Source organism: Gouania willdenowi, chromosome 17, assembly GCF_900634775.1.
Source record: "Gouania willdenowi chromosome 17, fGouWil2.1, whole genome shotgun sequence".
In the NCBI taxonomy this organism is placed as follows: Eukaryota; Metazoa; Chordata; class Actinopteri; order Blenniiformes; family Gobiesocidae; genus Gouania; species Gouania willdenowi.
Genome location: NC_041060.1, coordinates 12,251,330 through 12,395,508, shown reverse-complemented (window position 1 = coordinate 12,395,508; position 144,179 = coordinate 12,251,330). Strand labels below are relative to the sequence as shown.

Below are 144,179 nucleotides of genomic sequence, written 5' to 3'. Positions count from 1 at the left end.
ATTATCAGATTATAATTGACAAACAGAGCACTCGATTCAACATATTTAATTCAACTAGGAATGCTTTGTGTGGTTGTACATTTGTATGCCTACAATGTTCTGTAGGCCTCTATCTTGCATAAATGTAACAATTTCATAAAATCATACTTTTTCACAATTTTCGTAAATTTGTAGTTTTTTCAGACGTCACTAACCTTCACTGCCGTAGGATTATTACGTCACCTTGGGGAACTGCGGTCGGATTGTCAAAACAACTTTATGGCCTTTCCCTAATTTTTTTTACAAAGTCTCCTAACACCTTTCCTTAACCCTGTGACGTCATCCACGCTGTTAAGGAAAAGTGGATGGAAAAAAAGATGGGAGGAACTATTCAGACGCAGGCCTTATTTTAGTGGTTAGCCTTCAATTAAGAATAACATGCTTTGTATACTGTCTAATTGCATAGACCAAGTAACCATCACAAGACTCAGGCCGGGGCATTGTGGGCTAGCTGCTTTTCTAAAGGTTGTTAATAAACATCCAAGTGGGCTTAGTTGATGTGCACAGCCAGAAACAGTGAAACATGTGCTTTTATTCTACATAGAGTATGCTTCAGAATGAGAGGGCATGTTTAGAAAGCTCACAGTTTTGGGGTAAAAATAAATTCTCTGTTGCGTTTTTTTTCTCTGAATCTGGCAACCTGAGATCCATTGACAGAGCCGTAGTTAAGTTCCTACTCTACATTAGTCTTTGTGGGCTATATGCACGTATTTCCGGTTGAAAATAAGATTGATGAAGTATTTCCTGTTACTGCTTTTAGACAGTCAAAACAGTGGTGAAGTGAGCCGTCACACTTCTGAAACGTGTTTTTCACAGTTTCGTTTTTATTGTGCCTGTTTGTGTGGTTGGGTTTCTACACAATGACATCCAAAAGGAGGAAGTTTACCTTCCAAACAAGAGGAGATAGCACATCAAGATCCCACTGTTGCGTTCCTAGGTGTACAGCTTCAGCTAGATGTAATTCTGCCTTGAGTTTTTTTCCGTTCCCACAAGAGGATGAGCTGCAAAAAAAGTGGATCATCAATATCCGGAGAGATAAACCCAAACCTCTAACCTTGACTTGAAGGAGAGATCAAACGCACAAGGGTGTCGGCAGAGCTGTCCCCGTTCTTTTTGAATGGAATAATTACTCCCTTCCTGCCCCTCGTCCTGGTGTTTGGGAGCAAAGAAAGCGATCAAACTCTCCCTCTGAGGACCCCGAGGAGGAATTGGATGTATCATGTCCTGACCACCACTACTGCTCATCTGCCGCGCTGGGTGCATTGGACTTAGCCCTCAGTGTTATAGAGGAGGTCCGGGCGGAGAACGCTGGGCTGTGGAGACAGATGGGGGATGGCCATCAGCAACAAGTTTGGCTTGGAACGGTTGGCTGCTTCAGATGAGGACATAAGGTTTTATACAAGGTAATAAATGCTATTAAAACACATCTGTAGCTATTAAAGTAACATTAGCGCCTAGCTAAACATAAAGCAAGAGGAGCAACTCTGAATAAATGGGAAAAACTGTTCGTCAGTAGAAGGCCAGTAGCTTATGCAGATGTATAAGATGTCCGCTGCTATTTACTGCTGTTGTTGAGTTGCGTGAGATTAATATGAAAACTATAGTCGTTTGTCATAATACAGTAGGGTTAGGAGCCGGAAGTTCTTTCACGCTCTTCACTCAAACGTGGAAGTCAAGTGTGCATATAAACCATTCAAGAATTTAAATGTGCTAGCTAAGTAAACAACAGACTATGGGGGGCAGCAGTGTGCTTTCCTGCGTACAGCTTGCCGGAAACAATTAGAAAGAAGAAGAAGACCCCATCAATCAGCAGCCGACATGTGGGGAGAGGTCTTTCTTCTGCTCCCCACTTGACATTTTTGAGTTTGTTATTTTAGTTTGGGCTGAAGATTACGGTTTTTGTTATTTGTTGTAGATTTAGAGTTTTGTACATTGTAGTGGTAGTTTTGAGGGTGGATGCTGGGTGCAACGGCCCTGTTTAGGGTTGACCCAGTGTTCTCCTTACTTTTGTTCAGTTTGGCCAGGATCTACCTTTTGTTTCTTTGAGTTATTTTGATTCTGCTGCTACTTTTTGAACAACTTTTTAATAAATACTTTGAAGTCTTTATTTCTGTTTGGCGTCCTGTTTGTGTTGCGGCCCTTCAAGCCTTTGATAAAACATCCTAGAGGGGGTTGTAACAGTGGTCCAAAGAAAAACATGGGAAAAAAGAAGTGGAAGAAAAAGAAGACACTTCTCTAATGGTAATTGCAGCAGAGATTTCTAAGAAAAACTCCTGATTACAACATGAGAACAGGGTTTTGAAGTACTGTAAAACCCTCTGTTTCAGTTTCATTTACAGGTTTAGTCATTCAATGAAGGGCTGATGACTGCAATTGTTTCATGGTTAAGCAAGCCAGTCACACGATTACACGATCAATGACACGAGGGGTAATGTTGTTAGATGCTTTCATAGTGGTTGTAAAGACAAGCATTGAGTGGATTCAACACCTTCAAGAAAAACAGGAGTAGTGAGATTGGTCTTGGTGGTCCCAAGACCACAATTTGTAGGTCATGGTTTTTTCTATGATTCAGATGCAAAGGATGGATGGACTTTGGCTCTTTGTAGAGCCGTAGGAACCATGGTCAATGATAAAAGGTCCTGGGTTTGAATCTAAGACTGATTTTAGAAAAGTTTGCGCATGCTCTCCTTGACCGTGCACGTAGTGTCCACTTCTAGTGGTGATACACTTGGTCACATGTTTTCAATATCAAAAAAAGTAGTGAATGCTTGAGGATCAAATCTACCTTGTACCCTTGTACCTAGAAATAATCAGTGGATAAAAAAAACACAGAAATACTTGGCAGCATAACAATGTATTTCTAGCTCATATCAAAACGGCACTGTTTTTGTTCTGTGATGAATGTAGGGAACCTTTTGTGTTTGTGGTTTACATGTTCTTGCCAGCCATCTAAACACGCATGCAAAGCTTTTCTGGTGCTAGTATCAAATAATAAATAAAAACACCAAATGTATTTAAATTAAACATTGTTGGTGTAGTTTATGGTCATTGAAACAATGTTAAATTAACTGCTTTTGTTTCTTAACACTGACGCTATAGTAAATTAACAATGAATAGGGTAAATTGAGATTCATTCAAATTAAAATCTGTAAACAGTGCAATCAACGTTATTCAAGACCTACTGTGTTAAATTAACAATGAGTCGGTGTTAAATCTTCCACATGGTCACATTAACACAATTTTCAAGTGTTAAAATCAACCAGGAGCTCAGATTACAATGCCAATTTTGCCGTCCAGATAAGAAAATCAACCTTGAAGTGTTAACAGATGTTATCTTTCTAAAATTAGTTTGAACCAGAGTTCTGTACCCAGCTCTTTGATGAGTAATGATGTAACGATAAACTACAAAAACTGTCACTACTGCTGACACAGTATTGTTGTTTTGCACTGCTATGGACGATAGATGAACTTAGGTGAAGCTTTAAATGCCACAACAGAGAAGAAAAGTTTGTATTTTGAGGCTTAAATTGGGAACTTGGGGACATCATTAGATTATGTACATGTTCACATAATGATGATTAAAAATCCTTGAATACTTGAATCTTAAATTTGGTAATATGTTTTGAGTAAGCAACGAGGGCATTACATTTTTATAATGTGTTCTAAAATAAGATAATTACGTACAAATATGTACTTTTTGGAGGTTTTCTTGGTGGCAGAGACCCAACGTGTGTCTACATATAATCACATTTGCACGAGAACATGTATAATCTCAGTGAAAAGGGAAAACCAGTGTTGAGCATCGTGATGGAGATGAGGACACAACAAAGTAATTTTTCCTGCCTCCTTTTCCTGCAAATGGTTCAGTTTTATGATATGTTACAAAAGATTTATCAGATTTTTTTGATTAAACTAATTAAATGGGGGAACATTGCTTAATTATTGCTTAAGATATAGCAAAATTCCTCCACAAAGGGTATCACACACAGCCTTTGGATTTCAACAAAAGGCACTTAGGACAAGCAGAGGCAGAAAGACAGATTTAGAGCCCAATAATGTCCATTACAACAGCAGGATCTTTCAGATTACTTGAAGGAGAGAGGCTAATTACTTTGAATTAACCCACCACTTAGTTCACAAGGCAGGAGGGCAAAGTTCATTCTGCTTTCTCTAGGCCCCTGAGGACAAGATTTCGCTCTCCTTCTCTCTGTCTCACACACATACAAAGAAAAGCAGTGTGTACAGCCCGAGAGCAAGCGCACACACACACAGAGGCTGTGCTGTGCTGTGCGACATAGGTAAGATGCCCTCACGTTGACACTGATGGAAGTGAAACCTTGTTAAGAATAGCCCAACCCTTTGTCCTCACACAACCTAAAGACGGCTTCCTGCTTTAAAGTAACCAGCTTTAGGAGAGGCTCGTGAAGATGGGAGCAGGAGGGGTGGGGGGTGTCCCCTACACATTAACCAACACAGGCCGCGAGCTATGGCGAGGACAATAGGCAATGCTTGGAGATTAAAGTGGCAATCACTTTTTGGAACGCAAAAGCGGCAAAGATCAAAGACTGTAAGACAAGAAATGTTTGCAATAAAAGGCAAAACTGGTTAATTGGTTAACTCATTTGTTAGGCATGATTAAACACTAATCCTGCATTGACAGGAACTAAGGTTATTAGATGAGGACTAGTGACTAACAATGAATCCACTGACATTGGGGGACACACGTACAGAAACAGATGAGTGCATCGCATATACATGTATGTAGTGTTTGTTTGTTTGCAAGATTAAGGATAAAAAGTACTTGACAGATGTTGACAAAAAATTTTCTTTACCAAAAATAGACCTTACACCATGGAAGATTCCATACATTTCTGGAGGGGAACCAGATCAATATACAATTTCTGGATCAGTTTTGAAAAATCAAATATTCCCTATTTCTAAAAAAAAGGCCCATATTTCAAATCATCATACCTTAGTTGTTAATTGGCCGATCTTTATTCAGTCATGTCGAGTTGGTTCCTCAATTACCCCAACTGGGTTTCATTCAGATCAGATCTGGATTGTGTATTTCATTGCGAGTTTTTGAAAAAATTGGGATGCCCATATATTTTAAATTAAATTAATTAAAATTAAAATTAAAATTAAAATTAAAATTAAAATTAAAATTAAAATTAAAATGCGCAAAGTGAATGCGGAAACAAGGCCACGCGTCACAACAGCAAACAGGTAGATATGATTTTGGCTGTTACCTGACCCATAGACCTACTGTATATCAATGCGACACGATGAGGCCTTGTTATGTTTCGCGATACATGTGCAGAAAACTAGAGGCGTGGCTTCTAGGAGATTGCAGAGGCAGGGGGAGGAAGTGGAGCTGTTGAGGGCGGGACATCGAGACGTCCTCTCAGAAACTCCAGATATCAGCTTTAAGGAAAATGAAATGCTTGTGCTAGGGGAGTTTAAAGAAAAAAAAGATTTTCACAGATGCAAACATCTGCATGCAGCACACACCCAGTGGCAGTGCAGATAGTTTAGTGAGGAGACGCTCTCCAAACTCCACTGAGACAGTAATCTATCAACAGAAACACATCTGGATCTGCCTGCTATCTGGCTCATGGGCTTTCTCAGAAATCTGAAGCCTCACAGTGAGGACAGATGGGTGTGGTTCAGAAGGTAGATAGGAGACGCTGCTCAGGTCACCACTGCACAGCGATGTGAAAGTCTTAACCATCTACACGTCATAAAACAAACACCCAGTGATTGTTGGCTCCCACTGTTTGTGTGCACGTTAGCTCGCACACAACGTTTCATTGTGTGTGCAACTGGGATTGGTTTTCTCAACACAGGACGAGGAAAACAGGGAGAGAAAAGTCGCTTTCACAGGTGTTTGTCTTTGCCAATGAGGTCAAACAAAGAAAACAAACACAGACCACTGTGAGGAAGGGGACGGACAAGCGTAAAGCACACCTTTATGTTAGCAGCGGAAGGCTTTTTGCGAACTGTGTCCAATTTTGTGTAACTTTTAAAGCATATGGCAAATTTTAAATGATAATAATTAATAAAAACGAATTTGATTAACAGGAACCACATACTGCATGACAAATGTATACCAGTAAGGTTTAAAACTAGGAGGAAGATTTGTTTCTTTATTATTCAATTAAAACAAAAGTTGCTTCAATCAAAAAAAATCAAAAATTCAAACAATGTTTTTTTTAATTGAAGCAATTTTTTTCACTTTGATCGAATAATAAAGACAAATCTACCTCAACATAAAACTGAGGAGCACCAAAATCAGTTATCATAGCACTAAATCTATTATAATAAAGTTTTATGAAACATCATGAGGTAAAATCCTTACGCGCCATTAATCACAGTGTACTTCATAACGGAGCTACAACGGGTATAAATACAACATATTGCCATCGAGAATGAAAACTAAAGCCACAGAGATGTCCCTATAATCCTCAATCCTCATTTCAGATCTTAACTGTTCACTTGTTATGAAATGTAGAGAGCACGCGTAGGCATGAGATGTTATTTAGAGACCAGTTTTTACCCTTGTCCACCCGACCAAACTCCAGGATTCTCCACCGTTTTCTGCGATTTTTCTCGTTTCGAATTATAAAAAAAACTTTATATCAGAATTATTTTTGTCATAAGTTGAACAGCCAAACACACAGCAGCTTGTCGGCGGGGTGAAACCTCTTCTGTTACAATCGGAGTTAACACGATGTTTTTCCCCCAAAAAACAAATACGGCAACCGGCTTTGCTAGGCAGAAACATCACTACTTACTCTGTTGCCCAATATCCTGAATACTCTATCTCCTCGTGAGTCCAACAATGATCAGCAGTTATGGATGGATGGATGGATGGATGGATGGATGGATGGATGGATGGATGGATGGATGGATGGATGGATTGTCAACAGGCAGATGGAACACTTTAACATTATTTATGCAAATAATTTCATTATTGATGTCTTCTGTAAATAAAGACTGTGAGTAACAATGACCATACAGAGTTCTGATTTGTTTTCATGTCTTGCATTAATAAAGGCTTTGCTGAGGAACATTAAAGAACTTCTTCTGGTTGCCTCCGCCTCTAGACCGAAAGAGGAGGGCTTGGTTGGAGGGCAGGGATCAACTCTGCAGAGTCTTCAGAATGTGAACACAGAGACTCAAGAATCAGCAGCAGTAAACCATCTCAACAACTCAACTGGAGCTACTGGGTTCCACACCCGAAGCTTTTTCTTTTATGTCTATATTTATGTATATATATTCCCCTCAGGTGATATCTGTGAAAGAGAGGACGGCTGCTGGAAGAGATGACTAAATTGTCCCTGCTGGACCAAGATTGTGCCGCTTTGGGAATGTTTTACCGTCCTGAGAGCTTTAGAGTTACTGGGAAAATCTGACCTAATAGAAACAATAATTGCTAACTTCGGAGTGGGGTAAGTGGGAATTCTGCTGCTGTTTAATAGGAAAAACAACAAAATAAGGCACTATTATTTACAATTTTTAATTCACATCGCTTTCTTTGGCTGATTGATTTCTGGAAAATATATCAATTATTTTGTATTAACATTTAAAATATTTTTTTTTCATTTACTTTATAGATTTATTTCAACTTCATAGGTTTATTTTACCTTTTGAACGTAGGAAGTTTCATGCACTCCTTATTAGTTCCATCTTTACATTATTTGTGTAATTGCTGGAAAAGTTTCATCCGTCTGTCCAACCATTTGCATGTTCCCCATTAGCATGTGTAGGTTTTTACTGTGCTTTATTATAACTGCCAAACAAATGTATATTACGCATTGTAAAGTATCTTTTTTTATTACATCGTGGAAGTGAAGTTGTGAGTTACTGTTATTTCATTATAATGTGAGCTATGCATGTGATAGACTGGTGTCCTGCCAAGTGCGTACACAGCCTTGTGTACTGTCAGATGTGATGGGCTCCAGCCGACCCACATGACCTTGTACGGGATAATTCTGCTTTAGAACAAGGTTTATCCAACTTTTAAGTGCAAAGGTCTTTTTTTTACAAGGGAGGAAATATGCAGAAAACCCAATACAGTCAAAATGTTGCGGATTTCTCACTTAATAAGGTTTTTTATCAGGCACAAACTAATGTAAATGCAAGTTTGTGAGACAGAAGATAAGTTTAGTAAAGCAGTGGGTTGTAATTCTTTCAGGGACCAAACCTGGGGTTTATGGACCCCAAGAGGTACCCGATCCTCAGTTTGAATTTGATATAAAAGTGAAAAATGTTTGGATCAACAAGCAATCTTTTAATAAATAGTATATTTCTTTGGTTTCTGTTCCCACATTTGGATTTTTAATGTACGATCGATCTAAAGTTATTTTGAATCATGAGGTGCAACAAACCTACAAAAAATTGTGTTATTATGGTTCATGTAATCAGACAACCTGCTAACACACTTTCTTCTTTTTTCCTAGGCACTTACAAAAGTATCAGTTGCAGCCATTTTTTTCTTCTTTTTTGGATTGTGGCTATATTCAACACAAAAAGGCAGAATGAAGTTTTATCTTCTGTGCTTTGAGTTCTTACTCGTGGCAGCTGCTTACGCACTTGTGGTCAGCGGACAGATGGAGCCAAACAAACAAGTGTCCCAGGAGCTTCTGAGCATCACCCAGAGATCTGCTCTGGTAGAGAGAGACGTGCAGGGACCCGTGAGGCCCAACGTCACCATGCCCCGTCGACGTTTACCTCCCATGTGCACCGGACCCACAGAGATCCGAGACACGTTCAAGTATATCAACACGGTGGTTTCCTGCCTGGTGTTTGTTGTAGGCATCATTGGTAACGCCACTCTGCTTAGGATCATTTATAAGAATAAGTGCATGCGAAATGGGCCGAATATACTGATTGCCAGCCTGGCCCTTGGAGACCTGCTACATATCATCATCGCCATTCCAATCAATGTTTACAAGGTGAGACACGGTGCAGAATATGTAAGGGGCGCCGATTGTAAAGTTGCACATGCTAAAATAAACAGCCACATTTTTGTGGCATTTAACAACAAATTACATTTAAAAAGCATATATGAATTTTTTTATGTTACTTTTGAACAGATTTACAGCAATATTTGTAAAAATATACTGTCAATGTAAAATCTAAATGTTAAATATTATATTATTATATATATTATATATTTAACATTTACATTTATATTTAAATGTAACATTTAGATGTAGATTTAACATTTAGTATTTAGATTTAGTTTGAACATTTAGATTTAGAATTAATATTTTACATTTAGATTTAGATTGAACATTTAGATTTAGATTGAACATTTAGATTTAGATTGAACATTTAGATTTAGATGTTAAATATTAAATCTAAATCTAAATGTTCAAACTAAATCTGAATACTAAATGTTAAATCTACATCTAAATGTTACATTTACATGTCAATGTAAATGGTAAATATTAAATCTAAATATTAAATCAAAATCTAAACGTTGAATCTACTGTAAATCTAAATGTTACATTTAAATCTAAATGTAAAATCTAAATGCTAAATGTTAAATGTTAAATGTAAATGTTTTATGTTAAATCTAAATGGTATATCTAAATCTAAATGTTACATCTAAATGTCACGGGTGAAACTAAACATTTAGCTAATATGCTAATTCATCAGAGGTACCAAAATAAAAGCTCATTGCCATTTCGATTATATTTTTCAAGAAATTTCACAAATATTGCTGTAAATTGGGTCAAAGTAACATTAAAAAAAATTCACATTTTTTTTTTAAACGTGGTTTTGTTGCTAAATGTTGTGATTTTGCTGTTTACTTTAGCATGCGCTACTTACATAATGGCCCTGCATTTGGCTGATAATAATTCTTCACTTGAAGTTAAATGAAATTTTCTTTCAGCATCCTAAACTTCTCCTAACTTTGTGAACTAAGACTCCTGCTACTTTTTGTATTTTTTGTATCAAGTGCACTGGAAAGTCACACAGTAAGAGTGATGAAAAAAAAAAAAAAGAATGCTTCAAGCTATTTCTTCAACACTTTTAATTTAATGAATTCCTCGATTCCTCCCTCTGTCTCTGCTTGGCACGGATTCTTTTGTCCATTGTCTCATTGGGAATTAAAAGAGGGAAGAAAGTGAGTGAGCCAAAATCTCTTGTATATTTGGTTAAGGGAGCAAGAAAGCAAAAGACCAGTGTTTGCAGTTGCATACCAGAGAAAAGCCCAGCCAGACAGAGACAGGGTGGTAGGGTGATACACAGGGTCACATATGATTTTAATAGATTCCCACACTCACAATGCTGTTGATTTTTCAAAGGAAGGTATGAAAAGTGCCACAATGTTGGACAGGTTCTGCTTTAAACTCCCCTTCCGCTCCAGCAGCTTTAATATCACACTGGGTTAAAGTGTCAGGAGGTCATAAAAAGGCACAGAAAGCCTCAGTGTGTTTTTAGAGAAAAGCCCCTGAATGTTCAACCTGAAAAAGAAAAAAAAAAAAAAAACCACTCTGGATGTTAGCAGAAAGAAACTGATCAGTTCAGGTTCATGCGTATCTCATCTGCACTCCATGCCTGCGGCGTAACAAAAACATTGTGGAGCCAGACTATTTAGTTCACGTGCTTGACATGGTTTAACTCAGTCATCGACTCATTGTGCTGCTGTCTCTCTCTTCAGCTCCTGGCTGAGGATTGGCCGTTTGGAGTGACTTTGTGCAAGATGGTGCCATTTGTCCAGAAATCATCAGTGGGGATCACAGTGTTAAGTCTGTGTGCTTTAAGTATTGACAGGTAAACTGTCAGGACACACTTACACCTCCTTAACTCCTAGTATTCTTAGATATTTCATCCTGAAACAATGTACAGAGAAGAACATACAGTATTGCATTCATCTAAAAACACATATTAATTATTCATAAAATGGTGGGTTATCATTTTTATTTATTTATTTATTTTTTTAATTTGGGTCTTTAGTGCCAAGCATAAATGTTTGTAGGGTAAAGGTTTGGGTTAAGTGACTATTACCTTGTCAACTACAATTAATTATCTATTGATATTTTTAAATAGGGTAATATACAAATGATAAAATGTTTTATTATATGTTAAATTGAATTCATTAATATCTGTTAAGCTTTTATTAACCCCAACCACCTTCAAACCACAATCCAATAGAGATAGGCAGGCATAGTAAAAACTAAGTTTTCCCTTTTTTCGCCCAAATATTTTTCTCCCAATATCTTGATAAATCAGAGAAATAACCAACGTGGGTTCATTTTCAGATGCCTTATCACACCATGGTGTGCGTAGGTTGTCCGCATGTTTTAAATTTAGCAATACTCAGTTGCTTTCTTTGAACTATGGCGATATGACCACTGACTCATTGCCTCTGTTGACTATGTCAATGGTATATGGGATAAACAATAAAGTGCGTTCACTGTTCTATGATGATCATCTTTGCAGTTTAACTGAGATCTAATTAGTTATCAGTTAAGGGGTAAGATCAACAAATTCAACTTTACTAAGTGAGCCTTTGTCAGACAAAGAACTGCAACACAAAGTGCTTTAAAGCTGCTTTCCTCAATAACTTTGTTGTTAGATAAAATCATAGTGTAATGCCTCCAATAACCAACAACATTTACTCCAAAAATAAAGGAACAAGGTTGAAATCGTTGCATCGTAAACACTCAGTTTATTCACATTTTTCTGCATTGCATTGTGGGATGTGGAGTCCCGTAAACAGATGCATAAATTTTTCCATTTGTAATATTTTTGTAAATATCTATCATATTTGTGTATAATTGATATATTTGTATTATTAATATTATTAATCTTTATTTTTACTACTGTAATGTGTATGTATCTGATCCTTATATGAAATCAGTTTTTTTTTTGTTTTGTTTTTACTTCATTCCTGGTATTCCGCGTGATATCAGAATGAAGTAAAAACTATTCTATGAAGATAAAAACAAACTTTCAAGTGTCAACTTTTCTCTCTTCTTTTTGGAATGAACGATGTTTAATCCATTGATCTATGAAGCATACAGTACGCTATGATTTTATCAAATGAAAAAGTATAGGGGGTAGCAGCTGTAAATTGTATTGGTATGTTGGTTGGACACGAGACACCATATAAGGAAGAACTATCAATTACTTTACAAAGAACACCAGAGCCAAAAAACTGCAATATAGCATAATGTGAAAGAAAAATTCCTCTGAGAATATTATAGTATAGCATTATAGTGTTAGTACAGTAATTAAAAACCTAAAAAGGGATACAAAAAAAAAAAAAAACATAGCAAGGAACTACATAAATATGTTCACACCAGGGTTTAAAACTTTTCTTTTTTTAATCTGTATTTAGTTACTGTTGACCTGTGTATTGAATCTCTCAGGTATCGAGCCGTGGCTTCTTGGAGTCGCATCAAAGGCATCGGAGTCCCAAAATGGATGGCTATTGAAATCGCACTGATCTGGATTGTATCCATCGTCCTGGCAGTGCCAGAGGCTATAGCCTTTGACATGATCACCATGGACTACAAAGGCGAACACTTAAGGATCTGTTTGCTGCATCCAATGCAGAAAAGTGACTTCATGAGGGTAAGCTGCAACACTTCCATGTTCAGAACTCAGTGTCAGTTTAAGGAAAGACACTCAGAAGAAAGACGTGCAGCTTGAGGAAACAAAAAAAAAAAATGTATGCACGGTGGGTACACTAGTCATACTCAACCACCCCATGATGCATTGCAAGCAGAACCTAAAATCATCCTGGGAGCGGCTTCAAATAAGTTAAAAGTAAAAAAAAAAAAAAAAAAAGCATCTCTACCTTTCTTCCATTTGTTTTTAACTGTTTTGTAAATAGGGCTTTTGTTTTGAAGTAAACCGGAAGTTTTGTCGGTAGCACAATGGCGGGTCTCCAAAAATATCCTAAATGTCGGCTTGAAATGTGTTTCAGTGAGTTTTATGGATCAAATGACCACATGTTGATATTCTACTTGGTCACTTTCTCTCTGAAAATGTTTTCCGAACTTTCAAAGGTGACAATCAACGGAGATATTTAGCCTCAGTGTGCTTTCAGTTTCTGTCGTAGGTTTTAAATACATCTTGGGAAACTTGGAAGTACACTTCAGTGGAAATGGTCATCATCCTAACCATACTTATAGTATATAGTAGACAGGAAATACTCATTGAGTTTGTAGTACATACTGTAGTATGGAGTATGCCATTTCAAACACTGCTGCTCTCCATAAAAAAGTGGGAAATTAATGACAGATGACAGGCAGATGACACACTTTTGGAATGACGAGGAAACCAATTTTATGTTGTTACAGCTAAATAATCTGAACGTCTTAAAATACACAAACTGGATCTTTATCCATTGTTATAAATACTACTGTACGTCCATATACGCATTGTTTTGTAATGGATACAGCCAGTGTTGTGCTAGTTACTGAAAAAAAGTAACTCGTTACCGTTTCTAGTTACTTCATTAACAAAGTAACTCAGTGACTATTTTGATTACTTACACCAAAAAGTAATGCGTTACTGGAAAAAGTAGCTGTTGAGTTACTTATAATTAAAGAATGTATTATTTATTTTCTGTCATTTGTGTCCATACAGCTTCATATCAGTGCTGTAATAATATAATAATCCACTGTTGATCAACTGCTATAAAACAACCATAAATGATGTGCATATAAAGCACAAAACAGCTGCTCCAAAATTAAAACAGTAAATTTTCAGCCTTAGCACAGTAATGTAAAGTAAGCTGTGCATATTCCAGGTTCACATTCTGCTGTTGAAAATGCTTATAAAAATAAATGTGGAAAAACAAATTCACAGCATTTTTTCTACACAATGCTAAACATATCAGGCTAATGAGCTGCTGTTAGCAGTGACTCAGCAGTAGCGACAGGCTGCATATTTACAACAACATACCGTGCAATAGTTTGGCTGATCTGTCCCTGGATAACAGTCACAGTCCGTTAAAATCCAGTCGCAGCGTTAGCTTAGCTTCACTGATGCAACTTTTGGAGACAAAAATAATGCGCGTATATACACTCTGAGAAGCTCGTCCTGCTCTCGCATTGACTCGCCATGATTGGCGCACATGATGTAAATAGAAACATGCTGACAATGCTTCTTCTTCTTCTACTGTTTTACCGTGTTTGGCACGGCATCCCGCAAAAATATGTAGCGGCACTGTAAACAGGAAGTACACTGCAGCTAGCAAAGTAACAGACAAACGCACCATATTGTAATGGTAATGGCGTTATTTCTTTAGAAATATATTGCGTTACAGTACTAGTTACTGTCAAAAGTGACGTTGTTACAAGTAACGCGTTACCGCCCAACACAGCGCCACCTAGCAGCGTGGAGTCAGACAGATTTGGTCAGAAGTTGAGTTATTTTTCTCCTGCGTGGATAATCAGACCAGACGAAAGGTCTTTGATCCACTCGTGAGCAATAGCTCGTATCTGTGAGCTTGTAAACACACTCGCTGTGTTGACACAGCTGTGTATTGCCTAAATGAGCATTTACACACACAGAGGCGCAGATGAGATTGAGACTATATGGGAGCGCCAAAAGTATCATGTTATGCTGTGATAACTTCCTGATCAGTGCCAAGTGAGACCAACTTGACAGAAACTGGACATGTATTAGAAAGATGGCACGTGTTACACGTACACCAATCTAGATTTCTTCCCCCAAATCACAAGTATGAGCAATTAAACTTCACTGCAATGTTTTATAAACTGAATTTAAAAGTATGCAAACAATTTTAAGTGCACCCACAGGTCCTGATTTGCAATCCAAGTCTGGCATGCAGAACCTTTAGCGTTACCTCTGGAACACAGATGTTTGTGCATAATCCAATTTTTCTCTGTTTTTCTGAAATCTCTGTTTAGTTTTACAAATCGGCAAAAGACTGGTGGCTGTTCAGTGTATATTTCTGCCTGCCGCTTGCCGTCACTGCTGTTTTCTACACCCTGATGACCTGTGAGATGTTGAGGAAGAAGAATGGTGTTCGGATTGCTCTGAGTGACCATCTCAAACAGGTTAAAGAAGCAACTGATTTGGACTTAATTACATCCAGTTGGACATTTTAAAGCAAAATAACAAATGTCTGGTTAAAGCTTATGACCAATTCTTGACTTTTGTGATGATGTGTGTCCAGAGGAGGGAAGTGGCAAAGACGGTGTTTTGCTTAGTTCTGGTCTTCGCTTTGTGTTGGTTACCTCTTCACCTCAGTCGTATCCTGAAGCTCACAATCTACGATGAAAAAGATCCCAACCGCTGCGAGCTGCTGAGGTAAGAAGATATGTCTTGAAATAATATCCCCGAAGCTGATAGAGACGTTCCATTCTTGTGTCTGCATTAGTTTCTTTTTAGTGTTGGACTACATCGGCATCAACATGGCGTCCGTCAACTCCTGCATTAACCCAATCGCCCTCTATATGGTCAGCAAGCGCTTTAAGAACTGTTTCAGGGTAAGATTCAACTCTCTAAAAGTCTTTAAAAATAAGCTCAATAATATCAACATCTCATGTCAGAGGATGGAATGTAACCACCACCAAAAAAAAATAACTCTCTCCAAACAAGCTCTTCTCATACTGGGTTCATTTATACATAATGTATTTCTATTGATGCCCCAAATCTACAGTTAAATGGGGGATGGGCACCTAACCAAACACCCGCTCTGATACTAGAAGATTAATATGTTGCCTGCAGGTCACAGCTGCAAAATATTTACCCTTTTTTTTTTTTAAATACCCTTTTGAAAGCAGTGAAACTCTGTTGCAATAAAGTGTAAAAATCACAGAATGCTACTGTCTGTATGAGGGAAGGTATAGGGTTAAGATAGAGATGATGGATCTGACCAAGGCATAGAGACTTGTAGGCAGCATTGAGAATAAAACATACTGATTACTAAGAAAAATGACTGAATAAAAAAAACTCAACCAATTATCACCACAATTATCATTATTAATACTTTTTTTATCCATTACACTGCAGTTTTATGCTACAAATTATCTGTCATTAGCATGAATAAGGTGTCATGAAGGCCGTCATTAAGTGTTGTTTGATGACACTTTTGGAGCTATGTTGGTATTTATTGGGTAATGTGGAGGGATCTAGTGGGGTTAGGTAGGGATAGAAATCTTACGTGCACAGGGAGTCCTTCTTTCTCCCTATAAGAGTAAGTTAAAATTATTTTAAAAAATAATACAAGAAAAAAAAAAAAAAAAAAAAAACTCAATAAAACAGGTCCAGGACTCAATAAAAGAGGAAAAGGTCTGCAGCTACCTGTGAGATTGAAAACCAGATTATCGCCCCACCCAATTTACAAATTCAATTAAAAAAATGAATAGTTAAAGCTGCAGTATGTAGATTCCTCCCTTTGCTCAAAAACAAAAGAAAAAACAAAGCAGGATGTTATGACAAAACACATCCACTATTTGTCAAATTTGAACTTTTGTTTATTACAAAGTAACACAGATGGTGTTAAAAGCAAATATAAATGCTCTTTCAGAAGACGTTCAAAAATACTTAGCTTTTGGGCTGTATTTGGTCATCTGTAGTGATGTCTGTTATGGGGGTTAATTTGTGGAATAATGATGATAAAGAAATAAAAATGAGTGACTATTTAATTTCAAAAAGAAAATGTCACAATATATTTTAGAGTTATGTGAAACAGTAGAAATATGTTTGTGTTCTCTGTTAAATGTTGTATATCAAAGAAAGTACATTTGTATATATGTATTTGCATTATTTGAAAAAAGACAACTCAAATGTACTTGTTGAATGCTTGCCTTTCTTTTGTGTGAATTATTGAAAAAGGTTACTTGAATGTTATGATTTATGTTGGGCATATAAGCAATTTGCTTCTGCCTCTTTCAGTCTTGTTAGATATTTTTAAATTGGGATTTATGTTTGAATATGTTTCTGTTAGATTGAAACAAACAAATAAACTGAAAAACTGAACTGAGAGTTTTTTAATTTGTGGAATGAGAATGAAGCCGCTTAGGGTTGTGTCAAAGAAATGTATTAAACCGAATCAAAAATAATTAACGTATAATGAACAAAAGCGCTTCCTTTATATATTTTTGTTTAAGGCCCACTGTGTAACATTTGGCCACTAGGGGCGCTAGACCTGTAACTTTCACTTCAAGCGCCCCTAGAGGCCACAAGCGCTGCAGCACTGTCGCAAAAATCAACAAACAGTCAGTCGGGCCAGCCTCCCTTGTCTTTTGATTGTGTATGCAGACACTAGTTGACCTGTAACTTTACGGATCATGTTTAACTGAACTATCACGGCGAATAGTGCACCATTAACCCAACACGAAACTACCATATTGTGTTCTTTTGGCTGTAAGCTGAGGCTAATTTCAGCTGCCCACAGCAATGACGCCGGGTTGGGAAATGCCCGTATATTGTGACATCATGTGGGAACTATGTATATCCAAGCCTGTGGTCACGTGACCACAGTAAAGTGAAACGTTCTCCAGGCATTCTCCAGGTCACCTGACCTGGAGAATGACGGTCTGTCTCGTCCAAACTTACATAGTCGGTATTTCAAGAGGGAAGCCCCACTCGGAGCATTCATACTGTCAAGCGCTGTATATTGGCCTGAGTAATCATTTAAAATAACTCAATAACTGTTTAGGTCAAAAAGTCTACGGTGTGCATTTACGTACTGACATTAAATTTGAAAAAAAAAAAAAAACTGCCTGTTAATATGTTTGTTGTCTCAGGACTTTCCTCTGTTAGCTCAAACTAATCAACGACCTTCTTTTCCAGTCATGTCTGTGCTGCTGGTGCCTACCAGCAGAGATGCTAATGGTGAAAAGCAGTCCTGCATGAAGCTCAAAGTCACGGACCGAGCCTCCGATCAAAGCCAGTCCCGCCTCACCAACAAGTCGACGACAGCCTGTGGAGAGGCCTGAAAGTGAGCAGAGCGGAGATGATAGACTGAAACAGATAACGTTTGAAGGGAGGATGGGGATGAGTGTCTTGAGTGGGCTGAAGGTCTTGTTTCCTTGGACTCATGACGTGCTGTCTGAATTTAACCTTTATTTCTTTCAAAGGAGGAACAGCTTCTTAAAACATTTAGGATAAGACGTGTAAAGACCCACCAAGACCAACAAATCTGGAGCGTCAAACACGGTGAAGTAGTGCAGCATTGTGCAAATGATGGGCTCATTCCCTGGTTGTGGAGCATGCTTCCTCAATCGTGACTTTGACTTTGTCGCTGTGAATCCTAAAGTTCAGCATTTATTTACAGAGAGTCAAATATTAAGTGTTGTGTTTTGTAACCGCATGTTGTTAAGGAACTTTAATGCTTTTAGAAGTATGTTTTTGTGAGTATGTTTTGTGTGCATTTGAATGCATCTGCATACTCACACCTAAATACGTTCATTTGCCTTTGTTTCATTTATTGGTAATACTTAACTTGAAGTTTTATACATAAAGGCTGACATTACTCTGTCGTTATCTGTCATTAGCATGAATAAGGTGTCATTGAGGCTGTCATTAGGTGTCATTAGCTATATTGTAACACATTTGGAGCTATGTTGGCATTTTTTGGGTTAGATAGAGGTTAGGGTAACGAAGGGTTAGGGTTAGGGCAGACATAGACAACTGGGTGCCAGGGGGCCACATGCAGCCCTCATTGTAGTTTTGTGCGGCCCCCAAAACAAAATTGTAATTCATGAAGTTGGAAGTTATACAAAGTAAAACCTAATACACAAAACTCCAGGAACACAGAAAGCGACAACAAAATGTACAAAATGTTAAGAAGAGTACAAAAAGCAACAACAAAAACACATAAAGATGAAAAAACACACAAAATGACAACAAAGACACACTTAACAACCACTTAAACACACAACATGACAACAAAACAACAACATATACAAAACGACTTCAAAGACGCACCAAAAAGACAGCAACAATTTGCCATATTGTACAAAATGAACGTAAAAACATGCTAAATGTGTGTTTTCAAGCGTGTATTAATGCTCAGATTGGTCATTCTTAACGCTGATATGAATGTTGATAATGTGGCCCTTGGATCAGACAATCACATTTTCGTGGCCCCTGCTGTGATAAAAGTTGCCCATCTCTGGGTCCGGGTAGCAAACAACACTTAATGACAGCCTTCATGACACCTTGTTCATGCTAATGACAGATAATGACAACGTAATGTCAGCCTTTATGTATAAAACTTCAAGTAAAGTGTAAAACCTTTTCGCTATTGAACTACTGATGCTTTGTGATTTCAGCTGAATGGCTGTCAGCTGCTGTGTGAGAGCTGCCATTGTATTTTACTGTTTCAAAAAAAAAAAATGATGTATTTCATCTTTTGCATAAAATATATTGTTTATATACATTTTGTCATTAGTCAGCACTTTGTGACTCAAGCTAGTTGGGTCTGTGATCCAGTATGCAAACACAGTAAATCCAATAACCAGTTTAAATCTATTAAACATGGACAAAAGGCACATGAAATGAAAAACAAAGTGTTTACACATGATAGAATTATAGTGAATTAGAAAATGGTGAGAAAACATTAACTGAATCAGTAGAATTCAATTCAATTCAACTTTATTTATATAGCGCACATTACAACAAGCTTTTGTTTCTTACAGATTATACTGATTTATGGAGGGATTGTGTACAATGAGATTATAATAGATTTCAGTCAGTGGATCAGTCCCATAGTGAATAAATCACTTTTGCTTTGTTAATGCTATTTTCACTGCCGATTGTAGCAAATAAAGAGTGTTTTGCAACGTCATAGTGTAGTAATTTAGGCGACTTGGAATTTTAAAATTCTTATATTTCATTTTATTACTCATAAGGACATGTTTATTAAAAAAAAATGAAGATAATGTTAATCAACAACAATAAACATGTATTTTTCCGTTTCAATTTACTGATTCATTGGCATAGTTCATTTTTGATATTTAATTAGGATTTTCTGGCAATTTGAATATGATACAAATATTGAATGTTCTATGAAACGTTTTCCCATTTGTTAATCTGAGGTGTGACGAGAAGAAAGGATATTGTACAAGAAAAATAACAGAATGAAATAGTGACTCGAAAATGTAGTTTTTGTTTCATAAAATCAAGGATTTAAATTGTAAAATGCAAACCACTTTTGAGAGTATTTGTCAGTGTGTGCGCGGGTGTGTGTGGGTGTGTTTTGCTCGAGTGGGCTTGATTTAAGTGTGACAGCAGGCTGCATCATGTGATAGTCAACGGCGACATAGAAGATCACTGTAAGCCTTGTGTTTCTCTCTCCAATCCAAACACTCGCACTAACTCAACCTGGGAACTCTGCTTCTGGCTAAACCAGTGTCACGCATGTCGCATTAACTGTCAAAGGAGCCTCTCTGTCCTGTGATCTTTCAACAGGCCTCATTTCATCTCTTATGTTCTTCCATCACATTGCTTTTATTTTTCTGTATATATTTTTGACCGCATTTTTTACATCTTTCTCTACGTTCCTGCCAAAGTCCTTCTAACCTCTAACAATTATAACTGTGTGTGGTTAAAATACACTTGTGCTTTAACCTTTTTGTTAAATGTTTTGTACAAAACAATCTTTTCGTGGCCATTAGTGCTGTGCCACCAAGTAGTCTCCATTTACATTTTTGGAACAAAAATAATTAGTAACAAGTATAACGCACCACTACAAACCTTTAAAACAATAGTTGAGCTGTTTATTCACCTGTGCATGAATCATTGATGTAATTTAGCGCAGGAGGCTGTAGATTGTAGCGATTCAGGTAGCAGGCTACCAAGCTAATGCTAACATTTACAGTATTAACCAGGGGATTATGACTTTTTTGATGATTATATTTCTTCTTCTTCTTCCTGTTGTTGTTAATGGAGGAAAGTTGTGTTTGTATTGAACTTGGGAGTCTTTGTACAGTTTTTTTCTCATGTGTTTTTATTTACTACGTATTTCCCTATATCAGGTTATTTACACTCCTGTCAGTATTTCCTTTATATTTCATTTGGATGTTTATTTCCATCTCCTTGATGTCCTTCCTTCCACTACTTAAAGCTGATATCCAGAGTTTCTGAGAAATCTATGTTTATGTATGATTCTTTTGAAATGCGAAAAAAAACAAAAACCTAACTAGTCTTTTACTATGGTCTACTGCCAGTGGTTATTCATATACATTAATGTATATCTATAGACACCTATACAAATAGAAACAATCGCCGAGTGAACCCATCCAATAGGCTTTAACTTCCTGTTTTTGAGTCTGTCAGTCAAAGTGAATGCTGCACTGTGCACGGAAACAAGGCCGCGGATCTTAACAGCAAACAGGTAAATATGATTTTGGCTCTTACCTGACCCAGAGACCCATATCAATGCGACCCCATGAGACCTTGTTATGTTCCGCAATGCGCGTGCAGAGAAGTAGAGGCGTGGCTTCTGGTAGAATGGCAGAGGCAGTGGGAGGAAGTGAGGCTATTAAGCGCAGGACATTGAGACGTCCTCTTAGAAACTCCGAATATCAGCTTTAAGGAGGTGTGATTGGCCAATATGCATTTCTTAGGACTCAATGGTTCCCAAACTGGGGGGGTGACGTTGAGTGTGAAAAATGTTTTATTACCAGATTTTTTTTAACTTTATTTTCATGAGTCTCAAAGAAGAATAGTCACATATTTTACCTTACATTTTTTCCACCCATTTTTTTTTAAATTTCGTAGCAATGGGGAAAACTTGGAGAGCCATTGTTTTAGGTCACAAGTGAAACTATTCCATCCCTGGCTTCAGTTCTGCTTGCTTTTCATTTGGTCTGTTGTTAGGATCATATACAGCACTGTTTCCCAACCTTTTCTGTCATGTGTAATTCTCAAGACTCTCTTCAAATAAAAAGTACCAGCTACTTGTTTTATTTACAAGTTGGTTACATGTTTACCTCTGAAGTCTATTCTGCAGCTAGAGCCACAGTAGCTTACACATCAACTATACAGTTTATTCTCATTTAGAGCATTTAGAGTTGAGGCCTGCTTTCCTCTCTGACACTCTACGACTAAATATCTAGTAAAACAAAGTGCTTAACTTTTTCCTCGTGTGAATTCATACATATTTTATATGTGGGAATATATTCACTTAAATAGTTGATAACCTTCAATATATTACAAAGCATTTTGTAGAAAAATGAAGCGATGTTGATGCCGTTTTAAAGTCAGATGGAAAAACTGTCTTGTGGACACGTCTGAAATAGGATATGAAATTACTCATATTTAAAAATAAATGTGTCAATGTTTCCGAGCACCCCTTGCAACCTGATGAAGTACCCTTTGAGGTACATGTACCCCTAGTTTGGAACTACTCAACTACAGCACAGCATTTTGTTTTTGGGTTGTTTTTTTGCACCTTGATGTTAGTGTTAGTTTTTTTTGTTTGTTTTTGTGAGTATTTAGTCAATCATTAGGTTTACTTTCATGCTAATGAACTATTTGGTGTTGATCTGATTGTGGGCAGGTGGCACTTTACATATACCCAACCCAGTTTAACTAAGATTCAAAAGGTCAAAGATGTGAGCCAAGGAAACATGTTGACTGTTCTACCAGATGCCAGATGCTGTTTTGATTAAAATCACCAACTAAACACAAAACAGCAGAACAAAAACACAGTATGGACACATTGATTAACTTGTTCTTTAAGGTTGCCAATAAGTTCATTTTTATGTTGTCCACTGATGATAAGTTTCTGGACTGAAGCAGAAATATTCTTCTCAGGGCACAAAAAAAAACACACATGCACATGGTTTCACATACACAAGCAGCGGTACGTTGCCAAGAATGTTCAAAAGAGAATGTGCACAAACACATCTGCACATACCAGCACAAACAATTTCTCTTTTCCACACAAATTGCGCATGTAATGATCATTTTAAACTTGTATAACAAAGGTTTAAAAATGAGCTGGATGCACGGAACAGCAGTGCATACTTTTCAGCCACTCAAATATAGTTTTGCATCTTTTATCTGCTTCCTGCTACTCTGACTGCTGTCTCTGACAGTGCTTCAAGTGTCAGAAAAACAGTTTTTTGCACATTACTTGCTGGTTTTTTTTTTTGTTTTGATTGAAAGTATTTTTCGAAGATAAATGGCACAAAAAACTGATTTCAGTCTGCCCTAACTCCTGCTAACATTCAGGAAGAACAAAGAAAATGTGCTTTTATTATAAATGCAGCACAGTAAGTGTGTGTGCGTGCATGCATGCATGTGAGTGTGTGTGTGTGTGTGTGTGTATAAAGCCATGGAAAGCACATCAAGGGAAAAATGTTGAACAAAGCACCAACTAAAAGGCTCTTCTGCTGCATACCAATGAAAACACAAAAAAAAAAAAAACAACCACGCACACAAAAGAAGGACGTGTTAACTGAGTGAGCAGTGGTGTGTATGTGACTTACACCTCATTCCTACATCCAACTATTAGCCACCATCCATAACTCCTTGCAACAATTCAATTAACTTTGTATCTTAAAACAACTTTTATTGCACCTATTTGTCTTGTTTAGGAGTGAGTTTGGACCCACACGGTTAGAGCTTTAGAGGCAGAGGTGTTATCCTCTGCATCCTTTTTTTCTCTCCATCTAAATTAACCCTCCTGTCAATTTGACCCCATTCAATGTTTATCATTCAAAACAAATGGTTGACTTTTTTTTTTGTTGCTTAATATTTCATGACTTTTTCCTAATTTGATGGCTACAATTGATTAAGCATTAAAAAAAAATTAAATGAGCTGAACACATTGCACACATTGGTGTTCCTCTGTGGGTCTGTTTTAGCTGTTTAAAACAGCTCTTTGTCTAAATAATTCCTCATTGTGCTCTGTGTGTAATGCAAACCCCCCCTCTCTCTCTCTCTCTCTCTCTCTCTCTCTCTCTCTCTCTAATATTGTCTAGGAAAAGGTTGGCTGCCAATGAGTTTTTGGAACAGCTCTTTCACAGTAAAGGTCACATAGAGGAGAATTTATGACTGGATTTTATAGTGAATAACCCCAAATATGTAACAAAAAAAGAGATAAAAATAAGTAAATACATATGTTTAAAAGAGGAAAGGGGGTCACAACATCAATCAAAATGGTTAATTCTCTGAGAGTCGTGAATGTGCACCCAAAATTAGAAAAGATTTGGATGAAAAATTTTCAAGATACACTAACTCAAAGCTGAAAGTTTGACGTGTTGGTGGCACTGCAGGAAAGGTAATTTCATCACCACAACCAATTATTGTCATCATTAATGCTGTCAGTAAATTTTAGAAGATTTGGATGAAAACTATTCAAAATAGATTAATTCTAATTTAAAGGTTTGGCCTGATGGTGGCACTAGAGAACAGGTCAAGGTTTGATTATCAAGGGGTCATTTTTATATTCAACAAATAATAATAAAGTGTCTGACACAAAAACAATTTTCTGGAGGCAAATATATCTGGGCTCAAACTGACCCCCAAGGGTAAAATGTGTTAGTAATATTTGAAGATAATAGGAAGGTTAATGTGCTGCTTTTTGTCACACATGGACCCCTCATGAAGAGGATAAATGAATGAAAAAGCTAAAGTCATCACTCACTTAGATGTTTAAGTCACGAACTAGAGAACATTCACAAACAGGCACAGGCTCGAGCACACATACGGACAAAAAGAAGCAATTCAGCAGCAGAAGGTGAGCAGACGAGGCCAGCGAAAGGAATTAATCAGACTGACACTTCACAGATTCCTTTTTTTTTTTTTTTACATCCTCTATTCAACCTCGTGTGACTTTCAAAATCTTTTTTCCACAGCCCCTCATTGTTAATCACTACTTCTAAAACAGGATGATAAAAAAAAAGATTTAAAACAACATCTTTAGACTAATGTATGTGCCACAGATGCACATGTGTTGTGCAGACTAGACAGAACTGAGGTCATTTCCAAACTGAAGTAAGACATGCCAATGAACAGAAAGTAACACAAGATGTGATACAGACACTTAAAAAAGAGGACCGATTTTAATCAACTTATTTTACTTGACTATTAGTCCTAATCCAAATGTGAACCAATCACCACCACAGTGTACACTGAAAATGGTGAGCCGACAAAACAAATCACAAGGTTCAAATTCCAAAGCTTTTGCTTTCAAAGATCAAAAGTCAGCTACTTATCATCTACGCCCTAGGTTCCCAAAGTGGGATACGCAAATTATCATAGGAAGTATGTGAATACAAATCAAAAACAGCGTGACAACACTGGAAATGTGGAAACTAGAATATAAATCTACCAGCGGTACACTTGTGAATAGCCGACCTTCTTAAAGTTGTAGCGAGTTGTATTTCACAGTTTCAGGGTGATGAATATGTTGTATTACTGGTATCAACAATTGTTTGGTAGATTCATTTTTGAAAAAAAAAGAGATTGGTTTCTCACTAAAAAAGCAAACAAGTGATTATTCGGAATAAGATGTTTTCTTGTGTGCTCACATGATTTTTTTTATTATATGTTATTTTTCAACAGAATAGGTAAAAAATCAGGGACAACTTTCAGTTCAGTGTGAAAGAATACATTTAAAAAGTAAAGCCTTTATGACCAATCAAATGTCGAAATACAACTGCTTGGTTAAGCTTATTGCATTTTTTTTCATTTTTTAAATGGGGAGACATTTTATCTACCACAGTTATGTAGGGACAAAGCATTACAGTTACTATTTAACCCAAGATAACACTAATGCAAACAAAGCATTTTTTTTTTTTTGTACTGTGGAATTTTACCAGAAAAAGCTCTGGGAGACCCCAATAGTGAAAAGGATACATTGTTTTTGTCTACAAATGTAATATAATTCAGTCTTTAATCCTCCTTTATCCTCAAATATTGCTAACCCGCCCCTTGTCCTAAGTTACAATTATTAGCTCCTCCCCTTTTGTTACGGTACAGTTATGAGCTCCTCCCCTTTAGTTACATTACAATTATTAGCTCTGCCCTGTTTGTTAGATTACAATTGTTAGCTCCTCCTATTTTGTTAGGTTGCAGTTATTAGCTCCTCTTATTTTGTTACATTACAGTTCTTAGCTCCGCCCCTTTTGTTAGATTACATTAATTAGCTCCCCCCCTTTTGTTACTTTACACCTGTTGTCACGTTACAATTAATAGCTCCGCCCCTTTTGTCACGTTACAATCATTATCTCGTCCCCTTTTGTTACGTTACAGTTTTTTAGCTCCGCCTTTTGTGTTACGTTACAATTAATAGTTCCTCACTTTTTGTTACATTACAATTACTAGCTCCTGCCTTTTGTTAATTTACAGTTATTAGCTCCTCCCCTTTTGTTACGTTACAATTAATAGCCCCGCCCCCTTGTCATGTTACAGTTATTAGCTCCGCCCCTTTTGTTACATTTCAATTGTTAGCTCCGCCCTATGTGTTAAGCTACAGTTATTAGCGCCGCCCCTTTCATTGTATTACAGTAAATAGCTGCTCCCCTTTTGTTATGTTACAATTAATAGCTCAACCTCTTTTGTTACGGTACAATTGTCAGCTCCTCCCCTTTTGTCAAATTACATTTAATAGCACCACCCCCATCTGGTACGTTACAGTGGCCCACTAGCCCACCACAGCCGATTGTGTTACAGTAGCTGGTGGCTCAGACGTGTAAAGTCTATTATTCTATTATTAAAGGGATATTCAACCCAAATGACAAAGTCAGCTCAACAAAGGACTATTGTATGTAAACTTTACGAGTAGGAATTAGAGATGATTTAGAATCTGAGTATGCAATAAATGGTCTTTTAAAAGCACGTTTGACAAACTACAGTGTAGTGATGACACAAGGAAGTGTGTGATTCATGTATCTTCAACTGATTTTATGAGGTTAGTCCAAGAAACTGGATGACATGCAGCTATGCCCACATATAAAGGGATATTAACGTGTACTTAGGTTGATTTAAACATGTCTGACAAAAATCAGTAAACGTTTTATTCTTCACTTTTAGAGCTATCGTTTAAAGTTCATTCATGTGATGTGTTCATTGCTTTAAGGCTGTGCCTCAAGCCCTGTGTTTGGCAGCTCTGGACTTTCTCTTGTTTCTTAGCTGGAGGCCAGGGGTGTCAAACTCATTTTGGTTCAGAGGCCAAATGTCGTTTGATCTTTAGTAGGCCATAGATTTGAGAAAATAAGCAATTTCAACAATAAGTTAAAAATTAGCACTTTGCAATATAAATGATACATAAAGTATGATTTTCTCTTTTCTTTAATTGATTTTGTGACAAATTTTTATTTAATTTTGGGAAATGATGAGAAATAATTTCAGGAAAATTGAGTTCTTTGAACAATTTGAGATTCAGAATGACTGCAGTCATGTAATAAAAGCGTGGGAAAATTGTGATCCTTCAACTATTGTGGATTTTCATTAAATTAGTGTATCTAGAACGGCTGAGATATCTACAACTAAATTATTTGGTAATTTAAGAATTTATATTTTTTCTATCTTTTTTACTTTCTCCTGAGGGCCAAATTGGATCTTGTAAAGGGCCAGATTTGGCCCCTGGGCCTTGTGTTTGATACGTGTTGTAGGCCATTGGTAACAGCTTGACCAGTAATTTATCAGTGATTGTTGTGATCTTATTCAGGACGTAGGAATGCAGTCACCGTAAAGTGGGGGCTCATTGCATTGCCTCTTTGTAACTACACCCCCTCCACTCTGTCGTTCACACTGAACCATATTGCAGGGTTCAAATCCATCAGTCTTGGACTTAATAAAAACATTATGGGAGTAAACCTTATTTTAAAGCCAAACTAGCACATTCTTGAAGCTGCCGTTGTTGCAAAGTGGAGAAAAATGACTAAAACCCCCCAAAAGAATGAAGAGAAATTTGATTTAATGTCCCTAATCAGTTAAACTCCACCCATTTTAATATCCTCTCTTAGCATGGGACATATATCAGAATCCCATTCATGGATAGGCAAATTACATAATAAAAATGAAACACAAATTTTGAACGATTATCAAAGGTAGGATGCAGGTATGTATTTATATAGTGGGAGCTTAAGTAAAGTTATCAATTATGGCCAAATGAGTTTGTGTTTGAAGGTTGGATGTACAAAGAGGTGTACAAACTCTGTACTCTGTAGTGTTATAAAGGGCTATATTTGCGGGTGCAAAGTAAAATAGCGTGTGCTATTTCCCTGGTTTAATTCTCTGGGACATACGCATGATAAATGTGGTTTTTTTTTTTTGGTGCATTTTTCTGTAATGTATGTTTTTTGAAGGCATGTGTATTTTTGTATCTTTCTGTTTTGTTTTTGTGCATTTTTTGTATTTTTTTTTTTTTTTTTTTGCCATTGTAGTGTGATTCTGGAGTCATTTTGTGTATTTTTTGCATAAATATTTAGTTTTGTGTATTTTGAATCATTTTCAAATATTTTTTTTTTTTTAGTGTATTCATCTGTAATGTATTTTTGGAGTCATTTTGTGTGTTTTTGGAAACTTTTTGTATATTTTTGTGCATTTTTGTTGTCGTTTTGTGTACTTTTTTTTATTAGCTGTTTATTTTTTGTTTTACTTTACTCATTTCATATATTTTTATTATAAATACCTTATGTGTGGTGAGGGCGTGTGTGTGTGTGTGCGCGTGGGTCCATGCGTGCGTGTGAGACTCGCTACCTGTCGCTACCTCCATCTCCTCTGTGGGTTCTCTCACACACACACACACACACACGCAAGTGCATCAGCCGCGGGAGCAGCCGCACACATGCACATAATCCGTCACAGGTTGTTAATCATTGTTGAGACGTGTTGTGGACCCATCCGCTCACAAAAAAGGATATATTCCTCTAAATCATTGTTTACCTTCGAACCGAGTGGTCAAAGCATAGCTTCTATGCGTGGCAACACAGTTTTCCAGATGGAGTATTGAACAGGTTGAGTTCAATACCGACTCGAGTGAAACAGCGCGTTAGTGAGCATTTACACGGATAGTTATATGGTTTAAACAATAGGAACCTTGTTGGCAAAAGACTCACCAGTGGCTGACGGTTTCAAATGATCTATTCAGAGAGCTCCCGTTTTTGAGACGCTGACGATAGCATGGCACAGTGATGGAGATGGAGGAGGAAGTGGACCCGCGATTTAAAAGAAGTTTGGGATAATGGGAATAATTTTAAGTAACTATGAAATATTAACTTAAATAACTTTTAGCAGTACAAAAACGTTTTTAATCTTGACCTTCCTTTTAAACCCAAACAAACTGCAACACAGTGACATCATGAACCGGGGACCCGGAATAGGAAGTAGCGCACTCAATACCACACTTGCGGTATTTGGAAGTCATTGACAAAGTTTCAGGTCGAAAGACACTGCGCTGGGGAGATATTCGCTCCACAAACACACACACACACACACGTATGCAGACCTTTCTTGCATTATAGTATAGATATGAGACTGTCACTGTCATTGTCATTGTTACTTGGAAATAGTAATTCATTAATGATTAGTGATTACTCCTTTAGGGAATAATCCTGTTACCTTAATTTCTTATTTTCAAGGGTTAACTAGCTACTTTAATTACTTTACTTTATATAATTAAGTTCCTTTTAAAAAAATGTGATGCACAAAATATTCAACAGTAGACCTTTCAGCCTAATTCTATTGTTTTGGCATGTTCTACATTAAAAATGTAATTGAATGAATGCTTTATCAATTTTTTCTAACACTATGCACATTGCATCAAGTAAAAGTGAAATTAAATGCAACAGTGTCTGACTTGCAGAAAATTGTTGAACATTTTAACTTATTTCCTGCACATTCCACCAAATTTCAATTAAAAAAAACAACTCTTCCTTCATATTTCTGAATATCTCTGTGGTAACTTGACGCCGTTTTTTGGCCGGTATTTTTTGCGTTGGAATGAATCGGAGTCTACGATTGGCAACACGTTTTAGGTGGAATTCTTCGAAGTAGATACAAGTTTTCTTCCCACGCAGTGTGCACAGCAGACGCTAATGTTTTTGTCGCCTTTTACGGAGTCAAACTTTAAGTAATATCAGTACTTCCAAGAATTAAAAGCTGCTTGGACATTCTGTCTCTCGTGTTCCATTTTCGTGTGTGTTGTTTACCAATGATGTCGCGCCACTAACGTCTTTGGCCTGTGGCTACGGAGGCTGACTGGGTTATATATAACTGTAATCTAATTATTGTTTCTTCAATTATAATCCCTTACTTTACTCATTAATTGTGAAAAGCAATCACGTTACTGGCCATCACTGCTAGTAGGTAGTCTAAAAATGATGTTTCTTTCACAGTTTAGCAGTGGGCCATGTTCTCATTAAAAAGCTGTTATTTTTCTTGAGCTTGGCACAGGATGAATCTCTATACTACACTGGACTGTCAACATGTCTTTTCTCTTAAGATGAAAGAAATGAAATGGGGACAATCTGACTTGCATGTAGAACGTTGATGCAGGCTTTTACCACTAGGTAGCATCAGGACCTGAGACACGTGGTCACCTTTGACTGCCTCAGTCCATACTTTTCTATTGTACGATTTATTGTCATATCTCCATAGCATTGAGTGTCCACAGACACTCCACACACTGCACCTCTTGACAGACCGGCTGCTTGTCTGTCTGCTGTTTTACATTGCAAATACACCCGTGTTTACATTTGTGCCACACTGACAATGGTCACTATGGGTTACCTTGACTCACAACACAGGTAACCAATCAGGACACATGTAGAGTTGAAGGGAGGGAGCTTATACTGCTCTTAAAAAACAAGAAGTAAGAGCTAGGGACTTAAGAGAAGTTGGGGGGGGAAATGAACCCTATATCTACACTCATCATCACAGATTGTACTGCTACGGTTTATTAAGTGAGGAGGATTCTATCAACAACTCTTGCAGGTTCTGCTTTGGCCAAAAGGTGCTGAGAATATTCCTATTCTGGATCCTCTGAGCAGCTGTCACATCCGGTCACAACCTCTGAACCCAAGGTAAGTAAATTATCATTACTTACACCAAACCTGTTATAATACTTTGCATCGAAAGGCCTTTGGGTGACTGATGTGTCATTTATTAAAGTAAAGAGAAAGTGAAAGTAAAACGCATTCAAAAGAAAGGCTGTTTAACTCCGTCTGTGCAAAAATTGGTTTATTCAAAGAAACATGAAAATTCACTGAAAAGGCGACAAAGATAAAACTTACACACACACACACACACACACACACACACACACACACACACACACACACACACACACACAGGCGCCATATTTCTCAATGTTCATAGAACAAGGCCCCGTTACCCTGAGCAACAAGGGTCTTATCAGCAGCTCCTCTCATGCCATACTGTTATCAGCTTGGCCTGGTTTGCACACACACTCATACAAACACACACACACACACACACACACACAGAGTCAAACGGGGGAATGAATTTTATGGTGGGTTTATCAGCGTCCTCAGGGGCCTTGGCTGCCACTTCACAGACACAGATCCCAGTGCTGAGGCCACAGATACAAATAAATGTGATTCGTGTGCTTATGAACAAAAAGCTTTTGCTCTGGAGTCCTGTGCATAGGTAGTGTAGTGTGCCTTCATTAGGCTCATCTAGCTTTGCAGATTTAATGTAAAAGCCAGGGATGCTTTAAATTAGACTTGTGCCCCGGGGCCACATGCAGCCATTGGTCTAATTATGTGTGGCCCCTAAAACAAATACACAAAATGACAACAAAAAACACAAAAGGACTGAAAAAAATACTAATGAACAGATAAATAGCCAAATTGTCTCCAAAATTACCTAGAAAATGGCTACAAAAATACAGAGAATGGTTCTATAAATGCACAAAGTGACTACAAAAACCAAGAAGTAAAAACAAACAAATGACTCCAATGACCCAAAGTGACATACGACATACAAAATACTCAAAAAACATGCTAAAACACAAAAACGTACAAAAAACACACAAAACGAGACCAAAAACATGTAAAAAAAATTTAAATAAAAACGATGCAGAATCACACAAAAAACTCCAAAAACATTTAAAAGAAGACAACCTAAAGACCCAAAACCATTTGTTCTTTCCTGTGTTAATGATCAGATTTGCCATTATTCTAAATGCTGTACAGAAATGAAATGTCTAATTTAAAACATGCAAAGAAACTTTGACATTATTTCACGTATTAATAGATGTGTAGAAGCTAATTGCAGTACAAGCTGTATACTAGACAGAAGGAGAAGTGTGACAGTTTTCAACTGAAAGTAAACACAGCAGCAGAGTTTTGAGTTTAGTTTGATTTAAACAGCTACAAACATTCTAAAATAAATTACCCAACCTGAGAAATAAATTGTGTTACCATAAATGTAAGCAATTGTTAGCAGTGGTTTGGTGCAGTAACTAAGGAAGTGGTGCCACAAAGCTAAGCTGTGCTTCCTGTTTAATAAGTGACCAAAACGTAATGGGAACATCTCTCTGACATGAACAACGGCGATTCCTCAGATTCCTCACTATTTATTCTTTCTAAAAAGTAGTTCATTTGTATGGAAGCCCATTCCTGCCAGTGAAAAAACAACCTAAAAACTAAAATAATGATAATTGTGTTCTTTTTGCAATAGTATTACATTATTTTAAAAATATATATTGTGTTTTATTGCAATTTTTTGCAAAATGATGCAATAATGAATTTCCTTGTCATGTCCCCTGGCGGGCTCCGTAAAGTGAAACAAATCTAAGTCATAATTATGACTCAGAATCTCATTATTATGACTTAGCATCTCATAATTATGACTCAGAAGCTCATTATTATGACTTAGCATCTCATAATTATGACTGAGCATCTCATAATTATGACTTAGCATCTCATAATTCTGACTTAGGATCTCATAATTATGACTCAGAATCTCATTATTATGACTTAGCATCTCATAATTTTGACTTAGCATCTCATAATTATGACTTAGCATCTCATAATTCTGACGTAGGATCTCATAATTATGACTTAGCAACTTATAATTATGACTTAGGATCTCATAATTACGACTTAGCATCTTATAATTATGACTTAAGAGATGTATTGTTATTATTGTACTTTTTTTACATTTTTACTGGATGGATTAGGCTTATATATATATATATATATATATATATATATATATATATATATATATATATATATATTCCCTTTTTTAATAAACTTTAAAGTGTGTGGAAAGAAGAGTCGAGATGTTGAGGGAAAATAGGAAAGACAATTTTTAGTATTCTGAATGAGTGAATGAAGGGGAAATAAAAGTGGGAGTTTTGGGGGGAGGAAATGGAAAGATTTGTTCTGAATGTTCTGCATCATAGACATGTTGTGAAGAATGTTCAAACAGCTCTGCAACTGTGGACTCAGCGTACAAGACATAATGTTTCCAAGTTCAACGTCAGCAGTGTTGCGCCCCCCCCCCCCTTATACCATACAGCTCCATATCACACACACAGACCATGCACACACACACACATAGTGGTGCAGCAGCTTCCTTCCTGTTAGCCCACTTTAGCTTTAAGATAAGAGAGAGAGTGAGATATGAGCAAAAAAAAGTGAGACAGAAGGGGTTTATTATGTCTATACCTTTTGCTTCACATTTCTCATGGTTATAGTCTTTGTGTTGTTGAACACTGCGGTTAATCACAACCTCATTGGTTTTTTTCTGCATGTGTGGTATAACTGTTTGCTTTTTGTCTAACAACCCTCCAACGCCTGATCTTGTGCAAATTGTCTGTGTTTTCTGTTTCAGTGTTTCAGTAAAAACCACAGGGCAGTGCAGCAGCCCTCACTTCCTCAACGAGAAGAGCACGAGTTTCCTGCAGCTACTCTGGTCAATGCGCTCACATCACTTCTCTGGTATTTAGAGCTGGACTTCAACACCATCATAGCTGAGGTGAAACTCAAACGTCCACTGCTGCCTTGCCTCTGACTCGCCTGGAACACTTCAAACCCGTGATGCTGCGTTCACTCTGATAGACTTGATTGTATTTTTTTGGAACATTCAGTCATGCTGCAACAGCCAGAGCTCATCTTTGACTTTGCTAGTGATCATTTTAACACATCTCAGGTGAGTCGAGCAGACACAAACCTTTAGTGCAAATGTGTCTAACTCAAGGCCAAGGGGGCCAAATCCGGCCCTTTGGAGCATTCAATTCGACCAGTAGGAGAAAGCAAAAATGAAAGAGAAAAACATGAATCATTGAGTTCAACTCATTTTAGTTCAGGCGCCAAATACAGAGCAGTTTGAGCTTAAGTGGGCTGCAGATTTTAGGTGGAAAAAAAGCAAATTCAACATTATTGTGCCCTGGTTTGCACTTCCACGCATACATTTCCTTGATTTTTGGACCAATTTGTATTTCATTTTGTGGAATAATCTGAGGTAAATTGCAGGATTATTCTTTCAACAGTTTGAAATGATTACCCTGGTTTGCACTTCCATGTATATTTGTTAAAGTATATCAGTCCCTGCAGGATCGTCACTTCAGTTTTTTGATTTTGAGAATTTTAGGAAATTTTATCGAATAATTTGAGGAAAATTTGCCAAATTTTGAAAAAATTTAGAGTTCTTTCAACAATATAAGACTAAATATGGCCGCATATATTGAGGTTTTAATTATTTTTTGTATTTGGAGGGGTGAGATATCTACAACTGAATGAAAAAAAAGTTTCATGTTTTTTCTATTGTTTTTACTTTCTCCAGCGTGCTGTATTTGGCCCCTGGGCCTTGAGTTGGACACGTGGTGTAAATGAAACTCAACAATGTTTGCAAAACCTCACAGTTCTCCAAGTGCTTACATCGCACATTTGCTGTCATTTTTAATGTTAAACTGTTGAAAAAAATTCTAAATTCCTCGAAGATTCTTAAATTTTTCTCAAATTATCAGACAATATTTCCTTAATTAAATAGAAATTGGTCAACAAAATCTAGGAAATGTCAAATGAAGATCACTTGTTGCTTGGATATTGTCGGTTTCTTACATATTTTGTATTTAATGTATACGTAGACGTGTAAACTAGGGCACAATAATTCTTTTTTTACCCGCTTAAAAACGGTGGCCCACTTGAGATCAAACTGCTCCTTATTTGGCCCCTGAACTAAAATGAGTTTGACATCACTGGAGCTGTGAGTGCATGGGACTAACTGTAACCTGATCTGTTTTTGGTTGTCTTTTTTTGCAGCATTTGGTGGGTCACTCAAATTACCCAGCAGTGATTGTGGAGCAGGTTCCTCATCCCCACCTGCTCTCATACACAGGTCTAGCCTGTGATCCGGCGTACACTGCAAATGACCACCTGCAGCTGCTAAAAGGTCAACACACACTCCCACAGATAACATGCATTCAAGCTTTTCTGAAGCAAATCCTGCTATTTTTCTCACATGTGCACAGTCATTACAATTGTAAACTTCTGGATTTGGATTTATTCATTTATCTCAAGATTTAAAAAAAAAAAAAAACAATATAAAAAAATTGTTGCTCACTTAAAAAAGCCCCATTAATGTTTTACAGTATGGCTATAAAATTAAATATACACTTTCATTTAACTTTTAATGTATTTTGGAGGTGTAAGAGAGCATTCTGGACAACTTTAAAAAGCATGTGCATCTCAGTTTGTGTAGTATCCCTTTGGATCAGTCTTAATATTAAACTTAAAAGTTGTAAGAACATGAAGAAATTATTTTTTTTTCATAAACAAATCTTATTAGATCAGTACAAAGACTAGAATATTATGGGTAGGTGGACATGTGGGTGTTATGTAAGTTTTTGTTTAATTTTGTGTGTATTTATATATATTTACAATATACATGCAATTTCCCCTTCTCAAACATTGCTGGTGCTCTTTTTTTCTTTCTTTCTTTTTTAAGTGAGCAACAATTGCTTCATTATTATTATTTTTTTTTTAATGTTTGAGATAAATAAATGAATAAATCCAAATTAAATATAAAATCCCCTTTCAGTGTTCCTGCTTCCTATAAAATGTTGTTCCTGCAAACAAAAGCACTTAAAAAAGGATTAAGAGTTTAATGATATATTTATATATTTAAATATTGATAAAATCACCTGAAAATAGCTTCTCATTGTTTTTGCAACATTTACTGTCAACAAGGCTGTTTGGTGTCACAACTACATGTTTGCCCTCGTTCCTCACAGCAAGTCGACTGTGGATTCTACCGTTCTTTCTGGAAGGAATTTGCATGTTGCATCTCAGATTTCCTCCCACGTTAAAAGTAGCTAATCCTACGTATTGCAATTATTCACTGGAATCCCTGAATCTAATAACATGCATGTTGTTTGTGGGGGAGAAAAGATAAACCTGCACTTGTCTGGTAACTAGTCCCAAAATGAAGTTTGCGTTCTGCCTCAGGTAATGTTTATTGAGTTGAATTATATTGTAGTCATAAATATTTCAACAGGATGTTGGAGGGCGGGGTTGCATGGTTATATACTGTAGTACAGGGATGAGCAACTTTTATCACAGTGGTGGCCACAGTAATTGGGATCGTGTGTTCTAAGGGTCACATGGTCAACATTCATTGAATTTTCATCAATCTGAGCATTACTACAGGAAACAACAAAGGGTTTTGTTGTTGTTTTATGTATTGTAGTACATTATTATTTATACGTTATTTCCCATTTTGTGTGTGTTTTTTTCAAGTTCTTTTGTGTCTTTCTGTCCTCAGTTTGTGTATTTTCTTGTTGTTTTTGTGTACTTTTGTAGCCGTCTTGAGTGTTTTTGGTTATTTTAGTTGTATTTTGTGTATTTTTGGAGTCAAATTGTAAGTTTACGTTAGAGATCACACAAAATCAGTCCGAGGGCCGCATATGGCCCCCTGGGCCGCCACTTGCCCATGTCTGCTGTAGTACCTACATTTGAATAAACATGCATGCATATTAACTGTTGCTATCTTGAATGGCACACAAAGGATTGTGGGTTGATGACGCTCTTCGGTAACTCTGCCTTTAAAGGTGCAGTCTGCAACTGTTATAAAAGTTACTTTTTGTCATATTTGCTAAAGCTAACACTATGTAAGGACAGCTTTAGTAGTTTGTGTGACAAAAAAACAGACTCATTGAGCCCCCCTGCTTCTGGCAGATTGCCAGAATGCACCACCACCGAGCAAAAAGAACCAATTAGAGGCTGTAGCGCCGTCTTTTTTACAGTGTATAGTCTGGAGGGGCAGAAGATGCGGAATTAGTGACTTTTCTGCTTAAAAGGTAATTACTGCTGCTTGATTTACATTATGTTTGATTTGTAATTGTTACACTAGAACTCTGTCGTGCATGTGTTGTTCATGTGCGCGCAGCAGCCTCTGTGTGGCTGCTGTAAGTGACACTGTGTTGCTGCTGCTGCTGCTGAGGTGTGTGCACATTGAAAGAGAGAAGTGCTTCAGTAATATGCTTTTAACGGAGCATGTTATATGTTGCTGTCTGGCTAACGTTAGCTTGTTAGCTCCTCTGAGGGAGGGACTTTGGAAAGTTTGGAGGCAGGGCAAGAGAGCAGCAGGGAGAGAGGGAGGGGGAGAGAGGGATCTGAGAGTCGCGGACTGCACCTTTAACTTTTACTGCACAACCTTTGTGACTCAAAAGTTAACAAGAGTTGTCTGATAAAAATGAAACACAGTCGTACCTGTTTGACTCATACTGCCTGTTAGGAAGACCAGCGCTACCAGTGCTGTCCTAAAATCCCAGTTGAGACCCACAGCCTGAAAGCTCTTATAATGCTCAGTAATGCAAAATACATAAAAATTTGCCAAAGTCAAAAGCGACGCTTGCGTGAGTCTCTCTTATGACTCATGCAAAGTAAGTCTGTATCCAAAACATTATGAGTAAAACATTAAGACCACTTTGCAATGGAAATTATTCAAATGAAACCTAAGAGTCATAACTGAGCAAAAACAATCGACCTTGTCATCCATCACCACCATCGCTAACAACCACAACAGAGAACAACCTGATGTAACTACAATGCTTTGTGCACCATTCAAGATGGTCGCTCGTTGAAAAACAAAATATCTATAGCCTATAAGAGGCAGTGTTTTTAAACCTTGGGGTCGAATTGAATTGAAATGGGGTCACCTAAAATGTCTTTTAATTGATTAAAAAAAAAAAAAATACTGTTTTTAATCATTATTATTTTTTCAAACAACTGTATTCTACACTTTCACTTTCTCAAATTTAAATCTAGTTCAAATAAAATGTAAATAAATATATAGAAAAAAATTAAAATTATTGAAAATTATTTAAAAATATATATATCTGAGATGGTGCATCTTGTCACTTGAAAGTTGGCCCTTAAATAGAGTTGATTCCTAACCCTAGGGCAGATAGTTATATTTTACTCAACAAATATGTTTTTGTTGCGAAAGAATAGATTGTAAAATCAGATCATTTAAGAATAATTTAATTCAATAACTTAAAACAAACAGTGCACTGTTTTTTGTTACTGGTATCGTCGGTAAGTCGTTTTTGCTGCTGAATTTTTCAGTTAGAAAGGTATTGAGTTGAAATCAAATGTTCTATTCTTAATATTGTATAACTTTCGACAAGTCCTAAAAAAACAAAATGCTCACAAAAATTTGAACGATTGTAAAGTTTTACTCACAAATTAATTAGTTGAAATATTGTGGTTTTTGCTTGTATTATTTTGCATTGGATGTTAATATGTATGCTTTGATACGATACAGTTATTTCAAATTATCCTGATTATCGGTTGATTCCCATGGAAAAATGTTTGAATATTACCAAATTTCCTGTGGCTTATGGTCCCTTGGAATAATCACAAAATCAGGTTTTTATGCTTTTTCATTGTATAGGTCGTATAGTTCATGAATTTTATTTTATTTTATTTTTTTTTTTTTTACATATTTGAATTAATGTTGTCAGAAAAAAAAAATATGAATATTGGTTGAGGTCGAGGTGACATCATTCAAAGATATGACAGAAAACATTCATTCACATTTGTACATTATTTGTTTATCTGAATTGGATCTGATGGCCACTGTGGCACTGCCTCGTGCTACTGACACACCTGATGTAAACAATCCTTGATCTCAGGTGTCGGGGAGAGGCCCTCTGCCGCGCATGCGCACATTAGACCCCTTTGTAAAAGTTCAGGAAGTGCAACAAAACATTCCCACTACTGGTTCGGCTCGAGGAGAAGGACCGCTAGTTATCACATTTAGGATGTAGACGAGGTCTCAGCGGACTCCAGCACACATGCTATGGATGTTTCCTCACCACTGCTGGGAGTTAATAACAGTAAGTCGGTGAGAATGGCGAGGCTCGGGAACCGTAGCTATCCGCTGACACTGACAGCAGCACCGACACCGTTACGGACATTAGACTCAGCATTTTCTCAGTTGTTTGTGTCTGTAGCTTCACCGTCGGGCTGTGTGTAGCCGTCTGTTGTACACCATGTCTGCTGTGTTCTACAAACAGCTGTTAGTTGGTCTGCAGATGTTTGTGTGCGTGACTCCCAGCATCATCTCTAATGTGTGGCCTTCGTAATGATGAGCTTGTGCTATGATAATGCGTGCGTCACTAGATAAATAAAAGTAGTAAATAAAAAGATAAATACATCTTTTGATCTTATAAAACGTGTCTGCAGAAAGTTTTTGTTTTCTACAGACAGCACATGAATATTTAGGTCATTTATTATTTATTTATTTATTTTATTTTTTTTTAAGAATTCAATCAACCAATGTATTTTTCAAAAATAGCTGTTTAAAAACACATGTATCTTTTTTTTACGTAAATTTATATATTTTTATGTGCAACATGCATTTCTATGCATGCCTGTCAAAAGGTTTCTTTCAAAATAAAAGACTAGTCCAACATGAGACATCAGGTATTTATTTTTATTTTTATTTATTTTTTTTTTTACTAGCTGTCGACAACCCATTTTGAGTCCCGACCCACCAGTTGAGAATCGCTGATCAAGAACACTGGTCAAACTCAAGGCCCGCGGACCAAATCCGGCCCTTTAGAGCATCACATTCAGCCTGCTTGAGAAAGTAAAAATTATTAAAAAAAAAAAAAAAAAAAAAACGTAACATTTTGTAAATTATAAACTCAGTTGTAGATTTCAGCCCCTCCAAATACAAAAATGTAATAAAAATCAACAATATTTACAGAGCGCAGCTTTCCTGTTCTTATATCACACATGACACTACAATCATTTTTAACGCTACATTTTTCCAAAATCTTGCTTTTTTCCTCAAATTAACTTCAAGATGAATTTGCTATTTTTCCACCTATAATCTGTGGCCCACTTAATATCAAACTGGTCTGTGTTTGGCCCCTGAGCTAAAATGAGTTTGACACGCCTGGTCTAGAAGTAGCATAAAGTAGACACTGAAGATAAGACAAGCTTACACATTCAGCGTTAAAACAACAACTTTTTAGCGATATTAAGTGATAGTGTTCACAACATTTATAGCACATGTTAAATATATTATGCACCTATCAACTAATGTGCTTTGTCAAACAAAAACCGGTAGATGTGATGCTGCTTTACATTTTTTTTTTTTTTTTATGTTTTGCTGGTTGAGTCATCATCTATATCTATATCTCTATCTATTTTAATGTTCAACCATGCACAAGTCCTGATCAGGGTTACTAGACACTATTAAAGAAAATAGCTGACAGACACATTTTATTTTTTTTTCTCAGACAAAAAAATGTTTTTACCAAATTACCTTACATGCTTTTTTTTATTTATTATTATTATTATTATTATACAAATACAAACAAAAAGTCACCTTTCACATTTCTACAGATTATAGACAAAGGTGAAAGACAAAACAAAACATAACATGTATAAGAACCAAGTGGCAAAACAATGTACTTACAGTCAAACAGCAGATTGGGCTATTGAAAAATATCAAGATGTTTTTTTTTATATAAATGAAACAGGTTTAAAGGCATTTAGAGATAGAAGAGATAAAAAATACATGTTTTTTTAGTATCAAGTAATCCACTCAAAGTTATTTCATAATTTAGTTATTAATAATTTAATTATTTCAATAGTTGAATATATAATCGGGTACTAAATGGTGTGTTTGAACAGATTGTATTCATTTAGGCCAGGGATGTCTTATTTTAAACTTATTTTAGTTCAGGTGTCAAATACTTACCAGTTTGATCTCAAGTGGGCCACAGATTATAGGTGGGGAAAAACCAATTCTTATTTAATTGGGAGAAATTTTGTGGAATAAATTAAGGAAAATGGCAGGATTTTAGAAACATTTAGTTATTTCAACAATTTGAGATGAAAAATGGCTGCCACCATGTGATATATAAACATAGAAATACTGTGAGCCCTGCAAATATTGTGATTTTTTTATTTTTTATTGAAGTTGTGTTTGGAGGCGCTGAGAGTTCAACAAGTGAATTAATTGATAATCTACCCAATGATCTGTTATTTTACTTTCTCTTGTGGGCCGGATTAGATGCTCTAAAGGGCCAGATTTGGCCCCCTGGCCTTGAGTTTGACACATGTGATTTAGGCTATCATACGCTGACCTCCATGTTCGTTGCTCTAGTCTGACAGTATTTTTCCACCTGGTTTCCTCACGTCTGGTATTATAATGGCATGAAAAGAATGTAAAAACATTTGAGTGGATGAAACAAACAATTACTGCTACTTCAATGAGGTGTTACAGTAATGCAGAGTTCTAAAACTAAGTGGCCAAATTAACAGTAAGCCTCAATGCGGTGATTTACCCAGTTCCTGTGTTTTTTATGGCTTTTATCTTTACAATGGATCGCTGTTTAACGACATTGGGAAAGAACATTTGACTTCTTTTAAGAGGAGCTCTGTCCAGTTAGTGTGGTTTTTAAAGCAAGCTGTGCATTGTGGTTTTTGTGTTTTTGAAGGAGAAAATGTAAAAAAAAAAAAAAAAAACAGTAGTTGAACACAACAAATTGAATTCCTGCTGCCTCGTATCAAATACAGCTGAAATCCCACTGGAGCCAGAGGTATTATTTAGCTGAACTGACCCATAGTTGAGCTCTACTGGTTTTATTGACATGGTTTTTTTTCTCCCCTCCTCCCTAACACAAACAACCTCCCCTGGCCCCTGACTGTTTGTGTGCGCGTCACTCCCCTCTGTGTTCTGCAGTGGAGCCATGTGAAAATGGAGAGGAGGAGACCATGGAGACACTTGTTGCTGCTCACTCAATTCTCAACATGGACTGTGCCGACGCCCTTTCCCTGGAACAACCTTACAGTAAGCCCCCGACATCCGACTTGCATTTAAAACAACCAACATCAAAGTCAAAGTTTGCCTTTCCAGAATCCAGGCCCTTGTTCTTGTGTTGAAGTCCACGTTTGACAGGAAGCTTTTTATTTTCAGACGCTGCTGTTCACTTTCATTAAATCAGTTTATGCTCCGCCTTCTTTATCCTGCAGCCCAGACCTTCTTTCCCTCACTGGATGATGTCATCACCACTACTCCTGTTACCCAGGTGACTCTGTCAGCAGAGGGGGTTTCAGGAGATAATGACCAGGCACAATGGCACTCCATGCACGCAGATGAGACTGTGACACAGCTGCAGTCTCGGAAGAGAAGTCAGTTATGGTCTGCTTGATGTGAAACAGACACTGAAACAAAGCAGTGGCTGGTGGATGGGGTCATAAATGTTTTAAATTCTGTGCTTTTATTTTGTAGGTAGAAAACCTCGGCATAGAAGGTCTGACTCTCCCACACCAGATCTTACATTAAAGAAGGACAAGTACAACAAAGGTTAGGTTGAATATCTCTTTATGATTGGCTGCTAGTAGGCCTGAGCAATATATCAAGATTCAAGATATATTAGGTTTTCTATTTTGGTGATAGAGAAAATTACAATATCGCCTATATCGAAATTATTTGGATTTGATTTATTTATTTATCTCAAACATTAAACAATTGCTCACTTAAAAAAAAAAGTTTAAGGCTTATCTAGTCTCGTCCCTACTTCAAGCTATTTCACAAAGAACAAGATAAATAACATATGACATTTGAGCAAATGCATGTACAGTATATACTAAGGCTGTTCAATTAATCGAAATTTGATTATGATTTTGATTACAAAAACGAGAAAAAATGATTATTGAAAAAATATATATATATTTTTTTTTTTTACATGTTTTATTTGCTAAATAAAAACAAACTATTTCAGACATTTACAAATAATAAAGCTTGGCTCACACATGTTTTTAATACTAACTTTGAGTTGTTTACTCCAGGCACATGCAAGCTCCTCCCATCTGCCCCGCCCCTCTCAAAGCCAAAGCTGTGCAAAAGTGAACATACTTGATTTTAGTGTTTGAAGGATTTTATTTATGTTTGTACAAAAAAGAAATAACTTTTTGGTTGACAAATAATCTTTTGAATAATCGTGATTATTATTTTTTTCTATAATCGAGCAACAAAATTCTAGGGCTGTAGTCAACCAAGGAAATGGTTGGTCGACCAAGACTATGGCACACGTAGCGATTAGTCAAACAAAAAAGGCGCTTTGAGGTGCCGATTTGGTTTTAAACACGGACCATTTCTGATATGAACCTTATTCAAGCTTTGACCAGAACCCGACAAAACAATATGAAACCTACAGGTCTGACAGACATTAGGTATTTATATCCATGTCTGACCTGAAACCGACAATTAAAACCTATTTTTCTTTCATACAATTGACATATTTACGTTAGTATTAGTGGTAAGCCTGCTTTTATTAATAAACAAATGTCAACATCAGATCAGCGCACGGGGAAACAAACACACGTCAAACACAGGTGCGCAGTGTGCCCCGCGGCACCAGAGACAGCAGTGAATCTATTTACATAATCCACATATCAAATATAAGGATAATCCATGTTCTTGTGCAGAAAAAGGATTGATTTAACAATGGATGCTTGTGTTTCAAGCCTGTCTTAATTAGTTCCCTCTCTGTTCTGATGACAGCGCACTGACAGTTGAAGCGCAACACTTTTTTATTTTGCAGCGCAGCACACATTTACACAGAGCTGTTGCTTGACATAGAATCATGTTTAGGCATTAAATACATTAGATTGATATTTAATCTTTATCACCTATATACAGTCAGTGCATTGCATTTTTTTTAAACGATATTGAAACTGATACCATTGCTGGTCGACCAATGAAAATCGTTATCGTATATCGTAATTTTGATCCATATCTTCCAGCCCTAGCTGCCGGTCAGTTGCTCAAATGAGGGTATTTTATAGTCCTAAAGAGACAAAAAAAAACAACAATAATGGTAAATTTGATCACATAAGATATCTGATTATAGCTCTGTCACAAAGAAAATAAATAACAGTAGAAGGAATTTTATGTCATACATTTATAAATGTGTAATGTAAAATATTATCTTTTGATAACGTAACATTTTGAAAGTTGTTAAATGAATGTATCCTTCCTGTGTTTCTGCCTCAGGAGGAAACACTCTGTACCTGTGGCAGTTCCTGATGGAGTTGCTCCAGGACAGAAAGGTCTGTCCCCGCTACATTAAATGGACCAACCCAGACACTGGGATCTTCAAACTGGTTAACTCCAAAGCTGTGGCCCGGCTCTGGGGCAAGCACAAAAACAAACCAGATATGAATTATGAGACGATGGGCAGAGCACTCAGGTAGAACTTCTTTCCTCTAGCATAAACAGATTATATTTGTGTGCTACTTGATAACGATCAACCCTAAAGCATTTTGTTCATCTATAAAAACTGAAAGAGCTACCAAGATATACCTCAAGCATAATAGATAAATGGATGGATGGTTAAAGGAAATATATTACTTTAGTTATTCTGGTGTCATTTTTTGTCTTATTTGGTTAATTTTTAATACCTGAGAACTGGCTGTGACAGTTCTATTGTTTTGAAGCCCTGTACATGCTGTTTTTTTTTGCCCATTTAATATTTTTAAATTTAGGCTACAAGTATCATCATGAAACTTGTGATTTACACCTCTACTGAGGACATCAGACAACAGTACAATATTTGCAAATACAGCAAAGTCTGCCACAATTTGATTTGATTTGACACAAGGGCCTTCAAGCTATGTAATTTAATTTTCATTTATTGGTTGATTTAACAGCATTAAAATTAAAATGAATACTGAAAACATACCAGAATTAGCCAAAAAGGCTATTTTTCATCTGCAGTCCCTGGACAAAATGTTCAATTGTCACCCTAATAGAATACCATTTACACAAATTTACTCCATTAAAGGTTGAGTGTAGAAATGTAACAAATCACTTCTTTTAAAACTAGCAAAATTACTGATTTAGAAATATAGTACCCATAAAAGCAACTCAATTACAGTAACGTGAGTATTAGTAATCCATTACTTTCACCTCTGCATATAAGGGTCAATTCAGTTCGAAGAAAGAGTATTTAAATGCATAAATATTAATTTATATTATATTAAATGCATAAATATATATGTACTCGCTTTGACTTTTCAAAAAACACTACTCTTTAATTTATTATGTTATTTAAAGCAGTGTTTCTCAAAGTTAAATTCTTTAAAATGTGGGTTTTCACTCATTCATTCCATCATTATGCTTTTTTTTCATCAAATTCTGAGCAAAATTATGTGGTTGGACAAAGGGGTTACTTGGATTCAGAAATCAAAGAAAGGGGGTACTTGAGCCAAAACAGTTTGAGAACCCATGATTTCAAGTGTTAAATTATATCCAAATTACATATCTCTTATTATAGTGTCTCACCATTTAAGAAACGTCTCTGTCTAATATGTACCTGCAGGTACTACTACCAGAGAGGGATTCTAAACAAGGTTGAAGGCCAACGCCTCGTCTACCAGTTCACCTCTCTGCCCAAAGACATGGTCTACATCACTGATGGAGACGGCACACAAGAAGAAGAAGATGATGACCATGAAGATGGTAGCAGTAGTAATGATGAAGGTGTAAGTGGTGACTCTGACAGTACGGTATCATCAAGCAGCCACTCAGTGGATGAGGAAGAGTCGTACCCGCCACAAAAGAAAAGCTCCCTATTCTCTCTCCATCCACTGAACGCACCACGGACCAGGCCTCCCTCCAGGCCTTCAGTTCAGCGCCACCCCATCCTGCGACAGTCCAATAGCAGTTTGATCCAGGAGCAGCACCTGCCCATCGTGTCTGCAGAGATGCTGCGGACGCTGCAGAACCTGCAGAAGGTCCAGTCTTTACAACCGGGGGGTTGTGCCTCCGTCTTTAAGACAGCTCAGCTTTTGGGGAGTCTGTATGAGCAACAGGCTGCTGCTGAGGTCCCAAAGGAGACGCCTGGGCAGGAAAAACCACATCCAGGTTCTAAACCACCACAGCTGGTGCCTTTAACAAGCTCAGACCAATAGAGTAAAAAACACCAGTGCCTAAGTAAATCCACACACGCCCCAAACACTCCACAGTCTCAGGATCACTGACAGGGAAACTCTTCTTTGACCAAATATCTGAACACAAGTGCTGATCTTCAAGTCATAAAAGTTGGAGTTTTGAACTTCAACTGATGTGAAACAAAGTTGATATTGTGTCAGTGCTACGGTGTACATTTTAGGACATCCTCTGGTTTCAGAGTAAGGTGTCAGGTATCAAGAAAAACTGAGTCATTTATCAGACCAAACGGACTCATGACTCAGCAAAACTTTCGTCAGATGAAACGGCCTCAGGCTTAAAAATAAAAGTCATCAAACTCAACGGCCTCTCTCCGTAAAGCACAACGGTGGCATGGCGTTTTATTTTGAAAGAACCGGAAGTACACATGAAGTAAGTTGAAAAGCCATTCTTTCCTTTTATCTATTTTTTTAATTAAGATATGTCAACATATTGTTTGATTGACAAATACATAGTTAAATGAAACGTTGATAAACCTTAACCTTTAGAAATAAATATAAAATAACAGCTTTCAACGAAGCAGCACATATTGATGACGTCATGTGTATTTCCGGTTTCTTTAAAATAACGTTGTGTTTTACGGACCGAGGCTGCTGAGTCTGATGACTTTTATTTTGAACCCCGAGGCCGTGTCATTTGACGGAGGTTTTGCTGAGACATGATGCCTCATTCTGAGACCTGAGGATGTCCTAAAATGAACACTGTACACTGCAGATAATTGTCAAAAATCCAAAGTTTTTTTTTGCCATTTATCTGCTACGTGTTGCTCTGCAAAGCCTTTCACTGAACACCAAAGACAGATACGTGCACTGGAATCTTCCGCCTCCCTCCCTGCATCTTCTGCAGGAACATCCTCCGCTTGCACTTCAGCCCTAGTGATATGGAGGCTGTTCTCTGTTTAGCACATTGTGTCCTCCTACTGTCAAATTTTTTTTTTTTTTTTTTTACACTTCTGTATCTTACCTCATCACGATGAGTCATTCTTTGGCCTTAAAAATTGCTTGCACTAATGTTCACGTTGACCTTATTTTTTTTCCTAAAGTGCCTTTTTCCTTATTGTTTTCCTTCTTGTTTAGTTTCTCTGAAATTATTCAGACAAAAAATTGAAAATTCTATGTTGACCGATTTTTTTTTTTTTGTATTTGCTTACAAGGGATCACTGTCATTTCTAGAATACTGCTGTTTATACTCTATATGTTTCTACTCAGTGGGTCTTTTTTCATGACAATCGCCAATGAAAATTGTCTTAAGGCCACTTTTTCTGCTGCTTGGCCTTCTGTAAATGCACGCTTTCTGTTAGTTATTGCACTTATCATTTACAGTAACCTGTGTGATTTTGTAGTCGTGATATTTATGTTTCTGTGCGTCGATACTCTGTCAAGTGCTTATCTCGTGCTCTGTTGCCATTCTTTTGCTCTCAGGTTTATAAACTTTGCTGCACAGATTATATATGCAAGAAGTAATCGAGCTGTCCTTTAATAATGAAGATTTTCCTGAGTGTGTCTTACTGTAGCCTGATTAAGTAAACCTAGTTCCAAATGACAATATAATGTTGGTGGTTTCTGTCGGGCAAAATGTGCTTGTAGTGAATGTGCCTTCACTCCCTTATAACCCCTACATGTGAATCTGTTTTCACTTTATTTAATCAATTATGTCTTTCCTCCATGCTTCTGGTCTGTTGCTTGTTGTATTGGATGTGATCACATTAATTATGTCTGGAGGTTGTTATTTAAAATAAAAATATTTGTTAAACTAAATTGATACTTCCACTTCCAAATAAATGTGGAGGTCAAGTCTTCATACCTTCATAATTAATTTAATGATAGAACATAAAATAAACCTTATTTCCACTGGGGTTTAGATGGTAGAGCAGGTTGCAATTTTAATAAATTGATCTCACGTGGGTGAATCTCAACATTAATATTGCATGAGTTTAACACGCCTGGATTTGATGCATTTCTATATTTATTTTGAATCTGTATAGTTGCCATTTTAGTTTTTGACTTAAAGAAGTTTAGATATATAAACAAAATATAATAAAAGAGGCTAAATTCAGACACTTTTTTCAGATATAGTTTCATGATTAATGAAAAGGCAGCTATTTAAAAATAAAATATAAATATTTCCTCTCCATTAGCATTGGCTCTTGCCATAGTTGATCACTAAACTTTTTCCCCCATTACTGGGACTACTTATAAAGGGTACATTCCTCTCGATCTATAAAAATAGAATAAAATGGTAAAATCAAGGAACATTTTTCTCACTTTGGGTTGTGGGTGGTCTTCCAGCTGATTTGTGTCTTTATTATTCAATAAAAAAAAACATTTTCAGTCAAAAAAAAAGTTTACTTCAATCAAAAATAAAACTTTTCAATCAAAATAAAATGCAATTTTTTGGGGGCTCATTTTTTGTATGTTCAAACACTTTTTCCTTTAATTGAAAGTAATTTTTGATTGAAAATTTTTTTTTTGATTGGATAACAAAGACACAAATGCACTACCCATAATATAGCCCAAATATGTATATACTGTATAAAAAAAAGTTTACTTCAAAAAAAAAAAAAGAAAACACTTACTTTGATCAAAAATAAATATTTTCATTCAAAGCAAAAAAGTGTTTAAGCGCAATTTTTTATGACTATTTTTGCGCAAACACTTTTTTTGATTTGATTAAAATTATTTAAATGTTTTTCTTTGACTGAATAATAAAGACACAAATGTACAACCATAAATGGGCCCGAATATTAAAAAAAAAATTACTTCAATTATATAAAAAAACAACTTTTCAATAAAGAAAAGTTTACTTCGATCAAAAATAAACATTTGCAATCAAAGAAAAAAGTTTTAAAATGCAATTTTTTTGCATTGGAGAACTTTTTTTTTTATTGAAAATTTTTTTTTTTTTTTTTACTTCAATTACTTTGGTCTCAAATATTTTTTATTGCATTTTGAACACTTTTTTTCCTCCAAATACTTTTGACTGAAAAGTTTTATTTTATTTTCATTTTTTTATTTAACCCTGTAAAACCAAAAAATAGCCACAAAAAAAAAAAAAAAATCACCTCTCTTATGTTGTTAATGGAGGCCTCTGATGCAGAAATTGATGGGTTACTGAATTTTTTTACGTTTTAGTAAGTTTTTACAAAAATGTTGCAATATTGGGCCTGGGTGAGAGCAGAATTTGTGTATTTGCAAACAAACATGCTGAAGAACTGAGGGTTCATTTGCACTGTGGATTGCTCACAAAGATCTATGACAGTAAATATCATGATTAATAATTACACAGCAGTCATATTTTTATGAATCACAATTTATTAGGCAAAAAAAAAAAATACAGAATGAAAACTTCGGGGCAGACCCAGGACATTAGTATCAGCTGGGCAATCAATGGGTGTCTGATTCTGTTTGTCCACCTACTCGTCACTTTATTCACTGGAGTCTGATTCCATTTCAAAGTCACTCTCTCCGTTTTGGATCATTTCAATCTTTCACAGAGTAAAAATGTTTCCTCGTGGCAGCATTCTGAAATGGAAACAATAGTGGTATGACTTAGAGAATGCTAAAGTCTAAATCATTTCAATGCAAATGAACTATGTGATACATTCCACTATAGTCACACAATACTGTCTGGATGAGCATGATGTGCTCTCTAGTTAACATACTAAAAGGAACCTCTAGAACAGACATGGACAATTTCCAAAATCAGTATTTCAAGAAGTCGAAAGGAATATAAAATAATGCACAAAATAATTCCAAAAACACACAAATCGACAGCAAAATGCACAAAGTACACAACAATTTAAAAAATACACAAAATGACTATAAAAAACAAAAAGCAACAACAAGTTACAGAATAGCTCAGAAGATACAAACTGTTCACAAAATTACACAAAAAAAAAAACAGAATGTGACCCCAAAAACGCACAAATCAACAACAGAAATGCAGGAAATGACAGAAAAATAAACAAAATTACACCTAAAAAAAAAAATAAAAAACCGAAACACATTACAGAATAGCTCCAAACTGTCAACAAAATTACACAAAAGACAGGAAAATACAAAAAACAACAACAAAAATGCAGACAGTGACCCCAAAAACACACAAATCGACAACAAAAATGCAGAAAAATAACAGAAAAATATAAAATTACAACAAGAATACAAAAAAATAAACAAAACACACATGGCTACAAAAAAACAAAATGACTTAAAACTGACAAAACCACACACACACAAAAAAAGACAAAACCAATTTCCCCACCTGTATTAATACTCAGATAGGTCATTATTCTAAATGCTGACATAAATGTTGATAATGTGGCCCTCAGATCAGATACAATCACATTTTGTGGCCCCCACTGTGATAGAGTTGCACATCCCTGCTCTAGAACAATGCACCATACTTATAACACCCCAGACCACATCCCCACAGTTAAGAACATTCACACCTATTCCCACACCCACACAGTAACCGTCCTTCACAAACAGCATCTGGCTTTCGATTTTTGAGCAAACAGACAAAGCCCCAAAAAAACAGCTGTATATGTATTTTACAGATAAAATACAGCCACAGTTTCAAATACTGCTACTGGAAGGGCTGGAAATACCACAAGAAATGAAGTTTCCATTCAGAATGACTAAAATCTGGTCTAAACAGATTAAAAAACATTTAGAACTTGCAAACACTCAAATACATTATATTTCTAGTAGTAATAAGTACGTATTTTTCACAATATGTTAACTTTTGAGATGGGCTATGTCCCCATGTATTGTGCAAGGTGCATATGCCCTTTTGACTATACCACCCTCAACCAACGTTGTCAAACTACAACAAAGACATAACAAGCTGAAAATCTAAATTGATGCATGCATTCAACATTCATTTAGTAATTACATGTTCTAGACATTCTAATAATCACAAAAAAAAAAAAAAAAATCTTAGATTTTACTTACTTTAGTGTTGAGATATCCACTTCAGTAAAAGAGGGAGATGTGCATCCAGGAAAGTTTGCAAGTTGTATGAGTTCATGGCCTGATGGTCAGACCTATTTGCACATTTACTATCCAATCACATTGCAAGGCTAAACAATAAGACCTAATGACTGGTATTGGTATCACAAAAAAAACAACAACAACAAAAAAAAAACATTTGCAAGTTTGTTTTTGGGACACCTAAAAGGGATGTTGTAATTTTTCAGTAGTGGGCTTTACAGGGTTAAGTGATTATTTTTTTGGAAAATTGAATATTAAAGACACAAATCTAGCTTCATATTAGGGGTGGGAACCTCTGGGTACCTCACGATATGATACGCGATACAAAGCTCACGATAGCGATTATCTTACGATATGACGATACTGCAATTATTGATATATTGGTCAGAAATCAATCTACGACAATCTATGACATAACAAGAAAAAAAAAATTAAGTGAAAAAATACAATTTTTATTTATTTTTTTTTTATCTCTGAAAGACAATAACTTGAAAAAATGTCCTATGAACAGTGACACTATTTTAGTGCAACATTTCTGTAAATAAGTGTCAACATACCAATGTAAACGAATAAGTATCTCCAATAGTGCTTTCTTACCAGTGACACCAGTAATATTCCAGTAAACAATATATTGGTTCCTTCAACAAACAGTGACAACATTTCTGTGAAGACGTACCTGCACATTTTAAAAAGCAGAAAAGATTTTGAAAAGAAAAAAAGTTAAAAAAAATTAAAAAAAATTAAAAAAATCGATACTTAGCTGGAGCAAATCGAAAATCGACCGTGCGGAAAAATATCGCCGTATCGAGATATCGTCACACTCCTACTCCATATACCAGTCTTCCAGCTGAGATCTCCTTCACAACACATTGTGTTGCTTCCTCCAGGTCGACAGATGGCGCTGCTGCGGCCTCACACTGCTATCACATTTCCAGCATTCTGCTCTGCATATCTAGAACTTTCCCTTCTTAGTTACTCCTGACAGCTTCTTTCCCACCTGCAGCACACATATGGCAACCCAATGGCAAGTCAAATCAAACACACCATTGACTTTTCTTAAAAACATCGCGGTTTTACTCATTTTGTTTCCATTCAATGAATTAACAGCCTCTCTTTCCTCTCGGTTTAGCAGCTTCCCTGACAGCTTCGTTGACGAGGATCCACAGAAAGCTTTAGAGGTAAACAAACGTTCACCAGACGTCTGTATTTATCTTTTTCAGCCTCCGTTAGGTCATTAGATACACGTTTATTGTGTTGAACTGGTTACTTTCACATAAACCACCGAGTCGCCCTCATGTTTGTGATGCTAGCTCAGCGTTAGCAGCCCAGTTTACGTTTACTGTTGTTGCTAACACAACACTGTCCCAAGCATAGTGTGTACTGTAACCAGAAATTAGCATCTTTAATCACAGCGGGAGCCACAAAAATGTGATTTTTCTGATTCGAGGGCCAAATCATCAACATTCATGTCATGGTTTAGGGTCTCCAACCTTTCTTACTTCATAGGTACTGCATAGTCCTAATAAAGCACTTCTTAAATACTAAATGTTGACGGTTTCACTTTAATTAGAGGGCAAGATAATAAGGAAAACTAGCACTGACTTAAATGTTTAAGTTTCAACATGCAACACTTTATTTCTGCTAATTTATGCAGTGGCTTAATTTTCATTATATTTCACAGAAAATTATCACCTTCCTATTTTACGAGATACTAACAAAAACGTATAACTAATCGTATATAATATAACAATTATGTCTTTTATGAAAATCAACCTTGCGTGTTTTAGAAAAATCTTACATATATATATATATATATATATATATATATATATATATATATATATATATATATATATATATATATATATATATAGAGAGAGAGAGAGAGACATACCCATACACCCAATCTGCAACACTTAAAAAAAACATTTAGTAATGGTTAATTTAGCAGCATTTAACCCTATTAAGCATGAACTACATTTGTCATATGTATTTATTTTTGTAAAAAGTAAATCAGTTTTTAAATGAATTTTATTGGTGACTAAAGCCCCTGAGGGCACCTCACATGGTCCATGCGGGCTACCTGGTGCCCGCGGGCACTGTGTTGCTGACCCCTGGTTAATACAGAACTAGTACAGTGCCCATTGGAAGTATATATTCATATAGTGGCAGCTTAAGTAGAGTTGTCAATTATGGTCAAATGAGTATGTGTTTGAAGGTTGGATGTGCAAAGAGGTGTACATTCTCTGTACTCTGTAGTGTTATAAAGGGGTATATTTGTGGGTGCAAAGTAAAATAGCGTGTGTGATTTCCCTGGTTTAATTCTATGGGACATGCGCATGATAAATGTTTTTTTTCTTTTTTCTTCTTCTTTTTAACTCATTTTTATATTGTTTTTGTTTGGTGTATTTTTCTGTAATGTATGTTTTTTGCAGTCATGTGTATTTTTGTATCTTTTTGTTGTCTTTTTGTGAATTGTTGTCTTTTTGTTGCCATTGTAGTGTGATTCTAGGGTCATTTTGTGTATTTTTAAACTTTTTTTTAGTGTAATTATCAGGGATGCGCCGAATATTCGGTGGCCGAATATATTCGGCTGAATATTGCAAAAAAAAGCCACATTCGGCCTTCGGTTTTGTGAGTTAAAAGCAAGGCTGAATAGTAGCGTACGACACAATCAAACCAACGTGCAGTGATTTAGAGTTGAAGAAGTGTGTGCGCGTTGCTGCAGCAGCAGCTCCTCCTTTCCTTACACAAACACAGCCAGACTTTCTCCTTTCAGCTTACTGTTCTCCGTTGTCCGTCACCGCGTAAAAAAAGTTGGAAGCCGTTCAATTCCTCAACTGAGTTTGTATATGGCAATAAAGTATAATATATATTCTATATTAAACCGCAGTGTTGTTTTATCTGTTAGCTAGTTGGAGAGGAGGGGCTCACATTCTTGGAGGCGTGTTAGGTGACGTCACCTAGCAATGTCGGCAAAATCCAACTCGCCCGTTTAAAGCTGACTTTTTACAAAATGTGGAATAACAAGGGAGCCTCTGAATGAGGGACATATATCACTGTAGGGAAACCATTAAAAAGTGATTTATTTCATCATACCTCCCCTTTAATGCACTTTAGGTTCTTTTGGAATGCATGTTTGTTTTATTTGACGGGTTAATATAAATGAAGAACTTTGGTGTGCTTTTTTTGAAAAGCAAAGCCGACTGGAATATTTAAAAAATGTCAGAATATTCAATCAACATTTACTTAAAAAAATATGTTTAAAAATGTATTTTAGGCTCTTTATGCACTATTAAAAAAATTAGTGAAAAAGTTAACAACCGTATTGGTCAAGCGTTAATATTTTCTTCGGCTTCGGCCACAAAGATTCATTTCGGTGCATCCCTAGTAGTTACATGTTGCAGCTTTAAGAGCGATTAACCTTCAATCCCAAACAGTCTGTAATCATTGTTCTCTTCTTTTCTTTCTGTGGTCTACAAAACCTAATCCCTGATGGCCACAAATCTTTTGCGTTATTCAATTAATAAAAAAAAGCATTAGATGAATCTGCACAGCTTTTTATTCTAAAGGCACCTTTCCCCTTTCAGGCAATCACCGAGGCTTTACAAGAAGACTCTGACAACGCAGAGTGGTATTGTCAGCGTGCCTATGCCCACATACTGCTCAAAAACTACAGTTGTAAGTCTAAAAAACAACAGCAGTAATACAGCCTAGGTGTGTGTTCTGTGACTGTGTGGCTGACGTCATGTTGTTTAATTTCCACAGGTGCTGCCGATGATGCCAAAAAAGCCCAACAGTTGAAGCCCAGCCTTCCCTCAGCTTTCATGCGCACAGGGTGTGTTTTAGCAAATGTTTAGAAATATGAAGCCTCTGTGAATTATTATTTTTTTCTTTTTTACTGCTGCTTTTTCTAAATGGTAAAGGTAAATGGTAGCTCATGGTAAAGGTATGGAAGAAAAACATGAAAAAAAACACTGGTTAGTGATAAGGGTGTAAGAAAAAATTGATTTGGCGATATATCGCAATGTTTTGCAGCGTGATTATCCTATCGATTTAAAAAAAAAAAAAGTGTCCATGTCGATATTTTTCATCATGTTTTTTTAGTGAAAAACATTTAATTGCGTTTAAGCTGGGGTACTCGATTTATTTTCTTTAATTAAAAAAAAATCAATTCTTATTACCGTCATATAGTAAAAGTAATCATTTCTAAAAAAAAAAAAAGAAATGGTACGTCTGCGTGCTGTCTGTGCCTTATATTTAATTATTTTAGTTAATAAAACCCTGGAAGACAAAATCTTGGCGGTCACCCCTACAGCTCCAATCACAGGATTTAGAGAAAGGAGGGGTGAGCAGAGCCCACAAAGGAGCCTCCTCATTGGCTGCAGCGATTTATAGTGAAGCGCGAGCACAGTGCTAACTTGTTTTCAGTCTTGGACTAACTTTGGACGTGCAAGTGGCTGTTTCCCTTCTAGACAGGTCATCTAATGTTCAATTTTCTTATATTTTGTGTGCATCTTTTTGTGACCCGTCTGTCATGGTTCAAGAATCGGGTACGTAGTGCAGCTTTAAGATCTGTATAGCAAGTAAATGCCCAGTCACTGGGTGTCAGTGAACCACATCAGACGTTGTTAAACTACCTCAGTCCTTAATGCATTTTGGCTCGTTTTATTTTCATAAAACATACTCGGCACTTTTATAGATGTATGTGGTTACTTTTTGAAAAAAACAGAATTTAAGAACTTATCAGAATCTGTTGTAGAAGCAAAAGTTCAACTTTTGTTAAAAATGTAGTTTGACAGTTCGATAAACATACCACTTGTTTTTGATACTGGTACTTGAAATTTAGTTAGTTACTATTTACTTGTTCACACAAGTTTTAAGAAATGAAATAAATGGTTTATCATATCATTTTGTACTTGTAAAGGTGAAATATGTAGATCTTTATACGTCATATAAAAATTGTGGAAAAAGTAAACTGTTAGCATACATCTTATCTCTATTGTTTCTAGGTTTTTCATTTCTCTAGATCAAAATGTTTAACAACTGAGAATAAAACAAAGCAAAGTTTTCCAAACATTTAAATGGGCCTTTAAATATTTGAACTGTGAACCAGACGATAATTCTTAAAGAAACGGCTGGAGGTGATGATTTGTTGTTGTTTTGATTTTGTTTGGGTTTTCTTTAAATCAATTGTGTTTAGCTTTATACATTTATAGTATTAAGGCAGGAAACTGGCATCAACAGTTATCTTCTTTTTTTTTAAATTTCAAAATAATAAAAATTTAAAAAAAGTTCAATAAATATGATAAACCTAAAAACAATAAATTAATTTGCTCTTGCGCTAACTAAATTCCACTGCACAACTGCCTTTGGACACTTTGTATTTAAGTGTAAAAATGTTGCTCACTTCAGAGCGGTTTTTGGCTAGAATTTAACAATTTGAACAGTTTGCATATTTTCCCTAATAACACGGTTTCATAGGTCCTGCTGTTTCAATTAGTTTTTTCCAGACAGCAGATAGATTAAAAAATATTACAGTAATGACTCTTCAAAACAGGCATCTCAGTTCAACTACACAAATGACGTAAATCAGGGATGAGCAACTCCATCGCAGCGGGGGCCATAAAAATGAGCTTGTATCTTATCTGAGGGCCGTATTATCAACATTCATGTCAGCGTTTAAAAACATGACGAATCTGAGCATAACGGGGTAAAGGTTTTTTTTTTTTTTTTGTCTTTGTGGTTTTACTGTTTTTAGTTAGTAATTTTGTGTGTTTTTGGAGTCATTATGTGTATTTTTGTTATTTTTTGTGTTCTTGTTGTAAATTTTGTGTCATTTTCTGCATTTTTGTTGACGATTTGTGCGTTTTTGGGGTTACTTTCTGTATTTTTGTTGTTGTTTTTTGTATTTTCCTGTCATTTTGTGTAATTTTGTTGACAGTTTGCATCTTTGAAGCTATTCTGTAATGTGTTTTAGTAGTCATTTTGTTTGTTTGTGGTTGTTGTGTCTGTCTTTGTTGTCTTTTTTTGTTTTATGAGACAATTTGTGTATTTTAATTTTTTCCCAAATTGTGTGTCGCATACTTTATGCATTTTGCTGTCGATTTGTGTGTTTTGGGAGTGATATTGTGTATTATGTCTTAATATTTTCTTTATATTCCTTCCAACTTCTTGAAATACAATTTTTGGGGATTTGTTTTGGGGGGCCGCACAAAATTAGACCGAGGGCCACATGTGGCCACCGGGCCGCCAGTTGCCCATGTTTGACGTAAATCGTTTTTCTTACAAATGGAAGCCTTTATTACTATAAGACTATCTGATGGCAGCATGTGCAACCTGTTTTTTTTTTTTATCTCACTGCAGAATAGCTGAATACCACCTGAACAACTACAGGTCAGCACAGACAGCCTTCACTCAGGGACACCAACTGGACGGTGAGTACAGCCTCTTCTGGCCTCGCACACATCCTCCACAATCCGTTGAAGTGAGCTGTTGACAGAGCCATCCAGTCTGCCGCTTTCTGTGCTCTTAACACTGCGCGTCTGTAAGAACATAATGGACATTATATTGCTCACAGCTCGGCCTTGGAAATGTACTTTGTCGATGATGTAGCGATCTTAGAAAAGTATGTGTTTTCAAAAGTTTGCTCACCTTAAGAAATGCTCGCTCTAGTGTGCGTCATACAATAAATCTCACGTAACCGAGAAATGGATTTTTGAACCTGGTACACCTGTCTGAATGTCAACCTAATCACGACCAGGCAAACTTTTAGCATTATCTTTTAAACCCACAATCTCACATAGCTCGTATTTGTTGGCTACTATGTGTATTATTTAAATTTCCATCTCTATGTATTGGCATGCATAGTGTGTTAAACCTGTGAGATCTCAGATTATTTAATTATTGGACAGGATTTGGACATTTTTCACTCATGTTTGCCTCTGTATATACAGAGTAACTTCCTCTTGCTGAAATGCAGCTGCACAGTGAGTTTGGTAAACCCACTGCTGCCAATGTGATGATTCAGCATCATTAGATTACAGCAGTTCGTCACTTGGTTTTGAATCAGTATGCACATTTTTAAATGGCTTTTGAAAAAAGAACAATCCTAAAATTTGAGATTGTTGTGACTTTTTTAGCTAATTGATTTTTAACAGAGATTTGATCCTCTGAAGCCCAAAAAAACGATATTTGAGTATGAAGTTGTTGTGGTTGTTGTTTTGTTTACAGTTTAAGTTCATGTGTTTCATTAGTTTCACATTTTATTCACTTTTCACTGAGAAGTACAATATCAGGTTTTAGCTTCCAATTGATTTTATTTGCTTCCATAATCAGTATTGAGGTCTGCTCTTACCAAAATGTTTTCATAGTGTCTTTAAAGTTGTGGAATGACATGGTTGCACTTAACCCAGATTTCTAAGGAAATCAAGAAATTTAAAAAAAAATTGTCTTATCAAGACAAGAAGCTCTGGATTGCTTTGATACAAAGTGCCTGATTTGCATGAGCCAGCTCAGATATTTAATAATGTTTTTATTCTAACTAGATTTAGTTAGTGAAAGTGAAAGTTTAGAATATTTTTGTTTGAGATTGTGAGTGGTAAAGAATAACAATCAAATAATGCTATAACAGAACAAAAAAAACATTTTTAATCTGTAATTTTGTATCAATTCCTACGCAAAGTTGAAAAGCACTGCTCTAAGAACTCCACTCTTAACAACTCGCATATATGTTTTAATTAATGTGTAATTATCTTTTCTAAATAATGTAAAAAAAAAAAAAAAATCAAGCTAATGTTTGCTGAATATTTTAGTCGAAGTTGGTTTGTGACCATATTTATTTATTTTTTGTAGTTTCTGACAAATCCTTTGAGATCTGGCTCAAGAAGTGTGAGGAGATGATGGAAGGTGAGTAGCTCACCCACATGATTGTTTGAATTTAAAAAAGGAATACAGTTGGATTGAGTTGTCAATGTTGGGTGCAAATGACTTTTCATGCAATTTAGTTTTTGATTTAGTTCTATTACAAATGCAGTTTTTATTTTTGTCCATCAAATGCTAACAAAAAGAAGCTAATTCACAGCCACGTACTCTACAGCTGTGGTTCTCAAACTTTTCAGTTCGTGACCCTCGAAATAAGGGTGCCAGAGACTGGGGACCCCCACTGTATCTGAAGGTGGTTAAACACAGACATAAACATTTAAGAACAGTCGTATTTTATTATTTATTTGAATAATATCCACTGTTATCCGGGAAGTTTTTTATTTTCACCATAGTACATAGTCATCTTTAAGATGTAAATCCTTGTTTGAACCAGAAATAAAATGGGTTAAAAGTGACCAAAAATGGTGGAAAAGGCAGTGAAATGGGATTTTAAAAACAGAAATTGGTTAAAAGTTGCAAATTAGAGTGGGTAAAAACAGACAGAAAAAGTGGTGAAAAAAAGAGTTCAAAGTGTCAGTATTGGCTTTAAAGTGGCAGAAATGGGGGGTTCAGGTATTGTAATTTAAAAAGTAAGAACAATTACTTTAAACTGGCAAATGATGGGCATGACAAATCATGAATGTGGTTAAATTGGCAACAATAAGCATAAAATATCGTGAAAAGAGACAATAATGGGTTTATAAGTGCTGAAAAAGTATTGAAAGTGGAAAATAATTTGCAGAAAAGGCATTGAAATTTGACGAAGTGGCAGAAATTAGAGTAATGTAGTAAAAATGCATTAAATGGAGCAAAAAATAGTAAGAAAAGGTGAGGAAAATAGGTTAAAACATGGCAAGTTTGCCATATTTGCTGAAAAAGGGTCAAAACAAGCAAATAGCTCAAATTGTTATTATAAAAAGAAAAACTTCTAATTCCTTTAAGGCATCTGGCGACCCCCTCCCAGTGTCTCGTGACCCCAAACGGGGTTGAGAACCCCTTCTCTACAGTATCAGCGATGGCTGTCATAGAAACAGAACTACGTAGCCCTATAAAGATGCAAATCTGGCTTCTGTTTTTGTGTTGCTGCCGATGTCTCGGCCTCCTGGATCATCCCAAGTAAACAGAAGCACGAGTTGTGACAAACACGCTTCAAACCCACATGTACACATACTTCCCAGGAGAAGCATGACTCATCAGAGGTAACATTTACTGATGTTTGGAAGCCCCCGATGAGACCCGTCCTCTACAGAACACTGCTCGCAGACACACGCAGTCAAATCCATAATTACAGCCATCATTTCGTCTGGTGACAGCTAGTTTGCCACCAACCAACACACTCGGGCTTCTAGTTATTCCATCACATGTGGCTCCCAGTGTAGTTAGTATCACACAAACACAGACGTTGTACGCTAGCTATTCCTCCCTCCCTCTCTCCCACCCCCTGCCATTTCAAACATGACCTCATTAAGACAACATTAACGCGCCTCCTGTCATCTTTCTTCTTCTCTCTGTGCTCTCACTTTACTTTGCAGTGAAATCATTAAATAATGGATGAAAGTACACAGATAAATGCTGTTCATTCTTGATGTTGCTCACAAGGTTTTCTAATTGGTGTGAATGGAACAGTTAACAAGCTGGCACGAAGCTCTTAGTTTGCCTGCGAGAAGGAATTTATAGAAAAAGATGCTTATAGTTAAATTGCAAAGTTTAGCCAAATATTTGAATTCTGATGCATGTTATTTTTAAAGAGCTATGTTAAATATCTTCACATATTAGAGTATTTGAGCCAAAATAGAAAGAAAGCTAAAAGAAATTGGGCTGGGCAATATGGCCTTTTTTTTTTTAAATATCACAATATACAATATATATATCTCGATAAATTTCCCTTGCCTTGAGATGATGCTTTGATGCATACAATCGAACCAGAATGGCAAAAATTCAACATATATATTATGTATTCTCTGTGATGTAATTGGGGTTTCCCCTTAACTATTATAGTATAGCGTACCTGTTATTTTAAGGCAAACCCTTAAAATAAGGTAAGTCGGTTAAAACCAAATGTCACCCTTTATTAGCAGCAGATTAGTAAAGAAATAATTCACTTTGGTATAAAAGCAGGACATTTGGCACAGATCCTCTCTAAGAACCATTTTTTTGAAAAAAGGCGTTGGCCACTCAAAAATTCAATATGGCAGCAATTTTTCCAAGATGGCAGCCATTGCTTTTCAATGGTTATGTAACCAAAAAATGTTCGGATCGAGCAAAACGAGGTGTCATTTGGACTTGGGCGGACCAGACCTTTCCGTTATGTGCATCCTCCCTGGGTAGAGTCAGGACTGCGCCCGGTAGAGGCAAAACATTCAATCGCCTCAAAAAACTTGGGAAAAATCTAGAAATGCTCAGATCTGGTCAAACTAGACGTCAGCGGAATGCCTGGTCATTAACATCAGTATTCATATATTTTATATCTTTATATACATATATATAGATATAATATTGCTGTCCTAGGTACAATTGTTGCCCTTTCTTATACTTAATGATATAAAAAGTTTTTTAACCTGGTTTCTGTTAGCGCTTTGTTTTATTTCATCCTTTTGGTTGCTTCATTTAATTAAAAATATATTTTTTTAAAATGCAGTGTACTTTTGATGACAATTGTCTGTTGCAATGAATTTTATTTCTTAACCTGCAATAAGTATTCAAATATATATTTATATATATTCACTAAAACTTCTTTTGTCACTTTTTTTTTTTTTTTTTTTAGATCAGACTCACTCCTGCAGCACGGTGAGTTTCTACATAGGGCCACCAGGGGGCATTGTTGCTCTCAGCTCAACACACTGAGCTTAGTTTGTTGTTGTTTTCCCCTAATTTGTGTTTCTTGTTTTGTCTTCCACAATGGTGCCTCAATGATCCTACAGACACAAGCGGCTCCTACCCTGAAGTAAGTGTTAAAAACATAACGCACCTAATCAAAAAAAATCCTGCTTTCAGAGTTGATTTAATGTATTTTAGTGACTTTTTAGTTACATCAAAGCATTGTGTGAGAGATGTAAATCAGATGTAAGCAGTTGATGTAATTTTTTTGGGATGAATTAAATATGAAGGTGCCGTTCGTCCAACTATTGCTTTTAAAAAATAATCGACTCTTTGGTTGTTGTAGGTACGACTGGTACCAAACAGAATCCCAAGTCGCGGTGACGGTCATGGCGAAGAACGTGCCCAAGGAGGGTGTGTGTGTCGACTTCAGGGAGAAAGAGGTATAAACAACAATCAAAGTCAATGTGGGGGTGTACAGCGTCTCTGTTTGTCAGTATGTGCTCTCAGAGATGGCTTAGCTCTCGGCTTTTCCTCAGGGGGGCCCATTAGATGACTTTCTCTATTTCTCACACACACACACACACACAAACAAACACACACACTCCCCATGGGAACTATGCCTCTAGTGGTGCCTTGTTAACATTGCCCCCAAAGTACAGATCTAAGAACAATTTACCCTCCCCAGCTTCTCCACCCTCCTAATTGGCTTTAGATGGAAGGCATAACTGTTCTCAGATCAGCTCCACATCCCTCCAGGGACAAACTCTTCTTCCTTACCTTTTCTTCTTCTTTTCGTTGCCATCTTCCCACTTTTTCTTCCCCCTTTCTCTCAGAGGGATAACTGCAGGGCACCCCAGGGAACAGTTTTGTCTTTTCTAATAGAGTAACAAACCAAGTTTACTCCCATTTCAAAAGAAATAGTTCTCTCATTTTAATCGCATTGTAAGTTTTTAATCTCTCCGTCTCTGCTGCACAGTACAGATGGGTTCATGTATTTTTCACTAGGTTAGTATATAGACAAAAGAAATTAAAGATGAAAGGAAGCAGCTCCAGTTATTTTCCCTTGTGACGGCGCGCACGGCAGCTTTAAAACCTACACATATCCCACCTATTTGATTTGATATGACTATTAAGGCTTTGATTCTTCTGTAGAATATCCTAAACTAACCTTTGAGGCTTATAAAATGGGTGACAAACTGACGAATATGTCCAATTCCGGCAGAATTGGAATTTCTTACCATGTGTAACTAGGGATGTTAGGGATCGTTTCAAAATGCATCCGCATCGATTTTTTGTTATTCTTCTTTTTTTTTTAACCTTTATTTAAACAGGAAAATCTTTTCCACTGCAGGAGACATTGTAACTGCACAATGAAGTGTGCTGAAACCTTTGCATGTTGACCAGCTTGTGTTTTTTCAATACAATCTAAAAAGAAAGTACTAACTTTCTGCATTTATTTGTTTTTCTAGGCATATACCTCAGTTAAGTTGCACTAAAGTCAAAGCTGGTTTAAAAGCTGCAGGCAGATTGTATGTTATTTTATATTTTTAATGGTTGTTGGCATATGGCATGTTAAAGCCAATGTTTTGAGTGTAAAATATGCCAATAAAATATATTTCATACATAATGTTCTCATGAAGGTGTACCCATTTACAGATTAGTTGTTTCTTAAGTCATATATTAATTTAAAAAATTGCAATAATCAGCTTATACTTTATTATCAGGATATATTGCATTGTATCGTATTGTGACCTATGTATTGGGATACGAATCGTATCTCCAGATGCCAGGCAATGCACAGCCCTATGTGTAACGTTTTGTCTAGTAATCATATTATCCTTTGATTGAAAATGAACGCAGAGCTTCCTCTGAATTCAGTTTTTTTTAATATGTTATGATAAATTTGTATGATTGGTATGAATGCATTCAAATCTGAAAAGGCACTGGCGCAGTAGTGGTGTAGTAGTTCAACTGGTCATGAGTTAACCTGGTGACACGTCACAACAAAGGCATTACACTTCTAATCACTCAGCTGTGCAGGGTTAGGTGCAAAATATGAGGATGGTTTGCTGGTTAGCTGTAATTAAATGTTTCACAAATAATGTGTTGGGACCACATGATGCATTTCCATGGTATTTTTAGCTTTAAACGGGTGGCTAATTAAGTAATCATGTGGCTCTAGCGATGTAGTCTTGCGTGAGTTCAGCGTAACATCTCGTTTTTGTGAATAATCTGAAACATAAAAAATATAAAATTAATAACAGTAGTTAATACCATTAATCCTATTTATCATGTTTGACATGATTTCAGGAAGTTGAAAGTCATCTAAATAAGGAAAGATGGTGAAACAGCAAAATTTAACATGACACAGAAATGTGCAAACTCTGAAACGCAACTCAGGAAATTTTGAAACAGAAAATCGAAGGGCCGACTAAAGTATTTTGTATTACCGCAGCACTGCACACATGACCTTACAATGCACTGATAAAGTCATCAATGCTAAGAGAGACTAAGGACCAAAGAAACAAGTGTAGTGGTGGAAAAACACCTTCACTAAAGTTGATTAGAGCAAGAAAACTCTCCAGTCAGAGGAAGCAGTCATATACAGTATGTGCACCTGCAATTGCTAATGTGTGTATATTAAGAAAATGTCAATATGTTTGTACTTTTTGTATTTATTTATTTTTGTCAGAAATGGTTATTGTAACGTAAGGACTAATTCCTAGTAATAATTTATCACAAAAAGTGTGAAAAGATTTATTTTGCATTCAGGCTATTTATGAGAAATGTGGACAGGTGTGACAAAAAGTGGCTGTTATTACAAAATATGTACGCATTTATTACATTTTGGCACATCGTTAATGTACTTCATAATGTGGTGTTGGATAGTTACCAGTGTGACTGACATATGAGACCATGATCAATGTCTACCAAAGTGAAGAGAAGAGGAAAGTATGTAGATTAGAATGGGGGAAGCTACCATGCTACTCTCCATGCAAGGATGATTGTATAGTGGGCGTGTATGGCTGTCAATAGAACCGTTTCTCAAATATATAATAGGATCTAAGTTTAAAAAAAAATTCAGCAGGATGATTCCTAAAGCCTTTTTGCAATATATTCAGCTCATAGTCGTCCAAATGCTTCAGAATTCATTGAACGGTGCATTACAAGCCAAATATGCGTCTAACTGAAGCATACCAAGTCAGTCAAAGAGGGGATGTTCAGCAACGGACGACTAAATCACCTGAACAGAATCTAATAAATTGTGCATTTGACATTTTGATAACAAAAATGAAGGTAAATGCTCCAATAATAAGCAATAAACAGGAAGTGGAGAGTGCTGCAGTAGAGGCTTATAGTAAAGCATCACCAAGGAACAAAGCACGATCTGTTTGATAGGAGAACGAGACTTTGAGTCTGTGATTGACAGCAAAGATTTGCAACCAAATTTTGAACGATAGGAGTGTCCCAGTAACACTTTCTCTCTTTCAATATTGCTGCCTTATGTATTTGCCGATACGATATCAGCACAAATTATACATACTTTAATTACTACTTTTATTCGCTGGACATTTACAATGAAACGTGTTGGCTGATATAATGTGTCTTTTGTCTGTGGTGTTTTCAGATGTTTGCCACAATACAGATGGCATCAGGAGAACCCTGCAACCTCCACCTCCACTTACTGCACCCTATTATCCCTCAACAGAGCAGCTTCAAAGTCCTCACCACCAAGGTACCAATAGAAATCCGTTTATATTTCACAGAAATGTAAGATATTAACAAAGTAGGTGGCGGTGTAACGAACCATCTCTCATGGAGCACATTGAGTTTTAATTGTAACAGTGTTGTCTTCTGTTCATGCTTTTGTCCCTTTTTGGGTGACACAGACCACAGCTTGACTACCACAGGCAAAGATTAGATTATTAAAAAAAACACAGGCAGAACACATTTGAATATAAATAATTAAAATGTAGCTGACTCTTTATAAAATTGAATTATTGCAGTTAGTAAAAGTCTGTTTTACCCAGTGGTTACATCATGGTGTGTCTTTTTCTACACAGAGCCCAGCTAAGGCACAAAAATAAATCTGTTTAATGTGTTACTGATTTACAGAGAGCGAAAACCTAACCGGGGGAAGAAAAAAAACTCCTTTATTAGGTCATGGCTGTGTTCCAGCAAAGTTTTTGAAAGTCATTGAATTTTACTCCGGAGCATCTGGAGCTGTGCACGTATCCTCGCTCTATCAGTAGTTACTTTCTCAAGAGAGCGTTTAACATGTCGGGAGGTGTATTTATGTGGCTGTAAAGAAAACGTGACTTGTTAATGTTTTGCGCAAAAGAAATGTGGACGCTTAGCTGCTGCTGAGCGTCAGACAGTGTGATGGGGTTAGTGTATAACAGCGTTTATTAGTTTTTGTCAACTAAATAAAGAATCAATCCAGATTGCAATGAGATGGGAGGAAAAGGGAAGTTCAAGCACTTTACCAAAATAGCCTGATCATTACCCGAGTTACCACTCTGAGATCAGCATCTTTATCTCCTCGATACTTTCCAGCATCATGGAGCAGGCTGTCACCCTCTATAATTCCTTAATGCTGGTAAATCTTACCGAAGCGGGGAGTAGAAATAGAAAAATCCACTCGGGCTGTATCCAGCACAGTTCATCTGAGCAGCTAGTGGGCAATTTGCACATATGCACAAATCCTCCTCACTACGACACCCACGTACATTGAAACACAGACACACACATACACACACACACAACGAGAAGGGCTGTTCTCACAGAATGTTCCTAAGCATCAGTAAAGGTGATTATGGCCCTAATGAGAAGGCAGGGCCGTTTTACTACCACCTAATTAGTGTGTGTTACAGTGGAAGCGGGTTAATGAGTGTGTGTGCTGATTCTGAGTTTAGACCACTTTCAGGCTTTAGGGGGTTGCAGCAAAGTTAGATTTTTATTTGGTTAGTTTTCTCTAATTACAGAGAAGGATTAGGATTAATCTCCTTCAGCTTTGATCACCTTGGTCCACAATCCACATCTATAACAATCATGTGCAGTCTGATTATTTATGGCAGTGGATCTGACATTGAGTCCCACCTTCACCCCTTAACTAACCGTGACCCAGATTAAATGTTTTCTACTTATTAATTTCAGGTAATGAAATGATTGGTCGGTTTGAACTTTAGATCATACAAAACGTCAACATGAGAGCACCTTTTAAGAAACATTTGTGATGACGAGTCATCATGCTACGGATGGGCATTGATTTTTCGAAGCTGTTTTATTATATTTTTTTAAACCTAGATGTGTGAATTCATTAGAAAGTAATCAGACTAAAACTAAACTCATTTCAAATCTGACCGTAGTTATTCACGATGAATCACATCTTTATATATTTGTAAACACACTGAATCACTGAAAGTTATTGCGCAGAAATTGTGTTTATTCTGAAAGGGTTACTATTATTCAGGTGAAACATGAATTGCATTGCTTTTTCCAATAATCCTTTACTGTAAATGTAGAATGTCGGGGGATCATTCTGATCTGATTTGAATTGTACATACCAGTACTTTTATTGCTTATCTTGTTGTATGGAATGTTTGATCAAGTAATATTTCTCAGAGAATAACAGTTAGCAAGAGAAAAAACTGACCCATTTATTATTACCAGTTGGTTACTGAAATTGTAATGTTTAACGCAAGAATATTATACAATTAAATAAAATGTAAAAAATAATAATTAGAAGAGCCTGAAAAATAATATGAATAAATGTAATTATAAATTTCTAATTTAATATAAATACAAAGTGCAAGATAACACTAGTTTAACTTAAACATTGGAATATTTTACGCTTAAATACAATACATACAAATTAATTTTGAAGGCCAGGGAAAATAGGCTCTAAACCAATAAAAACGAATTAAACTTTTAAAGTGCAAAATGATTTGACATATTTAGGTCTGTCAGCTGCTGGTCAACATGCCCAGGTTTCAATGAACTTCTTTGTGCAGTTACAATGTCTCATGCAGTGGAAAAGACTTTCCTGGTTAAATAAAGGTTAAAAAAAAAAAAAATAGAAATGTAAATAATAAAAAAAATAAATACAAAATCGATATGGATGCATTTTGAATCAATCCAAGAATCGCGCGACGTAATATGATATATCGCCTATTCGATTTTTATATCAACACAACTTGCTATTACTAAAAGTATTACATGAGAATAGTACCATAACCCACAAACCTGCACTGTGCACAGTTGAAGAAATGGGCCACTCCAAGGATGATATGATGCTAAACTCCCTCCCTACGAGCAACCTTTAAATCTCAATTGAGATGTAAATATCATATACAGTGGGTACGGAAAGTATTCAAACCCATTTAAATTTGTCACTCTTTGTTTCATTGCAGCCATTTGCTAAAATCAAAAAAGTTCATTTTATTTCTCATTAATGTACACTCAGCACCCCATCTTGACAGGAAAAAACAGAAATGTAGAAATTTTTGCAAATTTATTAAAAAAGGAAACTGAAATATCACATGGTCATATGTTTTCAGACTCTTTGCTGTGACACTCATATTTAACTCACATGCTGTCCATTTCTTCTGATCCTCCTTGAGATGGTTCTGCTCCTTCATTGGAGTCCAGCTGTGTTTAATTAAACTGATTGGACTTGATTAGGAAAGACACACACCTGTCTATATAAGACCTTACAGCTCACAGTGCATGTCAGAGCAAATGAGAATCATGAGGTTGAAGGAACTGCCCAAGGAGCTCAGAGACAGAATTGTGGCAAAGCACAGATCTGACCAAGGTTACAAAATAATTTCTGCAGCACTCAAGGTTCCTAAGAGCACAGTGGCCTCCATAATTCTTAAAGAAGAAGAAGTTTAGGACGACCAGAACTCTTCACTCTCTTTATGGCAGAGTGGCCCGACGGACGCCTCTCCACAGTGAAAGACATATGAAAGCCCGCATAGAGATTCTCTGGTCTGATGAGACCAAGATTGAACTTTTTGGCGTTAATTCTAAGCGGTATGTGTGAAGGTATATGTTTTTCTTTTTTTTTAAATTTGCTAAAATTCTACATTTGTTTTTTTGTCAAGATAGGGTACTCAGTGTACATTAAAGAGAAATAAAATGGCTGCAATGAAACAGAGTGAAAAATTTAAAGGGGTCTGAATACTTTCCGTACCCATTGTATACTGTATTAATTGATGTAGTGATGTGACTTTATGAGCTCAGCCTAACGGGGGTGAAACTTTTATTGCTCATAGAAATATGACAATACAATCTTTAGAGTCTAAATTTACTGCAGCAGCAGACAGATGACCTTTACTACACATTAGAAATTGTGCATAATCTATATTAGCTTCCTACACAAGAATAGCGTGAGATGATTATTTTAGGCATCGTGTGAATCGTTTGTTATACTGAGTCAAAGCATGAAGACGTAGGTTTAATTCTGCCTTGGTGCTGGTCTTAGTGTGTTGTTTGTTTTTATGCCTCAGTTTGTCCTGCAGTTGAATTGTTGTCTGAGGTGCCTCCCAATGCAATGCTGATAAATGGCTTTTACATTTTTGATGTTATTGATTAAAATATTAAGTTGAGTTTTCAGTCCCGTGTAAATCTCCCACAAATTAGCAGAAATGTACTGATTGATTATGCTGTGAATTGAATATGTTTGTCAACCCAGCCGAAATGATAAAGTTAGTGCCGCTCATTGTCCTGCATGGTTTGTGTTAACGTGCTAAGCGTTTGTGCAATTGTGCTTGAAATGTGCATAGATTGTAAAGATGAGTTTACATTTACTAAGATGAAGGGAATGGGATATATGGTCACATTGAAATTTGTCTGTAAGTTGTGTTGATTCTCTTCTGCTCTGCAAAGTTTTGTACTTTAATATAGGTTTCTCTCTTTTATGTGTCTTTAAAACACCTCGGCTGCGTGGTCCTGTTGGCACAGTGGATGAACTACTTTTTTGCTGGTATATTTATCATAACTTCATGCAAAGAGGGCTTAAAATAACAATACCATTTCACATTTACTCCCCCATGATGGATTTAAAAACAAGATATTGCGTTTAACACGTTACGAATTCCACAGTGATTAGAGAGATTCAATGCATATCGGAAAATGTAACAATTTTTGTAGATTTTGTAAATAAACGTGTATGACAAAAGGATTGTGTATGTAAAAGTGGCTTAAGTGTGGCAGTGTGCCAAAGAAAATAATTTGTTCCTCTGGAGCATCATGTATTTGGGATCTTAGTGGCCATGGTCAGCTTCTAGACCAGCAGGGTTGGCATTGTTGCTTACGTAGCAAGTATGTGTTTGCAGGGGAAAAAACTTCCAATTTCATGAAGCAACTGTTCCACTTTTCTGTAGTAATATGACCTGCTATAAAGTATATCTTTTTATTGGCCAGAGAGCAGTTAAAGTGTGCCCTAAAGCCTAATTTTCTCAAATCTTCTTCTAAATGACTAAAAAAAATCAATGTCATACTTTTGGTTCGGACAAATAATCAGAATCAGAATCAGAATCAGAATCAGAAATGTTTTATTTGCCATGTACAGTTTTGAGGACAGTACAAGGAATTTGACTTGGTGGTTGGTGCACAAAACAAGCAACAAAAAGAAATAAAAGAAATAAAAACAGAACAACAAAGCACAACCCAGCAACAATAATAATAATAATAATGATAAATATAAAGGATGAGGGATAAATAAAGGATAGATAGAGAATAAAGGATAAATAGGATAAATATAAATATAAATATATATATATACAGTGCAGCAGGTATCAAGCTGGTGGAGGTGGTGATCGGGTGGGGGGGGGGGGGGGGGGGGGGTTCAGTGGGTGACTTGGGGTGTGTTCATGTGGATGGTGGCAGAGGGAAAGAAGCTGTTTTTGTGTCTGGAGGTTCTGGTCCTGATGGACCGAAACCTCCTACCAGAAGGGAGAGATTGAAACAGTTTATGACCGGGGTGGGAGGGGTCGGCCACAATCTTTCCTGCACGCCTCAAAATCCTGGAGGCGTACAGGTCCTGGAGGGAGGGCAGATTGCAGCCGATGACCTTCTCTGCAGAGTGGATGATACGCTGCAGTCTGGCCTTGTCCTTGGCCGTAGCTGCAGCGTACCAGATGGTGATGGAGGAGCAGAGGATGGACTGGATGATGGAGCTGTAGAAGTTCACCATCATCTTTGTTGGCAGACTGAACTTCTTCAGCTGCCGCAAAAAGTACATCCTCTGCTGAGCTTTTTTGATAAGGGAGCTGATGTTCAGCTCCCACTTGAGGTCCTAAGTGATGATGGTCCCCAGGAAGCAGAAGTACTCTACAGAGCTCACTGTAGAGTTTCCCAGGGTGAGGGGGGTGAGGGGGGCTGGGTTCTTCCTGAAGTCTGCTATCATCTCCACTGTCTTTAAAGCATTGAGCTCCAGGTTGTTCTGGCTGCACCAGGACACCAGCCGGTCTGTCTCCCACCTGTAGTCGGACTAAAAGTGCTGTCAAGGCTAAAATCAACCAAAGAATATATTTTTTCAGTGTTCAAAAGCTCTGTGATATCTTTTGAGAAAAATGCATTATCAACTTTTTCTGTTATGATTACTGTCCTGTTTTTTTATGTTGTTTTGGGCAATAATTCCAATTCCTTTAAGGGCAGAGTAGAGACATCATACTCTGTTGTAGTCTTTGAGCATTATCCATTTTTTATATAATGGGTGTTATCATTTACTATATATGTATTCTATTCATTTAAATATTCATTTAATTTGCTCCCTGGTTCATGAGCAGGAAATGCAAAAAATTAGTGTAATGAGAAAAACAAGCAAGTGATTTGTTTAAAATTATAAAGTTACACGTTTTTTATAGGACTACCTAATGTTTAAATGTTCAGACCTGTTCTGAAATCCTGTAAGAAGTGAAATCATATCCAAAGTATCTGACATTTATTGTGTCCATATTTCCTATCATTGTATTACTTGATTGACTATTGAATGTTAACCTGTGTTTTACAAGGTTCTTTATTATAGTTACCTTGGCCAAGGAAGTGATATTTTCACCGGCATTTGTTTATTTTTGTCTGTTTGCTGGATTACATCAAAGTACCTAATAGATTTGGACAAAATTTTAACCAAAGATTGACCTTATGCCATGGAACACTCCATAAAATTTTAGAGGAGATCTGTATTAAGTATTGATTTTGGATTAGTTTAAAAAAAATGGAAAAATCCCTATCCCTCGTCGTTGGTGGAGTTTCAAAAATTAATATCTCTGTTCGTAATTGACCGATCTTTATGGACTTTGACTCAGTTATGTAGGGTTGGCTCCTCAATTTCCCCACCAAGTTTAATCTAGATTGTACCAGTTTCATTATGTTTTTTTTTTTGTTTTTTTTAATGGAGTTGCCTGCATAAATTTGGACCTATCGTTTTCAGACTTTTGATGCTTCGCAAAGTTTTGCGTGCTCTTTTTTTAATTTTTCATTTCATTTCAAAATACGGTTTTGTTTTGAAACACATTACTAAAGTTGAGCCACACAGTCGTTCAAAGATGTAAACCTGGGTGTGTTTTAACATTGCAGAAATATCAGACTACATCTTTGTCCTGTGCTTTTTGTGTTCCCTGTAATACTCCAACACCTATATTTTGTGCGTTAAATCCTCTGTATCTCTACAGTGTGCTGAGTAGCAGCTGACCTGCACAGAAACTGCCCCCTATTAAAAAAAAAAGACACACACACATCCTCTCTTTCACTTTCTCACTTTTCCATGGCAACAGCAGCCACTGCATACCAGAGGTTCACGTGGGCTGTAGCTCAAATAAGGACTCAAGTCTTTGAGAGACCGCAGCTTGGTCTAAGACTCCCTCACAGGACTTTGCCGCGATGCTTCTTTTTCTTCTTCCTTTACCTTGTTTTGCTTTTGATTTGTCAATCCCTTCGTACTCCTCCACACACCTCGCTCTCATCTTCTTTCTGTCTGTGTCGTGCTGATACAAACACAAACAGCCTCTTCTAGGATAACAAGTCGGCGTTCAAGCCCTCCTCTCTGTCCACAAAGCCCTAAGTGTTTTCTGGTCCAGAGGGTTCCTTGGGTACCCATGGCCCTACACACACATACACCTATACACACACACTCTCTCCCTTTGCTTGTAGCTGCATTTTATGGCTTAAAGTGCTCAAAAAAATATTAAAATATAAAAGAAAAAAGACACAAACAAACAAACTCTTAAATCATAGTCAAGCAACTCATTTTTTAAGTAGTTTGTTGTTTAAAGAAGAGGACACTAATGCTTTGATCAAATGGCAGTTTCCCAGATTTTTATTGGGCTTTAATGAGTGATTAAAAGATTTTTTGTAGTAATTCAATGCGTGAGTTAATGTGTAAGGGGTTGCCCTGCACTCTTTGCTCGACACTGTTTATGCTTTATTTCCTTGCTGTCTTTAAAGACAACTTAGCGGGGGGAAGTTAAGCTGGGTGATGAGCGCGTGCGCACACACACGCAGAAGCTGAACAGTAATCTTTCAACACACTTGTGCCATTTAAAAGAAGAGCCGACTGAGTGAGTGTGCGCGTCCCTCGGCACATTATTGTCAGTGCGACCTCCTCCTGTCCTCCATCACGACAAACATTCCAACCACAGGGGTCACTGTGACAACGGGGAGCCAATTACACACCAGTGTATTTGATCAGAACAGACGGCTGACACACACCAACACACACACAGACACACACGCACGCGCAACTTCAATTTTGAATCCCTGCTTGCTTATTTATTCAGCTCTAAACTCATCTCTAAAGCCGCGTCTCCCCTCTTTAATTTGCATGCCTGTCAACGTCTAAGAATGTTTGTATGTTTTCAATTTACGTGTCTTTTCATACCGAGTTTGTTTTGAAATCAGCCAGCATTTGGGAAATGAGGGAAAAGATGCTGGTTGAAGAGCCATGGCAGGGCATTGGGGGTGTGAGAGTGTGGGGATGTGGGGAAGAGGAAGTTACAAACACATCTGACAAGAGACATGGGACCTCAGTGCCCCTCAGTTAATAGTTTGTGTGCGTGTGTTCAGGGCAGTGTTGTAAAGTCCAGCCCACTCCCTTGGGGTCCCGTGCATGGTGGCCTCTGATTGTAGCCCTGCTGTCGCATCCTTTTCCGAAGCATCGCTTTGCCTGTCATCCACACAGAAACGCTCTGAGAAACGCATACACGGCGCCTGGCCTGCCATGTCGCTTAAGAGCCAGGAAACGCAGATGTGGCAGCAGATTAATGTTGTATGGCCCAGGAGCATGCATGAACACACACACACACACACACACTCCCACACAGATCGCCTCAGCATGAGTCGTCACAGCGCTGTACAAATGTTGGAAATGGCACAGAGTGGCACCACTCATAATTTAATCGTGATGAGATGTTATTTGTTTGCTCTCCTTCTATGGTGATGAATAAATGTCACTTATTTTATATTCTACAAGACAGTATTCTGATTAGCTCAGTCAGAACAAACACTGCAGTTTGAATCTTACTGTCATTTTCAAAGTACAACGAGAAGGCTAGCGGTGCTCATATCTCCCCTTCTGCTACATCAGTCAGAATAACTAATACCAATACACCTGGTGGAGCTGTCTTTATGATTGGTTTGTCATGCACCAACTGCTTTGATGAACGCAAGCAACAGCTGCCTGATCAGCAAGGTCCAATCAATCAGCATAGAAATACTAAGATGTCCTGGATCAGTTAGAGAAATCTACAGATGTATGCTAAAGCCATCTGTCCGTGTTGTTTTATCATTATGAGGAAAACTTTCTGTTTAGCATCTTTTAAAATGCTGTGTGTTGTTTGAACAACATATTATGTCTGTACTCAGCTTTTCAGTGGCACACATCAAACATGTAGTAGATATGAATGTTTAAAAGCAACACTTACAGCTGCTAATGCTACACAGGATATTTTATTTATTAGGTAAAATCATAGTGTATACCTCATAGATCAATGAATCGAACATCATTCAAAAAGAAAGGAAAAAGTTGGAAATTGCCCCTCAAAGGTTTTTCATATTCACTGTAAACAATGGCATACTAATATGCTACTCATACTAAGTCTAACGTCAAAATTAGTTTGTAGTGCGTTCACATTAGATAGTTTAGAAAGATTGAGTACACGAGAAACACTCGACTGTATACTGTATCAGGACATTTTTTAACACTACTCATACTCAACCGCCCCATGATGCATTGTGAGCGGAATGTAAAATCGTCCTGGGACAGGCTTCAAGCTAAAAGTCAACAAACTAAAGCATCTCTTTTTTTCTTCCATTAGTTTTTAATGCTTTACTAAATAGGGCTCTGTCTTTTTTAAGTTAACTGGTAACTTAGTCAGTAGCACAATGGCGGCTCTCCGAAATATTGGCATGAAATGTGTTTTCCTCGAGTCAGTTTTGCTTCGGCGCTTCTGCCTTCGTCACACCCAGATATCCCACCCTAAACCACAACACTACCTCATGATTGGTTCGAATCGGTTCGGTTCGTTTTCGAAAGGCAAAGGCGGGAACAGTACAAGATGGATTTTGTTGTTTGTGAACACGAGGAGAATCCATCTTGCAGGCAAGTTTAAGTTCGAAATGCATCTTGGGAAACTTGGAAGCATACTTCAGTGGGAAAGGCCACCATCCTAATCATACTTATAGTTTATAGTCAGTATATATTCATTGAGTTTGTAGCGCATAGTACGAAGTATGCCATTTCGAACAGCCTCTGTTCACATTTTCGCGCTTCGCGGGATGTGGAGTTGATATCATGGTGAATACCGGTAACAAATTAGAACAGAAATGGTGTCCTTGCCTGGTGAAGGAACACAAGAAATCCTGGTAAGATTGGGATCATTAATAATCGAACATCGTAATCGAATCGGGAAATTTGGCTCATTTATCCCTTGTGTGCATGTGTGTGTTTGGTATTATTTAAATCTGTTCATATGTATTTACATCAGCAGTATAAAACTAACCTTGTGTTTTTAAACGGATGCTAAATTAAATACCACACTATTGTTTGCGCTATGAATCTAATGCATCCTAAAACTCTAAAAGTGATCAGTATGTGGTGAAGCCTTAGGTGTACAAAGACATATTTACAGTAGTTACAGTAGTCATTGGCTTTCAGTGTTTAGTCGTTAGTGTGATTTTCCTGTAAAACACATACTTCTTTGTCCTAAAGCTTTGCCTAATGCTTCCTATTCTCATCTGCTGCCAAATAGTTTTACAGCTTCTTAGAGTGGCCACATAGAAATTGTGTCATCATCATAACACAATGCTTGTTGTGACTACTCAATTTTGGATGATTTGTTATTGGCCACATACTCATTAGTACAATTTGAGACGAGAACAGCAAACCAAAAATTAGAAAGGAAAGAGGGAAACACAGTGCCAAGGGATTTTTAAAGGTGAAATGGTTTGTTTCCAAAGGGAACAGGAGGAGCAGGCTGTCTGATAGACGTCCTGATGAGCACCTTTTATGAACGCTTCTGTCAATCCTTCAAACTAGCTTTTACGATTCATGGCATGAGGCAAGATAGGCTGTCAATCTATCACATAAAAACAGACGATCTGCAGCATGTGTGGCTTCAAACAGCTCAGAGAAACCAACTAACAGTGTTTCCTACAAAGCTTTTGTATTTTAGCGGTTGATTATATCGGCGGAATGGCCGAAGTCCAATACTTAATTTTAAAGCCAGTAGCAGCCAATTGCAATAATGTCCCCATAATATTGTGCATTACTAGACAGTGAAAGTAGTTTACGGGGGGAACATCTAATAGGGCCCTGCCATTTCCACGTTTACGGAATTGACCAATGAAAATGGAATCCACTGTTAAATGCGGAAATGATAACTTGATTGCTTCTAATACTGTTTAATATTCTGACCACTAGTGGTGAAATAACTGATTCATCCTTGCATCCATTTATTTTTGCATAATAATTATGGTCTGCAATAATGTCATCAGGATAATTTAAATACAGGTATTTTAAATTAACTTTGGCTGTTTGTATGAATAAATAAAATAAAACTTAATCAATAAACCTGCTCAGATTCAGTAAACCGTTCATCCCCGTGGGGAAATTGGTTGAAATGAATGCTGCTGTCATACAGCGTCATATAACGTATGATTATGAATAATTAAAAAGGAGCAGTCAGAATAATCCATGTCTGTTCAACACGTGTTTTTAAATTACATTTTTGTTTTTGACATACATTTTTGTTTAATTATAGTTTCCTTTTTTATAATTTTAGAGTTAAAAACTATTTTCTGAAAAAATTGATGAATATTTCTAAAAAATAAAGTGGAAAACACAGAATTTTGAAAAAAATTAGGGCCCACACAAAGAACACAACAGTGAATTAGAAACTCCTTTGACTGTATATGACACTATTTAGATTTTCAATTGGTAATATTCAATCAAAATGTTGACTCGTATGGTTTCCTTCAACAAAGTAGGTTTGTTTATTTATTTTATACGCGGTTCCCTGGCCCCGCGGTGCTAGGAACCCTATTGTAATCGTAAGGATTATTTATTATTATTAGGGGGCCAAGCCCACGGGGCCAGGGAACCGCGTATGCTTACATATGCGGTTCCTAGGACCAGTGGTGCTAGGAACCCTATTTTAATCGTAAGGATTATTTTTATTATGTTTTCCCCGGTAAAAGTGGTGCTGCAGGCTAAACCGTGCAAGGTTGGGCGATGTGCTTTGGGGGTTGGGTCCAGACCCCCCCCCCTCGCATACCTTGGACGCAAAAACTCACATATGTCCGCCAACAGGTGGAGCTATAACCAAGGTCAACTCATTTTGGCCTATAACTCCCACACCGTTTGTTGCACATTCAAAAACTTCATATCCACAGATTCCTTGAATAGCACTAAATCAGCTGGGCTAGGCCACGCTCATTTCCGCCTGAAAGTAAAATCTGGAAAACTGGAAAACCTACTTTTTCTAACTACTCTTTGGGATTTTGTCCAATCAGCGTGAAACTTGGCATGTAGAGTCTTCAGTTGGACCTGATCTAAAGTTCTGCGAATAATTTTGTTCAGGCAAAATATGCACAAATTATTAACGAGTAAAATTTTCTCACGAGCTATGAAAACGCAAACTGGTACATATCTCGGTCAAAATAAATGCTAACAACACCAAATCTGAGGTCCTTGGTTGGCATGTGACTGTGGGGGTACGCAACATATTTAAATAATGTAGGTCACGAGGGGTTGCTGCAAATATGGAATATTTATATCTATACTATAATTCAAGGGAGGTCTGTGTGGATGTGTGAGAGTGTGTGTGTGTGGAGCAAATATCTCCCCGACGCGGTGCCAGTTCGACCTGAAACTCGCTCGACGAGTTCAAAATACCCCGAGTGTGTGTATCTGTTATTTTGGAGTAATTTGGTCATTTCAAAATGTTCATTTTAATATTATTTCACTTCTGGACGACCCCGAAATGAAACCTATTCAACTTTTGACCTCAGGGTGTGAGGAGGCGCTAGCACACCATCTATATCTATTTCACAGCACAGCTCACTTCCGGTGCGTGCATGAGCTCCCGTGGACTTCTCTTTTCTCTTTTGAGGAAAAATACTTTTTTTTTACTGTTCTTCATTTGGTGATGACATTTCAAAACGTTTATTTTCATGTTAGTTTGACCTAACGCTATTTAGACCTGACGGACCTCACCCGGAAGTTGTATAACGGACCACCATTTAGTCCGGTTACAGTCTGTGTCACGACACACGTCCGTAGCGTGGTAGTGAGCTCCCGTGGACTTCTCTTTTGATGAAACATACTTTTTACTGTTCCTTATTTGGTGATAATGTTTCAAAAGGTTTATTTTCACATTAGTTTGACTGTTCGCTATTTAGACTGGACAGAGCTCACCCGGAAGTTATTGACGGCAATGGCTGCTGTGTTGAAAGCTGCACATTTTTTCGCGGTGGGTGTGTGTGAGAACCAACGGAGGAGATGAGAGTCCCAGGTAGAGAGTCTGTCTCTCTCTCACACACACACACACACACACACACACACACACACACACACACACACACACACACACACACACACACACACACACACACACACGCACACACATCAATCAGGTGACACACCTGCCACTACACCTAACTATTGACAATAGAGAAATTTAGTGAAAGTTAGGCAGGTACACGTGGATGGACTGGTGTCCATGAATTTAGAATGGACCACACTACAAATGCAACAAAAAACAATAATTATACAAAAAAAAGCACAAATGACCTAAAACATTATACAGGAAGTACACAAAACGACAACAGAAATGCAAAAAAATATACAAAAGGCTCCAAAAACACACGAAATGACTCCAAAAACATATATTACAGAAAAATACACCAAACAACAAAAATATGAAAATGACTCAATATACACAAAACTAAATATTTATACAAAAAATACACTAAAATGACAACAGAAATGCACAAAAACTACATCAGGAAAAAAAAATACACAAAATGACTGCAGAATAACACTGCAATGGCAAAAACAAACAATAATTAAAACAAAAAATATAAAAATGAGTAAAAAACCCCAACACATTCATCATGTGCATGTCTCATAGAATTAAACCAGGGAAATTGCACACATTTTACTTTGCACCTGCAAATATACCCCTTAATAATGCTACAGAGTATGTTATTATTATGCCCGTAATTGACAACTCTCCTTAAGCGCCCACTATATGAATGCATACTTCCGACCGGCACTGTACCAGTCTCTTAAATGACAAGACCAATTTTAACCAGATTTAGTGGGTATGATCTTGGGTCCCTCCTGAGGCCATATCTCAAAATTATTTGCGATTGGTCTAAGTGGGCGTGGCTTATTACATCATAACATATAAATGAACATTTATTTCAGCTAAATTATTATGTTGAGGGCTGTAAAATTTACAGGGTAGATATAGAAGACCACACAGACCACCCATACCAAAAATTGCGCCACTAGGTGGCGCTATAGTTGCAAACACATTTTGGCCTTACTTTCACATTTTAATTCACATCTTAAAAAACTTCATATCCACGTGTTCCCTATATAGAGTCGCATCTTCTGACATAGGCCACGCCCACTCCCACAGCATAATGCTCTTTGTAAGTCACTACATATAAAAAACCTACTTTTTCGAATTACTCCTTTGGGTTTTGTCTAATCAGCATGAAACTTGGCACGTAGTGTGTTCAGTTGGACCTGATCTAAAGTTGATAAAAGACTTTTGTTGGCTCAAAATATGCGTGAATAAATTACTGAGTAAATTTTTCTAGCTAGCTATAAAAATGTCTAACTCTTGCATATCTCGGTCAAAATAAATGTTAACACCAAATCTGAGATCCTTAGTTGCCATGTGACTGTAAGGGTATGAGCAAAATTGTAATAATTTACGCCACTAGGGGGAAATTTATATCTCTTAAATGGCAAGACCAAATTTGGTGCATGATCTTGGTTCCCTCCTGAAGCCATATCTCAAATTTATTTGCCATTTGGTCAAAGTGGGCGTGGCTTATTACACCATAACATAAATAAACAAACCTTTATTTCAGATGAAGTATTATGTTGAGGGCTGTGAAATTTACAGGGTACATATATAAAAGCACACAGATCACCCATACCAAAAAGTGGCTGTAATGGGTGCAAACGCATTTTGGCCTCTAACTTTCACACGAAACCTGGGGGCCGAGTTGTGCTGGAAGGCTTGCCCCCCTTTCATAACTGCTTCCAGTTCTAGTTATTATTTGTATTCTGACAAGTTTTGTTTGTTATTCAGAAATAATGTTCTTATAAAGGCCTATGCACATGTATTTTGTTTATTTACGTTATGTTTACGCATCCTGTGTACTTTTTGCTCTTGAAAAATGTTTAAAGCTAATGAACAAAATATTTTTTCAGAACTGAGATGAGAACCAGTGTAACTCAATAATGTAGATGTATGACACGCACTGTGAAGGGATGAATATGAATTATTTGAGCAGTGACCTGTACTCTCTGCAGAGATGTTCTGTTTTTAGCTCCTCAGCCTTCCGTAAGGTATGCCAGAAGTTAATATCAGACCCTGCGTTGGCCTCGCCGTGCACAATGCCCTCTGAGGGCCAGAAAGCGCTGACACTAACCAAAGTGTTCTATCAGCGCGCCTCGTCTCGCGCTAGCTCATCACCTCGGCACAACGATCATTCTGTCTTATTTTCTTCAATCTGTTCCCCCACTCACTTGGTGTCTCTTCTCCCCGTCCACCTCTCAGGTCCCCCTACTTCTGGCACCCTCATAAATGAATCATCAAATCGCTCAGCAGAGCAGAAATGTTCCTTAATTGCACCAACATCACCGGTTCTGTCATATTCACATGCACAAATATCAAAGACGTGCACCGTTAATGGGCGGTGGGGGTGGATGTTTGGGGGAGTTGTGGAGGGCGCTGCTGCTCACGTGTCTCGCCGCTGTGTGTCCTGTCAGTGCTGCTCAGCATTAAGAGAATGTGTCCATATCCTCTCCCCTCATTGTTTCCTCTTTTCTACCATGTTCTCCCAGAGTAATGATTGGGATCAGATGCTGCTGTGTGGAATTAAGATCTTCCTCCCCCCTTCCCCCCCACCACCACCCACCCCTCCCTCACCACCACTGGCCCCTCTGCCTGACAGGCATCTCGTTAGTGCAGTATGGCTGTCAGTGAGGGTTGAGATTGAGCTGTGCCCCCGCGTATCCCTCATGTCTCTCACTCCCCCACCCTCCCCCACTCTCTCTCTCTCTCCATCACACCGACACACATTTCTAGACCAATCCAACGACAACTCTGATCAGCACTCTTCCTCTCTCGCCTCAATAATGATCTGATGTCCTGTACTTTTAACACGCCACTCTAATGGGAAAGTTATTTTTGTCCCGCATACTAACCAAAAACAACCTGTTTTTGTTAAATCTCTCTCCCTCTGTCTCTCACCCCCTCCCCCCCTCTCTTCTGTCAGGTGGAGATCAAGATGAAGAAGATGGACGGCATCAGATGGGAGAAGCTGGAGGGCGAAGGACAGGAGTCCATCGTCAAACACTTCAATCCCCGTCAGTCTCACAGTTTTGCCATTTACGCTCACCCTTCCTCTTACTCCTCCTCCTCTGTTTCCTCTGCTCTTCTCCCTGAAACTTCTCTTATTGCTCCTTCTAAACCAAAAGATCAATATAACCTGCTCTGTTTGTCTGTTCTGCCCTGAAATGAGAGTGGGCAGTCGAGCCCTACTAGAGTCTTTCATTAGTCTGACAGAAAGTAGGAGAGGGAAAGGTATGACAGCAAAATATGACTCAGTTTTTCAGCCCACACATGCACCCCCATTACTGACAGTATTAATTGCTTTTGGACATCTGTCAGAGTGTGTAAGTAAAAACGACTTTTTTTTTCTCTTTTTTTTGTCTCGCTCCACTCAGGCAAAAGCAAACATTTGGCTATTAAAGGCTACTTACATTTCAGCATAATATGTTACATCTGATTTGGTGGGATCACGTTGCTGCGTGTCCGCACTTGGCCTGAATCTTTCTGCTTCTGGGTTTGCTGCTGGATTTATGGAATTCTGCAACTGATTAAATTGGGGCCCTAAGCAAGTTTGGATCCCAGGGCCCCCAACTCACCCCATCCCTGATGTATCATTGGTACAAAATGATCATATAACAACATGCATATAACTTGGCAACCCTTCATAGTATTAAATAATATACTTTCTGTAAGTATAGATGCAGTAATTTGGCTCAATGAAAAAAAATTATAGATAGATATTAAATAGAAATAACTTTAAACTGAAATAACAAAAACAAATCTGAGTCAAAAGGATAACTAAATATGCAAGTGTGCCTTTTACAGCAAACTATAGAGCAAATAAAGCAGGGATGGTTAGAACAAAATCCTGCATTCTATTTCATAATATTTTGTGAGATGTCTCACTATGGGTTACACACTCTCTGTAGCCCTCAGAAGCACTTTTCTCAATTTGCCAAGCCCTGATTGGCTAGAAAGAACTTTCCATCCGCTGGGGACACTGCCACTCTCTATAAGAGGGAGGGCGGATGTACAGTTCCTCATTCAAACACCTCTTCTCTCTCTCATGTACATCTCACGTTCTTATCGGCTAAACTGTCCACAGGCTGATTCCTTCGGGTTTTCCTGTCACCGGGCGCTGGTATCTGTAAAAGGCATTGCGTGGACCACAACAGGTCGAGAAGCAACCAGCACTTACCTTGCTCTGCTCGGTAAGTGCTGCTCCTTCACAGGTAAGTGAAATTCAGAGCCCCAGCTCCGGCTGTCGGCTCTCCTCCAGCGTTGTCGCTTCGGCGCACATTGGTCCTCGAGTGGCTCTCTCACTCATGGTGTCTGTTAGCCGCTCCGAGTTCTGCACCGACGAGTCCAGAGCTTCTGGACATCACTACTTGACGCCTCCGGGCTCGTTGGTGCTGTCCTTAACTGCTGCAAAGCGTGAAAACCCAGAGCTGACTGCTCCTTCCAACGTTGTCGCTCCGGCGTGCACGTTAGCCTCCAGCGGCCTCTCACTCCGGTACGACCCCGGTGACAGTCCCGCTGCTAGCTCTGTGCCGTACAACCAGAGTGCACGGAAGCCAGCACATCTGCTGCTGTCCCAGATCACGGCTGTCGACCCCCCCGCAGGTCCGGCGAGCGTGGTTCTCTCTCCTGAGCCTTCACCACCATGTAAGGCCCGGTTCCAACTCCATACCACGGTACCTGAGCCCCCAAAATCCAGCTACCCAGCTGCCGTTCAAAAAAAAAGTCAACGCTGTCCCCGACGCCTCGGACGTCCGGTGCATGTGGTAGCATAAAAGCTAATCCACCTGCTCTTTTTGCTTGCCTCAAGCGGCGATGGGAACCGAGGCTCCTCTCACGGAGGGGACGGGATGCACTGGGCCGACGTGTCTGATATCCGCCTGGGCCCCCCTTCTTCCTCTTCACGGCGCTTCTGCCTCAGCGAGCAAAGAGGACACGGCCCTTTTATGGACTCTGCATCTGCCCGTGGCCTCAGCTGGGGCTCCCAGTGGCCTGCTGCCTTTGGGACGGGCCGTCTTCAGTCAAACCTATTGGGCAGGGCGTGCGCTGCAGCGGCGCTCTTAGTGAGAGCTCGAAATGTCTTCTCCTTCCTCATGGCATACCAAGCTGAACTGTGTGAGGATTTTGCTCGGTCTCAGGACCCAGCGACAGTGGAGGAAATTTCATCCGTAGTAAGTGTGTGTCTCCGCACCCAGCGCCGCTCCGTGCGGGTCTTGGTTAGCGTGATGAGCAACATGGTGCTTCAAGAACGAGCGTGTTGGCTCAATCTCACTAGATTTTCTGACACAGAAAAAAGCCAAATCCTCGACGCGCAGTTGGTCCCGGACGGGATGTTCGGCCCGTCGCTGGCTTTTGTGCAGAGACGAAAAGAGGGATGATGAAGCTCTCTGTCTGTGTCTTCCACGGAAGCCCCACCATCGAGGCACGGTCCTCGGACGGTCGGGAGAGGACATGTTTCACGGGAAGTTCGGCTCACGCCCCCCTCCATGTCCACAAGCACGCATGTTCAAATAAAGATGTGTACATTGCTTAAGCACCCCAGCCAAAGGCCAGGGGCGCAGCATGTGACAGAAGAATCCTCTACTATAAGCAGCGTGGTAACGGTACCTGCTGTCTCCACTCGGCGGGAGGCCTCGGCCTTCTCCGGGTTGGAGGCTGCGGAGTTCCCGTTACCACACTGTCCCCGTGAACGAGCAGTACTGCACGCTCATTTCTGGGGGTATGGCTCTGCTCCAATGACAGGGGGCGCCGCTTTGACAGGGTCGTCTCCTCTACTGTTGGGCAGGCTGCCGCCAATAGAGAGCTCTACCTCCCTCCGGGCCCTTTAGTAGTGTGCAGTTTGTCACCTCAAGACTGAGCCATTACGCCACAAATGGTTTCTTGGGCCACTGGCAGCCTGCCTCCGGGAGAGGGTGCCACTGTACCACGGTCGGAACGCTTATCCACCCTCTCCTATAGAGGGAGAAATGGGTAGCAATCGCAGCTCTGACTTGGGTCCTGCGGACGATATCGGAGAGGTTACAGTTTGCGGCTGTCCCTCCCCATTTTGCCAGCGTAATACACACTCAAGCACAGGGGGACCCGGCCCGTGTATTGCAAGAGATCGGCTCCCTGCTGAGCAGAGAATGTACCTGAGATTTGCTTTCCGGGGGATTTGTTATGAATCCCGTTTGCTCCCCTTCGGCCTCTCACTGAGTCCGAGGGTGTTCGTGCATTGCATGGAGGCTGCGATAGTCCAGCACACGCGCATTCTGTTACGCTACTTATCTGTCCTAGGGTTCATGATAAACGAGGAAAAGCGCATGTTGTCCCCTACACAGGAAACTGTCTTCCTGGGACTGTCTCTGCGCTCGGTGCCTCTCACCGCGCACCTGTCGGCGCAGCGGGTGGAGACGTTCAGGGCATGCCTCGCACTGTTTCGACCGGGCAAATCTGTTCAGTTCAGATTATGACTCCGGTTACTCTGATTGATGGCTTCGGCCTTCCACGTCATCCGCCTCGGCCGCCTCCACATGAGGGAATTCCAGCTGTGGGTAACCTCTCATGGGCTCAGGCCCTGTGCGTCATGGCGCATGGAGGGTTCAGATTGCCTGACGCGCTGTGTCTCCATGGGGACTGTTACGTCCAGGAAGGTGATCTCCACGGACGTCAGCCTGACGGGCTGAGGTGGGGTGTTCGAGGGCAGGTCGGTGAGAGGCTGCTGGGAAGCAGACCTGCGATGCTGTCACATAAATTATTTGGAGTTGTCAGCGGTGTTCCTCTCGCTGATCCACTTCCTCCTGTTTCTCAGGGGACATCATGTCCTGGTGAGGACTGACAGTACCACGGTGGTGGCGTATATCAACTGCCAAGGTGGTTTATGCTCCCGTCGGCTGCTGCTGCTGGCACGCAGGCTGATCCTGTGGGGTTGTGACCATCTCCTCTTTGTGAGAGCGATGCACATTCCCGGGGTCCTTAACGAAGGCGCGGTCCTGCTGTCTAGGGGCGCGCCGGTGTACGGGGAATGGAGGTTACACCCACTGGTGGTGCAACAGTTGTGGGCCCTCTATGGACGGGCCGAGGTGGATCTGTTCGCCATGGAGAAAAACACGCAGTCCGCGTTGTTTTTCTGCCTGCACGGCACGAATGCTCCCCTTGGCGTAGACGCACTGGCACACGTCTGGCCATGCACACTGCTTTGCGCATTTCCTCCGTTGGTTCTTATACCCCCCACTCTGTCCAGGATGAGGGAGCAAGGTCATGCACTGATCCTGGTGGCGCCTCACTGGCCAGCCATGCACTGGCTGGCAGAGATTTACCAGCTGCTTTGCGCTCCTCCTTGGCAGCTCCCGCTGCGCAGAGATCTGCTGTCACAGGCGGGAGGAATGATATTCTACCCACACTCAGAGCGGCTGGGTCTGTGGGCTTGGCCCCTGAATGGCTCTCTGTCAGCGATGGGACCCTCACAGTGTGTGATCTTCAGCTTACAGGGTACCCGGGCCTCTTCCACTAGCTCTCTGTATGATTGCAAGTGGGGGGTTCTTTGTCATGTGAGATTTGTCTCTCATATTACTCATGAAACCGGGGTTATGTAAATAACCTACAGTGTTTCGAGGGTTTATTCCTCCAGGGGTGTCACATCCCTTTTTCAGGGCCCGGGGGGAGTGATCTTATCATCCCTGCAGAGCCTGATTGACAAGTGCGTGGCCTGTTTTCACTGTGATAGTGTATTTGGCAGCGATCGCAGCCTGTCATGTGGGTTTTGAGGATAAAACGGTGAGTCAGCTCCCACTGATCGGCTGTTTTTTTATGAATTGAGCACACGCCCTCCTCCTTCCCCCCCATGGCCAGACCAACAGATCTGGCGGTGGTTCTCATTACAACTTAATAATCATTAATTATTTCAATTAATGATTATTATTGGTTGGGGGTACCATTTCATCATATGAGTGAGACATCTCACTCATATTACTCATGGAACCGGGGGTTACTGTATATACATAACCTACAGATCTCTGGGGGTTATATACATAACCTAGAGATCTTAAGCATCCTCCCCTTAAGCCACTGGGGTAAGCTAGCCTTTGGGTTGCTTTTCTGTGAGCTGTGTTGTTACTAGCACTAGCTTCAGCTAAGTGGGTTCGTGACATCCGTGCGCTCTCGGTTCACCCGTCATGCGCTCAGCTCTTTCCGGGCGATGTGGGGATTATTTTGGAGCCCAACTCGGTGCCGACAGTGGTGGACTCTTCATCTCGGGAGCTGCCATATCCCATAATGAGACATCTCACGAAATATTATAAAATGGAACTTTAGGTTATGTATATAACCCCGGTTTTATGTGTAATATGAGTGAGATGTCTCACCAGACAACCCTTTTTGCCCGAACGAGTGTTCCCGGTGGATGGAAAGTTCTTTCCAGCCAATCAGGGCTTGGCGGATTGAGAAAAGTGTTTCTGAGGGCTACAGGGAGTGTGTATCCCATAGTGAGACATCTCACTCATATTACTCATAGAACCGGGGTTATAAACATAACCTAAAGTTTTCATTGGTTGTCATGTTTCATTTTGGACTGAGCAGCCAATAGGAAGCCTCAGTCCGTGCACACTTTTCCCAACTTATCATGATTTTTTTGTTTCTGTAATTAGTTAAGTAGTGCTTATTTTCCCTACACTAGTTAGTTAGTACACACTTACCATCACTAGTTCATTAGTGCTGCTGCAAATGGCTTTACGAGTAGATATCTTACTTCTACTAATTCATTAGTAAACATGTTGGGTCCATCTAGTTTAACACTAGGGGAAAAAAAGACTTAAAATAGTGATCATGCTTACTAGTTCACTAGTTTAAGCCTTTATTGCTAGTGAGCTTTTCAATCTTCAAGTAACATAAAATTGCATCAGCAGTTGTCAATGATTGACTAGTTATCACGTCGGAGTCTTTGCAGCTTGCTAGGGAACTAGTGTGTGTTTTGGCGGCCCTGGTGATACCATATTCAGACCCATATTGTGTCATATTGTGTGTTTAAAGCTATTGAGGATATTGAATTAGATTTAAATTGAAGCTTTGAGTGGCTTTACACGATTTACAAGATGTATCCCCCCTGAAGATATAGTAAATAAATTACGTTTTTTGCCTCTTAGCAGGGTTTAAGTCTTTATATCTTCCTGATTCAAACACTAGTTCATTTCCCTCATCAGATCCAAACCCATCTGTATCTCAGACTACGGGCAAATGGGACAAGATGGTGGTGGAACTTAAAGAGGAGGAGAAAAATGAGAACCTGGAGGGCGACGCCGCACTCAACAAACTCTTTCAGCAAATCTACTCTGACGGCTCGGACGAGGTCCGACGAGCCATGAACAAATCTTTTGTGAGTACAAAGGTTCACTGACGTTAAACTTATTTAACACTACACATCTCTAATGTGAGTTTCCTCAGAACTGGTGTAACTTCTCTCAGTTTGCAGGAGAGATTTAAGCCTTTTTTGTATTGTTACCAAACTGCATTAGAAAGCTTCACTCGGAACCAGAACAGCTTTTGTTAGACATCTTGTTTCCTTAAAGAGTAGCTGTAGTGAAAATGTAGATACCAAAAAAAAGTGTTTAAAAGGACTTTTTAGAACGATTTTATATTTTGGGGTAGGACTGGGCGATATGGCCTTTTTAAAAATATCCCAATATTTTCAAGCTATTTACAATATATATCTCGATACATATCCCTTGCTTTGAGATGATGTTTTGATGCATACAACCGAACCAGAATCGCAATGTTCAAGATATATTGATGTTTTCTCTGTGATGTAATTGGGGTGTCCCTTAATAGCGTACCTGTCAGTTTCTTTTTTTCAGAGGGAAACTCTTAAAATAAGGTAAATCAGTTAAAGCCACATGCCAAATGTCACTCAGGGACCTTTATATTAACAGAGGTGTAAAAAACAATATCAAAATTTAGAAAACAAATTATGCGTATTTTAAAAACAACTTCAGCTGACTAAAGTGCTGTACAGTTGTATTATTATTATTATTATTATTATTATTACCTGTCGAGGATTTATTTATTATTACTGACAATTGTTCATTCATCAGATACTATTATCCAAAGTGGCATACAGAATATATAAACAGTTGCCACTACTAACACGCACACAGACACACGCACGCTGTAATGATGGCCTTCTGAGGACTGTCCCTTTAAGGGCCATAGGAACGTATGGTCAGAGTTGAGACTTGCCATCTTCCTGATATGTACTGAGCACATGGACGGAACTTTATGTTACTTTTCTGTTTCCGTCCCGACAAATAAGCAGCGTTTGAGCTTCCCCTGCTTACAATGAACATGCAGTGTGACTGTAACGAGTTGTTTTGAGTCCCGTTTGTAACTTGTGAGACATTGACATGGGAGAGGGAGAGGAGAAATAGGTGCGGACTTGCGGCCAATGGAAATAATTGTTATGCTATTTTAACACTAAATGATATCGATATAAATGATATTGTTCCATGTGAAAATGTGCTAGCAATCTATCGATATAAATTAAAATATCGATATATCACCCAGCCTTACCTTGGGGGCATATACTATGGAGAGTCGTCATTTTGGTTTTACAAAGGTATAAAGTCATTCCAAAAAGTCATTTTAATGTTTTTGTTTGTTTGTTTGTTTGTTTGTTTGTTTATTGGAAATACATAAACACATTTTTTATGATATACATTTTCACTACAAGTACCCTTTAATCGTGATGACAAAATTTAAACTTTTTTTTTTTAAATCACTCGCCCAGTTTATTTAAATTTCAAACAAAACATTTTGGTTGAATATTGAATATTTGTTGCTTTTCCATGACATTTACTGTATACAGCTCTATTTTTTTTACCTTTTTTTTACCTATTTGCCTCCACCTTTGCTATTATGTGCTCCTAAAAAAATGTGCTACCTACTGCTATATTAGAGAATCATTACTGCGTTTTTATAATGTTTACACAAGAACAGTGCAAAATGTATTAATTACTGTAAGAGTAGGAGTTATTTGTTCATCTAGTGGGCAAAAAGAAAAGGACTCTGGTCATTTGAGGAGGTGCACACATTCCTCACCTTAGTGGCTGACGGCTGTGTCGAGCTCCACACAAAGAGGGGGTTTGTGTCAGGCTGAGAGAACATGTAGCTTTAAGCTTAGCATCATTGATGTCATGATCTCATGCTGCGGGGAGACAGTCCTCTAGAAAAGAAAAAAATGTCCTCCTCCATGTCCTCTTATAATAGTATGGTTTATTTTACCTCTATATACAGTGGGTACGGAAAGTATTCAAACCCATTTAAATTTGTCACTCTTTGTTTCATTTCAGCCATTTGCTAAAATCAAAAAAGTTCATTTTATTTCTCATTAATGTACACTCAGCACCCCATCTTGACAGGAAAAAACAGAAATGTAGAAATTTTTGCAAATTTATTAAAAAAGGAAACTGAAATATCACATGGTCATATGTTTTCAGACTCTTTGCTGTGACACTCATATTTAACTCACATGCTGTCCATTTTTTCTGATCCTCCTTGAGATGGTTCTGCTCCTTCATTGGAGTCCAGCTGTGTTTAATTAAACTGATTGGACTTGATTAGGAAAGACACACACCTGTCTATATAAGACCTTACAGCTCACAGTGCATGTCAGAGCAAATGAGAATCATGAGGCTGAAGGAACTGCCCAAGGAGCTCAGAGACAGAATTGTGGCAAGGCACAGATCTGACCAAGGTTACAAAATGATTTCTGCAGCACTCAAGGTTCCTAAGAGCACAGTGGCCTCCATAATTCTTAAAGAAGAAGAAGTTTGGGACAACCAGAACTCTTCCTAGACCTGGCCGTTCTGCCAAACTGAGCAATCGTGAGGGAAGAGCCTTGATGAGAGAGGTAAAGAAGAACCCAAAGATCAGTGTGGCTGAGCTTCAGAGATGTAGTAGGGCGATGAGAGAAAGTTCCACAAAGTCAACTATAACTGCAGCCCTCCACTAGTCGGGGCTTTATGGCAGAGTGGCTGGTTAGAAGCCTGTCCTCAGTAAAAGACATATGAAAGCCTGCATAGAGTTTGCTAAAAAACACATGAAGGACTCCCAGACTATGAGAAATAAGATTCTCTGGTCTGATGAGACCAAGATTGAACTTTTTGACGTTAATTCTAAGTGGTATGTGTGAAGAAAACCAGGCACTGCTCATCACCTGCCCAATACAATCCCAACAGTGAAACATGGTGGTGGCAGCATCATGCTATGGGGGTGTTATTCAGCTGCACGGACAGGACGACTGGTTGCAATTGAAGGAAAGGTGAATGCAGTACAAGTACAGATATATCCTGGAAAAAAACCTCTTCCAGAGTGCTCAGGACCTCAGACTGGGTTGATTGTTCACCTTCCAACAAACAATGACCCTAAGCACACAGCTAAGATAACAAATGAGTGGCTTCGGAACAACTCCGTGACCATTCTTGACTGGCCCAGCCAGAGCCCTGACCTAAACCCAATTGAGCCTCTCTGGAGAGATCTGAAAATGGCTGTCCACCAACATTCACCATCCAACCTGACAGAACTGGAGAGGATTTGCAAGGAAGAATGGCAGATGATCCCCAAATCCAGGTGTGAAAAACCTGTTGCATCATTCCCAAGAAGAATCATTGCTGTACTAGCTCAAAATGGTGCTTCTACTCAGTACTGAGCAAAGGGTCTGAATACTTATGACCATGTGATATTTCAGTTTTTCTTTTTTAATAAATTTGCAAAAAATTCTACATTTGTTTTTTTTCTGTCAAGATGGGGTGCTCAGTGTACATTAATGAGAAATAAAATGAACTTTTTTATTTTAGCAAATGGCTGCAATGAAACAGAGTGAAACATTTAAAGGGGTCTGAATACTTTCCGTACCCACTGTATTTGGTTGGTATTGATGCAAGGTCATTATAAACAGTCGTGCCCTTGGACTTCTCTGTCAGCAGAAAAAGCAAAAAGTGGGTTATCAGCTGTTTTTATTCTCTTCAAAGCGTGGACTCTTCAAGCAGCAGTTTGGTGACCTCAGTTTTTTCTGAGCTGTCCTCACACTCTTATGTTTTAAACAAGAACACAAACCTCAAACAAGCTCCAAATCTCCTCTTTTCCAGATATTGTCAGTTATCTGGATCATTGATCCTGATCATGGTATCATGATTTTTCACACTTTAAAGACTTGGAAGAAATTTCAGTCCCCATTTATAACGATACAGTAGGACCAAATGTATGGGCACCCCCATTTATTTTTTTGTTTTTTGAAAAATCGTGATGAAATGCGCAATCTGGATCGGATCTGATCAAATTTGGCATAACTGAGTCAAACATCATAAAGATCGGTCATTACAATTTTTTTCTACTGATCCAGAATCAGTATATTGATGCAGATTCCTTCCACATTTTAATGAAATTGGCCAAAGGCAGTGGTTTCCACCCTCTTTTTGGATCGTGACCCCATTTTGATATCATACATTTCTGGCGACCTCAAAGACATTTGTTTTTCTAGAACTAGTTTTTGATCATGTTTGTTATTCTTTTTGACAAATACAGATTAACCAGGATTAGTGACAAATTGCGCCAGCTCAGATATTTTTATACTGCCTATACTTTATTTGAACTATATTTATATTTGAGAAAGTGAAAGTATAGAATACAGTTGTTTAAAATTGTGTGTTGTGTTTAATTATGAAAATAGATATTTAATTCATTTCATCTTGCTTTACAGATATATAGCGCTAAATACAACAAAGATAGACCTTCAATGTTCTTCAACCTTGTGGTCATGGGGTCATGACCACAAGGTTGAAGAGCATTGAAGGTAACACACATGTAACAATGACGGTGGATAAACGTCATGTGTTGTGTAATGATTGTGACTGCTTTAGAAGCTGGTGGTTCTGAAAATGATTTAACTTGGAGAGGCTAAAGCCCTGCATGGGCCGTGACTGGACACAAACTACTACAAGGATTCCTCACTATAGGAAGAGGGAGCCAGAAATAAACAGGCTACTGTGTGAATAGCAACAAAGGCCAAAAGCAAAAGTTCTCTGTTTAATTATTTTTTTAAAGTATTCCTCTCTTTGGCATTTCTCAGAATCTACACCACAGCATTCGATCAATCACTCCTTCCATGATGCATGAAATCCTCTGTTGTCCAACGTGCCCTAAAATGTGGAAGCTGCTGCAGATATTAGATCAGTTGCTTTCATGAGATTTCCAAAACGTTGGCGTACACCTCGCTGAGTAAGGCTTCAAGGAGAGTTCACCAAACTCTGAATGTTGCCTCTTGCTTTTTCTATTCCTTCTCACCACAAAGAAAGTTGGTAGGAAACAACTTAATGTGTGTGTTTATACAGCAATAAAAACATTGAAGATTGAGGCAGACAGAGACACGAGTTCAGACGAGTACAGGAAATATTATGGAGATAAAATCACAAATATCTAGTGACACCGAGGCTTTTTTTTTTCTGGAATTAGATTTTAATCATGTTTGTTATACTGAATTACAAATACAGAGTAATTGCTCTGCACACATTAACAATATGTGCCAGCTGCCAGATATTTTCATACTGTATTTAATTAAAAAAAAATTATCTTCTTTTCTTTGTATTGCATTATATTTAGAATAGATTTAGTGTTACTTATATTTTTAATCAGTAATTAATTGTATCAATTTCTAGATATTTCAGGCAACCCCGAGGTTGAAATACAGCGGGTTATACTGAGCTACAACTCTTTCTCATCTTAAGAGAGTGTGCGTGCATGTGTGTGTGTGTGTGTGTGTTCCCTATGGGAACTCATCCATAGAGAAAAGCACCTTTCAATACTACTTTTAACGTTTGAAAGTGGTGGAATATTTTCCTTTTTCTGCAGAGTTCCATCATCTGTTTGTCAAATGATCCATGATCTGTGGAAAAGGAACAATGTCAGTGCAGTGAGTGACTGCTGTGAAATATATCTGAGGAAAAACAGCAAACAATACATCTGTTCAAAGGGCGTGGTGAAACTCGACTGCAAAATTAAAGTCAACTTCATGAGGTCTCAGATTTCTGCTATATCAGTCACTTTGACACGAGTCGTATAAAGCACAAGGTAACCAAAGCGTTCTTTAAATCATTCATCTGGGGGTTTGAAACATCCCAGGTCTCCCAGAGCAGAGTCGGCACATTCTTCACAAAAATGCTTCGTCACTCGTTCTCTGAGGAGTTAACTTTACTTTATGATTAACTTACATGTTCGAATGCAACAGCAAACATATTAATTCCCTTTTGTAAAGCAGGTAAAGCAAAAACACCTAATGCAGCAGCTTTAAAGTGGCCTCGCAGCTGCTGAGCTTTTCGTACTTCCTTCCTGATTGATTTTTTTTGTAGGTGGAGCTTGGAGCACCAAGTGTTATTTTTCACCGTGTTATAATTCAGGTGAGACGTTCATAGTGTCAAACAGTGAAAAAGAGTTGCCCTTCCAGGTCTTGCAATGACAGGATGTTTTGAATCGATTTTGTGTGCGGTCACTGAGTCGATGCAGAATCAGCCGCAGCCGCTTCTCCTTGTATTGATTAACCCCTTACTCAAACTAAAAGCATCCGGCTGAGATCTTTGTTTGTTTACCTTGTTGGAAAGTGTATGCAGAACAGAATAAGCAACATTTGTTGTGAGTTGTTGAGCCACACTTCTGTTTTTTTTTCTTTGTACGTTTAATATCCACCATTTGTCCAGGGTTGGGGTCGATTATAATTAAAATTGACATAATTGTAATTTTATTTGAAAAGATCTGCTGCTGTTGTAATTGTAATGGAATTCAGATAATTTACTTTGTAATTGGTATGAAAATTCTATAAAAACTTATTCTACCTTTAGTAGGAGAGCACAGATAATGAGCACCAGTGCAATACTTGTGCCAGATTTAGCCATGAGCTGCTTTCCATACGTTGTCCTCATACATTTAAGAAGATGTAATAAAATATACAGACATGGACATAATATACACACAAGGACATGGATATAATATATACATTTACAACCAACCGAAGTAATTCCTTATTGGGAAAAAAAATGATCACATGATCACAAGACTGACTCTTAACCATTTTTCAGCTCTTTTTTAAAAAGCTGTAAAGCTTTAATTTACAGCTTAATAAAAGTAAATCTAGGGAACCGTGTTACAGTTCTAAGGCTTACAAATACATATTTAATAATTATTAAAATATGTTTCACATCAACTTTTCCCACTACCTGTCTGTTCTCTTGAGGATCATTCCACAGACAAAAAAAGCCTCTAATGCTCACACCGAAAATATTAGAACCAATATTTTCATTGATTAGGAAGCCTATCAAGGTAACTAAAAGATGAAAAACAAATTGGATGATAGGTTGTAGGTTATTTTACAGTAGGGCTGGGCAAAAAATTGATTTAATCGATTTATGGAATTTGTAGATAAAAACAATTTTTATTTTGCAAATTCAAGTTTTTAAAAAATAATTTTTTTTTAATTTTATTTTATTTTTTAAATTTTTTATTTTTTTCCCACTACAGTTTTTTTGGACTTTTTCGCGTTCCATCCTTTTGGGTTACCATAACGCAATGTGAGCCAGCCCCCTCTTTGTTTACCCTTTGAGTAGGCTATGTGTGTGCCACAGGCATGTTTCATTTTTTATCCACACTATGCTGAGATGCTAAGGGAAGAGTTTATTATTATTGTGATGTTATATGTTGTAAAATATGTAGTTTTCTGTTTTCTTTATCAGACATTGAAGCTACTGTGAATTTGCTGCTGCACCTTTGCTTAAACCTGGGTTAAAGCTTGAAATAGTTGAATGACAGAGCCTCATTTACTTTTTATTTTGGGATTGTTCTATATATTTTAACTCTTGAGGACAATCACAGCAAAAAAGTTGCACTTTTGACAATATATCTAATGTCTGCAGTCATTTTTAAGTGCATTGAAAAAAAAATTGAATCAAAACTCAAATTTTTCTTTAAAAAATCTGAGATTTTTTTTTAGGCAAAATCGCCCAGCACTATTTTAGAACTAATTTAAGCGGGCAAAATCCGACCCATTATCATAAGATATGCTAACAGAAATGCTAACATAAGAGGAAGGTTAAGTTTTATGGGCTTATTTATTAAAGGCTCAGTAATTGTGATAATTGTGCTTGTACTTTAGTAATTAAGAACTTAACTGTAATTGGCTTTCAGGGGAAAAATAATACTTGTCATTTTAATTGCATCTAGAAAAAAGTGCTGTTCATTGTAATTGAAACATGTAACTGACCCCAACCCTGTTCCATTGATTTATTTATTTATTTTAAACTACTGGTTTTTACTTTGTGTAAAGAGCCTTTTTCACTTCTATCCTCAACCTTGGTTAGGCAGATATTAAATGTGTCCCACACAGAATAAAATCCATGTTTCCAGAATGTTCACATCCATGTGTTGAGTTCCAAGGTAGTGTGACTCTCAGTCAAACGAGAGTGAAAGCACGCGCTGTGGTTTTAATTTTCCTTTCCTTGACTCGAAGCATGAACAAAGAACAACACTAAGTTAAACGTAAAAGCGCCACATTTAGCAGCGCCTGATGCAGCAGGAACAGCTTGTCTGACTAATGAGCTTCCACGTGTGGATTTATGTGTAAGGAAGGAAGTAACGTATCATTTTGCAATTAAATGTTGATTGATGATTGGAGCGTGTCAGCAAAGCCCGTGTTTGTAGCGATATGATTTCCCCAAAGCAGGAAACTGGCTGGGATAAAAGGAGCCGCTGTGATTTCCAGAGAGAAAACCAATGCTGGTGATGATCAGAAAGCATGTGACCTTTTAGAAGAAGGAGGGGTTGAATTCTTCACTCACCTAACTTCATGAAACGCACACATCCAGAACTACTGGGATATCCTAGCAGGGTTGGTGTGGTGTCAATTATAATTGTAATTGCGTAATTCATCATTAATTAGTGAAGGTACAGGAGGCATCCTCATTATTGTTATCCATATATTTTATTATAGTTATTAAACTTTTCCCATCCACCACCTACTACTCCCACATGTTTTTGAATGATTTCAACAAGTTTGGTGTCAAAATGTGCAGATAATTTCTGTCTATTATGCTATGTATTTGCTTTTTTTTTTTTTTATAACTTTTCAACTGTTTAATTTTTCATTTTCCCCTCCACATCAGACATTTTCAACATCGCTTACTTTGAAATTTGAACTTCAGCTGTTCAGCCATTCTTGAACTGATTTCAACTATTCTACTTCAACATGTTTAGCTGTGTGTTCACTTTCAGCTCAGACCTTCAACCCATTTCAACCTTTTCCACTTTCTTCAGCTTTTTAAAAACTTTATTTAGATGGTTTTAGATCCTACAACCTATTTCACCAATTTTCATCATATCTTCTGCGTTTTTTCACGTAGAGTTCATTGACTAGGCTAATACTAGGCTAGTGCTAACGCTAAGAAAATGCTAATCTGGTGCTAGGATAATGTTTAGCTAATGCTAGGCTAATGTTAATGCTAGGTAATGTTAATGCTAGGTAATGTTAATGTTAAGCTAATGCTATATTAATGCTAATGCTATGCTAATGTTTATGCTAGGCTAATGTTATTGCTTGCTAATACTTATTCTAACTAATGCTAATGATAATGCTAGGCTAATATGAATTTTGGGCTAATGCTAATGCAGTGTTGGATGACGTAGGCCAGCACCTGCATCCTCACAATATTTCAGTTACAATTATGACATATTATAATGTAATTTTAATACTAAGTTGCAGTTGTAATGATACTTGAATTGTAATTGTTCAGATAATTGACTTAGTAATTGTAATTGGCATGGAAATTCTATAAAAACTGATTATAATTTAATTAAAAGCAAAACTGGGGAACAGTGTTACAGTTCTATGGCTTAAACATACATAGTTAACAATCAGTAAGATATGTTTCATATTAAAGTTTTCCCACTACACGCCGGTTCTCTTTAGGATCATTTTACCATTTAAAAAATAAATAAATAAATTGATGTAGGGGTATACTGAAAAAAGAATGCTCAAACACCCACACCAAAAACATTAATACCAATATTGTTTATGGATAAGGAAGCCTAACAAGAAAACCAAGAGATGAAAAAAAAATAATGGTTGATAATATTTTTTAGTGTTTTTTACAGCTGATTAAAAACATGGGTCAAAACTGACTTATTACCATAAGAGATGCTAACTGAAAGCTAACACCAGAGGAAGCTTTTTTTTTGTGTGCTTATTTATTAAAGGTCTCAGTAATTGTGCTTAATTGAAGTTGAACTTTAGTAATTGAGAAAGTAATTCACTTTCTGGAGGGAAAAAATATTTGAAATGTAATTGGGAATAAAATGCCGGTCATCGTAATCATAATTGAGTTGATACTCATATTTGAACATGGATAATTGAGGATGTAATTGTAAAATATAATTGACCCCAGCCCTGTGTTCTAGACTAGAAGATGTTTAATAACTGCTAATGAATTGTTGTCTCTCCCCCCTCCACAGATGGAGTCAGGTGGTACAGTCCTGAGCACCAACTGGAAAGACGTCGGCAAAAGAAAAGTGAAAATGAGCCCTCCAGATGATGTCGAGTTCAAGAAGTACTGAACACCTTCTATCCCCCATTTCCTCCCTCCGTATTCTCACCTCTCTCTCGCATCTGCTCACGTTTGGGAGTCGTTACTATCCGCCGTCTCCTTCTACAGCCCCTCTTTGTCGTTGAGCTGGTGTCTTCTATCAGTACAAAAACCATCACTTCAACCTCTAATTTCAGCAATAACTTCTAAACAAATACAGTCAAGTTAATTCAATAATCAGTTCTAGTGATTCTCAGGATTCATCCCATCTAATTATCTTGGTAAAAGCCAGTCATCATTAAATGAAACTATATTAAAATGTCAAGAAAAGCACCAAACCTTCTGTCAGACCTGCTTTCTCAACCCCAATCATGTTATTTTTCCTCCTGAAAATTTAAATTAAATGTAAGCAAATTAAGTCATTTGAAGACTCTCAATGTTTTTATTTGCTATTTGATAAAAACTTGACAGCAACACTGTCTCATCTGGATATTTTCACCCGTAGCTTCACTCCAGTCGTTCTCCCAGTGTGACTCAAGCTTCAAATGTGCTTCAATAAAAGATTTGATGTTTGGCTCACAAATTTTCTGTGTGTTTCTTTTTCAGGGACGTCTCCGACAAGACGACTCCAACCCAAGTATAGTGAAGTGTTGTGTGTTGGCCGTTACTAGTTTGACTACATTTCTCTATTGTCGTTTTCAACATCAAACAGATTTTCAGTGGTTAAGCTGCTTTCAGAGCAAAATAGCGCCGTAGCTTCCACTAAAGCTACATTTTCCGCGGCATTTTCTAAACCTTAAAGGCATTTCTCCCATGTGACGTCACGCACCTATCGCAGAGACGTGTTTATCTTGTAGAACTCCATGACGAGTTCACAGAACGGACACACGTTCCGATGTTGACTGTGCAACCCCAAAGGGAAGCTTCTGTCAATGTCGAACACAAATTGGCATCACATTTTTAAATTTTCTCTACACAAACATAAAACAATGTCACTTTGAATAAATGGATAATTTGATATTTGTGTAGATAACAATAGTATAGATTGGTGCTAATAAATATAGCACTACACACAGACAGACAGTACTTTAACTACTTGACAGTAATACAATGATCAAATTACAAAACAATGAGGTGGATAAAAGAAACAATTAAAACCACAAAACTGAATTATGAGGTTTTCCATTTAAATGTTTAGAAACTTCAAATAAAAACGGACTCATACGCACAAAACTGTTTGTTTTTCGTTGACTTTGTTGGGGAAGAAAGAGTTTAATAAACAATTGAACTGATTTCACTTATTTGTTTCACAGTTTCATTGATCACTAGATAACAATGACTTGTAATGAAGTTTGATGAATGTTAAAGAAATAGCTTTGATGTAGTTGAGCTATAGCAGATCATCCAATCATTTTTGGGTCGTGACCCCATTTTTATATCACAAATTTCTGGCGATCACAGAAACATATTTCTCTAGAATTAGTGTTTGTTATACTGTGTTACAAATACAGATTAGACAGGATTAGTGCACACAGTAATGAGATGTGCCCAGTCAGATAATATTATACTGCATTTTATTTGAGAAAGTATAGAATACTAGCTTGAGATTGTGTGTGTGGTGAAGCTCAAGTACCCCCTTTTTCTTATTTCTGGATCCAGGTACCCCCTTTGTCCGAGTGCAACATTTTGCTTATAGAAAACGACGGTATTATTAAACAACTATAGAGCATAATGACTAAACAAGTAATAACACACATTTGAAAGAATCTCATTGTGTAAATAAGTGGGAAAAAAAATACTATTTAATACAGTGGTTCCCAATTTTTTTTGGACCGTGACCCCATTTTGATATCAAGAATTTCTGGTGACCCCAAAGACATTTTTTTTCCAGAATTAGTTTTTGAGTTCAGATAATTTTTTTTAACTGCATTTTAATTGAACTAGATTTATATTTCACAAAGTGAAAGTATAGAAAAAGTTGTTTAAGATTGTGTTTTCATAAATATATATGTATAAAAAGTATTTTGAAATTTCAATAATCTTTTAAAAAGTTTCTGAAATATCAGGCAACCCCACATGGGGTCCTGACTCCAAGGTTGAAAAACATGATTTAGTGGCTCCTGAATAGATAAGTTTCTATAGTTTTTATCATTAGGACCGACACTTTATTTGCTAATATCTCTCTCTCTCTCTCTCTCTCTCTCTCTCTCGCCCGCCCCTATAGTGCCACCGTCTACCCCTAGGGGTACACATACCCCCATTTGAGAAATATGTATGCGTTTTCCCATTTTATTCTCTTTCTTTTTTAAACTTTTTTTTTGCTTTTTTTCTCCCTTTTTTCATTTTCTTTTCCTTTTTTCTTTTCTTTTTTCATTATTATTCCTCAAGAATATACATTTGATAATGATTAAAAAAAACAAAAATAGAATTTTAATCAATAACCAGACATTTCAGAAGACCCCATTTTAATTCCAGGCGAGCCCAAGGTTTAAAAACACTGAGCTATAGTCATGTTATTATAGTTTATCTTGCTACATACATGTATTTCTGGTGGGTTGCTTTAGTGTATATGTTTATTTATAGAACAGCTTGTCGCTTAGCTACAAGACGTGTGGCGTTACTGATGAGTTCACTGAGAATGCAGCGTTCAGCAGGACGAACAAATAGATTGGCCTCAATGTATCTCCTATGTAGCAGCAGTACAGAGCATTTATTCGATTGGCCTGATCTTTCCAAGGCCAAACATGTGGCTGTGGCTGCTTTAGGTGAGAGAACTTTAATCCAGATGAGCATCAAACATCTCACACTTTAAGTGTTAAATTAATCTGTCATCGTTTCATCTCTCAGGACGATCAAACGATCATTTGTGGCTCTGGATGGAACTTTTTTCTCCCCGGCTCATACATAAACACACACACACACCGCCTCTATCTTCACCCTCTATCCCTGCCCGGGGCAGCACTGCGACATCAAACAGAGCTAAGCGCTTTGCATCGTGGGTAAGATCTGGTAGTGTGACGGCGACAGAGTCTTTAGTCTCATTACAGAGTTTTAGAGCTGCAACTCACAGTAAAGAAATGCAAAAACTTCTTTCAGTGGATTCCCTTTGGAGCTGCCACCCATGTGACACATCTCCAATGTGTTTTTTAACAAGAGAGTGCATTAGAGCAGTGTTTCTCAAATGGGGGTACGTGTCACCCTAGGGGTTCACAATTGCATAACGGGGTACTTAGAGAGAGAAATCAACAAATAAAGTGTCAGTCTTGGTCCCACCTGAGGCGTAATATGACTGTAAATGGTATTTAAAAAAAACAAGAAATCTATCCAGGAGCCATTAAATCAGGGTTTTTCAACCTTGGGGTTGGGACCCCATGTGGGGTCGCCAGAAATTTCTGAAAAATAAAAGCAGATTTTTGACATTTTTGAATTATTATTCTTTTTTTAAAAACAAAAAAACACAATTTTAAACTTTCACTTTCTTAACCTTGTTGAACTACAATTCTGTAATATATATATATACTGTATATATAATATATGAGCTCAAACATAATCATAATCATCTTTCCACTTATTTACAAAATTAAAATCATTAAAATGTGTGTTATCAATTAATTCCATCATTATGCTCTATAGTTGTTTTTTATAGTATTCTGAGCAAAATGTTGTAGTCGGGCAAGGGGGTACTTGGATTTAGAAATAGGAAAAAGGGGGTACTTGAGCCAAAAAAAAGTTTGAGAACCACTGTATTAGAGAATAAACCCAGTTATAGTATATATAGGCGATAAGATCAGAATGAAATAGGCAGCACTGTTTTCATAGTTTACCTAAAAAAAAACTTTATTCATTGATATTGCACTTCAGACTATTGCAGATTAAAAACAACATTTTTAATGAAAGTACATTTTCAGCTAACAGGAATACATTGTTTATCGGAAGCAACAGATACTTCTCGAGAAAGCAGAATGAATGAGAAAACTCTTTGTATTTATTTACAGAAAGCAAAAATAAGAAAAAATAACTAAATACAGGCTTACCAGCACTATAGAGACAGACACATGTGGCTTTACAGTCAGTAAGAAGCGGTTGGATGCAACTATTCCTAATTTGCAGAATGTTCCCTGACCTGCTGAACTACAACATCAATCCCTGCTGTGCAGCCAGTGCTGTTTACCATGCATTTATAATTCTCGCACATTGTTGCAGAAGCTTACAGGAGATGGGAAACCACTGTCTCCTATATATCTAAGCTTAACTCCCAGCTTCCAACTGGTGAAGTATGGAGACGTTTGCTCACACCAGTCCCATAATACGTGCCACCCACCAGTTGCATGGCATGATGACTCTGCAGGCCACCCTGCAGCCCCTGTAGTGGTACGGCCATGGGTGGTACCCACCCAGCGGCTCGCAGATCCTCTGGCAGTGGGTGTAACCACGGCGACACTCGCTGCAGCACACGCCCTGATGGTCCAGCATTGAGTCGTGGGTCATGGTGTTCTCGCCCTCCAGACCTCGCTGAGGGAGGAGAGGAAGGGACAGAGGTCAGAGCTCGTCATGCTATACAGATTCAGCTGAAAATAAGCTTATTTGAAACTAATTGAAAAAGATTTCCCACACATTTGTCCTCATTTATCAACCATTCATACGTTCAGATCTGAGCGTCCGACGTGCGTTTGACCATGTTCATGCAAGCTTCAGTATTTATCAATTCTGATGTGATCGTACATTGCGATCAGATCTCAGGTCAATCTGACTGAGACTGAAAATAAAGTATTAAACATGCCTCAGCTCTCATTTAAGCATAAGGAGACACATTCAGAACAGATCTAAACTGATTATTCAAACGAATTAAACCAAATACAATATTTTAGTTTTTTTAAAGCCCACGTTGTGACTGATACCACTTTTTTTGGTTTTCCTTTCATGGAATACAGTATAATGGACCTTATTCATGCTTTTCAATGTAAATACTTTTTTAAATCTTTACAAATGCACTGCAGTAATCAGTAATGTGATAAATTATAGGTGACATTGGCTGAAGGCATAATAAATACAGACAAGGAACAATATTCTGTCATTTTTAAGGCTTTTTTTTTTTTTTTTTTTTTTAAACCGTTTAGATCAGGGGTGCCCAATCCTGGTCTTCAAGGGCCACTATCCAGCATGTTTTAGATGTTTCCTTCTTCCAACACACCTGATTAAAATCATCAACTCATCAACAAGCTCTGCAGAAGCCTGATAACGATTCTGATCATTTAAATCAGGTGTGTTGGAAGAGGGAAACATCTAAAACATGCTGGATAGTGGCCCTTGAAGACCAGGATTGGGCACCCCTGGTTTAGATTGTCAGTTTTTTTTAATTGTGATATTCATTGCCTACAGCGTGCAGACTGAGGCCGATATAAATGCCATATCCGTGTGTGTCTTCAGGATCTCTGTTGTGAAGTTGTTCTCAGTGCACACAGGGGGGCAGACGTCAGATGCTCAGTAGCTGGTCCTCGTCCACAATGTGCTCCTTTAATTCCAGTTTTCACACATTCAAAAAGCACATCTTTGTTTTGCTCCACCTCAGATGTGAGGATGCCGATTTTCATCTTGGAAAAGCTTCTTTTCTTGTTTGACCTCAGTGGGCGGGGCCTCCAAAACAGGAGGGCGTAACATGTTAATGATGACTGAATTCAGCCGCCGCATTTATCAACACCCGATTATTTGTACGCTGGGCTTGGTAAAGTACAAATTTTTCATAAATCACACATTGGTCCTGTCATATGACCACACGTACACTTTGCACCCTTTTTGACGCAAAGTTGATAAATGAGGGCCATAGGATCTGGTGGGGGAGGGGCTATCAAACGTGGGTTTCTGTTGTCATATATTTTCTTTCCCAACACGCCGCTTGCTCTTCACCCCCTCCCTCTGTGGTTATCAGGAATGTGTTGTAGAGCGGTGGATTCTTCAGTCTGTTTGGAGATTAGAGGAAAAGTGGGGCCCATCAGAAGGGGTGAGGATGGAGGGCTTGTGAAGGGGAGGGTGTATGTGCGTGTATGGGAGTCTGTGTGCACAGCCAGGGCAAAAGGCCCAGCCGAGGAGGCTGAGAGGGATGTGGAATTATTCATACCGCCTCGGTGCTGAAAAGAAAGCTTTAGACAGGCACACACACAAAAAAAATAACACATGCACAGACATCACACTCAGATCTGCAGTGACAATCGGGGGCCCATCCAACGTGACCCCGGCATCTGCTGCCTTTCCTGAAGCTGTGAGAAATGCATCCCCTGGAAAAACCATCTCAGGTATTTCTCAGATTCAAACGGACAGTCGCGGACACTTCAGCCGGACACAAACACAGGAAATGTGTGAGTGAGTTTGTTTGTTTGTGTGACTCACCTGATATGGGTTCTCTGGGTTGAACTCGGCCTCCACATCCTCTTCCTCACCCTCGGCTGTGGCAGACTGGCGACGCTGACGGGGAGCGGCTCTCCTCTTCCTCTGGCCGCCTGTACACATCACAGTCTCATGTTAGAGCCAGCGCTGTAGCTGCATCCTCATGTGTTTTGACTTTCTTCTTTTACTCTTCTACAGAGATATTTTTGGGTCGTGTCAACAGCAGTGTTGAATGAAAACATCTAAGTTTTGTGGAAGAACTCACAATCTTACAATAGTTTGTTTTTCCCCTTAGTTGGTCTAAACTTTGTCGTGTAAACTACTGTTAAATGTTTGCACACACCTGCATTTTGAATCTCTGTTACCAAACCATGACTGTGTTCAAAATTGCATACTAACGTACTACTCATGCGGAGTCTGACGTCAAAATGAGTATGGAGTGCGTTCACATTAGATTAGATAGCATGCGAAGATTGAGTACGCAATAAATACACGGATGCATACTATATCGGACCATTTCAAGTATGCACGGTGGGCAACACAAAAGAGATTTGGGAACGTGAACTGGGATTGGTTTTTGATCAAGATTGGTGGGAATCCACGCTGAACCTCAATCTGTGCCCGTTCGACCTTGATATAGTTCAAAGTTGTATTTAGATGTCATTACTCCAAGACAAGGTTAGCACGGATTTTCCCAAATACAGTGGATGTTTGTGACAGATGTGGGGGATCACCCTCCAATCTTACTCATATGTTCTTCTCTTGCCCAGCCTTGACAAATTTTCTGCAAATTTACTGCAACATCCTGTCCGAGGTTCTCTCAAAAACTATTGCCAATTCACCACACATTGGTATTTTTGGTCTTCTGAAAGAGTATACTCGATACTCTACTAAAGAATTGGAAGTAATAGCTTTTACCTCCGTAAATACTAGACGCCACCTCCTTCTTAATTGGAAATCAACAACAGCCCCTTCCAACACTCAATGGATTAAGGAGGTTATGTCGTTTTTAAAAGTAGAGAAAATTAGACACTCGAGAAGGGGAAACTATAAAAAAAATAGCAACCGTTTATCGATATTATTGCGACAACATAACCATCCCCACATTTCCTTCTTTCCATTTTTTTTGTTTTATTTTATTAAATATATTTATTTATTTGTTTTTATTTATTTCCCAGATTATTATTGTGTACAGACTAAGTACTTTTTTCATTGAATTGTCTATCTGGTTTTGTTTTTTTGTAATAATTTGTTCTTAAAAATATGAAAATTGAATGTTGTATACAAACGTTTAATGCTGACACTAATGTGCTTTGGTATATTTAAGTGCCTTTGATATTCTTGTATACACATCAATTAAAAAATATGAAAAAGAAAAAAAATTGCGAGCGGAATTTAAAATTGTCCTGGGACCGGCTTCAAGCTAAAAGTCAAACATTCCCGTTTCAAAACAAAAGAATCTCTTCTTGTCTTCCTTTTAGTTTTTAACGGTTGTGTAAATAGGGCTCTTGTTTTGAAGTTAACCAGAAGTTTAGTCAGCAGCATTATGGCGGGTCTCTGAAAATCTCCAAAATGTCGGCATTTCCGCGGGTTTTATAGATGAAATGACCACATGATATTCTACTTGGTCACTTTCTTGTTTAAAATACTTTCAGAATTTTCATCCCCTCTACTAATGGCATGTAAATTAAAAGAGGCTTTTATCCGGATTTGCAGATGGAATCATAATGAGCCAATCGTTATATTATGTTGTGAGTTCAAACACAGAGACATTCTTAAAAAATTCAATAAAAACCTGACTTCATACCGGTTGAGTAGGTGGGGCGTAGCCAGAAGATTGGCAGGTCTGCACACAAGTCCTTGATCTTGTTGCTGAGGAAGGCGGAGTCTGTGAGGGGCGTGTCAGCTGCCACCCAAATCAGGTCATTCTCAAACTTGGCAGGCATCACCTCGTCGTCCTTTAGGGAAAGGTTAGAACCAGAGGTGTAAAGAGTACTGATACTTCCTACTCAAGTAGTTGATTGAAATTGTACTCAAGTACAAGTACAAGTAAGTCATACATAAAATACTCAACTACAAGTAAAGAGTAGCTCAATTAAATAGTACTCAAAGTAAAAGTTACTAGTTACTTTTACCTCCCACGTTTATTTTTTGGTAATAAATCTTACCACGGTCCCCTTGCATACAGTAAACATCTCATGGATAAACTTAAACAGGAAGAGACAAAAACTTGTATAAAATAAAAGGTTTGTCAAAATGTACAATTGTTTTTTTTTTTGTTTTTTTTTAAATAACACCAATGATAATTAAAAAATAAATAAAATAAAATCAGGCTCTAAGTATTGCTATATTTATGAACTATAAAACTGAGGAAATAACCAGGATTCAATGCTGTTTCAGTGCGGTGCGTTACGTTTAATCTGGTTGGTCGGCTATGATGTGATGCATTTTGCTGGTTGTCTGGTCATTTCATTTTTTGTAGTTTCACAATGTACGTTGATCATTTTAAAACAAAAAAATAATAATTTTATTCAGTAACGGTTGGGTGTACAAATGTAATAAATGACTTTACTTCTTTTAAAACTGACTTAAGTACAAATAAAAAGACTCATTTAGAAATATACTCAAAAAAGTACCCATAAAAGCAACTAAATTACAGTAACGTGAGTACTTGTAATCCGTTACTTTCACCTCTGGTTAGAACCAAATGGATGTTTACAGCTTGAATAACTTCATGCCTAAAGCATTTTGTCTGCGTTATGGCCATGTTGTTATTGGTTTTAATAAGACCATCAAATGAAGCAGTTAAAAACAGCCCCCGAGACTTGAGTATACAGGTTCTCCTTGCACTAATATTTAGCGTCAGGCCTCGTCAGCATCTAAAGGGAGATGATGTATATTTTCAGGTTCACGTAGATGAATTAAGAAGGGGCTCCAGAGCAGAGACTGTGTCGACATAAAACTGAATCCACAGCCAGCAGGTAAATGTGGACATCTGCTGGGATGGGTTTTTACCCTGAGGCGTTTGTTCCTGAGGGCTTTCACAGCAGTAGCTACGACCATGTTTGTGGAATGTTATTCCCCAACCTCCCAGTAATGGTGCTGCTACTTTTTTTTTCTCCAGCTCAAATGATTTGCTGGAGGGACAAATAGAAGCGAGGGTGCTTCTTCACTGCTCCACTGACTGATAAAAGAGTCTATCTGACCCACTCTCTCCCATGTTGGTGTGTGTGCATGTGTGTGCGTGCACGCTTATCTTTTCCATATTCGCCATCACTCTAAATTATAGCAAATGACCAGCCTGCAGCAACCATTACGACAGCATCTCCAAGTCTCCACGCACACCATCATTTATGAGGCTAAGGGAGGCGATAACAAACACGCACACAAAAGCACAAATGTGAAATAAATGATCGTTTATGAGCCAGACAGGCAATAAGAGCAGCCCTGCGTGATAATTAATAGTGTTGTTTATATGTGCGTGTGTGTGTGTGTGTGTGTGTGTGTGTGTGTGTGTAATTGTGTTGATTTGGATTTATGTGGATGTGAAGTTTACGCAGAACTAAACGGTTTTAATTATCAGACAGCTTCAATTGAGTAATCACAAGCTGTGGTATTAGTGTGTTTGATAACTACACACACACACACACAGTGTATAGAGCCATGCTGTGTGTATTTTTATTTCCTTTTTTTAAGTCTTTATAAACCTCTCGTTTTACAGAGAAGTGCCTCTGTGTCTCTGCTGGGTCATGGATGTAAATGTCTCAGCATGAAAGAGAGAATTCTACATTAAGTGGTTCTATGTAGAAAGATGATTATTTCATATTTCATATTCTAACAGAATTTAGTGTTTCCATTTCTACCGCAATATTTAGGACCCCATGAGGTCACGTTTTCATGAGGGTTTATTTATTTATTAGCAGGATTGCGTCATCAAAAGTACTTCACTGACTTTGACACAATATGTTAAGGTTTCATTTATTCAGACTTTTTACAGGAAATTGACTTTGAAATTGACTTTGATCTCCTGACATGTTTCAACTGCCAACTGTCAGTCTTCCTCAGAGGCACTCTTCTTCAGAGACCATCGGGTGATGGTCACACCCAGAAACAACACATAAGGACACATGAAAGCAATCAGCAGATGCCTCTGAGGAAGACGGACAGTTGGCAGTTGAAACATGTCAGGAGATCAAAGTCAATTTCAAAGTCAATTTCCTGAAAAAATTGCCTGAATAAATGAAACCTTAATATATTTCAAAAAGAAGACAAAATTTTACTTGCTGGAACCATGATTTTAACACAATTTTACGACTAATTCTGATTCTCTGTAAGTTTGAAAAATCAAAAAGCCTCTATCCCTCATCATTGACAAAATGCCAAAAATTTACATCTCAGTTCATCATTGACCGATCCTCATGAAATTTGACTCAGTTGTGTCAGGTTGATTTCTAAAGTATCCCGCCAAATTTCATCCGGATCGCATTTGGATTGCGCATTTCATTGTGATTTTTCAAAAAAATTGGGGGTGCCCATCCATTTGAACCTACTGTATCATTATTAATGGGTATGGAAATGTCTTCCAAGCCTTTAAAGTGTGAATGATCATGGTACAATGATCAGGATCACTGATCCAGATAACTGCTCATATCTGGCAAAGAGGAGATTGGGCTTGGCAGAGGTTTGCACTCTCTGAAGCTCTTGTTTTTACAAAAACAAATGCAACATGGAATCAGGATAGGCATAGCTGTGACACCAGACAGGCCCGAGGCAAACACCTACAGTAACTCTGCCTTTGCGTAAAACAAATGCACTGAGAAAAACGTTAATGTATAGAGCGCTCACCAACTGGAATCACCTCCCCTCGCATCTAATTGCAATATTAATCACTTTGTAAACAGATGAATTTGAATGAGTGCAGATCTGATGGTAGTACCACATGCTGTAAGGCTGTTGAATGATGTTCTTCTCTTGTAGTTGCTGTTTAATAGGTGAAAGATTTCACTATTTTTTTTTTTATTTTATGAAGGACATTGATTTAATCTTCTTGCGATTTTTGTTGGAAAGCCAGGGAAAAGTCTTCACCAGGTTGAAGACTAATGGGGATCCTATACATGGGGCAGTAAACATATATGCTATTGTGTCTTAGACCTTCTGGGATCAGCACTGAGCTATTATGAGGGTGCACTTGTAACTGCATCCACACACATGCTGACAGCATGGAGAGGAGATGTGATGAAACAAAAGCAACCCACCAGGTCGAAGGTCAGCGCGTCCTTGTTCAGCCCGTCCACGTCGGGTAAGTGTGCCTTCACCTGTGTCTTGATGTAACACTTTTCACCTCCTGCGAATCGGATCCCTGTGATCCCCTAAAGGAGTCAAAAGGGGAGACCACACAGCATCTTTAATATCCTGCAAGGCAGTGGTTCTCAAACTACTTTAGCTCAGTACCCAGTTTCTCTTACTTTTCAATCCAAGTACCTCCTTTGTCCGACTACATTTTGCTCAGAATTCTGTAAAAAAACAACTACTATAGAGTATAATGATTTTTAAAGAATCTAATTTTGTAAATAAGTGAATGAAACAGTATTTAATTCTTCCTGAATAGATTTATTTCTTCAGTTTTGATCATTTATGGCCATCTCACGCCTGATGTGGGACCAAGACCGACCTTTGTATTTTCAGTTCATGTTCCAATCAAGATATTTTCTATCATAATTTTGTGTCATTTTGTATATTTTGTTGTTGTTTGTCTGTTCTTTTTATCATTCAGTATATTTTCTCTTATTTTGTGTGTTTTTCTTGTCGTTTTTATGCGTTGTTGGTATTGTTTAAATTATTATCTTGCAGTTGCGAGTATTCGGTGTCATTTGGTTGTTTCTCTGTTATTTGTGTGTATTTTGTGGTGTATTTTTTTTAATCTCATTTAGTGTGTCTCTGTTGTCGTTTTGTGTGTTGCTGATTATATTAAGTATATTTCTCTCTTAGTGCGTTTTTTTTTTTTTTTGGTGTCATTTTGTGTTTTTTGTTGTTGTTTGTTCTTTTTATTATTAGGTATATTTTTCTCTTACTTTGTGTGTTTTTGTCGTCGTTTTGTGAGTTGCTATCTGGTATGATTGTCATTTTTAACTAAAAAGAAATATTGTAAAACACCATCATTTTAATGCTTTCATTCAAGTACCCCCTGTAGTGCCATCGCGTACCCCCATTTGAGAAGCACTGCTGTAATTGATGAAGCAGTCTGATAGAAGAGAATACTCTCAGTTAATGCCTTTGTGCACAGCTATCACATGTATAAAAAAAAATAATACATCCACAGTGACACTGTGATTAAAGGTCAGAATTTTAATAGTCAAAAGGCTAAAACTGCCGCTTCACTGGCCTGATTGGTCTGATTGGTCCACTTTAATTAAAGGTCAAAAACCACCAGTCTGAATGTAATGAAAATTGCAAGGACAATGCATCTCGACAGTGATTGGCCCTGAGGGGATAGCGTGTCTACTTGTTCTTAATTTCTCCGCTGCCGTAATGAGCCAGTCTCCCCCACAAGGGTCTTTAAAGGCTTCAACCAGTCTGATTGATTTCCTTTCGTGAAGCTCTCAATGCCCTCCTGATTTTTTTTCGATTACTTCCAATCGAACTCACAATCTCAAAGTCATGGACCTCCATGGCCTCGTCCGCCCCACTGCCAGTGCTGAATCTCTCCATGTTATTGGCCGAGTCAATCTCCATTGAGCCCTCCTCCACTTTGCCATTGATGCTCATGCTGTAGTGGACGTTGTAGATCTACACACACAGGCACACACAAGGTTTCATCAGGATGGCATGTCAGGTATGAGAGCCCTTAGCGCAGACATGGGCAACTGGCGGACTGGGGAACACATGTGGCCCTTGGTCTGATTTCATGCGGCCCTCAAAGTAAACAAACAAAATGACAGAAAAATACACAAAAGAAAAGGAAGAATACATTAAAAAATACAAAGAATTACAACATTGCAGGAATATACAATAAAAGACAAGAAAAACACACAAAACGACTACATAAATGAGCAAGACGACAACAGTAATACACAAAAAGGCATGAAAAACACAAAAAATTCACAGTACTAACAAACAAGGCAAAACAACAACAGAAATACTCAAAAATTACCACAAAAGAGACAACACAAATACACAATATTTATAGGAAAAATACACAAAAGGACAACAGAAATGCACTAAATGCTTCATAACATGCAAAACAACAATAACCATGCACATAATGACAGAAAAACACACGAAACTACTACATAAATGAACAAAACAACAATAGTAATACACAAAATGACTCCAAATTACACAAAATGAATCAAATTAACTTACAAAATAACAGAAACATTACAACAAAACTCTACATTTAGACATGACAAACACAAAAAATTCACAGTACTAACAAACAAGCAAAACAACAACAGAAATACCAAAAAATTACTCCATGAAAGATTCAAAATGGCTCTAAAAAACATAAATTTTACAGGAAAAACACATTAAAGAATAACAGAAATGTACAAAATGCCTCGTAATGAGCAAAACAACAACAAACATACACAGGATGACAGTAAAACTCTGGTCATTATTCTAAATGCTGACATGAATGTTGATAATGTGGCCCTACGATCAAACAAACACATTACACATTTTTGTGGCCCCCGCTGTGATAGAAGTTGCCCCCCTACAGGGCTCTCTTTCACTCCCTTTTTACCCTCCATCTCCATTCCCACCCTGAGAGTGTTCCCCTCTTTTCTCAAACACACTGAAGCAAACTTGGCCATAAGAATGGCCTCCTTACAGCTCCCAGTAATGTCATCACCCTTCTACAGAAGCTTTCCGTCATGTTATAATAACTTTTACTTGGCTTTTATATGAAGAACACGCTTTGGAGGCCACACTTTGCCTCTCATTTCTTACACCTCTTGCCCCTGGTGCATCCACCGGACCAGAGACCACCCCCTCACCCCCCTTCATCCTCACCCCACCTCACCCAGCACGGATCCTCCAGCGTGAACTAGACTCTCAACAATGCCTCCATTCACTGAGCTCTGCTTCGAGCACTGTGGAAATAGAGTGTTGAATTTACACTTCACTGTTCACTCGAGCTGCAAAGTAAAGTTCAAAAACACATTTTGATGAGCCGTTTCTATCTCGTGACCATTTTTTGAGTTAAAAATAAGTTTTTACATTCACCAGTTCAATACTATTATAGACGTAATTCCTGTAACTTTCCATGGAGAAAGAAACTGCTCAGGAACCCAAATAACTGCACCAGCTGTCTCACTTTTCTTTCTATATATATTCTTCTCTTTACTCCAAACCATTTGTAAGCACAAAGTATTTCTTTATTCAGGTATTGTCAAGGCGCCAAATGTGAGAATGGAACATAACAAACTAAAAACTACGAGTAATATAACAAGGAATTATCAGATAAAACAGAAATGTATACAGTAGTCCAACATAAGCTCAAGAAACTAAAACTGAAACACCTTGTGCAAAGTTCTGTGTGACGATATAAAATTTAAAGATTTTAAAAATGCTCTTTCAACATTTACAACCCTGTGTTAACAATAAGGCCAAAGCTCACTCGCAAATAAGTCAAATATAAGTCAAACCAAAGTGATTAATCTGCTTTTTTGTTCATATCCATGTGTTTTTATAACATATTCCTGTCCTGATAAAGTCATGCAGATGGAGTGTGAGTTATAACGCTCAAATAAAAAGCCTATAATAAAACTTTCCAACATGTTGGCGAAATGCACTTTATTTAAAAAGTGAATATTTTTGATGGAAATGGGTAACTAATTAAAGTGTAGGAAACTTTAAATTACCTTTGCGGCACAAAAACAAAGTAATTAGCGTAGATTTGTCGATATTTATATACTTTAATTAAGCTTGTTTGACATTGAATATATAACCCAAATAAAATAATGGGTTCAGCCCAAATGGAGCTGATTAACATCTTAAATTAACACTAAGTTTTAAGTGTTTGACAGGCTTCAGCAGTTATAGCCAGATGTTAAGACAGTGCAGGTTACTGGGAGTGATGGGAATTGTTCTTCTTACATGCTTCTCGTTGTTATTCCAGAAGTAAAATGCTCCCACAGCTCCCAGTAGGAGGAACAGAGCAGCTGCTATCAGCACTGCGATGCCCACCTTCAGGAGGCGCCCTGAGGCGACGGGTTTCACCGCCACCGCGGAGTAGGCCTGCAGATAAAACAAGCACACCCCACACTGAATCATAGCCCCATATTAACTTATGGTTACCTCTATGTGCTCCTGGCTGCTGGAAAACAATAAATAAAAAAAACAATAACAATAATATAAGGTGGTAGCTGTAGACAGAGACTCACCGGAGGCATAAACTGATCCTCCGGTCCCACCGAGGCGATCGGTACCTTCTCTGAGCTCCCGGACATGACTGCAGTTCCTGACCTGAGGGAAGTCTGCTCCACTGCCCTCACCCCTCCTCTGACGGGGGGCTGGAGGAGGTCTCACACACAGTCCACTAGTGTCCAGGGGCGAGAGCATCACTTCACAAGCTTTTATATCTTTAACTTCAAATACAATCTATATTTGATGAACATAAAAGGTGTTTTTGAAGTTCAAAAAATATTATTTTCTACCTTCATGATGATCCTCCCTGTGAGGGATTTCTTCTCCCCTCCCAACCCGCCCCCAGCAAGATTTTTTCTATTTTTTCCCATGCAGATTACTAAGATCACTTTGGATTTACAGATAATGAATCAAACTGTTAACAGACGATAAGCTGCTTTACATCAACCATCACTGCTTCTCACAGCCTCCACAGACTGAGGCTCTTCAGAGGGGACCCAAGGAATGTTGCATGTTTTTCCCACCTGGGGCTTGTGCATATTTACCTAGCAGTGTAACCGATCCCAGTAAATACACAGCAGCCCAGTTTCCCTATACCAGGGGTTCTCAACCTTGGGGTTGGGACCCCTTATGGGAGGAGGGTCGCCAGATGCCTTTAATTTCAGCTCATTTTTCCTTATTTTTACCCTTTTTCTGCAACTAAACTATAAAGTTGATATATTTTAACCTATTTTCAACACTTTTTTTTGCCATATTGTTGCTCCTTTTAGTGAATTTTTGCTACATTACTCCCATTTCTGCCACTTCTCTATCAAATTTCAATGCCCGTTCTTCACATTTTTTCCACTTTTAAGACATTTTGGGCACTTATAAATCCTTTCCACTACTTTTACCACCTGATTTTGCAAATGTTGACCCATTATTGTCACTTTTAACCTCTTGTCATCATATTTCATACAATTTTTTGCAACTCATTGTTCCTACTTTTTAACTCGCATTACCTTAACCCCCCTCCCTCATTTCTCCCACTTTTAAGACAATATTGACACTTCGAACCCTTTATACCACTTTTTCTCCCTCTTTTTAGCCACTCTAACTTGCAACTTTAACAAATTTCTGTGGTTTTTAAAAACCCCAAAAATCTCTCCCCTTTATTCCCCCTCATAGATGAACCTGTCTCCACATGACTGTTCTTCATTGTTCATGTCTGTGTTCAACCACCTTCAGGTACAGTGGGGGTCCCCGGTCTCTGCTACCTTTATTTGGGGGGTTGTGCACGATATGTGCTAACCTGGCCCACATGTTCATCCCCCTGCGTCGACATCTTTCTGTTTTGATTCAGAGCTATGCTAATAGCGCTAGCCCAGCTATTTCCTTTCCCCGCAACTGCGCATGCGCCAGTTTTTCTTTGGTGCTTCTGACTTCGTCACACCCGGATATCCCGCACTAAAACACAACACCGCCTCATGATTGGTTCGAACCCTTTCGGTTCGGATTCGAAAGGCGAAGGAGGGAACAGCACAAGATGGATTCTTGTGCTGTTCCCGCCAAATCCATCCTGCAGGCAAGGTTAGATATGTGCATGCTAAACGTGAATTTAATGGCACCACGTTCTTAATCTCAGTCGTTGTCCCACCCTCTGCATCAATAACCGCCACATGAAATTTTGATGATTTCTCCAGAAGCAAGGTCAGACACTTCAGCTGTAATTTATCACAAAGATTCCAGGTTGAGATCAAGGTCAGATAGTTTCTTCACACTAGGCTTGCTCACATAACACTATGGACCTCCCATTCACTCAAAACTGTCCCCACAATGCTGGGAGCATGAAATTATCCAACATGCATTGGCATGAGTCAATGATTTCTCTGCCTTGAACTACCAGACCAGTGAAAAAATAGCTCTATTTTTACTTGCACAACATAGGCATGTATAAGTATAGTGAGATTCATATAAGGAAAATTGATTATAGAGTAAAACCCAGCATGCTTTATGCTTCTCAAACTTTTTTGATCCAGTGATTCTTTACAGGAGAGAACATTTTTAATGTCCCCCTCAAATTCCTCACATCAATTAAACACAGTCTATTTCCATTTGTAGCTTTAAATACCAGGAAGAGAGACGCCCCTCCCTACACGCAGAACACACACTGTGAGTAGAGCATCATCTTCCATGGGGGGCCACATTAAGCAGGAATGGATGCACTTATGCACATGCGCATTGGACGCGCTGCACGCCTATGCGCTCCATGAGGCGCGGAAGGAGATAAAACGTGTTGTAGAGAGATGTGGCTGTGCATTCATCACTGCAGTGACCAATCAGAGGAGCGCTTGCAAAGTTGCTGAACATGAAGTTGTCAGCATCCTCTCGGAGCGCGTGGAACGCTGAGTGAGCAATTATTAGCCGATGTATCCTTTATATCAAGCATGTCAAAAAATGAGCTGCAAAAACTAATCATTGATTAAGATCTCTAGTTCATACAATTGCATGTGACTTTGAGGCTGAAAAACTCACTAGTAAAAAAAATCCTTAAACTTAAGCCTTTTAAAGCCCTTACTAGTAAACAAGGTGGACCAAACATGTTTACTAGAGAACTAGTAGAAGTTAGATATCATCTAGTAAAGTACATAGTATAGATATCTATTATTTCTTCTTATCCCCCTGCTTCATTTGCACTATAGTTTGCTGTAAAAGTCACACGTTCATGTTTAGTTCTATTTACGACTCAGATTTGTTTATTTGTTATTTCAGTTTGAAGTTGTTTTTTTTCAATATTTATTTATTTATTTATTTACCTTTTAACGGTTGATTATTTTGTGATAGACTATTACAGACAGTACATTATTTAATACTGATAAGGGTTGTCAAGGTAAATGCATGTTGTTATATGATCATTTTTGTACCAATGATACATTAGGGATGAGGTTAGGGCCCCAATTTGGTGGTGGTGGGGGGCAGGAGGGCGAGGGGGGGGGGGGGGGGGGGGCTGCATAGAAATGATCTATTCTTTGAACATTTCAACTTAGAAATTTAAGTTTTTCATGCATTACCAATACAGAAAATATCATTTATTTGGGAAAACAAACTGAAATTATTGTATTTTTTTTTTTTTTTTTTTTTTGCATGATTTTAAAGACATTGAGACCATTGCTCTTTGCAGAGATAGAACCGTGTGTCATGTCCACCATATACTGTGCATGTAAAGTATGTTTGTTTTATTGGTGCACTGGTCCCCATATGTAGTCATACACTTTTGTAATGATACAACATTAATACCACTTTCTGGTTGTGTTAAATTAATAAATAACATGATAATTAAATATTGTCAATTTGGCAAATAGATTTATTCAGGTTAGCATACCTGAATGTATTGATCCCGGTTAATGACCCATTTTCCAAATATTTGATCATCTTCTGCATTGGCCACTGGCTGTCCCAATACTTTTGTCACTGTCGGTGCACATTTGCAAACAGCACATGCGTTTCCTTGACGCACGCGCAGCAGCTCTCCGTGCGCGCACATCTAAAAAGGGTTTATTACTGTAAAAGCATCCTAAGCATATGTTAATCTGCTGCTTTACATGCAGGTCGTATGCAAATAAACAACGTTATTAAGTGATAATACAAAAAAAAAAAAAAAAAAAAAGAGAGCAGCACTGGAGGATTTTATTCTGTATGCATGAGTGACTGGACTGATTTGCTGAAAGTCCTTGGCGCCTTCCCTGGCATCTCACCAATGAAGTCTATATTTCTCAGAGAAGGGAAAACTTCACTGACCTTCTTCTGCAGGCTGCAAGGACACAGCCCCAGCTCTCTTTATCTACGGCTCTGCCACCACTGCAATAACAGCGACGCCTGTTGGCTCTTACTGGTGACTGATGGCTCCTCCTCCTCCAGGCCATTTAACCTACTCACCTGTTCCTGGATCTCATTGAAACAGAAACAACGCTCAGCAGCAGCAACGTTCAGAACAGTATTTCAAAGTTTATTTTCCTTTCAGAGGTTTACTGTGATTTAAAAAAAAAAAAGATCCTTTACATTTCTTTTTTAATAATGCATTCAAATAATTTTACGCGGGATATCAACTTGATACATTGCAGGTCTCCAGCACTCAAACTGAGTAATTCTGTGGAACATTTTTTTTTTTAAATAGAATGCATGCTTAATTATTAATAATTACAGTTCATATGTGCACATTTGTACTTCAATAATACTTTTATAAAAAATAAAATATCTCTTTATGTACAAATTTTGCATATTATACATCATTTCATGTCCAGCAAAAATGTTTCAGTGATTGAATGGACTTCAAATGTGACTTTTTACATTGAAACAGAAACACAAACATTAGAATTGCTTCACATAGTTACAATATAAATAAAAAAAAAACAAACATTTGAAGATACTTTACATTTCCATGAGTGTTTAGTGTGCATTGTCATTGTTGGGACAGTGTGTAGGGCTGTAAACAGGGATGCTTATATCACTGATCTCCTGAACCCTCACAGGTCTGGGTGGAGTGACCAGGACGTAGTCGTACTCCCTGTGCAGCACCTTCTCGTACACGCTCTGCAGACCCACAGTTTTGGGGATGTGGGCTTGGTAGTAGGTGTCTCTACGCTGAGAGTCCGTGGGCATGGATGCGTTTTTGGGGAGGGTGCTGAAGGAGGAGAGGGTGGGTGCTGGTGATGGTGCTGCGTTGGCTCTCACTGCTGTGGGGCTCCAACAGCGATCTGAGTGACCCAGGATTTTACACTCACTGGTGCAGGCCCACAAAGCTGAGAGAGAAACAAAGAGATATGAAAGTTAGGCTCTGCATTGCCATGAATGTGACGACATGTCATGATACGATATATCCCGATACTAAACAATACGATATACATGGCGATATACTGTGATATCAGTGATTACAAATTCCACCTTTACAAGTAGAAAATGGTATAAAATACAATTTATTTCATTTTTTTACAACTTGCGAGAACAAGTAAATGGTAAATAACTGTAATTCAACTACAAATATCAAAAACAAGTGGCATGATTATGAAAATGTCAAATGACATTTTTCAAAAAAGTTGAACTTTTGCTTCTACAACAGATTCTGATTCTGTTAAGTTCTTGAATTCTGAAGAAAAATAAATAAATTACCGCATACATCTATAAAAGTGCCCAGTATGTTTTATGAAAATCAAGTGTAATCAACTTCCAAGCTAAAATGCATTGAGGAGGGAGGTAGTTTAACATGGTCTGGTGTGGTTCACTGACACCTAATGACCAGGAGTTAACGTGATATACATATGTTAGTGCAATTAAATGTTTTTTTTTTTTTGTTTTGTTTTGTTTTTTGTTAAGAAACATGATTTAAAAAATTGATTTCGAAATGTTTTGGATTGATACGATAATCGTGCAATGAAATATTGCGATATATCATGAAATCGATTATTTTTTCTTACTCTAAATGGAGCAAACCAGTGTTTTTGACCAACATGTAAGAACGCTTTCTATATTCTCACCATTTTGGGCACCAATGGGAATCACCACTGTTCCATCTTTCTTTAGGCCAGCGTCCCCACTGACATCACTGTCGCTGTCATTGAAGTCACTGTCACCCTTCCCACTGTCTTTGCCGCTGAAGGCGGGGTCCCTGGCTGAGATGGTGGTGTAGGAGTTTCCTTTCCAGATGGTGATGGGCCTCACCGCCTCTTTTCCATTCCCATATCCTGGCAGAGTGGAGTATCCCTGAGAAACAAGAATCAGAAACAAAAAGCATTATTCAACAAGTCCACTTTAAAAACAATACAAAGAATTTTACTTAGTGGATGGTGCGAAGAACAAAACAAAAACCAAACCAGAGACACTAAATATAAAGGAATAAACACATAAATGTCAGTTTTGTGCACAAAGAGCATGTGCACACCTCAACGTCATTTAGATGTTCCTTTTGGGCTAAATCTGGTCGGTTCATCTTAGCCTCAATTTAACCCAAATACAGTCGTTGAAATTCAGTTACTATTGGACCGTCCAACGTACTCCAATTTTAGCCCTTGTTTAGTCGTTGAAATTGGGTTTATTTCTTTTACTGTCAAAATTGGTCCAATTTTAGCCCAATTATATTTGTAGAAATTGAGTTGCTGTTGGGCCATCCAACTATAGGTCCAAATGATTTCACAATAGTTGTTGAAATTGGGTTGTTATTGAAATCCAACTTGGTCCAGATTTAGCACATTTGGTCGAAGTTCGGGCCAAAAATTAAATTGTCATTGGAAATAGGACTTCTCATTTGGGGTACGTATAGCTCAACAGTTTTAACCCTTTTATTTGGAATTAAAAAAAAAAAAGAAAAAAGAAAAAGGTATTGTAACAACTTCAAACATAACAAGCCCACAAACATAAACCAAAAATTCTAATCTGATCCTGGTACAAGTTGACTACAAAGGTTCCCATATTTAGGTGTTTTGGGGAAGGTAGATGAAACACTTATAATTCATTAATTAATTAGTTAGACCAGAAAATTACACCTTTTTCGACCAAATATTGACGTTGTCTTTTCAACCACATTTTGCTGAGTGGGCTCACTGTGCGTAAAGGCGCACGCACTCACCTCGTGCTTGTTCCCCCGTGGTTTGCCGGTGTTTTCTGAGTCGTACACGCAGGGGACCTCGCTGCCGTCCTCTGAGGCCGAGCACATGTCAGTGCCCCCGGGGTGAGCTGGGGTGAAGCCCCCGGGCTGGCTGCTGCTGTACGAGTGCGCGTCAAAGGCCACCGTTGGTTCAGGTCCGTGCATTGGCAACAGCGGGTTCTCCACCACGTGACCCCGCCCCCGCTCCAAGGTGTCCTTGTCCCCGTACGAGTCGCTGTCCTCTCCGCTCTTGTCCCGCCTCCTCCGGTTGCAGGTGGTGGCGATGAGGATGATGGCGAGCAGCAGGAGGGTGCAGCTCCCCGCCAGCACGACGATGATGACCACGGACAGGTCCCACTGAGAGTACCCGTCCCCCGCCCCCCCAGGCTGGTACACGTTGCGGTCGCTCGGCGGGGCCCCTGCGATCAGTAGAAAGTGGAGCGCAGCGGTGGAGGTGAGCTGGGGCCGCCCGTTGTCGCTCACCGTCACCGTCAGACTTACAGTCTCCCCCACGTCGTGGCTCAGCACCTGGTTGAGGTAGATCTCCCCTGTGGCTTTGTTAACAGAGAACACAGAGGGTTCACCCGTGGCCAGTTCGTAGGACAGCTCCGAGTTCACGCCTTCATCCGCGTCCCTCGCCTCCACTCGGGTCACGATGTACCCGCTCGGTGCGTCCCGGGGCAGGAGGACTTCCGCCGATCCGTTGCTGAGAGCTGGGTGTGTGATGAGGGGCGCGTTGTCGTTCTGGTCCACTACCCGGACGTAGACGCTGGCGGTGCCGGTGAGCGGCGGGGAGCCTCCGTCACTGGCCGTAATGCGCAGATCCAGCTGCTTCATCACCTCGTAGTTAAAACTCCTGAGCGCGTAAAGCGAGCCACTGGCGGGGTCCAGGGACACAAAGCTGGAGATGGGGGACCCCATGAAGTACGTGTCTGCCAGTCTGTACCCGACCTTCCCGTTTGACCCCATGTCCACATCCCGCGCTACCACAGTGGCGATGTACGCACCTGGCGCGTTGTTCTCCACCACCGCCACCTCATAGACGGGTTTACTGAACACCGGAGCGTTGTCGTTCTCATCCGTGAGCCTGATGGTGTACTGGGTGATAGTCCTGAAGGGAGGAGAGCCTAAATCCTCAGCCACTACGGTCAGGTTGTACTCAGGGATCTTCTCCCTGTCCAGAGGGCTCGTGCTCACAATCATGAAGCTGTCCTCATAGGCTTGCTGCAGTCTGAAGTGGTCGTGTCCGTAGAGCGTGCAGTGCACCTGTCCGTTCGCTCCAGAGTCTCTGTCCGAGGTGCTGACCAGGGCCACGAAGCTCTCCCTGGCTGCAGCCTCAGTGATGTAGGCGATCCCCGCTGTGATGGAGGTCATGGGGGTGATGGAGATCTCAGGTGCGTTGTCGTTTACGTCCTGAACCTGAACAACAATCTTACAGATCGCCGGGCTCGGGTTCGGACCCAGATCATTGGCCTGGACGTCAAACTCGTACGTGTTCTTACTTTCAAAGTCAATGGGGCTCTCCAGGGTCAGCCGCCCTGTTTTCCTGTCCACTTTGAACAGCTGCCGTATCTCAGTCGGCACCTGCGGACCGAACCCGTACACCACGTCCCCGTTCAGACCCTCGTCCGGGTCCTCAGCGTTCAGGTCCAATAGGAGGGAGCCCACCGGTGCGTCCTCGGGCAGGTCTACAGAGAAGCTGTTCCTGTCAAACACGGGGCTGTTGTCGTTGTAGTCTTTTACTTTGATGTTAATGCGGGTCGTCCCGGTACGGGACGGGTTCCCACCGTCCATGGCGACCAACTCCAGCGCGTAAGACCCCTGCGTCTCCCGGTCCAACTCCTTCATCAGGACCAGCTCCGCATATTTAACCCCGTCAGCTCTGCTCAGCACATCAATTGAAAAGTGACTGTTGACGGAGATCTGATAGCTTTGGATGTAGTTCACCCCCACGTCCTCGTCCACGGCGAAGTCCAGCGGGATGCGCGTCCCCACCGCGGTGTTCTCGGAGATCTCCAGACTCGACTCTTTCCGGGGGAACTCGGGGGAGTTGTCGTTAATGTCCTTGACCTCCACCTCCACGTGGATGAGCTTGAACTGCTCTTTGGAGAAGCTGACCACGTCAAAGGCGATGAGGCACTGCAGGGTGTGTTTACAGATGCGCTCCCGGTCAATCCTCTCCCCGATGCTCAGCTGCCCGTCGCTCTCCCGCAGACGGATGAAGGACGAGTTGAACTGTTTCATCATCCTGAAATTGCTCCTGGAGCTGCCCGAAGAAGACAAGATGTCCTTGGCCAAGTTTCCTATGACTGTCCCCGGTGCGTCCTCCTCAAATGTCTGATACTTCACTGTCTTTCCCTGCGTGGCAGCGGCCAGGCTTGTCAAAAAGACGCACAGGAGAAGCAGCCACTGTGTGTTCCACCCTGTTTCTCCCATCCTGATACACTCACGGTCCAAACACTGAAATCAGCAAACTGTCTTTAAGTGAAAGTTTAAGCAAAAACAAACCCTGTAAAAGCACCTTTTTCTTTGCCCTGCATGTGCAAGTGTTTTTAATGTAAATCCATGGACGTGTCCAAACGTGGGTGCGCACTCAGCATGCGCTCCGCTCTGTGGGAACTGAAGGTGAGCTGCTCAGTCTCAAACAGGGCTGCAGTGTGTGCGTGTGGGTTTATATGGAGAGCCATGCAAATGAGGCGCACTGTGACCAATCCCGGGCTCTGAGACTTGGGGGGGGGGGACTTCTGAAAGACCTCTAAACCCTGTTTAGGCATTCCTGGACTGTTCGTTGGAACTTGGCACCAAATATGTGATGGGCGCTATAAGCATGATGCGCGGGTAGACCTTGATTTAATACTGCTACAGTTTCCGTTGCTTGTTGTTTGTGTTGCCGGGGCAGTTGAAGGCGCGGGCGTGTGTGTGTGTTTGGGGGTGGTGGGGGGGGGAGCACAAAGATGCGCAGTGTCCCTGAGCTAGAGGACAAAGCCTTTGAATAGGGCTGTTTGTTCGGGAAGCTTTACCTTTAATTTTAAGGAGCTTGGTGCTGGATGTGCGTCCCAGTGACCTCTCCTCTCCTCTCCTCTCTGCTGCTACATGCTCCAGTCTTAAGGCTTGTCCTCTCTGCAACCTCACATCTAAAGCCAGTGTGCCAGAAGTATTGGGACGTCTGCCTTTGCGTCAGTTCGTTTAAACCAGATTAAAGGCAGCCCCAACAACTACACTTTTTCATTTCTAAAAGACTTGGGGATCAAGTGTGTTTACATTTCTATTCATTATTATTATTTTAATGGTTTTTGTGAAGTCAAGACAATTATTGCAGCATAATCTCCTTATGAGAAGCACATTTAATAGCTTCTAGCAAATACTTGAAAATATAAAAACAAGTAAATTGTTGTCAGGCACTGCTGTTGGAGAAAACGGTAATCTCGAATTCTGGGTAAAGCACAGATAGAATACTAACAAACTTCATCCCAATAAATGCTTTAAATCAGCGATTCTCAACTGGTGGGTCAGGTTCCAAAAGTGGGCTTGCAGACCTGTACTGGGCGGGTCGCGGACAGCTATGTTTCTGTTTATTTTTGTTTATATTTATTTCTTTAAGAAAATGCCTTTTTGTGAAGTCAGACAATTGTTGCAGCAAATCTGGGAGTTCAGGATGAGATGCAGATTTGATACATTGCCTTGATTCGAGCAAATATAACGCAAGTAAATTGTTGTGAAGCTAGGCACTGCTGTTGGATAAGAAGGTAGTCCCTGATTGTAAAGCACAGATAATACTAACAAACTTGATCCCAATAAATGCTTTAAATTATCTAATATAAAAAAAGCAAGTAACTGACATATTTGATTGACATTTAATTGACACATCACACAAGACTTGTGTGTTTATGATGTTTTTTTCTATTTTTAATTTAATTAAATTTTTTTGAAAATGCTTTTTGTGAAGTTAGATATTTATTGCAGCGCAATCTCATTTTTTAAAATCTCAAATCTGGAAGTTTCGGATAAGATGCACATGTAATAACTTGCGTGATTCTAGCAAATGCTTTAAAATATAAAAAAAGTTAATTGTTGTGAGGTCAGGCACTGCTGTTGGACAATAAGGTAATCTCAAATTGTAAAGCACAGATAATACTCCAGTAAATCCCAATAAATGCTTTAAATGATCTAATAATAATAAATAACAAAAGTTATTGACACATTTGTAAGGTCATGATAGCTTTAAGGCTTAATTTCATTCTTAAATATGTTATATAGCAGGCTGAGGTCACAGCTCAGATCACTAAAGTTACCGTTTTCCACTAAACTGGATCACTGTTTTAATGCAGTTGGTCCCCAATCACGCATAGCAGCCCATATGTAGGCCACATACGACAGCTTTTAACCTGGATTGGCTGAAAAAATGCAATTTAAATCACATAATTTGTCCCCAAGAGGCAATTTAAAAAGGCATAACAGCAACATAAGGACAGACATACAACCAGCCCTTCCACTGTACAATCAGTTTAAAAAACAACACATAACATTAACCTATAAACACATAACAGTTAATTAAAACTTTAACAGTGCACAACTGAAAACTTTAAAGTGTGTATTTATTGTGCATTCAGCTTTCTGTGTTTAAAACTGAATAACTGAATAAATAAATAAATTATTCCTAGAGTTAGGGTTTCTCTTTCTTCCAGGCACTTGAAGGAAATAATCCTAATTGTTATCTCCCTTATTCTGCACAGCATTCCCCAATGTTTCATCATCATGCTTAAAGTTGTTATGCAGAGAAAAAAGTGAAACATGCAGGACAGCAGCCCTCCAGGACAGGAATAACAAATTCTAGATCTTAGATCCAAGACATATTTAATTAGGGGTACTTTAATGCATTTGGTATTAAAATATAGTGCTGAACCATCTTTGACCAAAATACATGATCTGAAGTATTTAGTTTAGTTTTGCCCTCCACCTGTGATACGAACCTCCAGAAAAAACTAGTCAGTTGAAGCTGTCAGCTCATTTAAATCAGGGCTTAAATACTGTTTACTGCCACTTATAAGCTAACTTACTATTTGGGTTATCTGTAGCTCTGCTTGTTCTGATGCTGTAGCTCATCACTATATTAAATTTGTCTTTCTGAATGGTGCCATAATTGTCATGCCTCCCCAAGAGCCAAATATCCACTTTGCCAGATCTTGGCAGTTATCTGGATCAGTGATCCTGATCATGGTACCATGATCATTCACACTTTAAAGGCTTGGAGTAATTTCTTTCCCCATTACTAACGATATAGTAGTGGGTCGAAACCCCCATTTAAAAAAAGAATTGCGATTAAATGCGTAATCAGGTCCCCATCCAGAAGAAACTGAAATTGAGGAACCAACCCAACATAACTGAGTTATATTGCATAAAGATCAGTCAATTATGAACCGAGACATGAGTTTTTGAAATTTCACCAATGATTAAAGAGGGATTTTTACATTTTTGAAACTGATCCACAGAGTATAAATCTGGAATCATCCATGATGCAAGGTCTGTCTTTGATTAGAATTTTGTCAAAATTGTACTTTTGACAAAATCCTGCTAACAAACAAACAAATGCTGATGAAAATAGTACCTATATCATGAGCACTCTGAGAGCGCAAACCTCCGCCAAGTTTATAGGCTCCAAGTCACCAACAGGTGGTGCTGTAAAACCCACCAAACATCCACATTAGGCTCCAAAACTTGTTCTGGAGAGTGCATCCACAATACCTGATGAATCAACTCCAAAATCGAACTCATTCTTGCAATTGACATTGTCTATCAGCTCACTAAATTTCATTTGAATCCGTTTATAACTTTGTTGAAATATACTTGCTCAAAAACCTCTGTATAATACTGTATATCTACAGTACATTCCAAATCATGTCTAACATCAAACTCATTCTTACGTTTGACATTGTCTATCAGCTCTCCAACGTTCATTTGAATACATTCAGAACTTTTTTTAATATCCTGCTAACAAACATCCACAGTAACAGACAGATGGACGGAAGGACAAACGCCGGTAAAAATGTCACGTCCTTGGTAGAGTAATAAGACTGAAAATTTGTGTAACCAGTGGTGATGGCAAGGCTTCAGTCATGTTATTCTCATTGATAAATTTCATAAACTTGCTCTGCCTTCAGCTCATTCACCCCCCGTGTTGTAATCCAGTAATTGTTTGCCTATCAGATCATATCTGAGACACAATTGGGAAAGTGTATCCACTTAAACATTGATTTTTTTTCTCTGGCTGACTCAGATCAGCTCACACGATGTCGTGTGAGTGCGGCTGAAGGCGGATTTTTCCATTAAAGCTGGTGTAACGACCCGCTTCAGTAGCAGACTCTCCTTGGCCTCGGGTGCCAAAACAGAGAGGGGCAGGTGATAGGATAGACCCACACACACTTGGCAGTCTCTACTGCACTCTCACAACTCTCCACAAACCCGTTACAAATGGGATTTGGCTGCAAACGCAGAGGGGGATTTATCAGGATTTCAATAGTGAGATTATATCAAAGGCCTATGAAGCCCTTGTTAGTAGTGGAGGGATAATGGCATGGCAGGGCCTCTCTTTGCAGCCATCCATGCAGGCATTGTGGGCCCCCAAGCCAGTCTATGGGGATTCTAACCCCTGCTGCCACTGCAAAGCCTTTTGCCTAACTGCAGCATAATGAGCCAAAGCCACATGTAGCCATTGAACACCCCCTCCGCCCTCCCAGAGGCTGACTCAGCCTGGACTTCTTTCATTACATGTAGATGGGAGACGAATGGTCCCAGGCATCAGGGTCCCTTCCATTAAAACACATTTAGAGAGAAGTGAATTCAGGGCCCCGTCATGGATTTAAAGGAGATTTCAACATTCTCCACAAGTGGACAAACTCTCCCTTATTCTCCTTCCTTCCCCTCCTTTCCCTCCCCCAGCCATGCACGCTCCCAGCCTTTTTTAAAGGCAACACTTGCCTCTCAGTAGAGGCTAATATCAGTTGGCATGTCCTATAAAGACCCCATCTGCCACCGAAAGTCAAATAGAAGACACCTGAATGGACAACAACTAGTCAAGCAGCGTGCAGTTAGACACAGTCAGGCTTGTCCCAAAAGATAAGCACAGATCATCCAGAGATTGATGGAGGACACACAACTATACACACACTTATAGTACTAGCAGTCACACAAACAGCACACACACCCAACGCCCTTTTATTTCCCCCCACTTATTATTGTGTTTTTTTCAGGGTTATGAAAAAATGAATGGCAGAAATATTGAAAAGCAAAAGGTAAATGTCACCAAGGTAAACTTGCTGAACCTTCAGTCTACAGTAGAGCCAGTATTGTAAATCAGAGTGTAGCCTTGTATATACAGTAAGCGTTCATAAAAGAAATGTCAGTCATAAACGTATATGACTAGGTTGTGCCATGCTGCCATAATAACCCATAAAACTCTGAACTGCACTGATATATTAAGAAAGTAAATATTATATGTTGTTGGAAAAGCTGATTTTGCAATTATTATCAGGATTGGTTTCTTAATGTGGTTGTGATATTACCAGTGTCCTATGACATTTACATCAAGGTCCAAGGTTTGTACCTTTAGACAATTTAGTGATTTTATTTTAACTGCAGTATATTGGTACTGACCTTGAATTGCAGTTAAAGTCTTTGTATATATGGGAATGCACTGATGTGTCACATATTGGAAACAGCACTTTTCCAAATTGATAGGAGATGAAGACGAACTGCTGATTAACATCCACACAGGTGGTGTAAAAGGCTCTCTCAAATACTAACTCTATTCACCTACCAATCACTAAAAGGGAGGCTGAACTTTCAAATCACCACCAATACCGATTTCTGGACTGAAATTTGTTGTAATACTTTTAAGATGACAAAAAACACAAACCATCAGCTAATTCAATACATGGTCCTACACAGAACCCACATTATCTAACAGAAAATACATAAAATGTGCTTCTCCCCAACAGACATTTGCTCCCAGTGCACCCAGGGAACAGCTGATTCTTATTCACATGCCTTATGGTTATGCTCCCCTGTACAGCAATTTTTGTCTCGAATTATTGAGAAACTCTTAACTATTTTGGACTACAGGATTCCCCGATCTCCAAATCTGTGTCTGATATGAGACATGATCTTCCGGCAAACCAGTCACAATCAATCTTTGCGGCACTCACCATAGCTTAAAAAAGAACAAAAAAAAATACAATATTAGTGAATTGGAAGGATAGAAAATATGTCTGATCTCAGGAAAAAAAAACTGCTTTGAGGAATGTTGGATTCCTTTTTTAAATGCACTAAATCTTAATTAAAAAAAAAAAAAAAAAAAAAAAAGTTCCACACAAGTCAGGTGGAATCAGAATATTGGCCATAGATTCTCCCGATCACTCGTCCAGTATTGAACTAACTTTTCTAATGAAAGCTCCATGTTGTGGAGCAATGATTCCCAAAGGTTTTTGTATTGTGAATTTATTTATATAAAATGTATTTAATAAGGACACACGGTCACATTGATGCTGTGACATTTAATAATTTAAAAATACATTAAGTGCTTATATACCAAAATCCAATTTACAAAACGTTTCCACATGAGGCTTTTAGAACTTGAGGTTTTAAGAAAGAATTGTAAAAGGCAAAAACAAGTTGACATTCTAAAAAGTTAAAACAATAACAACAAATGAAAAGTACAAATAAAGTAAGAAAATGTTAAGGACCCACTTGTTTTTCTATTATCTAGAAATCCAGTCTGAATCACTTTCTGTGCCCACTGAACAGTTATTTGCAAACAAGGACACTTTTCTTTGTAAAAGATGGATTAGAGTGGTTTTGGCGGCAAAATGGAGACACACATTGTGTGAAAACATGCTGATGAATTTGTTGCTGCACTACTATACGTTCAAATGCACAAGACCTTGCTTTTATTTCCATTGCTGCACTGTAAGAGCTCTTTTGTCTGCATTGAAGGTAGTGACCACAGTAATAATAGTGTGCTCACTGTGTGTAACATTGGTCAAGTCTTTGTGTTTTGTGTAGTCTGCCTACACGTACACACATAGGACACCCGCAGCACTCACAACACTGCTCAGCCCTCGCTCACTCTCTCCTACACACACACACACACACACACACACACAATGACACCTTGCTGGCCTCGCTTCGTGGATTAAAACCTCCTGCACGTGCACGCGCTCTAACACACAACCAAGTCTCTCACGTGATCTTCGTGTCACTCTCACTCGTCTGCACGCGAGTTGAACAATAGCAGAATTAGAGAGAGTCCCTGAAATCCTCTCCATTCTTCACATTAGCATTTCTTTAACATATATAAATATGTCTTTAGACAGCACCCCCCTTCTCTCCCCGTCTCCTTTTCTCCTGCATTGTGTATCCATTTGCTCTAGTGATTGCAGGGTATTTTGAGGTCTGAAGCCGGTCGCCTGGTCCGTGCTTCTCGTCGGAGCTTAAGTCTTTGAGATGGAAATGGCTGATTTGAGCTCTTTTGTCCAGCAGATGAACGGTTTGGAGGCATGAGAGAGTGGTGGGGTGCAGTTAGGGGAGGGGGGGGGTGACAAAGGAACAATGTGTGTGTACGTGTGTGAGAGAGGGGTGTCTAAGATCATCGATCAGGACCCCCTCTGACCCCACATCCCCTCACCCCATCAAACATCTCTCCTCTTAACTCGCGTGCCATCACAAGCATGGATCCCTAATTGGTTCCCAGCACTAATTATCTAATTAAAGCCTCTACAGCAGAGAGACCCTCTCCCCTCGCAACCCACCACTGCCATTGATAGAAATGATTAGCAGTGAATGCCACCATCAGCCCTGAGAGCAACACTTGACCAACTGGTGTCATGGCCTCACATTAGAGTCTCAATGTAAGCAGGGCTCCTCGCTAATGGAGGCTAGATGACTTCATTCAACGTATAGTATTCCTCAACCCTTATCGAGATTAAATGCATGGCTAAGTGCTCTGCAGGTTAATTTGGCTAACTTGTATGATCTATAGAAAGTGTAAAGTAAAGGATGCTCCTGCCAATAGAGGTTGGGTGGTTGTTATAGCTGCTATGTCCACACTGCTCGATAAGATATTATAAGTTTTACTTACTAAAAATGTATTACATAATTTGGTTATAATTATTATAATAATGTGTTTTGTATCTATGTCAGCCCTGCAATAAGTCCCACAGACACAAGCCAAAGATGAAAAAGTTCTGTTACCTCCCTCCTTTGTTATTCCAAATTTTGTAAAACAGTCAGCTTCAAACGGGCAAGTTGGATTTTTTTCACTACTTGACTTCACATCGTTGAAACTCCTCCTCCTGACAATCCTGGCTCCTCCTACCCTATAAGAATGTGAGCTCCTCCCTCTCAAACTACCTCACAGCTAAAACAAACACTGTTGTTTAATATAGAATATTTTTTACACTTTATTGTCATTTGTGTAAATCTATATACACGCTATGTGTAATTTAACCCCTCCCTGAGGAGCAGTGGGCAGCCACGGTGTAGCACCCAGGGAGCAGTTACAATCAGTTCCATTTTTAGTATCCGTTATACCACCTCGTTTCACCTTTGAGATGATCTGACGTGTTTGTGACCCAGTGCTACACAGTGGTTGTACAAAACAGTGGACTATCACCTTGAATGGACTATTCCTGTAATAAGTAGTAGTAGAGAGGATGACAAGAAAGCAATGTAGCAGCTCCGGTGAGTTTTTGAAACACCATGAAGCTCCCGTCCCCTTCTGACGGCTTTACTGTAATGCGCGATGTAAATGAGAATTCTACTTTAAACCGCTGATTATCTCGGGCCCTGAATTACTATCTCGTGCCTCCCCTACTTAACTACCTCAGGTCCTGACTTATTAACTCGGGCCCCAAGTTAATATCTCATGCCCCCGACGTAGTAAGTTGGGATCCTGACATAATTACTCCCTTTTTCTTTATCTTATCCACGTCCCTTACCGGGCTCCATAACAAATAGGTGAAATGCAGAGGAAATAATTTAACTGTGATCAATAAAGTTGTTATTATTATTAATAATAATAATAATAATAATAATAATAAACATGAACTTTTTCTGATTTAATACTGATGATATTTTGCACTAGGTTGTACAAGTTGTTCCTTATTATTGTGTACCAGGTTAACACCACTGGGAGCACAGTTAGAAGTTTAAGTAGCTGCAACATCACACACTCAGGTTGTGAAAAGAAAATGTATAATATTTATATTCAAATGCATATACTAGTTGAAAACAGCCCTGTGAGAAATTCTGAGTAAAGTTCATAAAAAGTAAAAAGTTCATAGGATTAAAATTCATGGAGAGGTTCATGGTTAGCTCAGCTTATTTGACCATGTCTCCTAAAAGAAACAGAATCGTTGAAATTCAAACGATGTCCAATCCTCCTCCAACTCTCACTGCTGCCCTGACTCCTGATCACAGAAACACGTATGGTAACGAGTTGGCATTTGAGAGCCGAAATTCAGGTTTCAGAAATATTTATTCATTTGTCACCCATACCCGGGAGACAAAAGTCATTTACTCTGTTAGTATTTTATTCCTGTTTCACAAAGGTTTAACCAGTGCCAGATCAAGCCATGATAGCAATTATTTTTACATCCCAGTGAGTATGCAGCTGTTAAGAATTGAAAGAAAAACAAGGTCATATCTTTTTTCTAAAACACTGCGGTATTGGCATGTATCAGTATCCGCTGATACTACACAACTGGGTATTGATATCAGTATAGTGTCTGTAATGGTAGAATTATATGCACATTATAATTCTGAGCTCATGAGATTTCAATATAGATAGTTATGTATGTATATTTCTCCCCCCCTAATGTCAGAGCTCTGTTTCTCCAGTGTTATGTCTCTCTCTCAGACAAGTTCACAAAACATGTCTTGTTCCCACAAAGATTCCCTCTTAGTGTCAGCACACAGATAATCTCATAACAAAGTTATTGCAGGTGTGCTGAGCTGGGAAAAACGTATTCCCTTTCCCTCTTCAGTGTGATTAGCCAATATCAGCCTTTCTGATCATTTTCTCTTTTCCAGCCAATAAGACATTTTAGCTGTTACTGTGTATTGCCACGTTTTCATTTCCCCCCCCCCCCCCCCCCCCCCCGGTAAGACCTTTTCATCTGCACCCATTTTCCATGCCAGAGCTCTGAAATAAAATCCACAAAATATAGTTTGGTCTATTTTGACTTTATTTTATCAGACATATATTGTATGCTCGAAGATTTCCATAACAGGGCCAAAAAAGGCATTAGAACAAAACTAATTTTAATTGATTTTTTGTATTTGGAGGGACTGAGATATCTACAACTGAATTAGTTGGTAATTTACAAAATATTTCATGTTTTTTCTATCATTGTTACTTTCTCAAGCAGGCCAAATTTGATGCTCTAGTCTAAAGGGCCGGATTTGGCCCTCGGGTCTTGAGTTTGACACATGTAATAACTAACAAAATATCTCCATCAATGTGGAATTTAATCACAATCAAAAAGCTTTCAGAACTATTTGAATGCTAATATGTCTGCTAAATTCACTAAAATCTTCCACCCAAACATGTGGGTGTTGATAGTGTTTATGTTAAACAGACCTGTTGGTGTCAACGTGTCTGAATGTGATCCTTTAAAGCAGCAGCAGGCTCTGACAGGCAGCAGAGCACCAGCAGGCCCATAACGTCCAGTTACATTAAGCTTTTATTCAGATCCCTGCTTCTTTGAGTTAACTTCTGCTCCGATCCATCTTCTTCCAGCCCATCTGTCGCTGATGGCTGCAACACTTTGAATAAATTCCTGCCCACAAAACAAAACGGTTAACATCTCATGAATACCACTTTTACACCCCACACACAGATCGTGGGGAAACTTTCAGCCAAAGAAATGTGTGCGCGGACACTCCCTCTTCGCTTCCGCTTCATTAGCCACTATTGTGCTCGTGAGCGCGCAATCTGTGCGGCCTTCTACGCCCGTCCCCGCCAGCTTTCTAATGAGTTTCCAATGGTGATTTAAAGGGTTGCACGTACTCCCCCCATCTTCCCTTTCACTCTTCTTTTCACTGCTTTTCAGTCCCATCCACTTTTGTCTTGGGTTGTTTCCATCACTCTGGAGCAGGATGTTGTGGAGGTCAGAGCGCACATAAAGGTTCACACATCAGCCCTGAATAAAGACACAATATATGGTGTGTTACGTTGACCAATCTGTGGCCCTGGACTTAGTTAAGTGCTGTGGGGGAATCTGAAGCCTCAAGTCTTCTCAAATGGTTTTTTTTTTTAATCCAAGTTTCACCAAATGTCTTCTTTCATTCTTCTGTAGACCTGCAGTGAGTGCAGGAGCTATGGCTCCATGCTCCAAGGCTGAGTGTGTATGTGTGCGCACCTGATGGCGGCAGCCAGCCAGTCTGTGCCTCAGATGAACAGATGGGGGTGGATGAGTTAAGAGAAGCGTGGAGGGAGGGAATGGCAGACGTCTGGGTATCACTCATGTGAAGTTATGTCCATTCCCATTATTTTTCTCCCTTTAAAAATCAAAAAACTGCATGCAGATGAGTCAGATCTGATGCACAGTGAGGCGGGTCGCTAACCATGAGTGTCTGTGATGATGATAATCCATAAATCAACAAGGTATTGTTTGAAGACAATCACAGACCAATGTTTTTACAGCCACACGCTGAGAAGCAGAAACACGTGCACAACATTGCCTTCACAACAGGAAGACTTAGTACCAACACATTACGCTGCCATTGTGTGTCACTGGCATGAATAAGGTGTCATGGAGGCTGTCATTAAGTGTTGTTTTTCTAAATTATGACACCTTTGGAGCTATGTTGGCATTTTTTGGGTTAGGTGGTGGAATCTCATGGGGTTAGAGGTTAGGATTAAAGGTTAGGGTAACCAAGGGTTAAGGTTAGGGTAAGGAACGACACTTTATGACAGCCTTCATGACACTTTATGACAGTCTTCATGACAGGTTTCATGTCATAATAATGTCAGCCTTATGTATAAAACTTTAAGTACAGTGTTACAGAAAATTCTTCTATAAAACATAAGGGAAACGGAGAGTCTTTCTAACGTACAATGAGCTAACTCTTGTGATGTGTAAACAGGCTCTCCTTACCTTACACTTCTGTGTCCAGAGCAACAATAACTTGATATTTAGGGAATTTATTAATATTTCAAAGTTTCTATTGATACGGAAATGTTTCAATAGCCTCCGGGACTATGGGAACGTTTTGTGTGGCTGTGTTTTTTCACCGGCCAAGTGGTCTAAGGCGCCACACTCAAGGATCCTTCCTTCCGCTAACGTGGGTTCGAAACCCACTTTTGTCATATATATTTTTTTCATTTTAACATATTTAACATGGCAAATTCCACCTTTAAAAATACATATACGAAGAAAAAAATACATTTTAGAGTATTTCCTGGGTTAGGGATAGGGTTTAAGTTAGGGCTAAAATAAAAGGGTCAGCGGAGTAGCAAAAAATAAATATGAGCTAAAATAAAACTGATGGAACTTTAAGTCACGTGGTGCACCTATCACGTGACCTAAACTGGCCAATGAGGGGCGCTGTAGGTGTCCACTGAGTGCAGCCTTAGTTTGACGCTCCCAAAAAACTCCTCATACGTATAAAAAATCCACAGGACCACGTAGTAAAGTTTAAATGTTTACTTGAAGAAAAACAGCAACAGGTTAATCGACAAAAGCAAAATGAGAGAGCTAAGAGAGAGAGAGGTCAAAAGACTGTGTGGCTCCACTCTCATCCAATTTTAACTAACACCACGTTGACTCCACACGCTACTCCCACTCCCAGACCATTCAACCAAAATTATTTCTAACAACCATAAAATTAGAACAATGAGCAATATGGCTCCTACAGGCGCTATTCACACGTACAGTCTATTCATACGTTTCCGCATGAATAGCCACGGCCTTAATATTTTCCTGACTGTTTTTGCATCTTTGCCATTGTCACTTATTTTCTGGTATAGAGAAAATGATTTTGGAAACAATTTTGTTTATTAATTATTGTCCAACTTTTGACATTTTGAATAAAGTATTGCACTTTGGCGTACCCTATTTTTTGTAAAAATGTAAGACTGCCCTCTATGGGTTTTATAATCAAATTGTGCTATTGGTTGAGATGGAGGACAATGGAAGCAGCTTTCATCACAAACTGCCACTGTTAGCTCCGCCTCCTCCTATTAAAACTAGCACCTGTCGACTCTACGATATCTGGTGAGGAGGTTGGATTGAGAGATTTGTGTGTAGAGAGGTACTTATGGTGAGTATTGAGCAGTGTTGAGTAACGCGTTACCGCCCCAACATCACTTTTGACAGTAACTGTAGCGCAATATTTTTCTAAAGAAATAACGCAGTTACCGTTACAGTATGGTGCGTTTGTCCATTACTTTCCTAGCAGCAGTGTACTTCCTGTTTACAGTGGCGCTACATATTTTTGCGGGATGCCGTGCCAAACACGGTAAAACAGTAGAAGAAGAAGAAGCATTGTCAGCGTGTTTCTGTTTACATCACGTGCGCCAACAGGACGAGCTTCTCAGAGTGTAAATACGAGCATTATTTTTGTTTCCAAAAGATGCATCAGTGAAGCTAAGCTAACGCTGCGGCTGGATTTTAACGGACTGTGACTGTTATCCAGGGACAGATCAGCCAAACTATTGCACGGTATGTTGTTGTAAATGTGCAGCCTGTCGCTACTGCTGAGTCACTGCTAACAGCAGCTCATTAGCCTGATATGTTTAGCATTGTGAAGCTGAGAAAAATGCTGTGAAATAGTTTTTCCACATTTATTTTTATAAGCATTTTCAACAGCAGAATGTGCACCTGGAATATGCGCAGCTTACTTTACATTACTGTGCTCAGGCTGAAAATTTACTGTTTTAATTTTAGAGCAGCTGTTTTGTGCTTTATATGCACATCATTTATGGTTGTTTTATAGCAGTTGATCAACAGTGGATTGTTATATTATTACAGCACTAATATGAAGCTGTATGAACACAAATGGCCCAAAATAAATAATACATTCTTTAATTATAAGTAACTCAAAAGTTACTTTTTCCAGTAACGCATTACTTTTTGGTGTAAGTAATCAAAATAGTCACTGAGTTACTTTGTTAATGAACTAACTCGTAACCTTAACTAGTTACTTTTTTTTCAGTAACGAGCACAACACTGGTATTGAGTAGGTAAATAGCGTAGCAAAGATTTTATAGTACAGACTGGGTGTGTCCTAACTGCTCCAGGAGCTCCGCCAATTATAAAGGCATTTTTTTCATTTCCAGCCTAGACACACCTCAGCTCTGATAACTATGGGTTTAGGCACTCTTTAAAAATGTCCATATACTCCAATGGGAACACAGAATCTCCGTCAGGGTCAGCTTGGCATCTGTTTTAGTATTACTGTCAGGGTTCATGTGTTGCACCATGTGATGTACAGATGCTGGTCCAAAGATCTCTCCTACTAAGCCTGGTTTCACCCACAGAACAACAGGGCCAATGTATCTTTTCAAACACATCACGGATATAGACTTTGTCCAAAATTAGGCTAATCAGAATCCCACAAGGACAGATTTTATTGACCCTGCTCCATTCTCTCTCTCATTGTCATTCATGAAGTTAACTCCACTGTTTTTGTCTCCTAAAGCAGATGGTTTTTCATAGATCTGAGATGACTGACGTATCATGACAAATTAGTCCAATAAACAAATGGCAAATCGAACAACTCACTCAGGGACGCTCACAGTGATATCGTCACTGAATTAGAAAAAAAAAAAAACACTGATCCTTTGTGCTCCAACCGTCAGCCACAGAATTTCAAGTGTCTGAAGAACAAAACAACATAAAAACTGTAGGCTTAACACTTGAACATTATGAGACAATTTTTGCTCATTTTTTCCCTTTTTCTGAAACTACATCAAACTTTACATATTTTAACCTATTTTCATCCACTTTTCTTGCCATATTTGTGCTCCTTTTAATGCATTTTTGCTACATTCCCCCCATCTCTGCCACTTTATGAAATTTAAATGCCTTTTTTACACATTTTCAAGACATTTTTGGCACTTATAAACCTTTTCACCACTTTTCCAACATATGTGACTAATGTCACATAGGTTGATCCATTATTGTCACTTTTAATGCTTATTTTTTTTCCAATTCAGCCACATTCACAATTTGTCACACCCATTATTTGCCTGTTTAAACTAACTGTTCCTACTTTCTTCTGCCACTTTTATGCCAATCATGACACTTGGTTTATAAAATCCCATTTCATCACATTTTCCACCATTTTTGGTCAATTTGAACCCCTTTTATTTCTGATTAAAACAATGTTTTACATCTTTAAGTTGACTATGTACTTTATGGCGCAAATAATAACAACCTTCCTGTATAACAGTGTCATAAAAAAAATGTTATCATTTTGCTGACTTTATGAATGGGACCCAAAAAGCTCTCCCCTTTATCCCCCCTCATAGATGGCCCTGTCTCCACATGACTGTTCTTCAATGTTCATGTCTGTGTTCAACCACCCTCTGGTACAGTAGGGGTCCACGGTCTCTGGCACCTTTATTTTGGGGGTCGTGGGCTAAAAAGGTTGAGAACCAAGGTGCAAAGGATTGTGTGTGTGTGTGTGTGTGTGTGTTTTACCCATTTACCGTTTCAAAACTTGTATAACATTTTTACAGCCATTTCTATAAATTTGAATGTGTGTGACTGCTGCTTATAGAGTGTTTTGGGCCTGTGGTGGTGGTCTCGCTGTCTGTCCAGGGTGCTAGAGCTTTTTCCAGCCTGGATTGGACTCGAGCACCCTGGAGCCTCAGTGTGGATGAACTGTGAATAAAAGCTGGATGAATGAAGTGGTTTGGCTGAAAGCAGCACCGTGTTTAGAGTGTGTTCACAGTGTGGAAGATGTAATGGGAAATGTTCCTGCTGCAGCTTCGAGCCCTTTGGAGCCGTTATGCTCTTTTTTCCTCCTTTTTATTCTTCATCACCAAAGTCGATTTAAAATACACTTTAGAGCTATTACACATCTTTAAAAGACTAAAGTTACATCCAAAAACATGTTTGTGCCTATTCTACATTCAACTCTTACTTTTCTGTGTTTTCTAGCATTACAGAAACATCCTGCAACTGTAAACCTGCACCATTAATGCTTTTTATGGAGCGAGTGCACAGCTTTATATTCGCATGAGTTACAAATAATGATAATAGCTTTATTTTTATAGATCAGTTCAGACGGCAGGTGCAACGCAAAATGCTTTACATCAATAAAATGAAAACACATTATTGCAATAAAAAAAAAAAAGCAAGGAGACAACAGCAACTCAGAATAAAATGGCAGTTAAATGCAGCAGAACTCATTTACGTACAGAGAAAGGCAGGGGCCAGCTGTGAGAGATACAAATGTTTAGCAACACTGGATAAATGCAGTGTAAAAAGATGCAACTAAGAAACATCCTCCTAAAGGTCATTCTAGAGGAGAGGACACAAAGTATTTTAAATGCAGATCCTTTGAGTCATTACATTAGACACAGGTGACAAACATATCGGATAAGTAACCAACAGCCAGCCCGGAATAAGATTGAGTTCAAACTCAATTTCCTGGAGGACAGCAGCACTGCACGGTTTAGTAGCCTTCCTACGCCTGCTGGTCAGAATTGTGCAAATATGTGATCAAAAACATAACAAGACACTCCTACAAAAGAAATGCGCTGGAGCGTGGAGAAATCTAAAAGATGCACAACTCCAAGATAAAAAAATAAATAAAAGTAACTAAAATCTTCAGACAGGGTATCTAAACTCAGTCCTGCAATCCTGCAATGAATTCTTACCAGGATTTCTGCAGAGCTGCATGATGACACCATCAGAATAAACATGGTGTGTTGGCATATGGAGATACAGCGTGTTGGGATGCGATACCCTAGGACTGACTTTGTTTAGATACATCCATATAAAGGAGGAAGGCAGGCAGGAATAGTTTCATTAAATCAGAAGTCTGGTAATTAACAAAAAACAAAAACAAAAAAAAAAATGCAAAAAAAAAAAGAGTAAAAGTACAAACCAAAAATGACCAAACGATAGCGACTAACACACGAGGAAGCAGCACTCACTGAGTGTTCAGACACTGCTTAAGTAGGACGTGGAGGCAATTAGGAAATAAGACACACTTATGTGAAAACAGGAGGGAATCAAAGACATGAGCTGTGTTCGCAATTGCATAACAACTTACTACTGATACTAAGCCTGATGTCAAAATGAGTATGTAGTGCATTCACATTAGATAGTATAAAATACGCGAGAAATACCCAGATGTATACTATATCCTGACATTTTTTAAGTATGCACAGTGTCCACAGTAGTCATACTCAACCGCCCCATGATGCATTGCGAGCGGAATGTAAAATCGTCCTGGAACCAGCTTCCGGCTAAAAATCAAACATCCCCTTTTCAAAACAAAAACATCTCTTCTTGGTTTTTCAATGTTATTTGTAAATAGGGCTCTTGTTTTGAAATTAACCGGAAGTTTTGTCAGTAGCACAATGGCGGGTCTCCGAAAATCTCCGAAATGTCAGCATGAAATGTGTTTCTGCAAATTTTATGGATCAAATAACCGCATGTTGATATTCTACTTAGTCACTTTCTCACTCAAAATGTTTTCAGAACTTTCAAAGGTGGAGAATTAAAGGAGATATTTAGCCTTAGTGTGCTTCAGGTTTTTGTTGTTGTAGGTTCGAAATGCATCTTGGGAAACTTCAGTGAAACTTCACGGTCATCATCCTAATCATATCATATTATAAAGTAGACAGTGCTATATACTTATTGAGTTTGCATCTTATAGTACGGAGGGTGCATTTACGAACACAGCCATAGTGTAGGCTTCATAGATCAATAAATGGAATATAATTTGCTCAAAAAAAGATGTAAAAGGTTTAAATTGTTGCTCAAAAATTGACATTGTTGGAAAAAAAAATGCGCTTTGCATTGTGGGATGTTGAGTCCTGTAAACTGGTGCATAGACGTGTTTTTAGTACATTCTTACTGTGATTTCTTGTATTTACACCAAAAACTCTGCCAAAGTGACTTTCAAACCGATTTCTGGTGTTTTCACAGACTGAAATGGAAGATGTTTATTTTTGGGTTCACACACAAAGATCCAAATCTGTCCAAAATGAAGTGCCTCGCAGAGTGAGGTGACATCACAGGAAATACTGGAAACAAAATAGACCAAAAATCATGTGAAACCACTGTCCTCCTTGTCTGGTGAAGAAACAGAAGAAATCACAGTAAGAATGAAGCGAAGTCACTTTTATGCATCCGTTCACGAGACTCCACATCCCACGATGTAATGTGCAAAACTTTTCTCGACATTGTCAACACCGACTGGCAATTTCAACATTTCTTATTTTTTCTCAAGCAAATAATCTTCCATTTATTGATCTATGAAGCCTACACTACGTCTTTATCGATAAACTTTTTTTTTTTATTGTCTCCAGCAGCTCACACAAACATACTGTAAAAACAGGGAGTGAAGAAACAGACAGGAATTTATTACCACAGAAACGTCATCAAAAAAAAAAAAAAACAACAAATCGCACTAACAAGCAAAAATAAAACCCAACTGAAACACAACCTATAAATAAAAAGACTGAAACTAACTAACTGAAAAATTATACATTAAAAACACATTTCCAATTATGACTAAAATGAACATGAACAAAAAAAAAAACACCCACAAACTTAAGTCATGACTGTCAGATGTTCATGACATGAATGTGTTTGCATATTTTTCTCTATTTTTGGCAGATGTGAAATATATCACGAGGAATGTTTCTAAGATGCTTTTTTTTTGATTATGTTTCTCACTTAGGGTTCAAAATGAGACGCCACCATCAAAGGTAGCACACAGCTACTGTGTGCTACCTCAAATGAGCTTTGAAAGATGTGTTTATTTGTTCCATGATAAGCACGGCATATTTGTCCCCGTTTGAGGGCAGGAAGAGTGGCTCGGCGCGAGACAATTTCACACTCGAGTGTACGCGATCAGCTGAAAAGGAGATATGTAATAAAAGAAAATCAATCATGTTGGCCTCTCATGATGTGATCCCAATCTTGCTTTCTCAAATGAATGTTTTCATGTCAAACCGTACGCAAGCACAATCCAATTTTACTTTCATGAATACATTCAATCTGTGTGTAGTATTCATGAAAGTATAACTGGAGAGTTCTGAGATGTGTCTTTGACTATAGGCAACAGTATGTGTGAACAATTAGGGACTGTACACATTTCAAACACATCGCTAGACTTCACTCGGGTTCACGTTACAACAATACCTGCGTTTTATCATGTTTGACTCCGCTCCCTACTGAAACGCTCTGCGTCAAGTTTTATTGTCACAACAGACGGTGACCCGCTGCTCGTTGAAAACTCTCGGCGCCGCCATGCTCAAACGTCTTCTTTTTACTGATCAGAGACATAAAAACACACAAATTAGGCGTCTGTGCTTGACATGAAACAGGTTTTTGCTGCAGCTTGTGAAAAAGAAGTCGTTATTCACAGCGTGGGTTTGTGACATTTCTTTTAATATGTGTTATTATGACAGACATACTCTTTTACGGAAGAATCCTCAGCATGAATAAAAACTCTTTAGCTTTAAACAACAACACACTAACCTACCTTAGTATCAGCAGAAGTGACAAGCAACGAAGTACAAATACTTTGTTACTGTGCTTAAGTACGTTTTTGGTATCTGTACTTTACTTGAGTATTTTTTATTGCAACTTTTTACTTTTAATCCTTACTTTTTTATACAAATATCTGCACTAAGGGCAGAAGGATAAGCTAGTGCTAGTCAATGTGCTAACATGGAGAATAAGCTAGTGCTAGTCAACATGCTAATATGGAGGAGAAGCTTGTGCTAGTCAACGTGCTAACATGGAAGATAAGTTAGTGCTAGTCACCATGGTAACATGGAGGGGAAGCTAGTGCTAGTCAATGTGCTAACATGAAGGAGAAGCTAGTGCTAGTTGACGTGCTGACATGGAGATGATGCTAGTGCTAGTCGATGTGCTAACATGGAGGAGAAGCTAGTGCTAGTCAACATGCTAACATGGAAGAGAAGCCAGTGCTAGTCAACGTGCTAACATGGAGAAGAAGCTAGTGCAAGTCAACATGCTAACATGGAGGAGAAGCTAGTGCGAGTCAACATGCTAACATGGAGGCTAACGCCATAGGCATTATATACGTAGATGCCGCATCGACTGCTGCCGCCCACCAGAGCGGTGCGTCTAGAGGGCGGCCATCTTGGAACGGTGGCAGTCGATCCTACTGTGCATTACACCTATAGAGGAATGATGTGATTACACAGTGAAAGTTGCTCAATTCTCAAGCAATTTTCATGGGTTTTGTTTGTAATAAACGTCAGGCATGATAGATAGATAGATAGATAGATAGATAGATAGATAGATAGATAGATAGATAGATAGAACAAAAGGAACCCAGAAAACGTTCAGATGTGCTCAGGTTTTTATTATTATTATTATAGTATAATTGTACTACTACTACTGTATTATTGCTATTCTTAGAATTATCATTATATTCTCATATTCTCATATTTATTATTAATATTTTATATTATAGCTACTGGTATTCTCATTGTACTACTATTATTATTATTATTATTATTATTATTATTATTATTATTATTATTATTATTATTATTATTATTATTATCATTATTATCATTAATAAATATTGTTTATTGTTTTTATTATTGTATTATAGTTACTGGATTCTTGTTATATTATTTTGTTATTGCTATTATTATTAAATAATTGTCTACAACAAAAATAATCAATTACTGCAGTAAGTCTGTTTTTTTTCTGTA

General features: G+C 38.4%; 5 protein-coding genes across 10 annotated transcripts; 3 read left to right on the top strand and 2 right to left on the bottom strand.

Annotated features, from left to right (window-relative positions):
• Positions 1–7,208: 7,208 nt before the first annotated feature.
• Positions 7,209–18,726, top strand: LOC114479096 (endothelin receptor type B-like). Of its 2 annotated transcripts, XR_003675955.1 has the most exons (9): positions 7,209–7,490; positions 8,502–8,996; positions 10,715–10,827; positions 12,429–12,633; positions 14,943–15,092; positions 15,212–15,345; positions 15,416–15,524; positions 17,836–17,983; positions 18,123–18,726. XR_003675955.1 is itself a non-coding variant. In XM_028472561.1 (8 exons), the coding sequence occupies exons 2-8, from the start codon at positions 8,580–8,582 to the stop codon at positions 17,896–17,898; spliced, it is 1,191 nt and encodes a 396-aa protein (XP_028328362.1). In that variant the 5' UTR covers positions 7,209–7,490; positions 8,502–8,579; the 3' UTR covers positions 17,899–18,726. The 2 variants fall into 2 exon arrangements, 1 of the variants encoding a protein (XP_028328362.1); XM_028472561.1 differs by having other exon boundaries at positions 17,836–18,726.
• A 12,103-nt stretch (positions 18,727–30,829) lies between these two features.
• LOC114479721 (ETS-related transcription factor Elf-1-like) lies at positions 30,830–48,212 on the top strand. Of its 3 annotated transcripts, none has more exons than XM_028473552.1 (8): positions 30,830–31,028; positions 33,811–34,128; positions 35,241–35,370; positions 42,184–42,291; positions 42,474–42,632; positions 42,733–42,807; positions 44,500–44,695; positions 45,827–48,212. In XM_028473552.1, the coding sequence occupies exons 2-8, from the start codon at positions 34,069–34,071 to the stop codon at positions 46,416–46,418; spliced, it is 1,320 nt and encodes a 439-aa protein (XP_028329353.1). In that variant the 5' UTR covers positions 30,830–31,028; positions 33,811–34,068; the 3' UTR covers positions 46,419–48,212. The 3 variants fall into 3 exon arrangements, with proteins under 3 accessions (XP_028329353.1, XP_028329354.1, XP_028329355.1); XM_028473553.1 differs by lacking the exon at positions 30,830–31,028 and adding an exon at positions 33,615–33,729; XM_028473554.1 differs by lacking the exons at positions 30,830–31,028; positions 33,811–34,128; positions 35,241–35,370 and adding an exon at positions 39,133–39,319.
• A 4,119-nt stretch (positions 48,213–52,331) lies between these two features.
• sugt1 (SGT1 homolog, MIS12 kinetochore complex assembly cochaperone) lies at positions 52,332–100,110 on the top strand. Of its 3 annotated transcripts, none has more exons than XM_028473699.1 (14): positions 52,332–52,470; positions 52,576–52,624; positions 55,037–55,127; positions 55,215–55,284; positions 57,813–57,883; positions 59,301–59,354; positions 62,134–62,156; positions 62,291–62,313; positions 62,533–62,629; positions 65,818–65,925; positions 82,218–82,308; positions 88,468–88,640; positions 98,807–98,901; positions 99,484–100,110. In XM_028473699.1, the coding sequence occupies exons 1-14, from the start codon at positions 52,457–52,459 to the stop codon at positions 99,518–99,520; spliced, it is 996 nt and encodes a 331-aa protein (XP_028329500.1). In that variant the 5' UTR covers positions 52,332–52,456; the 3' UTR covers positions 99,521–100,110. The 3 variants fall into 3 exon arrangements, with proteins under 3 accessions (XP_028329500.1, XP_028329502.1, XP_028329501.1); XM_028473700.1 differs by having other exon boundaries at positions 52,360–52,470; positions 52,579–52,624; XM_028473701.1 differs by lacking the exon at positions 99,484–100,110 and having other exon boundaries at positions 52,333–52,470; positions 98,807–99,460.
• Positions 100,111–102,806: 2,696 nt separating this feature from the next.
• cnmd (chondromodulin) lies at positions 102,807–114,774 on the bottom strand. Its single transcript, XM_028473144.1, has 7 exons — positions 114,642–114,774; positions 114,355–114,495; positions 111,904–112,044; positions 110,514–110,627; positions 107,066–107,216; positions 105,262–105,371; positions 102,807–103,389 (listed from the first exon to the last, which is right to left on the bottom strand). The coding sequence occupies exons 1-7, from the start codon at positions 114,705–114,707 to the stop codon at positions 103,168–103,170; spliced, it is 945 nt and encodes a 314-aa protein (XP_028328945.1). The 5' UTR covers positions 114,708–114,774; the 3' UTR covers positions 102,807–103,167.
• Positions 114,775–118,704: 3,930 nt separating this feature from the next.
• Positions 118,705–123,889, bottom strand: LOC114479815 (protocadherin-8-like). The gene is made up of 3 exons (XM_028473702.1): positions 121,223–123,889; positions 120,135–120,360; positions 118,705–119,402 (listed from the first exon to the last, which is right to left on the bottom strand). Exons 1-3 carry the CDS (start codon positions 123,674–123,676, stop codon positions 119,050–119,052), a joined length of 3,033 nt encoding a protein of 1,010 aa, XP_028329503.1. The 5' UTR covers positions 123,677–123,889; the 3' UTR covers positions 118,705–119,049.
• Between the last annotated feature and the right edge of the window lie 20,290 nt (positions 123,890–144,179).

Excerpts from the sequence above, each read along its gene's own strand:
- LOC114479096 (XM_028472561.1), top strand. The coding sequence starts at position 8,580 with ATGAAGTTTTATCTTCTGTGCTTTGAGTTCTTACTCGTGGCAGCTGCT. Across the intron at positions 15,346-15,415 it reads AACCGCTGCGAGCTGCTGAG|TTTCTTTTTAGTGTTGGACT; the intron begins GTAAGAAGATAT and ends TGTCTGCATTAG. Across the intron at positions 15,525-17,835 it reads GCTTTAAGAACTGTTTCAGG|TCATGTCTGTGCTGCTGGTG; the intron begins GTAAGATTCAAC and ends CTTCTTTTCCAG.
- LOC114479721 (XM_028473552.1), top strand. The coding sequence starts at position 34,069 with ATGCTGCAACAGCCAGAGCTCATCTTTGACTTTGCTAGTGATCATTTT. Across the intron at positions 42,292-42,473 it reads TTCCCTGGAACAACCTTACA|CCCAGACCTTCTTTCCCTCA; the intron begins GTAAGCCCCCGA and ends TTTATCCTGCAG. Across the intron at positions 42,633-42,732 it reads GCTGCAGTCTCGGAAGAGAA|GTAGAAAACCTCGGCATAGA; the intron begins GTCAGTTATGGT and ends TTTATTTTGTAG.
- sugt1 (XM_028473699.1), top strand. Across the intron at positions 65,926-82,217 it reads TCAAAGTCCTCACCACCAAG|GTGGAGATCAAGATGAAGAA; the intron begins GTACCAATAGAA and ends CTCTTCTGTCAG. Across the intron at positions 98,902-99,483 it reads GATGATGTCGAGTTCAAGAA|GGACGTCTCCGACAAGACGA; the intron begins GTACTGAACACC and ends TTTCTTTTTCAG.
- cnmd (XM_028473144.1), bottom strand. The coding sequence starts at position 114,707 with ATGTCCGGGAGCTCAGAGAAGGTACCGATCGCCTCGGTGGGACCGGAG. Across the intron at positions 107,217-110,513 it reads ACGCGCTGACCTTCGACCTG|GACGACGAGGTGATGCCTGC; the intron begins GTGGGTTGCTTT and ends CTTTCCCTAAAG. Across the intron at positions 105,372-107,065 it reads ACGCCCCACCTACTCAACCG|GCGGCCAGAGGAAGAGGAGA; the intron begins GTATGAAGTCAG and ends TGATGTGTACAG.
- LOC114479815 (XM_028473702.1), bottom strand. The coding sequence starts at position 123,676 with ATGGGAGAAACAGGGTGGAACACACAGTGGCTGCTTCTCCTGTGCGTC. Across the intron at positions 120,361-121,222 it reads CACGGGGGAACAAGCACGAG|GGATACTCCACTCTGCCAGG; the intron begins GTGAGTGCGTGC and ends CTTGTTTCTCAG. Across the intron at positions 119,403-120,134 it reads TCCCATTGGTGCCCAAAATG|CTTTGTGGGCCTGCACCAGT; the intron begins GTGAGAATATAG and ends TTTCTCTCTCAG.